The sequence below is a fragment of the Panulirus ornatus genome, chromosome 3, assembly GCF_036320965.1.
Source record: "Panulirus ornatus isolate Po-2019 chromosome 3, ASM3632096v1, whole genome shotgun sequence".
Classification (NCBI taxonomy): Eukaryota; Metazoa; Arthropoda; class Malacostraca; order Decapoda; family Palinuridae; genus Panulirus; species Panulirus ornatus.
The window spans coordinates 69,172,451-69,316,629 of record NC_092226.1 but is presented as its reverse complement, the minus strand read 5'-3'; the positions used below and the strand labels follow the sequence as shown (position 1 = coordinate 69,316,629).

Sequence of the window (144,179 nt, the reverse complement as noted above, 5' to 3'; positions counted from 1 at the left end):
TCACCAAAGCGTGGAGCCTGAAGCAGCTTGAGCCACAAGACCTGCAGTAACATGTAACATTAACGGTAACCGCCACGAGACCCGACATCTACGTGAACTCCTCCAGGGTAAAACGCCTGTCTCGCCTCCTGCAAGTACAATCTGCGAAATGGGGAACCTTCTCAACTACACATCACCTCACCTCACCTCTCCTAACCTTCCGTCACTCTTGTATCTGCTCGCCGTGATCGACATCACCTCTCTAATTACCCACTCTCAAGTTCTTAATCCCGCAACTTACACTCAGAAATAAGTTCTGGCTGGCATGACGTGCATGGTAGACTGCAAAATGCTTCTTCTGAAATAAACTGGTGTGGTATGCACTGAGTGAAAACGCCTTAAACATCCAGGGCCAAAGACTTTTCAACCCCTTGTAAGCAATCGTCTGAAACACCATGGGATGGATGCAAAGTGGAAAAGTTTCAGGAATCCTTGGACAAGTATCTAAGGAACGAAGTAGAAAAAAAAGAAAGCCATGATGTGAAGGCTACGTGGGCCTGGGGGCTCCTGCCTCCAACAGCGTGATCGACCAACGACCCAACCCAACAACATGAACCCAGCCCGAGTTGCGGGGGTATAAGCACCCCCCCCCCCCCCCACAAAAAAAAGACATCAGGTATTCATGTTTCCGTACCCCTCCATCAGTCCTCATCGTTACACAAGTCAGACACAGTTAAACACCAGTTAAGTACACAGCAGCATTCTCAGTTAAACACCAGTTAAGTACACAGCAGCATTCTAAGAGATTATTAGTGCCCAGTAAAACGTTATCACTGATTACCCACTCTCGTCTTGAAGGTCAGCTGAATCCAGTCTACCATCTTTTAAGACGACGCGTCTGTTGTTCTGCTGTATTCAATGAAAGGGTTTTCATATTTCAATATTATTACTCCCGAGGTTTTTCACAATGTTCAGTCGTGATTTGATGGTGTCTGTATGTGTCAGGTATTCTGCAGTCTTTTCTTTTATCATTTCTTCACTGAGGAGCTCAAGCATTTTCACTACTCAAAAACAGGTTATTCTCGGTGGCACAGAAGAAGGCTATGTACAGCTTCTCAATGTCTTCTACTGAGATTTTCAAACATATTTCTAAAACCACCTGCAAAGGATATAAAACACTGACTGATATTTGCCTTCAGCGTCAGATATAAATAACAAGTAACAGCTGGAGCGTAAAAACAGATCCTTGGGATCGGATAGGATGCCATAGGATAATACTGGAACAGGTGCAATAGAACTGGATAGCTTCCACTGTGCTTGTCCCGCCTTAGCGAGGTAGTATATAACACGGGGACTAATGAGAAAACTCACAGAACACGAAGACCTAATGGTCCAGGATGAGGTTATCTTCTCGAAAACAGCTCCATTAAATTTCCGACGATGAATTTTAACCTTCGTAATATGAGGAACACGGTCATAAACACCTTCCACTCCATCAGGCATTCATCAGCCGGCAGGAAAATGGCGAAGAAAACATCGTCTATAAAGAGTATACCGACACCGGAGTTTTGCAGGAAAGGACGAATGAAGTGGAAACAAAAACAAAAAAAAAAAATAGATTTTGATCTAGTTACAGCAGCCACCGGGTACTCGGTGGAAGGGAGGACATCAACCGCAGCTCTATATAGAATAAAGAGAGTGGCAAATAACTTTTCTTCCTAGAAGTTTAGAGAGAGAGAGAGAGAGAGAGAGAGAGAGAGAGAGAGAGAGAGAGAGAGAGAGAGAGAGAGAGAGAGAGAGACGCGTTCTTTGAAGCCAGAGAAAATCAATGCCATCAAAGAACGTCTAGCCGTAGCATATATATTTTTTTCTTTTCTTTCTTTCAAACTATTCGCCATTTCCCACGCCAGCGAGGTAGCGTTAAGAACAGAGGACTGGGCCTTTAAGGGAATATCCTCACCTGGCCCCCTTCTCTGTTCCTTCTGTTGGAAAATTAAAAAAAAAAAAATGAGAGGGGAGGATTTCCAGACCCCCGCTCCCTCCCCTTTTAGTCGTCTTCTACGACACGCAGGGAATACGTGGGAAGTATTCTTTCTCCCCTATCCCCAGGGATAATATATATATATATATATATATATATATATATATATATATATATATATATATATATATATATATATATATATATATACACAAGTCTTCGGTTTGACAATGCTTCAAAGTTAGGAAGCTCTTATACCCATATTTGCATCAATACAAAACGCCATGCATCGTCCACCACCACGCTCGGCAAACCATACCCCATCGAGAGGGAAGCTCTGGCCGCACCCTTAGGCCGTGGCAATATAGACGATAGATAGACCCCGAAACAAAACGAAGGGCACGAGCGTAATTCTCTAAGCCCGGATGTTTTGGTACTTAAATACGTTAAAAATGTCAGGCAAATGGGCAAGACAAACAGACGAAATAGGCAAAAAAAAAAAAAAGGCTACATGATTTTAAAAAAGGCGTTAATCATTTACTTCACAAATCATACAAATAATATGCATAATATTACAACATTATTAGCATAATTAATAAATGATAGTTAACCAATTAACTTGTAGCAAAAAAAAAAAAAAATAGCAATTTTCATCAGTTTTCTCGATGGAAAACATTAATGTTTTTTGTTTTTTTTCAGGAAAACGTGGGCTCAAAAAATATAATACATGTCGCACCATAGTATGAAGGATGGCACCTCGTCAAATAAAATACTGCCTCGTCTGCAGACAAACACACTGATAAAACACTCTTCAACTAAACTGCTAAGTCTTGATTGGAAGCCCCTTGATTTGGGCACCATAGGGGAAATATGTAGAGCAATGTTAGAAGAGGACAGACTTTGAGTCAACCAGTGCAGTACACGTCGCAGTGAACGGAACGCATCCCATGGACAGCCTCACACGTATCGTACCGGTCACACACACACACACACACACGTCCACTACCCGTTAAAACAAGCTGCATAGGAAATGCTCCATTTAACATAAAATGCTTTGTGGAGAGGGGCAGTGTACTTCTAATTTCTTTTAGGACAGCAAAAAAAAAAACAAAAAAACTGGAGTTTATCTTAAAGAAGAATGATGCAACGATGAAAATAGGCAAACTAGGCATATCAAGACAAAATAGGTAGTCGTATTGAAATTCCAACAATTAGACACTTACGGCATTTTCCCTGAACATCCACCGCATCTAACAATTATCTATTTGTGAAATACGGGGAGGAATTTTCAAACAAGGGGCCCCGGCCCCATACCTTGAACATTCTCTACACACATACTGCTTACATTTATGTATAATACCTGCATTACACATCTCCCGAATCACTACTTCGTTCACACTACAAAGTACTTCTTTAAATCCTTATTAAGTTTCTTAATTAATTTCATGTTATGTCATCTGAGTGCTATATCCCTACATCTCTCGAAGAATTGTTCACTATGAATACCTTAAGTGTGCGTAACTAGATACATACAGTAGCCCTCTCCTTATGTCTACATGGGCCTCCGTGGTGCAACGGTCAGTGTTACAGACCGTGAATCAGCACAGGATCGCCAGGAGTCGGGCATACACGATGGGTTCGAATCCAGGGCGCGGAAGTCGGCCTACAGCCAATCCCAAATGTCCACCTTCCCCTCCGGGATGGTCGATAAATGGGTGCCTGGCTTAAACTGTGGTGTGTGTGTTCTGATGCGTGTATGCACAAAGAGGAGTTAGGATACATACGAGATTAAGAGACAGGCCAACACGTGTAAAACACTCTCTCCGTAACATACAAATGGTATTCGCGACACCAGAATACAAAACTAATAGTGAGTGATCACACTGTATTCTTGTAGTCTCCCATCTTGATACACACCACGACTGTGAATACATCCATGTCAAAAATATTGAAAATGAATCTGTGAACATCAAATTCAACAATTCTATTAACAGTTGTCAATAAAATCTCCCTGTTGATTTACTGCAATGACAGCACAGACTCAAAAGGTTTTTACACATATCCATCCGAGCTACGAGTTAATATCACAAACACAAACATTAACAAGCGAATCAATCATAAGCAAAAAGTTAGGAAAATACTATATATATATATATATATATATATATATATATATATATATATATATATATATATATATATATATATATATATAATGAACGGTAGTACTGCAATGGTACTGTACAAATATAAGAATAGCCCTGTGATTGAATATTAACAAAGACGCTTAATCATGTCTGGTTCTGACACCAATAAAGTCATTTGATTTCCCGAATTTGGCATCATGTGATCTATTTCACGTTTGGGAACGACCAATCAGAAGAGTCAGTCATAAAACAGTATTCACTGGACAGAAAAACAGTGATTTACGGAAAACTATCAAATAACTCAATGACATGGAGTATGGCGATAACACACGCATCATTAGCCATCGTATTTCCAGGGTGGAAGAAGAAATGGCTGGGCTTACGAGCGGTGCAGTCAAGCTAGACACTGACCAACATACACGAAAAGCAAAGATAAATGTAACCCCCACCCAAAGAGAGAGAGAGAGAGAGAGAGAGAGAGAGAGAGAGAGAGAGAGAGAGAGAGAGAGAGAGAGAGAGAGAGATCCTTAATCCCCTCCGTGTACCGGCTCTCGAGGCAACATAAATCTACAAATATTGATAACAGGATCCAGTTCAACGTCCTATGAACGAAGAAATACCAGTAAACACGTAGAACAAAAATTCTTGTCAACATTGCTAGTACACTTCTGAATGTTGACACTCACGAAATATGATATCAAAACCAGTTGACGGAAGATTTACTAAACCGTGGCAAGGATACAGGACTGTACGGCAAAAAATGCGATTGCACGCACGGCCGGAACCTGATGTTTACCCGATGCAATCAACCCGTGTGAACAAACAATCGTAATCCTCACGAGCAAAAACGAAAAAGTAAACCGAGTTAACGAGAAAAAATCATGACACAAACAAAAAGTAAGAAACTGCTGACAATACTGTAAACAAGAGGAAACATATAAAACCTTTGTTGCAGTCTGAGAAGGCAGGAAATACCAAAATACGTATGGTAAAAAAAAGTTGATAGCACAATCATAATACAACCACAGCAAAGTAAAACGAACGCTTACATAGAAGTCAGGTTTACTAACCCTGCTCCGAGCGTTGCCGCACCGCCCCACACACCTCCCTCCCTCATCAGACACAATATTGAGCTGCAAGATGAATGGAAACTTGGCTGGCGGAGCCTGAAACTGAGCCCGATGCCAAGGCAAGTTACATTCCTGGGATATGTATATCTGATGGTCTGTAAGCGCATAGACACACAAAAAAAATAGACGCATAAGCCACTCTAATTACCTAACCTACATACACCTGGCATTCGACCCCTTACCCATTCACAAGACACAGTGGTGGTTCAAGCTCTACGGCTCATTCGACCGGCAGAAAATGAAGCTTAAAGAGTGACTTATACAATGATAGGAGATCTAAGGGAATCAATAGTACTATGGAAAGACCTGATGGGGTATTTACATGCATCTACAAAACTTTTTTTTCGAGCTGCAAGGACTTCTAAACAAATGAGGGGGGAAAAAGGGGGGGTTATTTCGATAAAATCACGCACATCCTCCTCTCATTGAACCAAAAAAATAATCACCGACCTACACAAGCAGCAGTACACAAGTCTGAAACATTAATTCCCATAAGGCTATTATTAGGCTAACTGGCTCCCAAGCGAGTGCAGAGGAATCCTTTGTAAGGTGAGCTACCTGGCTCAGCCACTAATTACGTCGGGCTTCATACTTCCTCTCGTCTGGATAAAAGTTTTAATACAGCATCAAGTATCCCATAACTCGAGCATAACAATCTGCCGAACGAGCTCTCTAACTTGGTGCGTCACTCACTGGATTATTACCAAATAAACACTGGGTTAAGGGCTCTACAGAGCAACATAAAAAAAAAAGTATTAGATCGCGGGTAGTGAGTTTAAAGAATACGAATTATCTCAAAACATATTGTTGCAAAAATATCAAGTTCCCTGCAAGTTACGTATTTCATGGACCTCCTCCATTCATACTGCGAATATGCGATTTTCGTAAACAGAATGGTTGAAGGTACGCCTACAGCTGAGAGGAAAGCCATGAGACAGGGGGAGGAACAGCAAACATAACTCAATAACAACCATGCACCAAAAGGTCATTGAACAGGAATCAATAAAGAAAGGTGGTGAAAGCTAACCCCTTCCAGTGTGATTCTAGTGTTAATAATAATAGTAATATAAAAGTTTTTATTAACTTACCATAAAAATAACGAGGACATTATATTGCACACAGTAATTGACGTCATACTGTGATGGAATTAAAGCGCCGGGACAGACTGACAGTTTATCCGTTGATTGCGGTATTATAAGCTTTAAAAACTGAAATATTTGCAATAAAAACGCTTTACTAATAAAAAGAAATGTGTAACTAATGGAACGATCAGTAAAGAGAACAGACCTACCAACACACCTGAGGGGGTACTCACCTAATTTGACGTATCTCTTCGGCATGATGCTGTCGTGCCAGGAAGCGTGGGCGACCACAGCCAGCCCAGCCACCACCGCTGCCGCCCACAACACTAGCATCTGGACGCCCATGTTGGAAACACGCTGGATGGGAAGGATATTCTTGCCCCGAGCGTAAGCAGCCGCGATATCCCTTAATTTCTCTTCACTTTCCTTTAACTATATCTTTCTTAGGTGTGACAACACTATATCCCTGTCACCGGTATCAATATGTAGCGTAGATTGCCAAGACAACAACACCAGTAAGGTGCGAAATAGTGCCAATGTTATTTAATGTCTGTGGGTAAACACTGCCTCAGACATATATACTATCTCGTTCGGTATATAATGACACTAGTGAACTACACAGCCACAGTTTTACAAAGGCATCCCTACAAATTGCTGACTAGATATCACGGATGTTAATTTGAATCGGCTCCGCTGAGATCGATATGGCACATGTGCTCTTTTGGTTTCATTTGCTGCAGTTTATCTTTTTATTTCTTTTCCACTCACTTCCAGTACCTGGTGCGAATACACTAAACTGTGAGGTACAAAGGTACACAAACAGGGCGTCTAAAAGGGAGCTCTTCAAGACACTGGCGGACAATCGACCAGACCTAGCTGTATCACTGAACGTTGATGACAACAAGAGCGTTGGTTGAATGCCTTCCACGCTAACTTTCAGCCTACTCGGTCTTTTCCTCTCCTGGTTTCGACAATAATCAGTGTGTAATCTTTTCGACTACGTCTTGGAAGACATATTCACCACGGACCTCGGTCAACAGATATGGTAAACTTCTGCAGGGTAGTCAAACATGAGCGGCACAACAGGGCAGGCCTGAGTCCCCACACCGCTGCCTTCCTCGCCGTTTTTCATGGCCTGTGGTTGCTTTTTAGTTTTACTTTCCTCTCAGGATAATCAGGGGGTTAAAATATGTACTGTTACAGTATCAATGCTGATAAAATTATCCTTTCATCACGTCATGGTCAAAGCACTACGCCACACCGTCAAGGGAAAGAGACAACATCCACACTTCACTACCTCCAAAACACGACTGGCCGAGATGTTTACAAAATCGATGGTGAGCCGCTCGAGTCGTGACGTCGTCGCGGTGCAGAGCCACCTATCGTCGAGCCAACAAACTACAGCGCCAAAATCAAAATATCCCATTTTACTCGTTTTTTATCAATGCATTTCACGAAAATATAATCTTACATTCATCTCTGTGGTAAAAAAAAAAAGTCTAGCGTACCGATGTATGTGAGACGTACACGCAAACTCCTTGTTCTTTAACTGAAAGACCTTGACACCGGTATGCGTTCAACCTCGTGCAACAAAAGTCTACGTAACCAAAGCATAACGCATCCACGAGGGTAGGCCGATGTAGCCATTCATTTCTCCAGAATCTAAGTCAGCGAGGCGATCGTTATAACTCTACAGTCGCACGCGAGCTCAAGATCAAGGAGCATACGTAGTTGTGTACTTGGAATGCTCTTTAAAATCAATATGAAAATAAGTTTCCAGTTAAAGCGAAACCAGAGTCCTACATAGAGGGATAACAAGCCCGCGTTTTCTGTAAGCGGGCGATTGGAGCGCCTCTGGTGGTATTTTATTACCGGGCTCACAGTCACTGAATGTCTGAATGAGGCGGAACGGGGATTTTTACGAATTTACAAATAAATGTGTCAGATTTCCGCACAGGGTATAAGAAACGTGAAATATATTCGCATTTGTAAGTCTATGTTAGGGAGGAGGATCTCGACAGCCAAGCCAAATATCCATGTTATACAGGAGAAATATTTTGCCATAAGGGAAATGTATTGACACAGTATAGCAGCATGAATGGGTTACACCATACACTTTATTTCTTTTGCTCGAAATAACATATTCTCGGTCTATTTCGGCATGTCATTCGCTAATTCTCTACTGATTCAGCCATTCCCAACATGAAATGTAATTATAACCCCAGAAATGACAATGAATAATTCTATTTTAGACGATGAGCAATCAAATTTAGACTTGATTAAAGCTTAAGAAACGGTGCTTCAGATCTATCGCTTTTTACATCTTATTTTTTAACTTCAGTACGAAGCAAAATGTTTTTTCGACCTGCTTCGGTAAGTCGATGGTCATTTCGATAATTTCATTTGACGGGGCACACAAGCAGCCAGTTCTCGGAAGCAAAAACCAAATACCTATAGAAGAGGGAAAGTGAACCAACATTGCGGTGTAGGGCAAGCGGATCAAGTTTTGAAGTTAGCATGGGAGAGTTGATAAGTCGGACCGCTTTCGACTCGATCTTTCTTTAAGTAAGGATGCAAAGAGTAGCTCCATACAAGGACGGATTAATCCTTTGTATAAAATGAGCAACTGTTAGGAATAAAAGAAATTTCGACAATCAAGGGTTCCAAGTTTCTTAGAAACAGACTTGGCAATTTCCAATGTGGGGTTCCAAGACAGAGTGGATGTTACAGTAATATCAAGTATGTTCACTGAGTTAAGAGGTAAAATTACAAAACCGTCGAAGGAATAAGTTTTGAGGAATTTTCGATAGAGAAATGGGCTGAAACTGGGTCTTGAAGACATTAAACTCAGCTAGACTTCGTCTACCCCACTGAGATATCCTGTCCAAGTACGAGTTCACTGAGGAAGTTAGAGATCGAATGAGGGTAGCAGAAGTGAAAGATGTCGAGTTGTCAGTATATGAGTGCATTTGATTATTTGCAAAAGAAAGGAAACGTTGATAAAAAAAAAAAAAAAGGGTGATGGGGGGAAGTGAAGGGGAAAGGACAGAACCTTGAGGGACACCACTGTTGACGGAGAAAGGGGGAGAGGCTAATTCAAGAACAACCATGGACATAGATCGGTCAGAGAGGGTGCTAAGTACGGGGGAGTTAAGTAAGGGATGGAAGCCAAAAGAGGGAAGCTTAGAAACGAGACCCCGGTGCTCTGTATGTATCAAGGGCAACCACACACGATTCTCAAAAATCTTTCAGGGATGATGACCCGCCTTTAGTAAGATAAGAAAGAATATCACCAGTGGATCTCGCCTTACGGAAGCCATACTGTTGATTAGAGAGAAGATTTTGAGATTCAAGATGTCTGACGATTTGGGAGTTGAGGAGGGATTCAAAGAACTTGGAAATGCTAGATGTCAAAGCAACAGGACGATAGTTAGTAGGGTTAGAATGGTCACCCTTCTTAGGGATGGAATGTATCAATGCATGCTTCCAAGAAGGGAAAGTTCTGGTTTTTTCAACAGAAATGGAACAGACGAGCAAGCACAGGCACAAGTTCAGAGGCACACTCGTTCAGTACACGGGGATGGATGCCATCAGGACCATAAGCCTCACTTGCGTCCAGAGGGGAGAAGCGCTTTCCGTACACCAGAAAGGAGATTACAGGGAGACGCATAGGATTAGCAAGAGGAGCATCAGGGGGGGTGGGGGAGAGAACTTTGAGTCATTCAACAGACACAGAGGAGAAACGAGAACCAAAAAGAGTTACTTTATGTACGGGAGTGACAGCTATAGTACAGTCTGAACGAAAAAGTACTGGAAAGATTGAATGACAAGTTGTTAGACATGCCCTTATCCACAGACCAGAAAGACCCTATCAGCGGATGACGAGCAGCAGTTACCGTACTTCCTTCGTATGAAGAAACGCTTTGCCTCTGACAACGTGCTTGCACTGATTACGGCCAGTGATAAATGATTAAATGGGAGTCGGAGGAGAGTTTTTCCAAGTCCTATATGCATGATCCCTTGTCCGAATGGCCTTAGAACAGGCACGGTTGAACCATGCATGGGAAGAAGAGGTAAAGCAGTATCTTATTACAACAATTCATAATACTGCAGTATTTCAGTATATAACGTTTCGTATTTTAATGTTTGACCTCTGTTCCTAACGTCACGTCCGTGGCTCCACTCGGTATTAAGGATGCACTTAGTCAAACTGAAAACGTGCGAGTGTGAATGTCAGCAGTTTCTCATACTGGAAAGTGGAAAGTTATTTCTATAATATACATTCATGAGGGGGAATTAAGCCTGGTTGTGATACTGCGTATCAACAGCGTGCCACGTCGTCGATGTCTGCTGCTGGAGAGGAGCATATAGGAAATAACACGAGCGGTGTCAGGCTGTTACTAAGCATTACAACCTCAGACGCTTGTGAATACATAACTGTAGCAAAGGCACATTGGTGATTCATGTACATAGCAGTTTACGCTACTGTAAGCCCGATCCTTATAATGTCAGTAGCACAGAATATTATGTGGTCATCTCCCTCACCGTCGCCTGCACACGACCGTATCAAAAATACACACAGCATTCAGGTGCTGTCTCACGATTTTACTCTCTGCCACTGCACAATATGAAGACGCTTGATCCTCGACACATCAGATTTAGAGCCATCGCTCGCTAATTTCTGGCCAACGCAGCACTAAAATGTCGGATGCTACTACATATCGCCAAGACACTAAATGCAGACACGTACGGCAGACCCAGCCTGAAAGTAACAGGCGAGGGAGAGGGGGGGTAAGGAGTGCGAGGGAAGAACAGAGAACAGCTGTGAGACACAGGAGAACACTGACCCTGTGGCCTATATCAATCATCATCCCCTCGCCTGACGTACAGACGAGAGGCGTCTATATATTCCGTGTCGAAAACATGTAAAAGAAAGATCGCGTGTGGGAAGAGAAGCCCGCCACACACACACACACACACACACACGACAGGTTCGGAGAATATAAAAATGAGAGGGAGGGAGGAGGGGAGAGGGTGGGGGAGGGGAACCTTGTATGTTGGTCTGGGATTTGAACAGTGTAATTATGACGTGAAAAGAAGCGAGTAAATCATCTGGGTTCAAACAAGCGAGGCATAAAGAGACTTGGTTCAACTCGGAAGAACTGACGTTGAAGTTGTTGAAAGGGAATTGAGACGATACCAGACGGGCGGCGGACGAGGGAGACTTTACAAATCCAAGGCCAGTTTGGTGGTGAGGCACATCATTTGCGGGGTTGTTAATGATAAATGATTGTTATGCGCGTCTTGCCGGACGGAGGAGGAGGAAGGGAAGGCTACTGTAAGGAGATTAAAGGCTTAGCAAAGTGAGGGCAGCAGGGAGCACGGGACTTGCTGACTATAATAGACTAAGATTTTGCCAATAGGAAGGGATATCGCGGAGCGCTCACCGCAAGATGATACAGAGTTAGTGTCGTGTGAGTTGCACGTGTTATGCGTGAGATGAAGAGCTGGGTGTGTTTGTGGACTGAAAGCCAGCAGCCCACGCGTGGGTGAGACAGCATGAACAGACAGCAGCTACCTGGGGCAAGGAAATTAAACTTGACATAGTAAGACGCACGCAAGAAAATAAAAAAAGTGACCGTTTTCTTCCTGTAAGAAACAGAAACGTTTATTCAGCTCATGATTTGTGAATAATCCACGAACGTTGATGTGAGGAGAGGAAAGGGTGGCGACTCTGCAGAAACGTTTATGAAAAAAAAAAAAAAACCACATACACAGTTTATGACAGATAAGGTGACCACCTCCGTTTTTTTTTTGTTTGTTTTTTATGTATCACATAGTACAAAAAATCAGCCGAGGGTGCGATGGCTAAATTCAGAAACGCGGGAAGACACTAAGATGGTGGTGGTTCGCTGGGCTGGAGGTGGAGATCCGGCCGCAAGTGATGCAAGACGCGGTTCTCCTTGGTTTGTTTGTTGTTCTATGAGGAAGAGAGTTTGGCCAAGAATAAACCACGGAACACTCCAATACTGGGGGGGGGGGGGGAACTGCGAGAATATAAATAGTCTACCCCAGAACGGACGCGGCAGTTCAACAGAGGAAATGGTAGAAATGAGGAAAATGGGAAGGCTACTGGGAGGAAGTCTGGCGAGAAGAGCACGATGCCAAATACTGTCAAAGTATATATATATATATATATATATATATATATATATATATAGATAGATATCTGGGAGTGGATCTGTCAGCGGATGGAAACATGGAAGCGGAAGTGGATCATAGGGTGGGGGAGGGGGCGAAAATTTTGGGAGCCTTGAAAAATGTGTGGAAGTCGAGAACATTATCCCGGAAAGCAAAAATGGGTATGTTTGAAGGAATAGTAGTTCCAACAATGTTGTATGGTTGCGAGGCGTGGGCTATGGATAGAGTTGTGCGCAGGAGGATGGATGTGCTGGAAATGAGATGTTTGAGGACAATGTGTGGTGTGAGGTGGTTTGATCGAGTAAGTAACGTAAGGGTAAGAGAGATGTGTGGAAATAAAAAGAGCGTGGTTGAGAGAGCAGAAGAGGGTGTTTTGAAATGGTTTGGGCACATGGAGAGAATGAGTGAGGAAAGATTGACCAAGAGGATATATGTGTCGGAGGTGGAGGGAACGAGGAGAAGAGGGAGACCAAATTGGAGGTGGAAAGATGGAGTGAAAAGGATTTTGTGTGATCGGGGCCTGAACATGCAGGAGGGTGAAAGGAGGGCAAGGAATAGAGTGAATTGGAGCGATGTGGTATACAGGGGTTGACGTGCTGTCAGTGGATTGAATCAAGGCATGTGAAGCGTCCGGGGTAAACCATGGAAAGCTGTGTAGGTATGTATGTTTGCGTGTGTGGACGTGTGTATGTACATGTGTATGGGGAGGGTTGGGCCATTTCTTTCGTCTGTTTCCTTGCGCTACCTCGCAAACGCGGGAGACAGCGACAAAGTATAAAAAAAAGAAAAAAAAAATATATATATATATATATATATATATATATATATATATATATATATATATATATATATATATTCCTATAAGTCCAAGAGGAAAATGAAACACTATAAGTTCCCATTTTCCCCGTGGACTCATAGGAATATCTTGATCACGCGCTAAATTGTGATCCTTTCCAATATATAAATATATATATATATATATATATATATATATATATATATATATATATATATATATATATATATATATATATAGAAAGAGAGTCGAGAGTAAAATGTTTAAGTTAAGGGCAAAAATCTTCACAAGCAGGTGGTAACCCACACTACGTTTGTTTGGGCCTTTTCAGTATGACGGATTTCTCCACAACAGTTACCACAGCTCTCAAAGGACCGAAGTCCCGGCTAAACGTCTATAGTTCTTGTGTCTTCAATCATCATTTGTCTACTTGTATGTAGGCAAGATGTTAGATAATGAGGCACAAGCCCCGTCGAGAGAAGGAAAAAATATAAAACTAAAAATCCGAAGAAAAAAAAAATCATAAATGTAAAACGTTAGGGAAGGACTTTGCGACAATTTTCCTCCCAAACTTGAGAAGTGCCATCTGGCTATCAGGGTGGGAACTTTGCTGGCATTCAGGTGTGGGAGAGCAGAGCAAATACTGTAAAAGGGAATCTTAGGGTATCAACACTAGGATACGACCGGTGTTTTACACTGATCCGATAGAACTGGTATGTTTATACCCATAAGAGAGAACTGGTATGTTTATACCGATAAGACAGAACTGGTATGTTATACCGATCAGACAGAACTGGTATGTTATACCGATCAGACAGAACTGGTATGTTATACTGATCCGATAGGACTGGTATGTTATACTGGTCCGATATAACTAATATGCTAAACTGATCCGATAAAACTGGTATGCTAAACAGATCCGATAGGACTCCTACGCTACACTGATCCCCTAGGACTGGTACGCTACACTGATCCCCTAGGACTGGTACGCTACACTGATCCCCTAGGACTGGTATGCTACACTGATCCCCTAGGACTGGTACGCTACACTGATCCCCTAGGACTGGTATGCTACACTGATCCCCTAGGACTGGTACGCTACACTGATCCCCTAGGACTGGTATGCTACACTGATCCCCTAGGACTGGTACGCTACACTGATCCCCTAGGACTGGTATGCTACACTGATCCCCTAGGACTGGTACGCTACACTGATCCCCTAGGACTGGTATGCTACACTGATCCCCTAGGACTACTACGCTACACTGATCCCCTGGGACTGGCATGCTACACTGATCCCCTAGGACTGCTACGCTACACTGATCCCCTAGGACTGGCATGCTACACTGATCCCCTAGGACTGCTACGCTACACTGATCCCCTAGGACTGGCATGCTACACTGATCCCCTAGGACTACTACGCTACACTGATCCCCTAGGACTGGCATGCTACACTGATCCCCTAGGACTACTACGCTACACTGATCCCCTAGGACTGGTATGCTACAATGATCCCCTAGGACTGCTACGATACACTGATCCCCTAGGACTGGTATGCTACACTGATCCCTTAGGACTGGTATGCTACACTGATCCCCTAGGACTGGTATGCTACACTGATCCCCCTTAGAACATAACCTGACTCTTGATCCTGGAGAACACAGAGAGACAATAACACGTGCCACATTATGATACACGGCGGGCGGCGTACCAACGTGAGTGGCGGGGACGATGCGCACTGCAGTGGCGAGAGAGAGAGAGAGAGAGAGAGAGAGAGAGAGAGAGAGAGAGAGAGAGAGAGAGAGAGAGAGAGGACAGAAATCCCTGAGGTAAACATCACGTAGCTTGTCTGAGGATCAAGAGAGAGAGAGAGAGAGAGAGAGAGAGAGAGAGAGAGAGAGAGAGAGAGACAGACAGACAGACAGACAGACAGACAGAGAGGCAGAATCTCTTGTCTGTGGGTATGAATAAACTCTCTCTCTCTCTCTCTCTCTCTCTCTCTCTCTCTCTCTCTCTCTCTCTCTCTCTCGGTATCGATGATTACGTTCTGCCTCGTCCCATGCAATGATCCACGAGCTGCGTGCGTGTGGGTCCAGATTACGCCTCTGGAAGGTGTTTCTTTTTTTATTCTTTTTTCCATTTTTTTTTCTCCCACATGTTAACTGCTGGTGTTCTGTGGGATTCCAGCATGAAGGGTTCGACCGAGAGAGAGAGAGAGAGAGAGAGAGAGAGAGAGAGAGAGAGAGAGAGAGAGAGAGAGAGAGTCAGTTATCTTTCTAAGAGAGTGGAATGAAGAATTTCAACTTAAGAAAAAAGAAAAAAAAAAGAGAAGTTTTCGGTAATGAGATTCCATGGGTGAGTGAAAAAAAAAATTAAAATAAATATGTACAAAATCCATCATTGTCACACTTACCACAGAGGCACAGGTGTGGGGGTGTGTGTAGGGTGGTGGTGGGTGGCAACGGGTCAGCCAGTCGCTGGAGTAGAGAGAGAGAGAGAGAGAGAGAGAGAGAGAGAGAGAGAGAGAGAGAGAGAGAGAGTGTGTGTTGAGCAGACAACAGATGTGGAGGACGGTCCCCTGGCCTTCTCTTCACGGCGATCTAGAAAAAAAAAAAAGGTGTTGATTCATGAGCGAGTTATGAGGTTACGAATAAGACTGGTAAACGAATTCAGGCTACCTCATAATGTCTGACAGTATTGTGTCAAAGGTCATCCCCTTAAACTACCACTGATGGCATTACGTTAAGGGCCTTCCCCTTAACTATCACTGGCAGTGGTGGTGGGTTAAGGGTCATTTCCATAGCTACCACAGGTAATATATTACGTTAAGGGTTTTCCCACAACAACCACGACTGGCAGTAATACACTAAGGGCCTTCCCCTTAACTACCACTGATAGCATTACATTCAGGGGTCTTCCCTTTTGACTACCATTGGTCGTATCATAACAGGGATCATCCCCCCTTACCTACCACTGATAGCATTACATTCAGGGGTCTTCCCTTTTGACTACCATTGGTCGTATCGTAACAAGGATCATCCCCCTTACCTACCAATGATAGCATTACATTCAGGGGTCTTCCCTTTTGACTACCATTGGTCGTATCATAACAAGGATCATCCCCCTTACCTACCACTGATAGCATTACATTCAGGGGTCTTCCCTTTTGACTACCATTGGTCGTATCATAACAAGGATCATCCCCCTTACCTACCACTGATAGCATTACATTCAGGGGTCTTCCCTTAGCTTATCAACGGGAGCAATACATTAAGGGACTTTTCCTCGCCTACCGAGGGTAATGTTACACTAAGGGACTTCTCCTTGACTACAACTTGTATAAGACATCAAATCAAAACATTCTGGGGTCATCACGTATATCGTGTAAGACGCACTACTTACTTCATCACAGCCAGAGGGTGACAAACAACTAAGAGGAGGAGGAGGAGGAGGAGGAGGGAAACGCGAGCAGAGATCCTCAGAGTTCAATTTCAATTTTTGCCCCGAGGGGCGGGTTATAACCGGATAGCCTCCCACACCCCCGTGAGGGAATTTACCACCTCAGCAGACACTACGATAACACCGGAGCAGCTGACGCTACCAGCACCCGACGACCATGACCTGGTCTTGCCAGTCCACTTTAACACGTTAAATAATTATCAACCCTGATGCGGGAAGTTTCTTGAATGAATGAAGTTTTTATTCTTTTTCCACGATATGGAGCGCCATTACGCCATTACGAGCGCCTTACAGGTGTGCAAGGGAAAATCAAGCTGTTCATGTACACCTGGAAAAAAAAAAAAAAGTATCTTAGCACTTTTTTGTGAAATAACATGACACCACTGACGAAGAATTTTGAAAAATGTCCCTTGGTCCGGTCTCACATTGGTAGCCCTGTTATCATATTGCAATATATCGATTGCTGGCGATATTATCTGTCATTTGCTATGATAAATAAGATTTTGAGCGATCGTGGTCTGAATATGCAGGAGGGTGAAAAGCGAGCACGGAATAGAGTGAATTGGAATGATGTGGTATACTGGGGTCGACGCAATGTCACTGGACTGAACCAGAGAATGTGACGAGTTCGGGGTAAACTATGGAAAGGTCTGTGGGGTCTGGTTGTGGATAGGGAGCTGTGGTTTCGGTGCATTATAACAGACAGAATGTGGCGAATAAGACCTTTCTTCCTCTGTTTCTGGCGCTACTTCTCCTGGGCGGAAGACAGCGATTAAGAATGAAAAATACGATTCATTTCACGTTTCGATGGCAACAGCTATAAAGTGGAGCTACCATGATTATCAGAAAAATTCTCGCATTCATGACTGCCAAAGCGAGCCACCATCATTCGAATTTTGCTCATTTTGAAATTCATTGAACCCTAACCAGGATGATATATATATATATATATATATATATATATATATATATATATATATATATATATATATATATATATATATTTTTTTTTTTTTTTTTGTAAGGTCAAGAGGAAGGTAACATAGATAATCATACCTTCTAGTGTGTGTGTGTGTGTTCGAGAGAGAGAGAGAGAGAGAGAGAGAGAGAGAGAGAGAAGGGGTCACAAATGACGGACTGACCTGTCACTACCCTGTCGTTCACGCTGACATAACCCCGTATCATGTACGCCACCATCCATTACTTGACATATTACCTTAAATGTATATGGTCAAAGGAATTCCTCATCCTTACCGTACAGTGCCATACAGATGGAGGAGGATGTTACAGGATACGATTGTCTGTTGTGGAGTTGGCTTAAGTCATAAGTCGTCGCTGGAAACCCAAGGTGTTAGGAGCAGCGTGTCGCTGGAATCCACGGCGTTAGGAGCAGCATGCTGCTGGAAAACTCGGTGTTAGGAGCAGCACGTCGCTGAAATCCACTGTGTCAGGAGCAGCGTGTTGGTGGAACCCACGGTGTCTAGAGCGACGTGCCACTGGAATCCACGGTGTAAATGTTGCCATGTACCTGGCATACACGGTGTCATGAGCACCGTGTCGCTGTAGTCCACGGTGTAAGGGACGCCGTTCCGCTGATAAGCCATGGTTTCAGAAGCGCGTCGCTGGCATCCACGGTGTCAGGGTCACACACCGTGTGCGACAGAACAGAGCACATCACCCGGTTGCGATTTTATCCCGTGTGAGAGTGTATGTGTGTTTGTAGTGACTGCTTGCCTGCCTGACCGTCGAGTACCGCCAGCTCACAACACATTCCGTGGTGGTCGACCACATCGACCCTGGATTAACTCTGACTCCAGCTCCTGCCTGCACCGCCGCTGGCACGCCATGGCCTGGCGAAATATACATCACAGTCGCTCACCTAAATCACAGCCACTGACGTTCAGACCTGAGCTTTCATCATCATCCCATTTTCTTCTTTTACTCTGTGTTGAACGCCACGGCCGATGGCGTACACTGGCCCACAGCCCGCGGCAAGACTAAGTTGGAGGACAAGCCATTCATCTGATAACGAGGAAATCTAATGTATTTCCCCCCCCCCCAACTCGTGAGTTTTATTACAGGGAATATTTAATGTTTCGTCCGTGGGCTGAATTCACATCAAATGACACCGAATACTTCCAGGAGATTTATGACGCGAGGAAAAAAGGGATCATTACGAGCAAAGACACGCACCCCCAAGGAACTTATGTTATTTTCCCCTCTTCTTAATGTAGCGCTGCAGGGAGTTGGGATGGGCACCGCTGGGGGAGGCCGTCAGGGGAGTGGGGGGTTGGCGCTCTGCTCCGTTTCCACACTGCTCCGCTGGCCAACTGGAGCTACTACACTCCTGACGATCCTTGTGAGGGGTTCCTTCCCCTGGAGGACGTGTCAACGATGAGTCTTGGTAGTTGTATGGTGTGGCTTATTGGGGAATCATGCAGGGCGAGTCTACATCAGGCATCACGGGGGAGTCTGTCTCATGTTAGCTGAAACGACATGGGCAACTGCATGCCCCTAATCAAGGCCACCGCATTAGCGTTATGCTACATGCCATAACTCTCCCATCCGCCTCTTGTCATGCTAAGACTCTTGTCTGCCTCCCGAGATGAACAACGGATGGTGTGCCGTCCAGCTGGGTATAGTATGAACAGCTGAGATGTTGACGTTCTTAAACTAGGGATGGTAAATGAGGCTCCCTTGAATGTGGCATTTCTAAGTTTCATCCCCTGTGCACAACGGTGCGATCCCTTGAGCACGACGGTACGAACTCTTGTGCACGACGGTGCGAACTCTTCTGCACGACGGTGCGACCCCTTGAGCACGACGGTACGAACTCCTGTGCACGACGGTACGCGCGCGTGTGTGTGTGTGTGTATGTCAGTCATGGCACCTACAGGAGAACCTCCAGGCCCGTGGCTCTTCCCCTCTGCATGGTGCCCCGCGTCCTCATCCGCTAAGAACCTTTGTGACCTCCGTAATCCTCTTTTGCGGCGCTACCGCTCACAGGATGAGCTTGGGGTGCACAATGAATTCTGCCGGGGGAGGTTACCGGCACAAGTCAAAACAAATCATCCATCTTCCTCTCCTTTCTCTTCTCGCACCACCGTATATATTTTTGGACCTGGTGTTATAGGGTTGTTTAATCTCTCCATTTATAGAATACTGTCGTGTATTGCGTCTCGTCCAATCCCTTCGCACGACCCCGAACAACCCAAGTAAACCTTGTTGTGCCAGTCCACTCCAAATTAGGTTCAACACTTACGTTTCTTCTTAATGCCATGTCTAACGAGGGCCTGACCACCACCGGGTGGGTGGGTGGGTGGGTAAGAGGCATGGAGCAGCCAGGGGGAGGGGGACTAGTTCAGTCACACCCTTAGCCGCCACAGTGGGTGCTTGACACCCCTGAATACCCGGTGTGTCAGACCCTGTGAGATTATGGGTGTGGCAGTACCAGCCTGCCGCAGGAGACAAGCGCGCAACTGTGTGGTTGTGTGTGTTACTGGGAAATGAGGAGTTGTGCACTCGTGTTGCCCCAGCCTCTTTACCTTGTATAGATATAAAATGTCTTCACTCCAAAGTATTTACGCGCACAGACACAGGTTTTTGCAGCGTATTTCACACACACCCACACACACACACACACGCACACACACACACACATACAAAGGTTTTTGCAGCGTATTTCCTGTTAAATGATATTTATATTTGAAACTTTCCCCCCCCCCCCCACACTGCGTTTCGTCCTCATTACATTTCCTCGGGGTCGGAGTTCATCAACCGTGCAATTCAGACCAACTTTAGAATATGTCTTAACTCGACGATTCTCAAGCTTCTTTTTTTTTTTTCTAATACATCACTTGGCTGGTCACACTTCAGCTGGGAACGACGTAAACCCGACGATTTAACCCGTGTGAATCTGTACAAGACTGAAGAATTAGACGAGACAGTGCATGAAAAACTTGGGGGGAAATGTATATTTCCGGAGCAACGTCAACATAAAATCCTTCAACTTTCTAAACGGTGAAAAACTTTTGTACAGGAAAAAAGATTTGGATGATAACACACACACACACACACACACACACACAATGCACCTCCATGGTGTAGTGGTTAGCTTTACTGACCATAAGTCAGCACGGGCCTGTCTGAGTTCAGGCCCACACCTTTCCCATGTGTTCATCCTTCCCTTGGGGCAGGTCGATAATTGGGTATCTGGCTTAGGCTAGCGTATATATATATATATATATATATATATATATATATATATATATATATATATATATATATATATATATATATATAGTATATAAAGTCAAGAGACTGGCTAACACGAGTATAAAACTCCCTCCCCATAACACACAAATAGTAATCTCTCTCTCTCTCTCTCTCTCTCTCTCTCTCTCTCTCTCTCTCTCTCTCTCTCTCTCTCTCTCTCTCTCTCACACACACACACACACACACAACAATCAGTTTCATTACTATCATTAACATCATTACTATCACCAAGACTATTCATCCATGACCATTTATTTTACCCACTCCAAAGCTATTTCTGCCAGCGGAGTGTCCATTCAAGCAGTATTTAAATCGGTGTTCACCAGTTCCCGAGGCGACCAATCTGACACACACACACACACACACACACACCACACTGCCCTCGTGGGTTTAGTTTCGACCGATTTTTTTAATTCCATTAATCTTGAGGTTCAGATAGACATGCTACCTACAAGCCACTGTGGTGATGCAAGACATTTCCTTACATGTGTTTCCACGCATATCATCATTACATAGGCACACACCACTTGACTACATTCGCACCATCGTTAGAGGTCACGCCACTGTTAGAGGTCACAGTGAGCTCGGTCACACCAGTGATACAGGGGACAACAAGGCTAAAGGGCACTCAGTTGTAAGTGTGTGTGTGTGTGTGTGTGTGTGTGTGTGTAACAATGTATGGATGACTGTACGTATATTTCCAGGTGACGACATTTTCATGTCCAAGAATTCTCTCTCTCTCTCTCTCTCTCTCTCTCTCTCTCTCTCTCTCTCTCTCTCTCTCTCTCTCTCTCTCTCTCTCTCTGCCGCCGCCGCCGCCGCCCCCCCACAGGATGGGGCGAGAGTACACAATAAATTCGCCGCGCTTTTGTGGGCAAAAAATTCCGAAATCACGACAAGGACGGAGTTGTGCGCGCGACCGTGTCTCGTATCTCCCACATAGACCTAGGTATGAACCTTCCTGGACTGGTGTGTGTGTGTGTGTGTAAAATATCCACACACACACACACACAGGCTCTACAGTTTCGCTTTAACCCTTAAAAATAACACACTAAAGGGGCCCTCGCTCCAGGGTTAACCGCTTTAAAATACCCCCCGGTCAATCTGGTCAACTCGACACCCAAAGACCACGAGAGGCACAGCGTGTATCTATCTTCACTACCCGCTGACGCACGCACGCCCCTCCACTTCTGCTGTTGAAGGTATTAACGCCAACTACACCTGAGGAGGAGGAGGAGGAGGAGGACAGACTACGGAGGTGATAATGAGAGAAACCCGAGCCTCGCACACCCGCTCACGCCACCCTCCCGACCAGACACACACCGAACCAACGCCCGCTCCTGCCTCCCCTCCTCCGCCACCCAGCCATTTCTTTTTTTTCTTTTTTTTTAAGCAACCTCAGGCCGTTACATCACCAATCTATGTACGCAATTTAAACACATAATTACACCTTTTTTTTTAAAGCCTAATTGTCTTGTTTAATTATGCCATGAAAGGGAGTTTCTCCTTTGTAGGTAATAATGAGGAGGTGGTTGTGTTCAAAATGTCGCCACAGTTTACACCTTTGCCAAGTAAAGAAAATTGCTTTGTGTAATTTGACACTGATTTGAACATGAAAGGTTTAATTTTATCAGTCTAACAGAACTGATTATTTTTTCTTTACTGAAATTAAGTAAACGTCCATAAATATTAGACAATTAGTTTTTTCTCAGATTACTAAGACGTGGCAACGAAAAACCAATGCAATCAATAATGCCTTAAAAGCCATACACGCTCACCTTAATCTTTTAAAAAAAAGAAATAATAATAACTTACACGAGATTTTGTATCATCTGAATTCCTGCAGGGTTTCACAACCACCTGTAATAGAAAGGGAAACATTACCATACACGATGGGAAAATCTTTTAAATGAAAACGACAGGAAAAAAAAAAGATGTTTTAAGGCTCGATTAGAAGAATTCCATCTTTTATTCCAAACTTAAGTTGAGGAGTACTCAGGAGGCGCTAGCATAAAATCCCCTTTAATTACTGTGTAGTCTCTCTCTCTCCATTTGCTCCATTAAAGTGGCGTCAAGAAATAAAGAAATTCTTTATATTCTTTAGAGATGATCCGGGTATTTCATATAATTAGCGGTAACGATTAAAAAAAAAATAGTTGATACGAAAGTACTTATGGCTATTACTGTGCCAGCAACGAGGGGAAAAATGCCACCGCTTTTGTATTTAGAAATTAATTAAGCATAACATCGAGACGGAATTATCAAAACGTTTTCACTTATCAGTTGATTATACTAATGTGAAGACAAATTAATTTGGGAATTACGTTCATCAATTTTTTTTTTTCATTATCGGCACAGATGAGGCTTTACCCAGTAGGCAAGGCTCTATCGGATAAACGGGCCTTTACCGAACAGAGGAAGCTTTACCGAACAGACGAAGCTTTACCGAACAGACGATGATTTATTTACCAGGCAAGAAAGGCTTTCCCGCGCAAGAGTGGCTTTACCGAACAGAGAGGCTTTCTTAAAGGATGAGGCCTTACCGAAAAGGCAAGACTTTACGTAAACAATAGGCATGGCTTTACCGAATAAGCGAACTTTACGGATCACGCTCGGCTTTTAACGAACAGGCAAGGCTGCTTCATTGAAGATACGAGGCTTTGACGAAACACCATGCTGGGGTATTATTATACGAACCAATCTGATATCTTTAAACGTCCCGAGAGATCCTAAACAGCCGATGTTTGTGTTCAACCAGATTCACTGTTTGGAAGTTCGTTTATAGAACTGTCGTCCTTCTGTCGCCCCGTGGCAACTCCAAACACTCAGCGATGATACACGGAGAAGCCGTTGGTCCTATGCGCATCACCCTTCGGGGACCTAGCAGCAGTGTGTGTTATGTTCTCCAGCTGCTATAAGCGGATTTACGTAGGTGGGGGAGGCTAGTCACGGCCATGGCCCTCTCCCTAAGTAAATGTTCAGGGACCCCAATAATGTTTGCCTCCCTCCCGGCCCCCCTCCCTCCCCACTACCGTTTGAATTCTACGGAATAAAGTCGTTATTTTGGGTTTGTCTCGTTGGCTTGAATTCATGCGGTGTTGCCTTCCTGCCTTCTTTTTTTTTCCACTTCAATTATGATTGGCTACTGGTCACTATGTTTTGATTGGTTTGCTGGTTGTATCCTTCTTTTATCTCCACCTCACCCCTCAGTATTGGCTACACCACTATGAGAGAAGGTAGTTGCTCAGTGATAGTCTACGAAAGGTAATTGTTCTTCGAGAAATATTCTACGTGTTACTTGAAATTGTTGGCGGATATGTGAGGGCAGGGTTTATGACCTTACAGTTGCAATCCTTTTTAATCAGGCTCCGGTCAATGAATGGGCCTCCCTCAAGTGACTGGGCCCCCTCCCCCCAAACTCACACACACACACAGAGCAAATCAAAATTCATCCGTGTCTTCTGCAAAATGTTTACACGCTAGATTACGATAGATGAGGGAAGAAAATAACATAGGAGTGAAAATATTAAGGCGACTATAAGATATGAGAAACTCAACAAAATCATATCTTGTGCTTTAATGAGAAACTCAGCAAAATCATATCTTGTGCTTTAATGAGAAAATCAGCAAAATCTAAACTAATTTAAACTAATACATCGTGTTCGCCCGGGCTCTCCCCTACGTACAAAAGAATTGGGTCTTCTAAGCTACGATGTCTCCTGAAACAAGATCACAAGTTATACACTTGGCCTTCAGGTTGCACGGGGACGACCCAGGCATGGACCACTGATACCAATGACATAATAATAGCATGTTCACCAGAGGTGTTCCTCACCACTTACATTGTGCTCGAGTGACAAACATTTAAAGGAAATAGCTGGAATAAACTGCTAGGAAAGCTTATAGTAGAAACCTTCACGTCATCGAATATGGATATGGACACTCATTAGAAACCTTCACGTAACCGAATATGGACAATATCAAAAACCTTCACGTAATCGAATATGGATATGGACACTATCATTAGAAGCCTTCACGTAATCGAATATGGATTTGTACAATATTAGAAACCTTCACATAATCAAATACGGATATGGACAATATTAGAAACCACGTAATCAAGCACGGATATGGACAAACTCAAGTAAAAACAAAAAAAATAAAAAAAAAAATGTCAAGATATGTTGGCGAGAAAGACGTGAAAAGAGGAGGAACCGGGGGGTATGTTAGTGACCCAGAAGTGCTGAAATACCAAGAGCGGGCACTAAAGATGAGTTTTATCAGTAAATTAAACTTTTCGAGGAGTTGCCTCCACAAACTTCCCGCCGGGGTTCAATACTCCATCTCCAAACAAGTTGTTTGATCCCCGCCTGCTGGCCATGCCTGACAACTAATTTACGCCAGTGACGAAGTTGTTGGAAAGCCTTGGGGTAGTGAGGGAAGAAGCTTTCCCCATGAGATAAAAGAGACCCACTCTAGCTAGCCATAGTATTTGCATTACTTTTTTTTTCTTCTTTTTAAGAATAATGTCAACGCCTTCAAGTCTCGAGTCGGTAGACGAGACTAAAAAAAAGAATTGTTTCTATATCTTCCTTCGTCAAATCAGCCACATTTTGTTTTCCTAAGTCACATTCCCTGATGAGATACAATACGCCGCCATCAACATCAATTAAGTAAACAGGAAAACAAAAAGGGGGGAGGGGGCTCGGCGCCTCTCTGGTCCATGTTTGAACTTTATACCCGTCACTGGTTGGCGGGCAAACCGAACACACACCCTAACCTTGTTATATTGAAGCCACTGGTGTAGCTTAACTCGGTCGCCGGAGCATGAGCGCCATTTCCGATTCAGCCAAGGTTGTCAGTTCATGAGATGCCATTACCAAATTATGTGTGTGTGGTGCATTCTGCTGGATTTCATTTCTCCACGCACAATTCTGCTCCTCTAAGACCTCCTGAAAATGGAAATGAAAAGTTTTCCATGCGGGATATTTTTTTCTTCTTTTACTTTCGTGTGGTTTTAGTGATTTCAGAGATGGCAACGCAAGAGTTTTAACAAATTCATGACTTGGCGCCACACACACACTTCACAGGGTTGGCTTTCATTTTGTGAAATGCATTGTACTTTGGTGTTATCCGTTATAGCTCCTGCAAACAATGCATGAGAGAGTTTCAAAATAACCAGTAGCTGAAAATGTTAACTATAAGTGTCCACAGTACGAAAACTTTAAATGTTTATCAAAGAACGCTGTGCCATATATATAATAATGATTTTAAATAAATCGCCACTTTAAATTGCCCTCATTTAATAATGATTTTAAATAAATCGCTACTTTAAATTGCCCTCATTAGAGTCGCATTCTTGATAAGAGTGTAAACGGAGAAGACGTCATTGACCCAGATGTCGCTGGCAGGGTCATCCATTCCTTCAATACGGAACACCTGATCAAAGCTTTGCTGGCATGATAAGCTTATCCACACACTTTGCCAGCGACCAGCCGGAGAACCACCGCAGGGGAAGGATGTGCCGGGTGATAATATCCGGGGGCCATCAGTCGATCTCCCGGTCCTTCTTTCATTCCAAACCCTTCCGGGGTTAGAGGAATGGAATGACCTAATAGAACGCGCTCTCAGCCACATAACTACTCGGTGGTAGGTAGTTAGGTTATCATGACGTAGTAGTTTTTGAATTGAGGAGGGGAGGTGAGGGAGAGGTGGAAGTGGTGGTTCAGTCAGCCTCGGTAAAGTCGTCTGGTGCTCCGGCATCTCTGGTGGAAGCAACGACTTGTACGGTGAAGATCCTGGCCGACCGATTGACAGCGCCTGCCAATAAGCCCTTTCGGGAGAGATTTGTTCGAAAGGTTCGCGACGAGTGAATTCGCTGAGCCGTTCGTTCTCCCACACAAATATTCCAAGTCAACGTAGTGTGGGTAGGGTCTAAAATTAATGCCTGCTGATTCGAGGTATATATATATATATATATATATATATATATATATATATATATATATATATATATATATATATATATATATATATATATACCTCGAATCAGCAGGCATAGGGGAGGGAGGGAGGCATAGGGGATAGGGGAGAAAGAATACTTCCCACGTATTCCCTGCGTGTCGTAGAAGGCGACTAAAAGGGGAGGGAGCGGGGGGGGGGGGCTAGAAATCCTCCCCTCTCTTTTTTTTTTTTTCAATTTTCCAAAAGAAGGAACAGAGAAAGGGGCCAGGTGAGGATATTCCCTCAGAGGCCCAGTCCTCTGTTCTTAACGCTACCTTGCTAACGCATGGCGAATAGTTTGAAAAAAAAAAATATATATATATATCCTAGTCGCGTCTGCAATGGTTTGTCAACATTATACTTTGGCCTAATATGTATTATTATCATAAATTATATACGAGCCAGATGCTTCTTAGCCAAATCCAACTAGGGTTAGGTTAGGACTCACTGGAAAGTGTACTAGTGTCAGAAAACGACACACCCAAGACAAAATCCGTTCTTTAATGGGTACAGAAAACGACACACACCTCGACAAAATCCGTTCCTTAATGGGGACAAAAGAAAAAAAAAAAAAAGACACACCCGAGACAAAATCCGTTCTTTAATGGGTACAGAGAAAACGACACACGTGGACAAAGTTCGTTCTTCAATGGGTGGATACTGCGGCCGAATAATAAGAGAGTTAAACTCAACGCTCACGCAGAGGAGAAAAATACCGGGAGGATGAGGACGCCACGCACCGCTTGCCTCAACAAATATTCCCAAATGCACTAGGTGCGTAGGTCAAAATTAATCACCCTATTCTCATCAATTTAATATTAATATAATAAATTTACTATTATTAAATTCTATTAAATATCCTATAAATTCCTATTCCAGGGTAAATGAAACACTTCCCAATTGCTATTTTCCCTCTCATAACCCCTGGGAGACACTCCCAGACATTTAAACAGTTTTCCCAAGCTGGACCCTTGGAAACTTCGTTTCGCTCCAAGGTAGCAGCATTATATTTTCCTAATTGATTTCAAAATTATATACTACCATCTTCTCAAATCCTTTTTAGGACACTTGGAAGTGTACTATGCAGAAAACAAGGACGACCTCGGAGCCTTCGTGGAAACATGTGATCGTCGCCGCGGTTGTCCTTTTTTTTTCCTATATGTTTCTAAAATTTTACGAAAGTTTTACCAAGGAGGTTAGGATTTGGAAGGACAGGAGAAAAGACCACCCGATAAACCGTCCCCCTTAGTACGCTTCTACACACCGACAAATCCGTTCTAAGGGGACAAAGAAAAAAAAAAACACCGAGAAAATTTCTTTCAAAAACCCACCCGCGAAATTCTTAATACAAAATAAAAAAAAAAACACACCCAGACAAACATCGTCAATACAGAGAAAACACACACACAATTCTTCTTCAATGTATACAAAAATGAGAAAATGTCAGAGAAAAATTTAGGAATAACAAACTGACTTAGCTTGGAAGGGAATGGAAATTTAAATGAATGTCAACAAATGGTTCAACCTTGGCTGAGGATAAGGAAATGTACATTTTAAAATTCCACAGATTTTAAATGAAATTATAATATTTATAATTATAGTTTATTATTAATTATATATATATATATATATATGTGTGTGTTTTGTGTGTGTGTGTTATTGTGTGTGTGTGTGTGCGTGTGTTTCAAACTATTCGCCATTTCCCGCATTTGCGAGGTAGCGTTAAGAACAAAGGACTGGGCCTTTGAGGGAATACCCTCACCTGGCCCCCTTCTCTGCTCCTTCTTTTGGAAAATATATATATATATATATATATATATATATATATATATATATATATATATATATATATATATATCAGTAATTTGGTATATCTGATCCTTTTAGCAGGTCATGAGCATTATCAGCGGTTCAAATACTTCATAAATTTCACGTGAAGGGATGACGGAAACTTTATCCTAAGCTACTCCAATGTACACAACCCGATGAAAGCCGTTTTCTTCTAAGCTTCGTTTCACCACAAGTGAGGATACGTCTCCAATTTCACCCATAAAAGTTACGTAATTCACTATGTTCATCTGCAGCTGTCAACTCTTCCTCCTCACTAAGTCATTGGCTATCGTAGTTCAACACACTGAATCCCTTCCTTCTTCAGCTACTTCCCTTCGTAACACACTTTCTTCCCTTTTTTTTTTCTTTTTCACATTCGCCTTGATCGTGGGCGATGAGATGTGTCAAACATTACGTCAAGGTACAAGGGAGGGATTCTAAGCAAGCTGCTGCCCTAGTCGGCAAACGCTGAGTACGACGATCTTTGTTTATATAACTGTGCTAACACTGTTTACATCGACCCCACTCCCTTTGGCCTCTAACCCACACCCTCCTCCCCCTTCCTCCTCCTCCTCCTCCCCCAGTCAATGTTGAAAGGAATCTGCAGCTGACTCAATATGTAGCTACACTGCTTCTTTTGAGATTTTGCCAAGTTCTGGCGGTGACCTATGGATCACACAGCTGTGTAGGTTCTTCTCTCCACGACGAATGAGACTCTAAACAGTCACTCGTTATTTCAGTTATGATCGTCCTCGGCTAACCTAGACACATATACATATACTTTCTGATTCCTATGAGTCCACGGGGAAAATGAAACACGAAAAGTTCCCAAGTGCACTTTCGTGTAATAATCACATCATCAGACGAGACACGAGAGAAATATAAGTCAGTTGATATACATCGAAGAGACTGTTATATTTCTCTCTTGTGTCTCCCCTGATGATGTGATTATTACACGAAAGTGCACTTGGGAACTTTTCGTGTTTCATTTTCCCCGTGGACTCATAGGAATATCTTGATCACGCGCAAAATTGTGATCCTTTCCAATGCTTTCTGATGTATCCAGAATGAACGAAAGTTCTGATAATTCTAATAACTACTTTATACATAGTCCATCGCCACTACCAAAAATAAAGTAACCTCTGAAAAGTGTAATGCACTTAATACATAGATAACCCATCGGTTTACATGAAGCCTATAGACATCTGTAAAGAAAGACCAGTGCAGTGTCGCTGACCAGATGCAAAACTTACATTACCAGCGTCAGAATTTGTGACGCTATTAAAACATTAAATCCGCTGCGACAAAAATTTTCTCTCTCGTATATACACGTTCGTCGTTCCTCTGACCAGGATGGAAATGATATTCTATATAGCATAGACAGCAGCGTAGTAGCCATAATGACGAGCAAAACTCTGCGCGAGTTTACAAAACTGACGAGATTAGGTTAAGACAATGTTTTGTTTATCTCCACAACTGCGCGGTCCTTGTCTAGGAGCCGTTAGGCCGACCAACCATGGCCAGGGTCATTTTAATCCCGACAGAGTTGACCTACATCCAACCAACCGGAGATTCTTGAACACATTCTTCAAATACTTAAGTTACTTCTTAGAGAGCAAACACTCTCGCTGTGGGCCCCTTGGCCTTTAAAAAAAACTGTACATGGCTCGTTTTTTGGGGGGTTTTTTTTCAAGCCTATCAAACCGAGTGTTCAATAAGGCCGTAAAATAAAATGAAAATGTGCTAACATCGACCAACTGAAAGTCTTTTAACGCCTTCTTCAGGTAATCTAAAAGGTAATCCCCATGATTACAGGCATATTAAATATGCATGTGGACCATGAAAAGCCTACTAGCCCAATTAAGATATCATTATGACAGCAAAGAAAAAAAATAATGATAATGTACAGTTCATGTATATATAATTGTCTGCACTGTTTGATACATCTATGATCACTTGAACAGCAGGTACAAAGTACTTTTAACTCCGCTACCACTAACGTGAAGTGGATCAACAGTACACACACACACACACACACACACACACACACTTGCCACACTCGCACAGCCTCCTAGCTGTACTATCTAAAAACAAGCAGGACCTGCGCCCAAATAAACACGAAAGCTGGTAATGACAGCATACACGGAAGATATACAAGGGGAAACAGTAATATGGTCGTCCCATGCAGAGCAAAGAACGTTAAAAGATAAATTCGATCTTACAGAATTCAAAATAAGTCTTCCTTATTACACTGTAAAACCAGCATACAACTGAAGTGCACGCTACCACAATGGCTCTTGATATATCTACAGGTGACAAGTGCTGTTTCTGATCCGTCAAAAGCGACTTTAAAGAATAATTTATCAGGATAGAAGCGCCTTTGTCCTGGAGAAATGGCTATTCAGTGTGAAATGCAGGCACAAGAAAAAAAAAAATCTAAGAAGTATAAAACTAAAATTTCAGGGCTAAATATTTTACCTCGGGAACTTTGGGAGGGAAATGTGGCCAAAGTTTTCGGGGATCCGGAGGCTCACCTTGTTCCACTTTTATAAGGTTAAAATGCAGAGAGAGAGAGAGAGAGAGAATTATCATACACACACACACACACACACACACACACACAGATATCAAAATAATAAGCATTTCTATTAGGGGCGATCATAGCCCAGCTATAGCGATCCTAGCAACACGCAAAAGGTTCGAATCCTTGCTGTTGGAGGGCATGAATTATTCAATGAAAAGTGCGCACGTTCATATATATATATATATATATATATATATATATATATATATATATATATATATATATATATATATATATTTACTGACCACTTTTAAAAAAATCCGGTTATGTGCGATATACTGGAACCTCTTTAAAAAAAAATTCTTCCTGTTTTTTTTTTTTCCACTAATGCATCACAAAACGTCTAGGGACAGACGTGATACAAGACTACCCCCAGGTGACGCTGTGATGGTCACTCCAGGAGAGAGCTAACGTGTGAAACTGCGCTCCAAATAATACCACAGTCTGACAGCATCTCTGTAGAGATTCAGTCGAAACTAGCGCACCAATATTATCCCAGTCTGCTGTATGGTTGTTAGCTTTATGCCTAGTACAAACAGTTCGTTTCTGCTGCTGTAACCTAGTTCTGGAGTGCTTTCCTGTTTGTCTAACCTTTAAATGTCTCTCTCATTGTTTACGCGAGATCTGATATGGCCATCCACATTACGACCAGAATTCTCAGTAAGGTCTCTTGTGTTGTGAATTTTGGAGAACAACATTGACGTAGTGAGTCAAGTAAATGGAGGATTTCTAAGAAATTTTCGCAACAAAACAGACCCCGGAGGTTCTTCAACGAACAGAATGAAAAGAGCTGTCTCATTATATATATATATATATATATATATATATATATATATATATATATATATATATATATATATACTATTCGCCATCTCCCACGTTAGCGAAGTAGCGTTAAGAACAGAGGACTGAGCTTCTGAGAGAATATCCTCACTTGGCCCCCTTCTCTGTTCCTTCTTTTGGAAAATTAAAAAAACGAAAGGGGAGGATTTCCAGCCCCCCCGCGCCTCCCCCTTTTAGTCGCCTTCTACGACACGCAGGGAATACGTGGGAAGTATTCTTCTCCCCTATCCCCAGGATATATATATATATATATATATATATATATATATATATATATATATATATATATATATATATACACTGAGAGTTAGGGGTTGAGGCAAAGCTTACAGATTCATCAATGAAAAATAATTTTAGGGCATTTTAAGCCTCTTTCAAAATATGTCTTACTTCCTCGAATCTAGAAATGACGACCAAGGCCTCAGTGCCGAGGACCTATGCGCTAGCAAGTTACACCAAATGCCCTTGACATCTATAGCCTTTAATCCGTGCTGTTGTCGGTATATAAAAAAAAAGAAAGCTTCGATAGACTCTTCAATCCCAAAGAGGTTTGATAACGCAGATATTCCAAGAGTCTCTCTTGGCCGCCCCTTTCCACGGTCTTTATGCCATTGCTGCATCGTCGATAAAGCCTAGGCTTCCGCCAGTGTGTGGCACAACGGAGCGTATGCGGCTTAAATGTAGCGAGAAATGGTAATAATGCATCGTGCTTTGATCCTTTTAGACGGGGAATGTAAACAACTGAATTATGCGAGAGCCTTTGTCAGCGAGATCGGAAAGATAATTGCGAAGCCGCGACAAGTGATTCAGATCAAATCTCTATGAACATAACCGCGCCACAAAATCGTAGCATTCGCTTGAACAGCTTTACCGAAAAACCTGATCTCTTTTTTTTCACATCTATTTCCAGGTTTTATGTTGACCTTTTTAAAAGTAATCTTTTTTGCAGTTTTAATAGAATAAATGACAAGAGATTTTATGGAAAACTAGACTTAGACCGACTTACGACGATACATTCTGTAAATGTGTAAATGTTTATCACCTGATATGTATATATATATATATATATATATATCCACTTCCGCTTCCATGGTTCCATCCGCTGACAGATCCACTCCCAGATATCTAAAACACTTCACTTCCTCCAGTTTTTCTCCATTCAAACTCACCTCCCAATTGACTTGACCCTCACCCCTACTGTACCTAATAACCTTGCTCTTATTCACATTTACTCTCAACTTTCTTCTTCCACACACTTTACCAAACTCAGTCACCAGCTTCTGCAGTTTCTCACATGAATCAGCCACCAGCGCTGTATCATCAGCGAACAACAACTGACTCACTTCCCAAGCTCTCTCATCCCCAACAGACTTCATACTTGCCCCTCTTTCCAGGACTCTTGCATTTACCTCCTTTACAACCCCATCCATAAACAAATTAAACAACCATGGAGACATCACACACCCCTGCCGCAAACCTACATTCACTGAGAACCAATCACTTTCCTCTCTTCCTACACGTACACATGCCTTACATCCTCGATAAAAACTTTTCACTGCTTCTAACAACTTGGGAGGTGAGTTTGAATGGTGAGAGGCTGGAGGAAGTGAAGTGTTTTAGATATCTGGGAGTGGATCTGTCAGCGGATGGAACCATGGAAGCGGAAGTGGATCATAGGGTGGGGGAGGGGGCGAAAATTTTGGGAGCCTTGAAAAATGTGTGGAAGTCGAGAACATTATCCCGGAAAGCAAAAATGGGTATGTTTGAAGGAATAGTAGTTCCAACAATGTTGTATGGTTGCGAGGCGTGGGCTATGGATAGAGTTGTGCGTAGGAGGATGGATGTGCTGGAAATGAGATGTTTGAGGACAATGTGTGGTGTGAGGTGGTTTGATCGAGTAAGTAACGTAAGGGTAAGAGAGATGTGTGGAAATAAAAAGAGCGTGGTTGAGAGAGCAGAAGAGGGTGTTTTGAAATGGTTTGGGCACATGGAGAGAATGAGTGAGGAAAGATTGACCAAGAGGATATATGTGTCGGAGGTGGAGGGAACGAGGAGAAGAGGGAGACCAAATTGGAGGTGGAAAGATGGAGTGAAAAAGGATTTTGTGTGATCGGGGCCTGAACATGCAGGAGGGTGAAAGGAGGGCAAGGAATAGAGTGAATTGGAGCGATGTGGTATACAGGGGTTGACGTGATGTCAGTGGATTGAATCAAGGCGTGTGAAGCGTCTGGGGTAAACCATGGAAGGCTGTGTAGGTATGTATATTTGCGTGTGTGGACGTGTGTATGTACATGTGTATGGGGGGGGTTGGGCCATTTCTTTCGTCTGTTTCCTTGCGCTACCTCGCAAACGCGGGAGACAGCGACAAAGTATAAAAAAAAAAAAAAAAAAAAAAAATATATATATATATATATATATATATATATATATATATTATATATATATATATAGGCACCATATCCTTCGACACAATATGTTTAAGTGTAGTAGAAAGTGCGGGAAAGCTCAGGATAAAACAAGAGTGGATGCTGATTTGTTAAAGAAATAAATAATTGAATAAATAAATAAATAATAATAGCAATAATAATTCGACCCCTCCACAACAGTGTGCAGTGGTTGGTACTAAATTTTCCTCCCGCTGTCCGGCCAGTATCGACCTGCCGTTCACAGGGAGGGAAGGTCGCTCACAGGGAGGGAGGGAGGTAGGGTCACACACACGGCTGCGGAGAAGTTTGCACCGCAGTATTTCGAACTCAGTGTTAAACACGCTGAACCAACGGCCATCACTGACCTTGGGTGGGGGGGGTGGTTAGACCTTGGTTAGTTAGTTAGGGGGGGGGGGAGGCGGCTGAATGACGTCAGCGGGTTTATATACACCCACACACACACACACACACACACACATGGCGGGTGTTGACCCACACAACAAAACATAGTTCCAAACATCTGAACCCGCCCATTATCTTAATTGCTTCTGGCACAACACGGGACCACGGTGGCTCGCTGATATTCATAAGCATTATGCGCGCATTGCGTCTTAACTTGTTTATAACCGACGTATCACTTGAGAGTAATGGATGATCCGTATGAAACTATTATGTAATGACCTTACTTTTTTTTCTTTTTCTTTTTTGCCCACCGAATTCATGAAGGGTTTTGGTGAACAGCTGCGCTGAACAAGACTAGGCTTTTTATACCTAAGGCAATACATGCAGTGAGTGGGTAATTATTCTGCACACCTGAAGATGGAGATCATGATTTTCGAATGGTGGTTATAACTCGACAGTGACGGTCATAATTGACTTTGCCAGTCGATAACCCTCAAGCCAAAATAACCATATATATATATATATATATATATATATATATATATATATATATATATATATATATATATATATATATTGGAAAGGATCACAGGTTTGCGCGCGATCAAGATATTCCTGTTTCATTTTCCCCGTGAACTCATAGGAATAATATATATATATATATATATATATATATATATATATATATATATATATATATATATATATATATATATATATTCATTTGCAGTTTCCCGCGTTAGCGCCAGGAACTGACAAAGAAAGGCCGCATTCGCTCACATCCATTCTCTAGCTGTCATGTGTAATGCACCGAAACCACAGCTCCCCCCGCCGCATACCTCTCTTGTGATGTTCCGCGGTTGCTTCATATGCCCTGGCTCAGTCCACTGAGATTATTGTCTCAAACAATATACTGGTTTGTATATGATTCTGAGTTTAATAAGCATATACTTTTTTTTTAACATTATTCAATGCGTGACAAGATATACACGGATATAATTCAACGATAGCGCGGACTTTTATGGAACGCATATTGCCATCCGACAACAGGATTCGAATTTCTAAACACTTTTGTACAAACTGGGTATGCTCGCTCCATAGCGTAGTGGTTACGTGCCCGTCTCACATAAAAGATAAAAGAAGTTCGAATCCTGTTATCGGAGGAAAGGCTCAGTCATGTTTTTAACGATAGATAGATAGATAGATAGATTGATAGATAGATATTGCCTGAAGAGCGTCTTGCGACTGATGTAAAAGGACGCTGCAGTTCTCCCTTTGATCTTCAGTCTTTGTGTTACAAACTCTACTTTTTCTAAGAATAGCCCACACAATAATCTGGACTGTAAACCTTGTAAAGGTTAAGATGAAAATTTTACCCTGTCAGCCGCCTTCCCTCACGCAGAGGTGTCAGGCGCTGCTGGGTCACATGCACTGTTGTGGGGGGGTAGGGAGAGCACGGAATTTCACCCCAGAGTTGTTACGTCTGCCAATTGAAAGTTAGGCCACGTTTGCCCCCGCTGTGGGCTCTCGCTGTCCGCACACAACAACCTACTGTATATCTATTGATTCAGCAAAGGTGGGAGTGGGTGTGGGGAGGGTGGGGGAGTTGAGGAAACGCACATGGTGAGTAAGGGAAGCAAGTGCCAGGTCATATTCAATCTTTTTTTTTGGGGGGGGATGAATGAAACTTGGCTACTATAAATACTCCAACGCTATATTGGATTTTCTTTTAAATTCGAGAGTACACCAATGAATGTGTTCTCCTGAGTAAGGCCAGTGAGATATATAGCGAGAGGTAACGACAGAGATAAAACGGAGAATTGAATTCAATTTAAAAAGCTTCCATGGGAAGTGGCGCTATCTTAATGGCGGAGGATCCTGACGAGCCCATGTAAAATACAATTCACAATACGCAAATTATTTGGCGTGCGTAAGTTATTCATACGCGAGGAGCACTTTTTGGCAACAACACTGCCTTGGTGGCCTTTACGGATCTCCACATCATGATATATTTAATCGCTTTCCCATTTAACAATTCCACGTTAGCAGCGGACGCAGCGGAAAAACGATAAACCTTTGATGTCAGCTGTCGGCTTCTCCCCCCCCGCTATACTTCATAATGTTACCGCTGACGCTGCTGCTCTCTCTCTCTCTCTCTCTCTCTCTCTCTCTCTCTCTCTCTCACACACACACACACACACATACCAAGTAGGTTATATTCACAAGAGAAAATTTAATCTTAGAAGTCCTCATTCGAGCATTTCCCTAACAATGATAATAATGAAAATGTGAAAAAAAAAACGTTCATTTGTAAGAATTTAGTGCACATGTTGACAGAAAGTGTATTTTCTTTTGACTTTTGAAAATAGGAATAGGCCTATTTCCTGAAAATCAAAAACAGTAGCATTCAAATAACGAAATATGACTTTCTGTGGTAATTACTTATGCTTCATTGTAATCACGAACCACGCTCTTGTTCACATCAGGCCCCACAAACAAAAATCTTTTTCACTCCATCTTTCCACCTCCAATTTGGTCTCCCTCTTCTCCTCGTTCCCTCCACCTCCGACACATATATCCTCTTGGTCAATCTCTCCTCACTCATTCTCTCCATGTGCCCAAACCATTTCAAAACACCCTCTTCTGCTCTCTCGACCACGCTCTTTTTATTTCCACACATCTCTCTTACCCTTACGTTACTTACTCGATCAAACCACCTCACACCACACATTGTCCTCAAACATCTCATTCCAGCACATCCATCCTCCTGCGCACATCTCTATCCATAGCCCACGCCTCGCAACCATACAGCATTGTTGGAACCACTATTCCTCAAACATACCCATTTTTGCTTTCCGAGATAATGTTCTCGACTTCCACACATTTTTCAAGGCTCCCAAAATTTTCGCCCCCTCCCCCACCCTATGATCCACTTCGCTTCCATGGAACCACAATATAACTAGAGATAAGGTAACTGGAAGACATATTAAATCGAGATGTGTTGAAATCACGGCAACAACAGATACAGGAGACCAAGTCATCGGGAATAAAGTTATCATCTACACATTACTAATGGTGATTCTATGTGTCTATCTGTGGAAAACGTTATTGGAAAACGTTATATCGCCAGGAAAATGCTGTAAACCTTAAGCTGGGCCAGTGGGTGTAACTACAACGGGTACCATACCCAGAACAGCCAGACTCGTACCTAATACAACCGGTTCTAGCTGTCATGTGTAATGCACCGAAACCACAGCTCTTCTTTCCACATCCAGGCCCCACAAAACTTTCCTTGGTTTACCCCCAGACACTTCACATGCTCTGGTTCAATCCACTGACAGCACGTCGACCCCCGGTATACCACATCGTTCCAATTCACTCTATTCCGTGCACGCCTTTCACCCTCCTGTATGTTCAGGCCCCGATCGCTCAAAATATTTTTCACTCCATCCTTTCACCTCCAGTTTGGTCTCCCACTTCTCGCTCCCTCCACCTTTGACTCGTGTATCCTTTTTGTCAATCTTTCCGCACTCATTCTCTCCATGTGACCAAACCATTTCAATATACCATCTTCTGCTCTCTCAACCACACTCTTTTCATTACCACACATCTCTCTTACCCTTTCATTACTTACTCGATCAAACCACCTCACACCACATATTGTCCTCAAGCACTTCATTTCCAAAACATCCACCCTCCTCCGCACAACCCTATCTATAGCCCATGCCTCGCAACCGTATAACACTGTTGGAACAACTATTCCTTCAAACATACTCATTTTTGCTCTCCGAGATAACGTTCTTGCCATCCACACATTCTTCAACGCTCTCAGAACCTTCGCCCCCTCCCCCACCCTGTTACTCACCTCCGCTTCCATGGTTCCATCCGCTGCTAAATCCACTCACAGATATCTAAAATCACTTACTCCAGTTTTTCTCCCTTCAAACTTACCTCCCAACTAATTGTCCCTCAACCCTACTGAACCTAATAATCTTGCTCTTATTCACATTCACTCTCAGCTTTCTTCTTTCACACACTACCAAACTCAGTCACCAACTTTTGCAGCTTCTCACACGAATCAGCCACCAGCGATGTATCATCAGCGAACAACAATTCACTCACTTCCCAAGCCCTCTCATCCACAACAGACCGCATAACAAATTAAACAACCATGAAGACACACGCACCCCTGCCGCAAACCGACATTCACTGGGAACCAATCACTTTCCTCTCTTCCTATTCGTATACATGTCTTACATCCTTGATGATAACCTTTCACTGCTTCTAGCAACTAACCTCTCACACCATATACTCTTAATACCTTCCACAAATAATCTCTATTAACTCTTTCATATGCCTTCTCCAGATCCATAAATGGTGCATACAAATCCATCTGTTTTTCTAAGTATTTCTCACATACATTCTTCAAAGCAAACACCTAGTCCACACATCCTTTACCACTTCTGAAACCGCAGTACTCTTCCCCGATCTGATGCTCTGTACATGCCTTTACCCTCTCAATCAATACCCTCTCATATAATTTCCCAGGAAAACTCAAACTTGTACCTGTATATTCAATTATACTCAATCAGCTGTTAACAGTTGGTGAAGTCGTCATCTGTGATCCATAGACGTACACTACATGACAATATTCTAAACTTAGAAATGCTTTTTACACTTAACTCATCAGCGAAAATCATACAAAATCCAACAGAACAGATACAAGAATCAACTGCCGCACATCGTTATAATAACAAATGAATATCTAAGAACATCACCTACCAAGTCATATCAACATTGACGAGGAGATTTATGTTTTATGAATTTCAGATGCAACATCTTTATACTTAACATTAGGGTCGACAGCCAACCCATGAAAAATTAGCGGGTCATTTTTCCATAACACTGATCGGTTGGAAATCTCTCCTCCATTTTTAAAAGTCCTCAGCACAAAACTAATTTATTTCTTAATGACTGACGGACATGTCAGTTTCAGATGACAGCGAATCCAATTTGTTTTTTCGTCCAGCGTTTCAGACGGAGGCCTCGAATACAATTTTGTTAAGTTTGTTCGTGTGAGTGAACCAATGACTCAGGCATGTCAAGTTCCGAAGATCACTACCAACTCTTCCAAGGATATACCACTTGTTTACTTATGAAAATTTTCCTCGCCGTACATTAACGTATTTCTTACAGACCCATTTGTCAAGTTCTAACGCTCTACCAATTCTGCAAGTCAACAATCCGGTCTTAAAGTACATACTTTTAAATTGGTATAGTCAGGTTGTTTACCTTCTGAATTGTTTATGTGCTGTAGTAAGAGAGACGTAATTCAAATGGACGGAAGCTAAAGTTTTAAGGCCTTTGTCTTTTAGCATGGAGAAATATCTGCTGATTGTGTTATGTTACCTTTGTGTATCGTATGTATTACCACCTACATGTGAAGATAAACCAGAGACCATTCGTAGCTGTTTATGATATATATATATATATATATATATATATATATATATATATATATATATATATATATATATATATATATATATATATAATTTCCTTGTTCGCTGTTTTCCGCGTTAACGAAGTAGCGTTAAGAACAAACGAAAAGGCCTTATTCACTTACATACATTCTCTGTCTTGTGTAATGCACCGACACCACAGTAACCTATCCACAACTAGGACCCTCATACCTTTCCGTGGTTTCCCCTCGTTCCTTTATATTTCCAGGATCAGTCCAATAACATCACGTCGCCCCCTGTATACCAAAACGCTCCAATGCACTCTATTGGTTGAACGCCTTACGCATCCCAAGTAATAACAGGTGCTGATGAAGTGAGAAGGACCCGAGCAATTAATATTTTTCTCTCGGTATTTCAGGGGTGCTACCAGACTATGGTTGCAGGTGGTTACACCACCAGTGAAATGTCACCTTCGGTAAGATAGTATCAACGGCGGACAAAAATAGATATAGTCTCAAGGAACCTTTTTTTTTTTCCCAGAGGATTCCATCGTTTCTGTGCTCCCGCTTGGAGTGCGGGCGGCTCTGACGCTGCTGAAGCGCCGAAGTCCTGGGATCGTTCGATTAAAATTTCTTATTCAAAACAATCTTGTGAAACTTTGAATTCATTTACCGTCATGCAAATTTTCCTCCATAAGTAATACTACTGACCTGATGCGACTTAATTCAACACAATAGTTTTATCTTTCATAAAAAATGATACGTAATAACAATTCACCTAAACGATTTACTTCACAGTTTTCTGTTGTCACCAGTCGCCCCATGTGTGTGGATCACAAAATCTTTTGAAACGTGACGTACAGCAATAGCCTCATATAAAACTATGTCCGTACAAGTTTTCATGACTGGTGAGAACGAAGTGACAAAATTTCATTCTCTTCGGTTGAAGATAAAACCTCTTAAATTAATACAAAAACATTTCTGGGAGTTCAGAGCAGATAATGTTGCCCACACAGGTTTAACGATAGTTTATTTGTTAAATCTGAAGCTATTAGTGTATCTACGTGGTTATGAGAGAAATTTACATACCGTATTTAATGGTGACAATGTTGGTGTATGACTCATGTCGTCCAGTTTAGGTACACTGATACTCCTCACTGGCTTGATCACCTGCAACGATCGACGGGCCGCGGTCTATTCACAGTAGTTCATCCTTCGCTTGACTGGTATACAACGAACTTCAGCTGTGACAAATCTAGCTAGCCGACAGCTTGTAAGAAAACTGGCATGGACTTTCTCCAATGGTGTCCAAGGTCGGAGTGACTCTCTTTTCCCCACCGTAAAGTTCGGGCGACCAATGAGCGCGTTCCTACTGACCAACGGATGGGCTACGTTTCGCCAACTTTAATTCCGGGTACACCGACTAGTTTTAAAAAAAAATCTATGTAAATTTACATTTATAAACATAATCTAAAAGTTTATAAATCCTCTCTATATAATTTTGGTTTTTGTTTGAAAGGTACTTTGTTCGCCCACGCATAAATTCGCTGTTATGGGATGATATTCTAAGTGCAGTACGCAATCCGGTGTTAGTTTTTCAACAAAGTCTTATGGTTGCTCATGAGGAGAGCATTTGATTAATAAGAGATTATGCCTTTAAAAGAAACGCTTCTCCTATTCTTATTAACAATACTAGGAAACTTAAAAGCCAGATTGCAGTTTTTCGTTTGTCGTATGGTTTATACCACTAAAATTACTTCCACGACAGTGGAGAGTGGATATATGGAAAAGATGCCATCGCTCGTTAGTTCCTAGTGGTTTCTGACACAGTGGGTTAATATATATATATATATATATATATATATATATATATATATATATATATATATATATATATATATATATATATTCCGATGTAGGTACGTCTTTAAAGACCTGGCAAATGAAACTACATTCATTCTACTAGTACAAGACAAGAACGAGGGGTTAAATACAATCAATCAGTACATATTACCATAAAACCATACGAATACTCTATGTTCCCGTGGAGTCTGAGGTGGCACAACACGAAAACCAAAAGCCTTATCACCCATCAAGTTAAAGGCCACTCAGTAACCGTCTCTTTCGCGACATGTTCTAATGTCTTTAAAACCACGCACGCATGGGTCACGGACGCTATATACTGCCTCCTCCGACCAATGCAATCCGCTGGGTAGAAAGACGTCTGTAGACCAGAGTAACAACATGCCAGTTAGAAGGACATCTCCGGTGTTAGTGTCACGATCCCAACCGCCTTCGACTACGGTGGGTTTCGATCCCCGTTAACACACTAACCCAGGATTAATTATGTCCCGACACAATTGTTTCGGTGGACACACTAGGCTGTGTAAACGCCATCACCTCTTCAGTAAAAGTCGTGAGTGACATCTTCAAATAACAAACCCAAATTTGTACTTATCACTTTTCAGTAATACATAGGTCAGGATCATTAATAATCATGAAACAATAAACAAAACAATAAAGTGCAAGAAATAACGAAATCAAAGTTATGAGCTGAACACAAGACGGACGCCTTGGCTGCCTAGCCAACGAAACACTTTTTCTAATTAAATGTGAAACACATCTGCTCACAAATACTCCTCACTTTCCGTCTATATATAACGCCTATAACCTTATCTTTCGATGTGACAATTAATCAAGGACAGATGACAACAATAAGGGCAAATACAACCTGATTATACAGAGAAAACAGTGAGCACGAAGAAGACTTTTCACCTAGCAACCAATAAGCTGAGAGAATTTACGTTTCAACAAATTAGCTCCAGCTCCCAAAATTATCATTCTAACATAACAAGCACTTCTTTATACACAAAAGTAATAACTATAATTTTTACAATGCTTAAATAATAATTCATATACAATAAAGTCAGTGACAACAAAAGAACAGAGGATTTATAAAATTCTTCAAATCTATAAGAGAAAACGTAATAGTATATTAAGGGACACTGTAAAAAAGAAAATAATTTCTATTAAAGTATAAAAAAAGGGAAATACATAACACTAAGTAACTCGCCAGATATAAAGGCCCCTGCACGCCAAAGCAACCTCTTTGTCGAAGTGACTCGCTGGTAGGAAGACCCCTCTCTGTGTCAAAGTAACCCGCTGAAAGGAACACCCCTTCAGGTCAAAGTAACCAGCAGATAGGAAGACCCCTCCAGGTCAAAGTAACACGTAGATTAGAAGAGCCTTCCAGGTCAAAGTAATCCGTTAATATGAAGGCCCAAAGGTCAAAATTATCCGCTGGTAGGAAGACTCCAGAGGAAAGTATATTCGCTGGTAGAAAGACCCCCTTCTATGCCAAGGTAACTCACTGGTAAGACCCTTCCCGGGCCAAAGTAACCCACCGGGTGATAAGACCCCCCTCCACATTAAAACAACCCGCCGAGTGGAAAGCCCTTACAATTTAATGGAACCCTCAGGGTGGAAAGCCCCCTCCGCGTGCGCAAAAAAAAAAAAGTTAGATAGAAATACCCAACGTGTTTCGTTCAAAATATCGTTCAATGTCTCGGTCTGTACCGTACACTGTAATACTCAGTAACGCTGTAACGTTCTTCCAAGACCGTACATACTGTGTTGTGGTGTTCAGAACCGTACACTCTTCGCTCAGTTCCTTGCAGCTTAAAGTCATGACTATCCAAGCTTGAGCTGATCTCATTATCCGAAATTCTTCAGTTCTAAAGCCGTTATATTCATCTCGAAGCTTTATTTGGTAGGACTCGGGGGAGAGGAGGGCCAGAGACATTTTTACGAGGGAAGTTGGCGGTATGTAGGGATGACTTCTGGTCGGCCCGGCGTGACCTGCAGGTCAGCGTAGCTCACGTGCACAATCCACGTACGGAGGGGAGAGAGAAAGAATGAAATAAACTGATGGAATTGTCAAGTTTAAAGCAATGGGAGAAAAAACGAGTAAATGAATAAAACTTAGGCTTGGAGGGAAAGTAACATGCATAGAATTAACCTTCGGTGCCTCAGATGTGTGAGGTTACGTCTTCGACTGTAACTTATCCCTCAAAAAAAAAAAAGTTAACACTGTGTTCGGTCAGGTGACAAGTCCAAATAAATGAGGCACAGACGTCGCGCCGGGTTTGCACTGACTGGACCTTCTCTCGCTAAACATGAAGAAGGAATTTATCACAGCTCGAGGTGCATGGGAGAACTTAACTTTAAACCTCGGCTGTTCAGAGAGAGAGAGAGAGAGAGAGAGAGAGAGAGAGAGAGAGAGGCCACTTCGAGTACAGCTTTCTGAGGTCGAAGCCGAGGCACACAAACGAACACGGGGACGGCACCACACGGAGACAGACGGCGCGACGCTCCTGCATTCACCAACCTCTTCGGTATTTCGCCTCAAAAATAAACGGCATCTAAAAATATTTACGAGAGGTTAATTACAATTAATCAAGCTGTAGGACCTTTTAAAATATTTCCATATGCATATATCTAGTTCAGTCATGAACATATTGACATTCATCATCCATGAATATATATATTTTTTTTATTTTTTTTTGTACATAGAGGTGACGTTAGGCTTCAAGACTTTGAATCCTAAAGGAATGGCTGCCAGCGTTCGCCTGGCAGTTGGTGAATAATTCCTCAGAGAGTCAGTCAGTCATGCCTTATCGTCTCTCTCCTTATCTGTTCTGCCTCACTCATCTCGTTCGGAATTTTTCTTATTCATTTTCTTTTTATATCCTGCAGAGTGCTTTCGAATTCATATTTTCTTTTCAAACAATGTATTATATATTAAAATAAAACTTTTGTTGTTGAATACTTTGTCAATGTGTAATAGTGTTTGTGATTGGAAACTGATAGTGGCTCTTATGTTTAACTAAAGAGTTGCAATTTTCCGATTTTCACTTAGGATTTATAATAACTTTGATGTGTTCAGCTCAACACAGCTGTTATGAACACCTGCCTCCTAAGCCTTCCCTCAAATAATATTCCTCGTCCTATAGGAAAAATAAGATAGCTTTACATGTTACAAAAAAAAAAATGTATTGTATTAACGACTTGTTTTCCCCTGTCTGTTGTGTCCTTGTATGGTTTAAACCCTTGAACACGAAGGCACGATCATTGAGCGCGGCGGTACGACCCTTGAACACGACGGTACGATCCTTGAGCGCGACGGCACGACCCTTGAACACGATAGTACGACCCCTAAACACAATGGCACGACCATTATTCACGACGGAACGACCCTCAGTCACGATCTTCCGACCTTTAATCACGACGGGATGACCCTTGATCACGAAGGTACGACCCCGTGGGTCGTATTATGACGACTTGGCTTTTAACTTGACCTCCCTTTAAAGATCACGGGTAAAAGGCTTTAATCCTTGGTACCCAAGGAGGTGTTCAGCCTTTCTTTATCAAGGTTAAGAGCCTTATGCTGGAGCCTTATATTCCTGACCGTGACGCTTTTACGGGCCATCCAGGGTTCGAGCACATGGGTTCGGATTCTGGTTGCAACAGCCGGTCCACAGTCAACCCAGCTGTTCATCCACCCCTAGGGGATGGTCGATGAAATGGTTACCTGGCTCACGCTGGGTATATATATATATATATATATATATATATATATATATCGTTTTGAATAGGGCCTCAGTTACGCGTGCCGTCTCAGCTGATGTCTTTAGCGTGTCAGGTCATCATATGTGGCTGGCGAAGTTCTTGTCTTTTAATCAAAATTAGAGAGTTTGTTGCGTTACAGAGAAAATGCGGGGCTCCAGTTGTCAATGACAGTCATGAACCACTCACAACACATAACACGAAAACTGGAAACAAAAACAAAACAAAAAAAAATAGGTTCTTGTTTCAGGTTATCTTTGTGATCCTGTAGTGTTCCGACGACGTAGTGAGGTAAATGGATGTTATGTTTTTGTACCACCGTGTTGTGGTGTGATCAGTTAGCTGATCAGGAGTTATATGTAGACATGAAGCGATGATGTATGTATGTGGCATGTAGGGATGATAAACTATGATGTATGTGGCATGTAGGTATGATATACCATGATGTATGTGGCATGTAGATATGATATACCATGATGTATGTGGCACGTAGGCATGATATACCACAATGCATGTGGTATGCAGGCATGACCCTATGTAATATGGGGCAAGCAAACATGACACTATGACTTATGTGGCATGTAGGCATGACTGACGTATACAGTATGCAGACAGAGTATGAGGCCACTGGCATTTAATGTTCTTCTGTAGTGTTTAGTGGCAGATCAACACAGCCAGACGTATGGTGTGGTAGAGGTGTGGTGTGGTGTGTAATGAAAGCTTAACACCACTGGAGTTAAGGTGTAGTGTTGGTCTGGTATAGTGTGTAGTGACAGGCCAACATACCTAGAGGTAAGGTGTAGTATACAGCGACCGGTGTACACAGCTGGAGGTAGGGTGTAGAGCTGTTCTTGTGTCGTGTACAGCGACAGGTCTACACACAGCTGGGAGCAAGGTGCAGTGCTGTTCCTGTACCTCCAGTGGACGTTGGACGGGCGTAATATAACCCCAAAATCCAAGGGTAAGTTAAGCTTGTACCATTATCTCCGTTTTCTTTAATTTGGACAAAGGAGGCTCATGTCTGGGAACAAAGGCACGTTGCAGTGTTCGGGAGGAACATTCTCAGAAGTCTGGCTAAGTTTTCATACAATGTAACGTCCCCAACCAGCCAGCTCCTGCACACGAAAATACCCTGGAAACATTTCTTAACTCTAATCGTCATATATTTCTCTTTAATAGCGTATCATTTTCAAGTCACGAAATAAGTCTCTGTTTTGTGTGTGTGTGTGTGTGTGTGTGTGTGTGTGTGTGTGTGTGTGTGTGTGTGTGTATGGAAAACGGAGCCAATGGGAAATCTAAACCCTCTAAATAGAGGTTTTAAATTTCCCATTGGCTACAAAAATTGGCTGCACGTAGATCATGCAATTGCATTACTGACATTAGAGATATTACGTCAAAATAATGACATAACAAAGAATCATTTTCAAATGTCTTTAAGATTCTGTTGGAATCTAAGCCCTTTTGAGGGTCATCTGGAGTACCAAAAATATTTCAAATGAAAAGTAAAATCATTCAAGAGAAAAGTATAATATTTGATTATGAATAATAGATGAAGACGTAACGTATTATGATAATGAAAACAGGATTATATGATAAATTGGGGACAGCTTATGAGTACAGTGTGGTAGCGGTCACAGTGAGAGGATCTGATTAGTCCGGAAGTAAACAAAGTCGGGTTCAGACATAACGTTACCTTATTTCACACACATCCTCCTCCACTGTCTTTGGGTGAGGAATTCAGGATTCCACATCGACTATTGACCTCCCTGAAACGATATAAAGGGACGGATACATTCCCGCATCATATGGTTCGGTAGGATAAATATCCAGGCTTGAGGCTCCATCCACTGTCATTATGGTCGTCAACTTCAAGTGTTCAAGACAATGAAAAGACCCTAAACGGCTTTACTGTAAATATGAGCCTCCTCTGGCAACAACCGGTTGATGGTTGGTTGGTTAGTTGGTTGGTCTTTGGGCCAATCAACTGCTGTGGGCATCACGGCCATCAAGACACATCCACCAACTGACAAAGACTTTCTTTCGAGCATCTTCTTCAGGTGCCGATGCGAGTTCTAAGACTACATACACTCTCACTATGAACGTGGCCCCGCAAACCTTTTAGCTTTTCAAGTCTTTGAATATTTCTCGAAGTCAAGCTTTGGGTACTGGCAGAAGCAAAGTCACTATAGATCTAGCAAATGTTAGAAAAGTGTTTAGTTTCTGTGGATAACAGAAAAATAACTTAAAGATATTTGAGCGTCTGATTCTTGTGGACTTCGCTTGTCCATTTCGTAGTTTCATAGCGTATTTTGAGCGTTTTGCTTAACGCTACATCCCTACAGCAACTTACACCCGACACGTCTTTAAGGACCCCAACGATCAAAACTAAGTTCCTCCTGCAGAATACCTCACACACACTCCTCACACACACACTTGGCTAATGGTGTCCATGTCGGGTTACACACAGCACTCAAGCTGGCTCTCTCTCTCTCTCTCTCTCTCTCTCTCTCTCTCTCTCTCTCTCTCTCTCTCTCTCTCTCTCTCTCTAGCAAGCACAATTAACAGCGTCCAAATGGTCTGGTTGGAGGCCGCGTTAATGCCCGTTCGTCTTCCCGTCTCATAACCCATGGCATTACTAAAGGCGGGGCCCGGTTTGGGGTCCGCGTTGGGATGTCATCTCCTCCTCCTCCTCCTCCTCCTCCTTCTCCTCCCACGTCATTCCTGGTTCTCTCGGGAAATTCCTTAATGCATTCGGCGACGAGGAACAGTACTTGGTCATTAGCAGACGAGGTCCGTCTTCCCCATGCCCATTACCGGCCGACCCATCATCATTCCCACACAGAGCCACGGGTCTCTTCCCCTGCTGACCTACCTCCTGCCAGGCCATGAAGTTAACCATGGTGGATGCTGTGTCAAGGCTCGCATGACACCGTGGTTCACGTGGTATGTGGCCGCAACACCAGGCTCGTGTGGTATGCTGGCGTGACACCGTGGTGCACGTGGTATGTGGCCACAGCACCAGGTGTATGTGGTACGCTGGCGTGACACCGTGGTGCACGTGGTATGTGGCCACAGCACCAGGTGTATGTGGTACGCTAGCGTGCCATCGTGATGTATGTGGTATGTTGCCACAACACCAGTTGTATGTGGTATGCTGGCGTGACACCATGATGTATGTGGTATGTTGCCACAACACCAGTTGTATGTGGTATGCTGGCGTGACACCTTGATGCATGTGGTGCGTGGCCACAATACCAGATGTATGTGGTATGCTGAGGGGCATCATGACGTATGTAGTATGTGTCCACAGCACCTGGCGTATGTGGCATGCTAACAGGACACCAGAAAGTATGAGGTATACCAGCAACTCACCAAGATGTATGTGGTGTATACTAGCAGCTCACGAAGATGTATGTGGTATACTGACAGCACACCAAGATGTATGCTGACATAGCATGATGCGAATGTCACTTTAGGCCTCCCGAGACATTGGTAAGCATGAGAATTAACCCTGCAGGTGTGGGGACCGATATATTGTATGTGTTCGTCATGCACAACTAACACACAAACATCTGATCCCAGTGATACATGAGTGGGTAATTACCTATTCTTTTTGTTTACTTTTCTTATTTTGTAAGTTGTACAGCACGGGGAAGGGTTTCTCTGCACTCGTGGAGTCCCCCATCTCTCGAACTTCCTATAACAATCATATACGTTCTTATGGTTACTATACTTTTATCATTTACAGTTCCATTCATCCACAGTTCATACTTTAAAACTACTTCCTTCGATATCTTCTAACATGTCTCTTTGTTTGTTTGGTTTTAATCATGGCCTCTGGTTCCTTATCTCCTTATCTTCCCAAGTGATATTCTGTGTTGATTATTAGCAAATTAGTATACGAATTAGAAAGTTTTGATCAAGTCTCCCCTTACTCTTCTCTTCTCGAAGCTCTTAAGGAACATCTCTGCTGCACTCCTCTTGACCTAGAATGTGTGTGTGTGTGTGTGTGTGTGTGTGTGTGTGTGTGTGTGTGTGTGTGTTCGTTTCTCCTGACTGGAGTTTATTTCATTAGCCTGTGACTTATTCTACCTACTCCCCCTCCCCTAAAACACACACACACACACACACACACACACACACACACATGTGAACGTCTAGAGCGACACATGTGAACGCCAAGTCCTTCGTACATACATGATCGTACACTGCCATGTAAATCTGCACGCAGGCGTGGAAACATTCCTGACCTGCCAGCCAAATTCATCAACGCTGAAAAAAAAAATCAGGATCGGATAACATTCTTTTTGTTCCCTCCAGTTATTCATGAAAGAGATAAGCAATCGCTGGCACTCCTCTCTCTCTCTCTCTCTCTCTCTCTCTCTCTCTCTCTCTCTCTCTCTCTCTCTCTCTCTCTCTCTCTCTCTCTCTCTGTTCAATTCTTTGTCAAAATGTGTGTGTGTGTGTGTGTGTGTGTGTGTGTGTGTGTGTGTGTGTGTGTATACAAACTATAGGAATAAAGACATGATATATATATATATATATATATATATATATATATATATATATATATATATATATATATATATATATATATATATATATATATATATATATATATATGATGAATAACTTATGTTGCGTGCGGGAAAAGATCGGTGACTGAGAATAACAAGTTTAAATAAAAACAAAAAGTTCGAACATAAGTATCTGTTGGTGAGTGGGGTCAAGGGTCAACGGTCATTACTGGATTATTTACTAACCGACAGATGTACAAAGACAAGACTGTTGGATGTGAACATGTTGAGAGGGGCAGTGGCGGGTGGACACTCTCATCATGTCTTGGTGGAGGCAAGTGGGGAAATTCCGAAGTGGCTCTAGGAAAACGGGAAATGGCATGGGGTGAGAAGAAGGTGATGAAAGTGAGTGAAATTGAAAAAAAAAAAAAATTGTGTGCAGACATTTCAAGAGAGAGAGTCGGTGGAGAGTGACGTAAGCTGAGAGTGAATGAAATATTGGCAGTGGGCAAGGAGCAGAGAGGTATTTTGGGAAGCAAAGCTTAACCACGCAGGTGAAGTGTTTGGTAAGTGGGATGTGGGATGAAAGCGTATGAAAAAAGGTATTGAGGAGTGTGATGAAGAAGCTAAGCTGCCGGTGAAAGAGAAGAAAGATGTATGGGCGGTATCTGCAGGGAAGGAGTGCAAGTGATTAGGAGGTGTATAAACACAAAGCAGCAGGGTTTTAGAGGTCGGTGTTGGGGCTCAAGAGGGGGAGAAATGAGAGACTGGGTAATATAGTATTGACAAACTTTAGGGAACGTAAGAAAATGTTTTGGATTGAGGTGAACTGCATGAGAAGGTCAAGACATCACCAAGACATTACGTCAGTGAGGGGAACAGCTGGAGAAATGGAAACAGGTGAAGAAGAGATGGAGGGAGGGAGTATTTTGAAGGACTATTGATTGTGTTAGACGATAAAGTGGTGGATTTAAGGTATTTGGGGCGAGGTGATAAGTGATGCAAGAGTCAAGACGACTGGTTTCGAGAAAAGAGATATGGTGAAAGCCTTGCGTAAGATGAAGTAAGGCAAACCGGCTGGAGTGGATGGGATTGCAAGCGAATATCTCGAGAAAGGAGATAAAAGTGTTGCTGATTGGTTAGTTAGGATTTTCACCGTACGTGTGGCCTAACGTGAGATGCCTGAGGTCTGGCAGAATGCCTGTGTATCACCATTACATAAAGGTAAGGAGATAAAAGTGAATGTTCGAATAACAGAGGTATAAATCTGTAGATCATAGCTCGTAAGTTGTATGGGTAGTGGCATTCACAGAGCAAAAGTCTATGGATGTGTAATGTGGCTTAAAGAGTGGATGTGTGGACCAGTTGTTGCTTTTGAAAATATTGTGCTCTAACTACTTGGGGAAAAGAGGAAACTGAATGTAGCATTTATGGATCTGGACAAAACGAGTAATAGTTTTGATAGAGAGGCCTTGTGGACGGTGGTACTGGATGCAGCGGGAGGTCTTAATGGGAATGTAACGCGTATGTGGGAGTACGAAAGGAGGATGAGTGGTTCCAAGTGATGGTGATGTCACCATGGTTGTTTAATCTGTTCGTGGGCGGGGTGGTAAGAGAAGTAAATGCAAGGGTTTTGGAGAGAGGAAAGGATCTACGGTATGCTGCGGAAAGGGGGGCCTGAAAAAATGAGTTTCTGATTGCAGATAACACGGCTGTGGTAGTTGACTTGTGAGAGACACCGCGGAAGCTGGTATCCAAGCTTGGGAGTGTATGTGAGTAAAGTTGATTGTGTAATAACAGTGTCAAGGAGTATGATTGAGAGAGCTCACTTGGTTGTGCTGAAATGGTTTGGACAGAGGGAGAGGATGAGTGAGGAGAGACTGATGATGAGGATATACCTGTTGGAAGAAGACGGAGCAAGGAGAAGGGGAAAACTAAGGAGATGAAAGGATGGAATGAAAGAGGCTTTGAGTTACCAGGGCCAGAACATCTACGATGGTGAGAGGCTTGCATTGGATAGAGCGAATTTGAGCAATGTGGTATACGGGGGGCGACATGCAGCCAGTGGTCTTTACCAGGGCATATGAGGTGGTCAGGGGAACCACAGAACGGTCTGTGTTGCCTGGTTATCGATACAGAGCTGTGGTTTCGGTGCATTGAACATGATAACTAGAAAGTGGACGTGAGCAGATGAAACCATTCTCCGTCTTTCCCTGGCGCTCCCTCGTTGATACGGGAAACGAATTTATATATACATTGCAGTACGTCGCAGTGATATGCATGAATCAGTATTTGCTGATAACCACGAAGAAAAAAAAAATGAAACACGATATCACAAGTGCACTTTCATGAGATTACATCGACAAAAGAGATACAAGAGTGAGATAGAAGATTCCGAACAGAAAGTATATATATACACAAGAGATGCGGAGTATATATAATACATGAAATAAAACAGCAGAGACGCTTATGAGGTTAATCAAAATCAGGGCTGGTGAGGACCTTTTCCCAAATAAAAAAGAAAATATTGGAACAATATTCAAATACTGGGAAGATTAATAAGGTGACAGCGTAAAAGATCAGAGATGGAGGTGGCAAGAGTCAGGTGAAGCACAGATGAGGAATATCTAGAAGAAAAGATTCAGTATGAAGAACGTCTAAAACAAGAAATTCAGTGTGAAGAATATCTAGAACGAGATATTCAGTGTGAAGAATATCTAGAACGAGATATTCAGTGTGAAGAATATCTAGAACGAGACATTCAGTGTGAAGAATATCTAGAACGAGATATTCAGTGTGAAGAATATCTAGAACGAGATATTCAGTGTGAAGAATATCTAGAACGAGACATTCAGTGTGAAGAATATCTAGAACGAGATATTCACTGTGAAGAATATCTAGAACGAGATATTCAGTGTGAAGAATATCTAGAACGAGATATTCAGTGTGAAGAATATCTAGAACGAGATATTCAGTGTGAAGATTAATCATCTACACCAAGTGATGCAGTATGAAGAATATATATATATATAACAAGACATAACGTATGAGAAATATATAAAACAAAGAGAAATATGAATATTTGTCGAGAAGAACTTTAAAGTTGAGAGTAAACGTTCAAGGGAAACTGGGTACGGGGAGGTAACGAGCGAAAAGACAAGTGAAATACTGTATGGCTGCCTGAGTGGGGGAGGCGAGTGAGCAGGCGTCGGAGGATTGGGGGGCTGGTGAGGTGGTACAAGCATTTTCGTGAAGTTTCTTTTTCTCGCAACTTCGGCAGGAGGGTTGTGGTGGAAGTCCTGATGCGGATGCGATGTACAATTTTCTGTACAAAGTTGAACGGCCTATAAGAATACACGAGAAAACTATAGAGGTTACTTTATTGATGAAGGGGAACTGAAGTGGGAATATGAGCGATGCTAATAATTCAAAGAACTGAAGTGGGACTATGAGCGAGGCTAGCAATTCTGAGACCTGAAGTGGGAATACGAGCGATGCTAACAATTCAAAGAACTGAAGTGGGAATATGAGCGAGGCTAGCAATTCTGTGACCTGAAGTGGAATATGAGCGAGGTAAAAATTCAGAGAACTGAAGTGGGAATATGAGAGATGAACGAAACAGTTATACAAAAGGACAGATGTGGGAATCAAACATGACAAAGAAGACTGTCGAAATTAGTTATAAAAGAAAATTGTGTAAAAAGCTTTCACGAACCTTAGATAAGTGTATGACATCTGATAAGAAGGAAAAGAAATTCTGAAAGTGGAATTACTTGAAGAAGAATCAGCCTCTTCCCCCTTCCCCATTGTTTTTCTTGAGATTGTTAGGTTAGGTTGGAGGTATGAAAAATAACCTAGTATAAATAAGGCTAGAAAACATTGTGGGCAAATCTTCAGGCGATCATAAAAGCTTTAAATGTATACGGAAGAGAAAAATTGTCAGAGGCGGGCGGTGGTTCTTCTGTATGTAACGTAAGACGAGAAACTGTTGGGTGCTGCGGGGCTAGGCTTTGTTACGCTCCCCAGTAGTTTTAATGTAATTGTGGAGGGAGTTTTAAGGGAGTTCTTCGTTGGTATTAAAGGTGAAGGAGTGCAACGAAAAGCAGGAAAGGAGCTGGAGGTTGGGTGTGCTGTATGCTGACGATACTATCAGCTAGGATGGAATGATAGAACAGGAGGATGCTGCTGCAGGAGAATTCTCAAGATTGTGTTAAAGAAGGAAGGTGAAAGTGAACGATTTTTAGATTAAGGGAGAGTGTAAGTGTTCGAGGAAAAAAAGGAACTAGAATTGAGAAATACTGGAGAATGGTGATAGCATGGCAAAATTTGTGAAATCTCCAACATGCTGAGAATCATGTTAGGTGATGATGTAGAAACGAATGTTAATATATCGAGCGTTGGAAGATGGGCACGTATCACTCGCCCTCAGCAGCGACATGAGAGGTTAAAGTAAGATTAAACTCGTGACCTTCAGTCCTTTGCAAGCATAGTTAACCTTGCGATGACGTAAAGAAGTGAAAGACATACAAACGGCGTAAAGATGACTAATCAAGCGCCTTTTCAATTGGACGCCATACGGGACACATCGCTACAGAGGAGACAACGACGCATTGTACAGACACACAGACGGGACACACTATACCTGAGCCTTCTTCATCACCAAGATTTAGCCATCCTTTCACAATTCCTCTTCACTGTTTGTTCCTTAAATAATCTTGGGAGGTGAAAATGTCCTCAGCACTTAATTAACTTTGAGCCAGATTATCGTGCGGAAAATTCTGGGAGCTTCCCCACGGCAGCGGCACGCTCAGGTCCCGCGCACATTATCACTTGTCAATAATGTCAGAAAATTCAAAATTTCCTTCGCGTCTGATTACCCGAGTGACGTCATGATGACGCAGATACGCAAACATGGGAGCAGATGCACAAATGAATCTGTTTACATAACATTTTTTTTTCTCCCCAGAATTGACGTAGTTCACACAAATGTGCAAAAGTGAAAGTGAAAAGGTGTGACGCTCACACATACAGCGCCAAACGTTTCAACCAATACTAACAGAAGCGCTCACTGACGCCACGTAAATAACATACCTGAATATATTTACGGACGATGCTTAAGTCATACGGGACGTAGAGAGTGATGTAGATATCAACATTTTACAAAGGGAAAACACTGACAAACCCCCAAATTGGTTTGACGCACGGCTGAAGAAATTCAAAACGCGTTAATGTTAAATAATGATGATGAGACACGGTGAAAGAAGGAAGGTCTGGATAAGAGTATTATATAAAAAGTAAGAGCTGACCTGATCAAAAATTTTAATTACTTAGCTGGACAGATAATGCCAAAATGAATAGCGCTTCGAAAGAGGAAGGAATAGAACAACCATTGACCATGTATGAAATCAGGCAAGTATAAGTGCATGAATGGAATACACTGAGGGTTTACATGGTGGATGATGGCAGCATACAAAATATTCAAAGGCTGTATGATACAAACGATGAGACACGTCCTCACAAAGACATGCGCACAACATACGTAAGTTTAAAATGTTGATGGGGGCTTCATAAAGCTAATGTCCCTCCCCCATCCCCTCCTCCCCTCCTTGCTTATCACAAATAGGTAATCAGTTACACAAACAAACTATTAAAGTTTAACGGGAAGAGAGTTTTAAACTCGCGTTGCCCCAGTTCTTAACTTAATATATGCGCTCTATGGCTGTATTCATATGTATGCACGCGTGCGAGCACACACACACACACACACACACACACACACACACACACACACACCTGGCTCATGCCGCGACAAGGATTCGAACCAAAGGAGGTTTGATCCAAGACGGCCCGTGCATGTGTGACGGTTAGTAACACTAACGTCTACTACACCTAAGGGTAAAGGCACGCTCCATGTATACGTGGGGCAACGTGAGAGTAAAATTCTCCTTGAAACACACAAATAGTAATCACAGAGCGAGCAGCAACAGCAGACAACATGAGCAGCGGCTTTCCTCAGAGGGACCATAGCTTCTGTAGACCTGTTGTACAAGTAAGGGGAGGGAGGAGACTTTTATATATATAAATATATATATATATATATATATATATATATATATATATATATATATATATATATATATATATATATATATATATATATATTACTTCGGCAAATTAAGGAGGAAAAGAGAAGGCGTGAGAAAATCAGATATTTCAAATCGACGTTCCAAGCAAGAGATGGCAAGTTATCTTAACCTGAAACACACACGCACGCACACACGAAGACAAAAAACGGGACACATCATATCAGGCAAGAGGTCGGAACATGCCCGCCAACGCCACAGAGAGAGATCAAGAATGTTAAATAATGGACTAATCAGACTGGAAGTAATGTGTACAAAGCTGATGGACTGTATTAGTAAGTGGTGAAAAGCTTTAATTCAAGAATCGTATTAGGATAGACTGTAACTTATATTGCTAGACATGGGGACACAAAACTTACTAGAGCGATAAGATTTCACCTGTTCAGTCCAGAGGTGTACACGATGATAAGGAGGGAAGGAGAAGGGATACGAGAGAGAGAGAGTGGCCCTCTTAATAAGAAAAAATACTGGAAAATGATCCCTTCAAATAATATATAATGGGAAAGAGTAATGGTAGAAAAAGAAGTGCATTGTGGTACTGATGATGTATAATCCTCCAAATGATTTTGTTGGACTGGAAAAAGAAAAGGATAATGATAACCACGTAGGAATCCTCAGGATGGCACATTCGGCAGTGAAACGCTCATATCCCAGAGGTGGTAAAGTAATGATGTCAAGAGGATTGCATCTGTGAAGACATGACTGAGGAGCTTGGATTCACATAGGGACAGAGTCATGTAGACACAAGTTCTTAGAAGCTGATAGAATCAGAGTGAGTGACACACCAGCATTACTCGATCTTATCTTCACACTTATGGATAATGGAAATATCATATATGTTATACCTACTGAGGAAAAAGTGATTATGCAATTCTTGAGTATGATCATGTGGTCACTGAAAGACGTAAAAACAACAGAGAGGAAACCATTCTAAAGGAGAAGAATGTATCGTAAAGATACGCAGAGCTTAATGATTTCTGTGACAGCATTATTTGGAAGATGAAGTTAACTAGCCAGGAACCAAGGAAATTTACAAGGAAGGAATAGGGAACATTGGTCCTTTTAACTTTAAACACAGATGGAAAACAACAGAAGATGCGACTAAAGAAGAAAAACATGTCAAAAAATGGGTGAGCTTAGGAATCCACTGTAGAAAAGATATAGGCGACACTTCAGCCAGCTAGCATTGGTAAGGTATAGGAGAGCAAGAAACGACCATAAAAGTACAAGAAGAACAAGGAAACACTGAAAGGAATATTGTGGACTCAACGTGAGAAAATCCCAAACTGGTTCAACATTCATCAGGAGAAAACTGTCAGTGAAAGAGCATCTTAAAAGACTAAAGGTCTTGACTCATATAAGGTCCTGATGAATTTTCTGAACATGTATGCATCATACACTTGATTAACCATCTGATATGCTCAAGATGTTACTGGGGAAAGGTCATGTGCCAAGGGAGTGGAAGAGGGTACACGTCATACCTATCTTTGTAGAAAGGAATCTAGGAGGATGAGCTGAACTACAGAACAATTTCCATGGCTAACGTAGTCTGTACAGTACTATGAAAAAAAAATCAGAAAGCTATTTGATGTCTAAATGTTTTGAAGAAAGTTCGTGAGAATCAACCCCCCTTTTTTCTATGAGAGAGAGAGAGAGAGAGAGAGAGAGAGAGAGAGAGAGAGAGAGAGAGAGAGAGAGAGAGAGAGAGAGAGAGATGAGAAGACTGGGTGACTTTTGTCTATCTGGACGACTAGAAGGCATTTGAGACTGTAATCATAGGAGGTCGGTCAAGAAACTGGATGGGGGGAAGGACTCATGTCAAAGAAGCCTTCTCGAATAGGGTTTCGGTCACCAGTGGCGTGCCACAGGGTTCTGTTCTTGGACCACTGCTCTTCCTGCTCCATATGAATCGCTTGATTGAAGGATCTAAAGTGCAAAGAGGATTTAGTTACCTTACAAGGGGATCAACTATAGACAAACTAAGTTGGTCTGATACATGCTTGATGAAATTCAGCCTAAGACTATGCAAAGTAATGAGGATGGGACAGAGTTATAGATGGCCTTGATATGAATAGCATCAAGCAGAAAATAAGCAGCAGGAATCTGTGTGAGAGGGAGGAGAGAGTCGATCGACACCGTCTCTAACCTGTCGCCAAAGTCCCGCCTTAAGAGGATAGGAAAGGAGTCGGACTGTCTTCGGGCAAATCACGGAATTACAATCAATGACATTGATACGCGTAATCAAAAAAAAAAAAAAAAAAAAAATCACGTATTTCAAGTGGCCAGAACTCGAACATTCATCCCAATTTTGGTCAATGGATCTAAAGAAACACAAAGAACTGATGGAGAAGATCCTGAGGAAAGCAACAAATTTGATACCAGAGTTCAGACAGTTGGCTTACAGGTAAAGGTTAGAGGCCTTAAAGTTGTCCACCATGGGAGAGAAAAGAGCAGTGTGTGTGTGTGTGTGTGTGGTGTGATCACAACCCCTACATTTTTCAAGCTAGAATTTTGACGTCTGCAGTATCCAGTACCACGAAAGAAGCAACAACAGATCAACCAGAGGCCATAGCATGGAAGTTAAGCAGAAAACTTGCGAGAAAAGATGTACAGAAGTACTATTGTAGTATATGAGTAATGGATGATTGGAATAAACTGTGATGAAATTGTGAACATGGACGGCATACAGAAGTTGAATGATGAAATTCAATACATGGAGACTCTACCAGTGTAGTACAACTCCCTCACTGTACATTTTGAATAAGTAATAATACATAGACCTACATCCCTAGACATTCTGACACACACACACACACGTACATGCAAGCATCAAAGTCGATGGTACGACACAGAAGAAGAAAGAACCAACTGTTCTCACTGTACACACATATACTCGAACAGAGACTGACATTTAGCGCATACGTACACACAAATACGAACAGATGAATAAACAGACTCCGGAACACACACACACACACACACACACACACACACACAGGAACAAATGGAGTCTCACACAAGCTTCGCTGCCAACCACATGATTCACCCGATTGAGGCTAGGCTAGCCCAGCAATAAGTTTATTTCTATTTTCCTCCATATTGCCTCGTGAATACAAATAATTTTCCTCGTCAACTGTCACAAACAAGTAATTAACTAACTCTTGTTCTAAACTTTCAGCGGCGGTGAAGATGAGGGAGAGTATGGATGCAACAGAAGGGATATGATCATAAAGTAGTGTGGTATGATAACCGCCTGCATGACGCAGCCCTCGAGTGGCGCCCTCCGTGCACACGCATTCACTCAGGCACTTATCACAACACAAACAACCGTCTTGCATTTTCTGATTCAACTTTATACTCCTCCCTGGACTTATATTACCAACTGTGTTACTCCACTTCCTTGCATGTTGCATTACAATTTGTTATTACTTTGCCTCCCACCGAGAACTCAGAATTACAGAGACCATAATTCACCACCGCTAAATGCCGCAGTCTGAGTCACGACAACAAATTCACAACAGCTGCCACGATGACCGTATAAATCCCTCCAAACATTTTACAGAAATCAAGGAACAAAACAAGAGAGCAACGATTCACCGAAGGTCATACATAGTCTTTAAAACGTCCAGGCAGGATGCGGACGATCAGCACACTCAAGATAACACATAATTTGTGAGATTAAAAAGTGTATTATTCATAGCGTGGAAAACTAGACGATATATATATATATATATATATATATATATATATATATATATATATATATATATATATATATATATATATATCCTAGTATCACGGCAGTCATGTTTTACTGACCGACCATCATCAGTTGCCATCGCCTCACACCCACTAATGCTGTCTACAACCTTACGAGTCGCAGGCTGCGGCTTGAGTGACAGCCTGAAATTGCTCTCCACTTTCGGTGAACTTCAGCAATTTATGTGACATTTTGTTATCTCTTTCAACGATTGCTCGGAGCTGGCTTGCTCCAGCTGACATGTAGCAAATTGCGCGGTAATCAGGATAAATCCCTACCTAATCTGTTTTAGTGAAGGAGAATCATTTTACCTCCGAACATAGACTCAACAGTTATTTCCGGATAGGAAACAGGATATCGTTTGAAAATAAACGATCTATGATGCTTACCACACTGCCCTTTCATTCTATTTGGCAATGAGATGTAAAGGAAGAGAATGAGATGGAATTTTAGATGACTCGAGAAACTGCAAATGACTTGAATTTTTGTAAAACTTAATGAATTCTTTTCATCTTCAAATGAGAGTCTTCTTTGGTCGTATGTCATTTGCCAGAGTTCACTGACGCACGTCTGGTGAAAAGGACATGTGATACACAGAGCCTGGTAACAAACCGAACACAGACGCAGACTCGGAACAAAAATGAAACATGAGAGTGACAGACTAACGTATATAGAGACACATCACAGTCGTCTAAATACTCAAATAGACGAGTTTACGTCATATTACAATTAGAAATCTCACGGTCGAGACTCGCTAGAATGAATAGAGATAATCTAAAAGCAAAAGTGATAAAGGGAAGGGGGAAGAGGATCTTGCTTACTAGGCTTTGTGACCCCAGTATCATCTCTTCTAACAAATCCTTTTCATTGTCCGTCCATCATGATTCCTACAGACTGTTGCAACAAAATCTAAGGTCAGCATTCATTTGGAATATGATCGGCATTAAAGAAAAATTAAATTCAGTAACCTCTACCATGTTCCCGAGAAACGGTTCACGCATTACAAGAGCGCAATGGGGTTACGGTATGGTTCGAATAAAGGACTGATATTGTCGTTCAAAAATATCGTAACAGCGAAGCAAAATGTAGGGTTAAAAGCGATGAGCAAGGCAAAATGTGGGGCGAGAGGGAAGGGATAAAGCAGAATGTGGGGTGAGAAGGAACGGGCGAGGGAGAATGTGGGAGGAAAGGGTGGGGGAACAGCTGAGACAGACTGGGTAGTCAAAAGGGACAAGAGAGGCAGAGAATGTGGAGCTAGAAGGGATGGGTGAGGCGGAGAATGTGGAGTGAGAAGGGACAGGTGATGCAGAGAATGTGGAGAGAAGTGACGGGTAAGGCAGAGAATGTGGAGTGAGAAGGGACGGGTGAGGCAAAATAATGGTGCGTCTTGTTTCAGTGATAAACCCCCATCTTACATTACCACAGCCAGCCTAAACCCTGCTGGAAGTTTACGGGATGTCGGCCGCGCCGGATGCTGCCTTCCTTCCTCGCCAGCAACGCAACGCTGCATGCCCCTCGTAACGATAACCTAAGAAGTCGTAAATCTCCCACGTTTCTCAGACTGCTAACCGTCTCAGCAAATAAGGAAATTACGATATAAACACCGAACAACGCGTCGCCGTTGGCGTTTTGCTCATCAGCAGAATGTTTCATTTTCTGATCACGTCTGCCGAAGCGCTCTCTGCAAATGACAATATATCATATAGAAACATTTTTGATAATACACTGATGATATAACGACATAATGTAACGACCAATATACCACCGCACTACAGCTATCATAGCATCGATGTCGTACTACTATTTTACCGTCACTACATCATCACAGCCTAAATTACGTTATCACAATTGCCACGTAGATACCACATCAACAACTGCGCTGTCACAATTGCCATAGTGATGCCACGTCAACGACTACACTATATCACAATTGTCACACTGGTACCACATCATTACTACGCTACTGCAATTGCCAGTGATACCACATCTTTATTTCTTATTTTCACTTTTATTTATCTATTTCTTTGCGTTCAAGGCCTCTGTCACGGACAAACGTCTAGATCAAGACAGCGCCTTAATTGTAATAATGAGAGGTTAATGGAAGGAAAAAAAAGAAGAGACAAGATAAAGAATTTACGATCCCTGTAGGAAGTGAGAAACTTTGTCTTTTAAAATATGCTAGGCCTCAGTTACTGGGAAAGACGTGAGAGGGTAGAGAGTTCCAATGCTTCGAGATGTAGGGAGAGTTATCAAAACTACGCCATCGCAATTGCCAGTGATACCACATCATCCACAATGGTACAGCAACTGTCAGTGATCCCACATCAACGACAACGCTATCACAATTGCCACAGTGATGCCACCTCAACATTATAAATGATATCGTATATCATACGTTAATGGTGACAACACTTTCTCTCCAGCTGCCTCTTGTATCATCATTACTGTAACTCCGTTCCCATGTACTGTACCTTTTCTGGGAGACAGTTCTGCAGAACTCGGGCTCTCACCGCCTGCCTCGCAGACTAGCGACGTGCAGGGATGCCCAGCGTCATGGGGCTGGTAACCGTGTTGCTACACTTGAGACATCAGTCTTCAACTTGAATAAATCTGACTTAAGTTAAATCAGTTCCCACACCGTCCACAAAACTCAAAGAAACGACAGTTATTCCGGTTAGAGGATGGCCACTTGGTGATCCGATAATTATTGAAAGCTACCGGTCACCAGATTATATATATATTTTTTTTTTTTTTTTTCATACGATTCGCCATTTCCCGCATTTGCGAGGTAGCATTAAGAACAGAGGACTGGGCCTTAGAGGGAAAATCCTCACCTGGCCCCCTTCTCTGTTCCTTCTTTTGGAAAATTAAAAAAAAACGAGAGGGGAGGATTTCCAGCCACCCGCTCCCTCCCCTTTTAGTCGCCTTCTACGACACGCAGGGAATACGTGGGAAGTATTCTTTCTCCCCTATCCCCAGGGATAAATATATATATATATATATATATATATATATATATATATATATATATATATATATCCCTGGGGATAGGGGAGAAAGAATACTTCCCACGTATTCCCTGCGTGTCGTAGAAGGCGACTAAAAGGGAAGGGAGCGGGGGGCTGGAAATCCTCCCCTCTCGTTTTTTTTTTTATTTTTTTTTTTCCAAAAGAAGGAACAGAGAAGGGGGCCAGGTGAGGATATTCCCTCAAAGGCCCAGTCCTCTGTTCTTAGCGCTACCTCGCTAATGCGGGAAATGGCGAATAGTATGAAAAAAAAAAAAAAAAAAAAAAAATATATATATATATATATATATATATATAAATATATATATATATATATATATATATATATATATATATATATATATATATATATATATATATATATATATATATATATATATATATTGCATTTCTGTTTCATAAATAGGCACAAAAATATGATTTTCTGAAATTTTGTTATGCCTTACTACATTATAGATATGAAAGAATTTTTATCATATTTCAAGAATGAGAATGCCTACATAGCCATCGAAGGCTATCTCCATCCTCTTTGATTGCGGGAGAAAAATTTCTTAGTAAATATCGTTACATATCAAACAGGAATCCCAAGCCGTTGGCATTGACATTTGGAAAGCTGAACCTCTGCTGCCGTCACTAGTTTCATCCAAATTCTCACCTCTGACCTCTTAGAATATGAACGGAGGTGATGCCTAACACGACTTGGGTGAAAGACAACCCGACCAATTTCATTTTCAGCTGAAGCAAATTTCATATTGCTTCTGATTGCACTTATCATATGTCCCAACATAATCAGCATCTTGCGTATGGGTACACATTTCTGTGATTATCACACATACATACACACACACACACACACACACATATATATATATATATATATATATATATATATATATATATATATATATATATATATATATATGGGGATAGGGATCCCTGGGGATAGGGGAGAAAGAATACTTCCCACGTATTCCCTGCGTGTCGTAGAAGGCGACTAAAAGGGAAGGGAGCGGGGGGCTGGAAATCCTCCCCTCTCATTTTTTTTCTTTTTAATTTTCCAAAAGAAGGAACAGAGAAGGGGGCCACGTAGGGATGTTCCCTCAGGGGCCCAGTCCTCTGTTCTTGACGCTACCTCGCTAATGCGGGAAATGGCGAATAGTATGAAAGAAAAAAAGAAATATATATATATATATATATATATATATATATATATATATATATATATATATATATATATATATATATATACACACACACACACACACACACACACGAATATATTGCGTATGAATGCACAGTGAACCACAGTTTCACAGTAGACGATACCTTCCAACAACCAGGATTCGAACCTAGGACCTTTTACTCGGTAGTCGGGAACGTGACGACTAGGCTATGATCAGCCCCTAATAAGTTAATAACTGTTCGATTACAGGTAATCGAATACCCTTCGTCTCACATCCATGAGCAACGGGGTCTACACCTGTCAAATCCCATCAGGCTCACATTACAAGCAGCTAGCATTTTACAGTACCTTGCTGTTCAAACGCGCGGAAGTATGTGAACACGAATATAGTGCATATGAACGCGCACTTTCACAGAACACATAATACCCTCTAACAGCCAGAATTCGAAGCCCAAAGTCTAACTATATATCAACTCTAAACACAGTGAGTATATCAATTCTACACATTGTGAGTATATCAACTCGACACATTGTGAGCTTATCAGCTCTACACACATTGTGAGGAATCCAGTGGCACCAATCTCGATAACTTCTGTCATTTAGAAAACGCGCTTCCGTCTTGTAAAAATCTACCATGGCAACTGTGTAGCTAGCCACTACTATATCTAGTTCTTAAAACTAGAAAAGACAGCAGCGTTTAATGAAAAAGAAAAGGCTAATTTTCTAGCTAGATAACTTAACAGCTGTCAGATTATCACCTTTCCTTTCTGTTATCTACCCAGCTGGGAAAAACTTGCGAACGCTGATTAGCTAGCTAGCTCAGCGAATAAGGATGATAATTTGCTATTCAGCTAGCTAGCATGACTACTTGTACATAATGTCCCCAACAGTTCTTCCTGTACAAAGCTCCCACAACAGAACACAGTACCGTTGGCGAACTAGCTTAAAAAGTGAAAAGGAACGGAAGATAGTGAAAGTAAATACATACCTTAATCCTGAGAGTGGATCTCCAGCTTCGTTTCTTCCTCTTTTTTTGCTTCTGAATGATTGCTACTTTCGAACGACATGATGAGTTACTCTGGATTCGTCTCGAGCCAGAGATTCGCTTATAATAACAGCTTATATAATTCACACTTCACTTATACACGTGCCCCTTGGCCGTCCATAGCGAGCTTAATGGATAATCCTCCAGTTCTGTAATAATGGGAAAATAGAGTTAACTGTCCGTGCGTAAGCTGACTCCATCAATAAGTTAGTGACACTATTATCTCTGAAAGTTACTAGAATTTTCACTTATACTGTGCCCTGCCTATCAGATAACACATTTCAAAGCTAATATATATATATATATATATATATATATATATATATATATATATATATATATATATATATATATATATAAATGGCACACCACTATCTATTGACCCTCATCCTTATGTTTATGTCTAATTACCGCATTCGGCACGTACTTGCCGCGGCCTTTTTAAAGCGGATAATCTATGGAAAGGATAAACTTAAAGTTATCCTTCCTTAAGAAACGTAACAAATTAGATTTTATTACTGCCATTATTTAGGATCGCGTGGGGGCGGCCTTGAGATCCTAGGGCCATGAGCGACCACTTAATCTACTTAAGAGGAATTCTTGTTGTAGCCCTTATTATCTCAAAAGCTATTGACAGGTTGTGGCATCATTGTGTGATATGCAGGCTCCCTTCTCTCGGGTTTCCTCCATCACTGTTCTCTCATATTCTTGCTTCCTCTTTGGCTGGTCTCCCTCCATAATTGTTGATGAATTACTCTTTCCCTTTATCAACCACAGTGTCCCTCAAGGTTCTAACCTGTCTCCTATACTTTTTTCTCTTCATCAGTCATTAACCTACTTTAATAGATAAACCAATGTGATACTGATGACTCAACCTCAGTTCCAAATCTCTAACTTCGTATATGCTTCCTCTTGTTATTACTGTCTTTACAAACTTAAGTTGGCACAGGATTTCCTAGTGAGGCACATGTAACCCTGTTAAGTTTGTCTCTAAAACCCCATCTCTTCCTATTTTTTTCTAATATTCCTTACTCAATTACCATGTCCTGTGTTGGCGGTATCATTCCACCCTTAGTGCAACAAAGAGTATCACCGTAACATCCAGTCTATTTTGAAACACCACATTACACAATTGGCCAAGTCTGTTTCTAAAAAATTATCTGTTTAGATGCCAGAGGCTTTTTCCAGATCCCATTGACCTTTCCATGGTTTACCCCCGACGTTCCACATGCCCTGGTGCAGTCAATTTACCTCCTTCCAAAACATCTTTTTATCCTCACTGAAGTTTAATGATACTTTCTCACCCTAAATCTCATTAGCCCTCTTTTTTAAACCCTGCATCTTCCTCTTGACCTCCTGCCACATTCTTTTATACATTTTCCAGTTTGCACTCCTTCCCTGTAAGTATTGCCCAAATGTCTCTCTTTTTGCTTTCACTAGCAACTTTACTTCTTCATCCCACCACTCACTAATCTTTCTAATCTGCCCACCTCTCACCTTTTGTATGCCACATGTATCTCTTACACATGCTATCACTGCTTCCCTAAATACCTCCCATTCCTTATCCATTTCTCTCAATCTCTCCCAGTATCTCTTGACACAAGTCTCATTTCAAAGCTCACTAACTCTCATCACTCTCTTCTCCCCAATATCATTTCCTCTTTTTCAAAAACCGCTACAAATCTTCACCCTCACTGCCACAAGATAGTGATCAGACATCTCACCAGCTGTCCCTCTCAGCAGGATTACATCCAAAAATCTCTCTTTTATACACCTATCAATGAATATGAGATCCAATAATCATCTGCACCTTCCTGCCCTATGGGAAACCTGCAGCACTCTGGAAGCCAGCCACTTTCACAGGTCAAGTGGCATGGTGAGGAACACTTATCATATCTATCACCTGGTAAGGCAAGTGAACAAGTTGTGGAATGTGACTTAGACAGTGACTTCTGCATGAACAAGGTGGAAAGTCATCCCTACAACCTTCACACACAGCCTTTGGTTATACATAACAGATTCTGTAAACTGTGCCTAATTCTAGTGGTTGTAATTAAGGTGTGATGGATGACTTTGGTAAAAGATAACATTAAAGAGGTACAATATTTCCAAGCAAATTTTGACAGAAAAATATCACTTATACATAAGTGCAATACTTTATCATTTAGTGTGCAGTGTAAGATATCTGCATATATTCATGTAAGTAACAATCAGTGTTGTGCACAAGTAAGGTATTGTTTTAATAACAAAAACGATCTACATTTCCATCCCTGTAATCTCGGTGAAGAAGAATCAAGCTAGGCATACTAGTCACACCTTTTTTCCCATTAGTTTTTTGTGAGAGTATTGTGATATTATTGTATGTATTCATTTACAATCATTATTTTGCCTGAATAAAAAATCAGTAGGCACGAACACTTATGCAGGAGCATTAGGTAGAAACTTTAGGTATAAGTAGTGCGTAGGGGCATCAGGTATAAGTAGTCAGTAGGAACATTAGGGAGGACTTTCTGCAAACTCTGTGCTAGAGTTGCCCTTTGCCAGTGGCCTTTTAAGGGTGAGGCTCTAAAGGCTTAGAAGCAGCAATGGAGTTCTCTAGTTATGGAAAATCTATTGCTGTGGCCACCCCTTGAGGGAGTTCCATTTGGAACAGGCTTCAGAGATACAGATAGATTTTTTTTTTTTTTTTTTTTTTTTTTTTTTTGTATACTTTGTCGCTGTCTCCCGCGTTTGCGAGGTAGCGCAAGGAAACAGATGAAAGAAATGGCCCAACCCCCCCCATACACATGTACATACACACGTCCACACACGCAAATATACATACCTACACAGCTTTCCATGGTTTACCCCGGACGCTTCACATGCCTTGATTCAATCCACTGACAGCACGTCAACCCCTGTATACCACATCGCTCCAATTCACTCTATTCCTTGCCCTCATTTCACCCTCCTGCATGTTCAGGCCCCGATCACACAAAATCCTTTTCACTCCATCTTTCCACCTCCAATTTGGTCTCCCTCTTCTCCTCGTTCCCTCCACCTCCGACACATATATCCTCTTGGTCAATCTTTCCTCACTCATTCTCTCCATGTGCCCAAACCATTTCAAAACACCCTCTTCTGCTCTCTCTACCACGCTCTTTTTATTTCCACACATCTCTCTTACCCTTACGTTACTTACTCGATCAAACCACCTCACACCACACATTGTCCTCAAACATCTCATTTCCAGCACATCCATCCTCCTGCGCACAACTCTATCCATAGCCCACGCCTCGCAACCATACAACATTGTTGGAACTACTATTCCTTCAAACATACCCGTTTTTGCTTTCCGGGATAATGTTCTCGACTTCCACACATTTTTCAAGGCTCCCAAAATTTTCGCCCCCTCCCCCACCCTATGATCCACTTCCGCTTCCATGGTTCCATCCGCTGACAGATCCACTCCCAGATATCTAAAACACTTCACTTCCTCCAGTTTTTCACCATTCAAACTCACCTCCCAATTGACTTGACCCTCAACCCTACTGTACCTAATAACCTTGCTCTTATTCACATTTACTCTTAACTTTCTTCTTCCACACACTTTACCAAACTCCGTCACCAGCTTCTGCAGTTTCTCACATGAATCCGCCACCAGCGCTGTATCATCAGCGAACAACAACTGACTCACTTCCCAAGCTCTCTCATCCCCAACAGACTTCATACTTGCCCCTCTTTCCAAAACTCTTGCATTTACCTCCCTAACAACCCCATCCATAAACAAATTAAACAACCATGGAGACATCACACACCCCTGCCGCAAACCTACATTCACTGAGAACCAATCACTTTCCTCTCTTCCTACACGTACTCATGCCTTACATCCTCGATAAGTTCAAGGAAATGAAAGAAACAAGACCTTTGTCTTTCCCCTTTATCTCAAGCAGTCATCACCACATAACTTCCAATGACTGATCCAGAACTCTACAAGCCTGTCAAAAGGTAGTTATAGTATTCTGTGTTTGGTTTATTTTCCTTTTGCATGCCACTCCCATTTTTTTTTCTGTGTGTGTGTGTGCGTTTGTGTGGGCATGGTGTGGTATTTTCACCTACCTAACCTCTGACTAGCAGGCATTGTTCAGAAATTCCATGTGTGGATATTTTTTATCTAATTTTGCTGAAATAAGTAACAAATTAGCATTCAAAAGTAAAAGAAAATACACAATAGTTATATCATTAAGTTTGTGCTTCCCTAGTCCACTACTGAGTGAGGAATGTAGGAGGGTGTGCACGGCACCTGTAACAGCACCTGATAAGTGCTAATTTTTTTCTTGATATTGTTTTTAACTTTTCTCCTCTGTCATCCACAGACACAGTAATGATGGTAAATAACATGATTATATTCAGAAATGGTACACCTTTCACACAAAAAATCAATGTAGATGAGAATGACTGGCAGGTGTGCAAATGAAATTAAAGGCTTTGTTTTCTTCTTTACTCTGAACTCAATTCCATGCTCTACTAATTTCATATGCAAGCACAGCATTAGTGGTGAATAGCACATACCAAAGTATTACACAACCCCTTTCCTAGAGTCCTTCTTCACCCCATGATTACATAAAGAGAAAGTTTAGGTAGTTTTTACACTTCTTCAAAAAGCATAGAGGCAGTAGGGATGCCTTCCATGCATTCCTCTCTCTTCACCAAATCTGACTAAAATCATTTGTCTATCTACATCCTCATGTCATTCTTCTTCACTTTTCTCTTACTTTGGTCATTCAACAATCTACATATATGTAATTTCTGTGTATAAGCATATCCTGCGAGTCGACTGCAGTGCACTTATAATGGTAGTTGTGAGGGTACTGAAGAGAGCAGAATTTTTTCCATGCCTTCCTGGTGTAAGCCAATGGTACAATAAGAGTGCTGCACGTATAAATAGATGTGGGAAAATCTAACTCATCGATTGACATGGGCCATCTTATCTAATAGCATATGAATTGATTTGGACAGCTGTTAAAGGGTATAGGACCAAAATGAGGGTTTTTCACCTTGAAACTCATTTTCTGTTTTCATCCCTCTTTCTTTAGCCCTTTCTTGTTTCATCTAAGACCTGGCCTCACTAAAAACTTCCGAATGTAAATGGGGCTTTTAGCATAAAATACAAACTGCTAAAAGAAATTTACTAATCTCTGCGCCTTTACAACATTATACTCTGTAGAGATTATTACTGTTTTAAGAGGCACTAATCATCTGAAACACAAGAGTTGTGCCCATTCTACAAACCACTCTGTTGGTGACTACTCTCATAAACACTTTACCCATAAACATAAGCAGCAAAGCTGCTATCATCATTACTACTATACCATAAAGGTCTTCATGTTAACACTAAAGAACAAACTGGAAGAAAGTGGAAAAATGACTAGGGATACTAGCTTCCTATTATGTTTTTCAATTTCTAAAGATTTGTACTGAAAACAAAGACAAACTAGGGCACTAAAAACTTCAAATTTAAATTTCTGTTTATTCATCTTTAACTCTGTTTTCATCACAATGCAGAAAATTGTAAGTCACCTTTAGGTATCACATATTACAACTTGCAACAATGTACTTTTCATTCTGGATGGCTGCAACAGAAAAGTTTTACATAATGGGAATTGCCCTGAGAATGAACAAGTCTAAAAATGACCAGTGATATAACAGAGCTCAAGAAAGAATGGTATCGTGGCTTAAGAGAAATGTTAACTGGTTATTAGGCTTGTTAGCTGATCTTTGATAACCCCAGTGATTACAGTGGTCACCTCTTTTATGTCTAAGATCCCATTTAATTAAGACTGTTCAAACAGTATGATAAGTAGTTCATGAGGTTGAAGCCAATTACTTGTCAACTATAGAAAACATGCCCTGATAACTTTTAAAACTTGATATAATCAAAGATTACCAGTACACAAATAAATAAGGCCTTAAAGTAAGCTCTAGGAACAACTAAAATGATCTCTCATTATGACTATACAACCTTCCACTGGATAGTATAGGAACAAGGCAAGAACTATGTATAAGTAAACTAATAACATCAAATACTTGAAGATCCTATACCTTGATAATCAGCTGATACATATGTGAAATAAGCAAACAGCTGACCTGGACATTATATTTGTCACCTTCAAAGACAACCAGGTACAATTGAAAATATAATATTAATGACTAGTAATGTATGCATATTAACACACAAATACAAAACACACTTCACTGTTGGCAGGTACACTGAAGATCATTTTTCTTAACTAGTACCATCAAGTAAATTATAACCCCTATACACATGCCACAAAGGTACATGTGTTACAGTTCAGCTAGCGAAACTTTTCATTTCTAATTACTGTAGGAACATTGACTTATCTCAAAATGTATCAAAGAAATTTCTTAACAAGCTGTGATAAAGTTAATATGATTACATCTCAATTATTTGAGATAAGAATATCCTTATATGCTGAAAAGCTTCAGTGATAAGTTTAACTTTCCCAGGACAATAGATTCTCACTGCAGATACACGCACACATTCACATACTCAGAAAGCTTTTGACATTGCTCCTCATTCAAAGTCCTTTAAAAAGTTAGATCTACAGGCAGGAGTAAGGAGTGGGTTCCTTCTTTGGATGAAAGATTACCTTAATGGAAATGAGCAAAGAACACAGGTGAGAAGTGCATCCTAGAATTGGCACTGGGGTTATAAGTGGCATGCCACAGGGATTGGTCTTGGACCCACTGCTTTCCTAGTAATACGCAAATGACTTGCTTGATGGATTGGAATCATATCTAAACGTGTTTACAAACAATGGCAAGGTCATAGGGGACATAAAGAATGATGATGACTGTATCACCCTATAGGTGGTTCTGGACAAACTACAAAATTGGTCAGGTAAACGAATAAGGAGTAATCCACGTGTAAGGTAATGAGGATGGGACAAAGCAAAAGAAGGACTTGATCTGTGTCTTCGTATAAAAGAGGACAAGGGGTTAACTTTGTGCCTAATTCATCAGAAGAACTACATATCGAGAAAGTTGTGAAAGAGGCAAACTGCAAATATAAGAACTGCATTTAAATAAGTGAACAAAGCAGTATTCATTAAATTATTCACAACAAATGGCAGAGAAAAACTAAATTATACCTCACAAGTCAGGTCAAAGCACCAAAAAGGAGCCTGAAGATCTGATTGAGAGAATAATGAGAGGAGCAACCAAGATAATACCTAAAATTAAGAGAATTGAGCTACAATGAGATGCTGAGGGTTACAAAGCTGTCCACTAAGGAAGAGGGGAGAGAAAGAGGGGGAAACGTGGTAACAGCATTTAAGTTTCTAAATCATCTGGATGATAATGATAGTAAACAGTCTTCAGGAGGTGGAGCACCAGACTAACCAGAGGCCATGACAAAAAGGCGGTAAAAAGCTAGTTGGAGAGGATGTTATGAAGTACTGGTTTAGTGTTTGGTGGTAGATGGCTGGAATAAACTAACCAATGAAAAACTGAATGTTGGCAGTTTACAAAGGTTTAAAAGGCTACTTGATGTCTAAAGAAGTTCAGAAGATGGGCCCCATGGGTATACAACTTTCTCCCCATTAGTAGGTAAATAAGAGATAAATGCATTCAAGTTCATGGATGAGGAAATATTCAGCATGCTGTTTACATCATACATTAGACCAAAATTTGAGTATCCTTCTCATGTTTGGTCACACCTAATGAAGCACAAACAGCTAATGGAGAAGTAAGCAACGAAGTAACAGAATTAGAATAAGGAAAGGCTAGAGACCTTAAATTTACTAATTAAGTAAGAGAGAAGAATAAGGGTTGATCTAATCACAATCTTTCTTTTTTAAAGACTTTAAACTTGGTCTGGAGATAGTAAACAGTTCTTCAAAAGATGCTGGGGTATAACAACCAAAGGCCACAACATGAAATCAAAGAAGAAACTTGTTCATGAGAATGTGAAAAAGTGATTTTATATCATAAAAGTAGTGAATGAGTGGAATCTGATAATGAATGCAGACAGGATACATAAGTATTAAAAAAAAACATATGATATTAAATTTCAAGAGACAGAGGCCCATACACTGCATGAACTGTCCTTTTACCACCTGCCCATAATCATAACACTCCACCTGGTCCACCCAACCCATACAACCATCAAAGAGACTTACACAAACTGCAGGAAAACACACTGGCTAGCCTTCACACAGTATATGGGAACAAAGCTCCCAAACTTCAGTAATGATTTCCAGTCCTGAAATAATGCTATCTCACACCACTAAAAATACCAACCAAGACAGCAAAAAGCACATACCACAAGGACATAGAAATATAAACTGAACTTCTCCCAACAAGTTAAACACTTCATAAAACAAAGAAACCAGCTTAGGCAGACCACTCACCAATAGCACAAATCAAACAAAAAATCCAAACTCTAAATAACACCATAACTCATCAATGAAAGACAAAATGAAAACTGGCACTTCTTACTCAACACAAGACCCATAGCAACCAACTCTGGTCCATGTTAAAGCACACCCACACTTAATATACTAATCCAGCCCCGACTCATGAGGCACTCTTGGCACGTTCTATAGGCATCCCTTCTCCCAAAGAACACACAAACATACTCATGAGACAATACTCTGAAATCAACCACAAATCAACCTCACCCATAAATGTGAAAGTCAAAACAAACCTACACAAAATCTGTCCTGAAACAACTGCCCACCCATCCTTCACTTCTGATGATACAATCAATGCAAATGAAACCTTTCAGAAACCTCTCCTGCTACAGGCCCTGACAAAATCAAATTTCTTTTCATAAAACCCAATAACCCATTTGCCATCCAAAAACTTACAGCTATCTTTAACTACTCTTGGCTACACAACAAATTCCCCAAAATCCCTAGCATCCAGAAATATGTCAATGTAATACCTGTCTTAAAACCCTTTATGAGGCTTCTGCAGCAATCAAGAGGCTGTCGACATCCACCAGTCAAGACCGTAGGTCATACAGTGTAGTGATGTTATGAGTTCATTTAGGCAGAGGGAGTGCATGGCAACTGAGTAGTAAGTGTTCAGTGTCTTCCTTATAGTAACTGCATCAAAGGCAAGAAGGGTCTTGGGATATATTGAAACAGTGTTGGTAGTGTTGTACTGATGAGTGATGTCCAGATCATAGACAGGAAAGTGTGACTAATGGTGTTGGGGAGAATGGCCATTGATGGAAAAGTGTTTTAGACTCAGCTGAGAGGGTGGTTGTTAAATGCCTGTTGGGTCATTTTAGTGTGTAAATTTTTGTCAGTGTAAGATTTGCGAGGGGTAGGAATATCTACCAGTAGAGGTTGCCAAAGTGAGAGGGAGGGGTAGGTTTTTTATTTCTATTTGAAGGTTGGTGATTATTTATGGAGTGGTTTGGGTGACAGAGGACTAATGCTGTTGTAAACAATTATGTGATTGTACCGAGAGGATCTCTAATCTATAGTGCAAGTGTTGAGTATTTGTGGTTGTTAGGCAGGCAGTGATTGTTCTGAGCATTGTGGCATGCAAAGGGCATCAGCATGGGGAGGAACTATGTAACCTCAGGGGTGGTAAAGGATATGCGAATTGGGCGTTTGAAGAATTTGTAAAAATCACTTTGAGAAACAGAAGGATTTGAAAGTGCCACTTATGGAACCAAAGAATGAGTGAGACTGAGTTGATATGATGCTTTATAGAAGGTTTTATAAATACAAGGTGTGGAGAGAAAGTTACTAGAGGTAGTAATGAGTTTTTGTTAAAAGAGTAAGGCATATAGGTGAACAGGGAGAGGTTGGTCTGCAGCAGCAGTGTGTGATGTCACCATGGCTTTTTAATCTCCTGATGGGAAGGAAGGGGAATGTGAGGGTGTTGGAGAGAGGGGTAGGCCTGTAGTCTGTTGGGTGTACATACCCATGAATACCTAAACCAAGATTTTGCCATAGCAGCGGGGCCAGCACATAGCTCCCCACTTGACTTGCTTCTTGCATATTGATGTTTCTGTCAACCACCTCTCCTTATCCTATTACTTGTCTAGCTTCTTTTATAATGCGATATTTTCAGCAGCTACTCCTCTGGCATAGTTATCTACTCTAAGCTTATCCGGTACTGTCTTCGAGTCTAATCTTCTTTGCCATGAAACTGTAGTCACTCCAAGCAAACTTAGATCACAAAGAATCACATTAGATAATTGTTTAGAACCTCCTTACAGGGCAGTCTTGCATCTTTGACTGAAGCCATCTTAATATGTCTCCAGGATTTTCTTGTTTTAGTGATTCAGCATAATTTTTGCCTAGTTGCTTTCAGCTTTAACATCATTCTTTATTTCCTCTGTTTATTGTAGAGTATACATCATCATATATCTCTCCCTACAATGTTTGTGACTAAAAAGCTATAGTTTTTAAATCTTTCACAGTAGTTCATATGCTCCGGTCAAGTGATTTTACTTGTGAAGTGTTTCTGTACTCCCCCTATCTTGTTTAATTCAGTCTGCTTTAATGGAGACAAAAAAACACAGCATTTTTCAAGTTTACTTCCTATATATATTATACTTGATTGCCATTTCCCACATTAGCAAGGTAGCACCAAGAAACACAAAGAAAGACCCATCCACTCATATACAGGTATATATATGTACATGTACATAAACACACACACATATGTTTGAGGACAATGTGTAGTGTGAAAAGGGTTGATAGAATAAGAAATGATAAGGTATGAGAGAGATGTGGTAGTAAGATTAGTATGTATGAGAGAGAAATGAAGAAGGCATGCTGAAATGGTTTGGCCATTTGGAGAAGATGAGTCAGGCCAAGCTAAATAAGAGGGTATACATAAAAGAAGAGAAGGGAACAAGGAAAAAGGGAGCATGAAAAAGGGAGGAACCAAGGAGGAGGTGGAAGGATGGAAAAGATGCTTTGATTGACTGGGGCCTGAACATGCAGAGGGTGTGAGGCATGCATGGGAAAGAGCTAACCAGAGCGATGTGATGGAAAGAGGACAATATGCAAATGAAGTGACCAGGGAAAACCATGGAAAAATCTGCAGGGCTTAGCTGAGGAAGTCAGGGGTGGACATCACATTATACATGGCAGTTAGAGAGAGGATGTGAGCAAATAGGCCAATCCTCAATTGTTCTTGGCATTACCTTTCTCTGCAGGAAGTAGCAAACAAGAGAGAAAATTACATTAATGATAACAATAAGTTTGGCAAAGTGTATGAAAGAAGAAAGCTGAGAGTAAATGTGAATAAGAGCAAGGTTATTAGGTACAGTAGGTTTGAGGGACAAGTCAATTGGGAGGTAAGTTTGAATGGAGAAAAACTGGAGGAAGTGAAGTATTTTAGATATCTGGGAGTGGATTTGGCAGCGGATGGAACCATGGAAGCAGACGTGAATCATAGGGTAGGGTAGGGGGCAAAAGTTCTGGGAGCATCGAAGAATGTGTGGAAGTCGAGAACATTATCGCGGAAAGCAAAAATGGGTATGTTTGAAGGAATAGTGGTTCCAACAATGTTATATGGTTGCGAGGCATGGGCTATAGATAGAGTTGTGCGCAGGAGGGTGGATGTGCTGGAAGTGAGATGTTTGAGGACAATATGTGGTGTGAGGTGGTTTGATCGAGTAAGTAATGTATGGGTAAGAGAGATGTGTGGAAATAAAAAGAGTGTGGTTGAGACAGCAGAAGAGGGTGTTTTGAAATGGTTTGGTCACATGGAGAGAATGAGTGAGGAAAAATTGACCAAGAGGATATATGTGTCGGAGGTGGAGGGAACGAGGAGAAGTGGGAGACCAAATTGGAGGTGGAAAGATGGAGTGAAAAAGATTTTGAGTAATTGGGGCCTGAACATGCAGGAGGGTGAAAGGCGTGCAAGGAATAGAGTGAATTGGAACGATGTGGTATACTGCTGTGGTATATTGCTGTCAATGGATTGAACCAAGGCATGTGAAGCGTCTGGGGTAAGCCATGGAAAGTTCTGTGGGGCCTGGATGTAGAAAGGGAGCTGTGGTTTTAGTGCATTATTACATGACAGCTAGAGACTGAGTGTGAACGAATGTGGCCTTTGTTGTCTTTTCCTAGCACTACCTTGTGCACATGAGGGGAGAGGGGGTTGTTATTTCATGCGTGGTGGGGTGGCAATGGGAATGAATAAAGGCAGACAGTATGAATTATGTACATGTGTATATATGTATATGTCTGTGTGTTTATATATATGTATACATTGAGATGTATAGGTATGTATATTTGCGTGTGTGGGCATGTATGTACATACATGTGTACGTGGGTGGGTTGGGCCATTCTTTCATCTGTTTCCTTGCACTACCTCACTAACGCGGGAGACAGTGACAAAGCAAAACAAATAAATAAATAATGAATAAATAACAATAATAATAATCACAGCAGCAATACATTATTATACTTATACTTAACCGCCATCTCCTGCGTTGGCGAGGTGGCGCAAGGAGACAAACAAGGAATGGCACAACCCACCCACATACACATGCATATACATAAACATCCACACGTGCACATATACATACATATACATTTCAATGTATACATACATATACATACACATATATATACATGTAGATATCCAGACTTGCCGCCTTCACCCATTCCCATCTCCACCCCGCCAAACATGAAATAGTTTCCCCTCCTCCTCCAGTGAGGCAGCACCAGGAACAGACAGAAAAGGCCATATTCGTTTACACACAGTCTCTAGCTGTCATGTGTAATACACTGAAACCACAGCTCCCTTTCCACATCCAGGCCCCACAAAACTTCATGGTTTACCCCAGACACTTCACATGCCCTGATTCAATCCATTGACAGCACATCGACCCCAGTATACCACATCGTTCCCATTCATTCTATTCCTTGCATGCCTTTCACCCTCTTGTATGTTCAGGCCCTGATCGCTCAAAATATTTTTCACTCCATCCTTCTACCTCCCACTTCTCTTGTTCCCTCCCCTCTGACACATATATCCTCTCTGTCAGTCTTTCCTCACTCATTCTCTTCATGTGACAAAACCATTTCAACACACCCTCTTCTGCTCTCTCAACCACACTCTTTTTATCACCACACATCTCTCTTACCCTTTCTTTACTTACTCGATCAAACCACCTCACACCACATATTGTCCTTAAGCATTTCATTTCCAACACATCCACCCTCCTCCCCACAACCCTATCTTTTGCCCATGCTTTGCAATCATATAACACTGTTGGCACCACTATTCCTTAAAACATACCCATTTTTGCTCTCCAAGATAACGTTCTCGCCTTCCACACATTCTTCAATGCTCCCAGAACCTTTGTCCCCTCCCCCACCCTGTGACTAACTTCTGCTTCCATGGTTCCATCTGCTGCTAAGTCCACTCCCAGATATCTAAAACACTTCATTTCCTCCAGTTTTTCTCCATTCAAAATTACCTCCCAATCTACTCGTCCCTTAACCCTACTGAACCTAATAACCTTGCTCTTATTCACATTTACTCTCAACTTTCTTCTTTCATACACTTTACTAAAGTCAGTCACCAACTTCAGCAGTTTCTCACACGAATCAGCCATCAGCGCTGTATCATCGGCAAACAACAACTGACTCACTTCCTAAGCCCTCACATCTACAACAGACTGCATACTTGCCCCTCTCTCCAAATCTCTTGCATTCACCTCCCTAACCACCCCATCCATAAACAAATTAAACAACCATGGAGACATCATGCACCCCTGCTGCAAACCGACATTGACTGGTAACCAATCACTTTCCTCTCTTCCTACTCGTACACAATGCTTTACATCCTTGATAAAAACTTTTCACTGCTTCTAGCAACTTACCTCCCACATCACATACCCTTAAACCTTCCACAAAGCATCTCTATCCACCTATAGGGTTGGAAAGGAAACCCAAAAGAGGAATTTAAAGCTTTAAGTTTTGTTCAGCTATTTTCTCTTGCAAAATCAAGTGGTTTAATTTGTTAAATGCTTTTGAAAAATCGACACTAACCATATCCACTTTCTCTTTGCATTAAACTTTCATGTATACTTTGTACAAATCCATTGGCCTTCAATTATGTAGCTTTCCTTCATCAGACATTCTAAAATGTGCTCTTTTATCACTCTTACAAAGCTTTTGAATACCTATGAAGTTAAGCACACTTACTTGTACTGCTTAGGTATTAGCATGGATCCTCCTTTGTGTACTGGTGATACATATGCCATGTGTTAACGTCAGCAATTTTGCTTTCGTCCTAGCCTTGCCTCGTCAGTAACACAATGTGGTTTAGCTATTGCTGTTTTTGTCTTCATGAGAAAGATAGTTGGGATTCCACCTGGTCCTGAAGCTGAATTCCCTCTGAGCTGATCAATCACTCTGATTTTATTATCCTTTGATAACGTCTATGAGTGTATTTTCATTTTGTTGGTTACCCACTTCATTTAATTTCTTGCTGTACTTTGAACTGAACACTGACTTATATTGTTCAGCTGAAAATCTGCATATTTTCTTGGGGTTATTTTTCACATTCTTTGCCATATCAATTGTCCAATTTCTGTAAAAAAAAATTTTTGTCTTAGATTTGTTCAAGTACGAATAGTAAATCTGGGTTCCTTTCCAGGTTCTTTATAACTCTCTCTTCATTCATTCTCTGTTTCCTTTTATGGAATTTAATTTTCATTTATTCACATATGCGTTCTATATTTTCTCACTAAGCTCTTTCATTCTTGCTTGTTGCTAAACTTTTTGCCTTTTTTCATGCTCTTCAGCTCATCTATTTACTGTCTCTTGGTGGCTCCTGTTTTGTACTACTCCTCTTTTTTTTTTATATTAGTCCAATGATTGTAATATTTTCTCTTGGCATATTTTTGTGTTTGTCATTAGATCATTACCTTTAAAGGACTCATTCAATTTTGTATTTAAATTTAATCTTTTCAGTGACCACTATCCAGTCAGATCTGTCAGGGTAAAAATTTACATCATTCAACCTGTTGCAGCATCTATATCCAAAATGTATGCTGTCATGATTTCAAGAAAGGGGTCCTAGGTCAATTATATATAAATCAATAATATTACTTCACTAAATCTTACTCATAAAAAGCATCCCATGCTATAAAATGTTTCGATCTTGCTGGAACCAAAAAGAATTTGCAGTACATAAAACATTAAAAAAATGTTTTTTTTTTACTTTATATCATAAGAACAGTAAAAGCACTTTATAATCTTTGCAAAAAATCACTGCGGAATTTAGGAAGATGGCAATCATTGGGATAGAGAAAGAAGAATGTAATTCATACATCTGCATCTTACACATAGCAATTAAGAAGAGTAAGACCAGAAGACTAGAAATATTTCCCACCTGCATTATCACTTTCTAAAAGTAGGATGAGAAGGAGTAAAATTCAGTTCCTCATGGTACCTCACTAAGGCAGGAAGGGTGAGAAAAGAAAAAGAGGAAAAAAATATGTATATACTGTATTGTAACTGTGGTAACATACATCTACTCATGTTCAATATGTCATCTATACATCCAAAAATAAAATCTACTCATGTTCAATATGTCATCCTAAATCCATAAATAAAATAAAACTGGCTCTGCAGTCAACAACAAACAACACTTTCTTTTTATTGAAAATCATAACACTTGACTGTTATGCTGGTGTTTGTAACATAAAATTTTTAAATGCAGCACAATATTCAAGGATTTATCATCATTATATACAACCCAAGGACCCCTTTTATGGGGCTCCTACAAATTCAAGGATGCAGGGTAAGGTGGGCTAATTTGGGGTGAGAAGGCCCTTGACAACATCATTCTCTTTTTGTTCACTGATGATGATACAGCCTTTCTTGAGGTGACCTCTCTTGCTGTGTTACCAATTGCAAGTGGATTCCATTAACACCATATTCAAGAATAATCATGACAATAATTAAGAGATGTAGGCATTCACAGACAATGCCCGCAAGTGGTAACCCCAAAAGTGAGAGGTCATCTCTGATGAAGATGCATCATCATTTGTGGAAAGACAAGAGCAAAGCCACTCGAAGGACCTCTCTGCCCCAGAGGAGTTCCCTTACCCTGTTTCCACATGAAGAGCAGCTTCAAGGTTAGAGCAGCCACACAAAAGGTGTCCTGGGGTCGCATAAGTACCTAACCAAAGAGAAGTAACTTTTCTTAAACTGCACTTTCACTATTATAAAAGAAGAGAGCACTAAATACCCCATTAGTTTCTAGCACTTTACAAATCCCCAAAATCATTAGAATATGGGTATAGTGTTTCATCTATTTGTTAAGTAATGCAGATGAAAAGGTGCATATTCAACAATTTCCAAACAATCTGATCTATCATCTGAATTTTATCAGCATAATTAATATTCACACATTAATCTTTCTTTTCATGTCTTTATCTCATATGAAAACATCTAGCGGTTAGCAGTCAACTCTGATGCTGACAGCCGAATAAATTCCATTAATTTTACAAAGTAATATCTAACCCCTATTATTTATAAATTCCTTGTAAATTTCATTACCTTTGACAACCAGGGAAATTACATTACTTAAAACATGCAAATAAAATCAAATACAAAGTAAATATCATTTTCTCTTAACACACTAATAACTTCCATTATTTCTAGCAGATGTACATTACATAATCTACCATTTCCAGCAAAATGTATGTAATCAACACAAGATACTAAAGAAAAGAGGTAGTTTGGCAAAGAACTAATGTACCATTAAAATAATTATTTGGTTTTCATAAATGTGTGAAGATGGCGTGTACTGCAAATTATACTGTTGGATTTGTAAGTAGTTACCCAGTGCATCTTTAAAAGATGAACATATTAGACTGTCAAGAACTAACAGCATTCCTTTGAGAATAAACAGTAAGAGATATGTATAAGGTTTACTCTCATCAAGATTAATACTTCCATTTTAAAAATAAAGGTACAAGGGTATAAGGACTAGATATCAAACAAACTCCAAGAAAAGCCATCTGAAATATTACTCAATGAACATTAATTTGTCCCTTTGAGCTCTGTGAGTGACTTCTAACTTAATCTAGCCAATGACTATTTCAAAATAGCAAAAATATGATTTCATGAGCTAACAGAAATAAGCTTGCTAAAACTAAAAAATCAGCCATCTCAACGTACTACAAATAACTTTGAAGCAACATAGCTACTGATCCTATGTTTCTACTCAAAATCATGATTACCTGTTGAAAGAAAAAAAAATTCTTTCAACATACTGTATATGATTCTGTCAGAAATGGACAGAAGTCTTTTTGAGTTAATTTAATTACAGAAAATCTAAATATTAGGCATATGTCACAGATATGCATGTCTCATACTGTGTTTATGTTTTCAATATAAAATGAAAAGTTCTCAAAGAAGTAAATGAACAAAAATGGCTACTGCATGGTACGACACCCATGTTCATCTCTTCATTGACCATGAGAAACAGTTTATGACACTGGGGCCTAACTAATCAGAGGCAGTGGTAACTTGAAAAGATTACCATGACTACTAATTTGATGTTTAAATAATTCTAATGAAACACTTTTATAAAAAAAATCAAAATACACTTTTAATAGTTGTTACTACTAAGTCATGAAAGTAATTAACAGTCTTCTACAATGATATGAAACTGTGATTCTTATGATGAAATGTTATAACCCTATGCTTTTAATATTTTGATTTTTTACTTCTTCATTCCATAGATAAGGAGTGAAATAATCCTGGAATTAGAAAGAGGAAGCCTTTATTTTCCATGTGTAAGTGCTGGTCTCCCTTATCCGAAATACTCATGGATTTAGAAAGAGGAGGCCTTTATTTTCCATGTGTAAGTGCTGGTCTCCCTTATCCATATGAGGGGTTGGTATATTTCAATTTAGTATGAATGAGTGTATGTTTCCACTGTAAAATGCCAACATCAAAGTTCCCCTTTTGATGAATATCCATTACTATATCAAGTTTAAATCAAACAGTAACAGCAATTTAAAAACAAAATACTGTGACTGTTACTGAATGAACTTTATGAGTATGCAAGTTGTGCTTACTTTAAGTAGTCCCAATGAAAGTAGTTTTGTCTTCAACCAGTTGAGAAATAAAGGCACTAATTCAGTATGGTAGTACCTGATCTGCTTTACAGTAATTGCACAACCTAGTTCATCCCTTGTTTTAGTGATGAATGTAGGGCACTGTATGTAATACATAGCCCCAAACAGCAAAAGTTAAAAGGATGACACATGTTACATATAAGGAATTAAAAGATGACCTTGGAAGAAAAATGAATGAGAATCTAAAATTCAAGAGAATAACAAGCTATTCTGGGAGCTGAATAAGAGTAGATGAGATGTAAGTGTAAGTAAAGTATACACTATTGGATAAGTCTAAAAGAATGCTAGTTTCCCCAAAACAACCCTTCAATTTTCATAAATATTGCAAAACTACAGCTACTGTATACAATAACAGTGCAAAAGTCACATATACAATAACAGTGCAAAAGTCACATAAGCAACTTAAATGGTGATATTCTAATGAAATGGGAGTTGAAAAATTTGACTAAAGAATATATTCTAATCCATGTATGAAAGTCTATAGAAAAATGAAGTAATTTTGGGAATGTATCCACTGCCTGAAGTGGGGACTACCTGTGTTTTACTCACCAGTTCATTCTCTTGTTTTATGCATTAAAAGAGGATAATGCCAGGCATGTGTAAAGAAGGGTGATGGTTGTGCTGGTCTTTATGTTGTACAATGGGCCAAGTGCTAAGGATTCCTCACCATTTTCTAGTCTGGGGTTAACATTTATTTTACTTTCATCACTTGCAGAAGCTCATGCAGGACATACTAAAGGTGCCATATTACTGACTAAGAGAATAACTCAAGTTTGCTACTATTGCACATCCTCACAAATAAACAACAACCACCAAGAAACTGGTATCAAGAAGCTGTACACATGATCCAGTGATATGCACACATACGTTTTTTTAACATACCACGGTATCTTATTGTTTACCATGTTCTATTTGTTACAGTATTCTTCTATTACTGTATTAGTAATCAAACATCCTTTTACTGTTTTGTACATTATTCATAGACAATCATAAAGTAAATATCACTTCCTTTGAAATGTATACTTGTGTTCTCTGTTTATCAAGTTTTCAATCTTATTCTCTTAAATCAATAGTTTTTTACTGTCTCCCATGTTTTAATTGTCATTACCATTGTTACTCTGACAGTCTTTTAATATCTTTTCAGTACATTCAGAAAACTGCAAAATAAATTTTTACTTCAAGTCAAACGTATGTCAACTGTGCTCAACTCTAAAAGTGTGAGTCGTACCTTGGTATAAATAAAATTTGGTTGCAAAAAGTAGTTTGCATACCTGCAAATTTCCCTCTTGTGAATATGGCATAAAGGAAGGTCACAGTACTTAATTATGTAATTGCAGGTGTCGCTTCAAATAGATACGAAAGAGTAGACAGTGACTACTTTCTTTTAAAATTTCCGTATTTTGTGCACTTTACATTAACATAACATTATTTAAGTAAGGCAAGTTGAACTATCATAACTGCTCCGGGGCTGACCATTTATGATCGTGTAAATGAATAATCTGATGCAACCAGTACTGTAATATAATTATGAATATGGTCTTGCATTAGTTCTTCCCTTAGATGAATCTAAAATCTTAAATTCTAGTACTGATAGCACGAAAGATTAACTACCAAAACACACTTTTTGTGTTTTCATCAAATAAGAAACCAAAAAAAATTTCCAAAGTAAACTAAAAAACATACAGCATTTCTTTTAAAATATTCAGATCACTATAATGCTGAGCATTTCCTGTGACCAATGTCAATGCTCGTTTCTCATATCTTAATTTAAAGGTCCACAAATCCAAATCATCAGTCTTATACCACAATTCAGTTTCATGAAAACTTGAGTTAAGTGTTTTACTCATCTTCATCTTCTGCCAACTGACTATCATCCCATTTGAAGCTATAGTTCTTTTCTAACTTTCTGTGGTTTTCTTTTTCTTCTAACTCCTCTGCATTTGCACTCTGAAAAAAATTGTGAAACAAGGATAATCATAAGTATGGAGCAGAGATGCTCTTCATTATAGTGAAATAATCTAATATTATTTATATTTATTTATTTTGCTTTGTCGCTGTCTCCTGCGTTTGCGAGGTAGCACAAGGAAACAGACGAGAGAAATGGCCCAACCCACCCCCATACACAATGTATATACATACACGTCCACACACAAATATACATACCTATACATCTCAATGTGCACATATATATACACACACAGATACATACATATATACCCATGCACACAATTCATACTGTTTGCCTTTATTCATTCCCATCGCCACCTCTCCACACATGGAATACCATCCCCCTCCCCCCTCATGTGTGCGAGGTAGCACTAGGAAAAGACAACAAAAGGCCCCATTCGTTCACACTCAGTCTCTAGCTGTCATGCAATAATGCCCGAAACCACAGCTCCCTTTCCACATCCAGGCCCCACACAACTTTCCATGGTTTACCCCAGACGCTTCACATGCCCTGATTCAATCCACTGACAGCACATCAACCCCAGTATACCACATCGATCCAATTCACTCTATTCCTTGCCCTCCTTTCACCCTCCTGCATGTTCAGGCCCCGATCACACAAAATCTTTTTCACTCCATCTTTCCACCTCCAATTTGGTCTCCCACTTCTCCTCGTTCCCTCCACCTCCAACACATATATCCTCTTGGTCAATCTTTCCTCACTCATTCTCTCCATGTGCCCAAACCATTTCAAAACACCCTCTTCTGCTCTCTCAACCACTCTTTTTATTTCCACACATCTCTCTTACCCTTACATTACTTACTCGATCAAACCACCTCACACCACACATTGTCCTCAAACATCTCATTTCCAGCACATCCACCCTCCTGCGCACAACTCTATCCATACCCCACGCCTCACAACCGTACAACATTGTCGGAACCACTATTCCTTCAAACATACCCATTTTTGCTTTCCGAGATAATGTTCTCGACTTCCACACATTCTTCAAGGCTCCCAGGATTTTCACCCCCTCCCCCACCCTATGATTCACTTCCGCTTCCATGGTTCCATCCACTGCCAGACCCACTCCCAGAATCTAAAACACTTCACTTCCTCCAGTTTTTCTCCATTCAAACTTACCTCCCAACTGACTTGACCCTCAACCCTACTGTACCTATTAACCTTGCTCTTATTCACATTTACTCTTAACTTTCTTCTTTCACACACTTTACCAAACTCAGTCACCAGCTTCTGCAGTTTCTCACATGACTCAGCCACCAACGCTGTATCATCAGCGAACAACAACTGACTCACTTCCCAAGCTCTCTCATCCACAACAGACTTCATACTTGCCCCTCTTTCCAAAACTCTTGCATTCACCTCCCTAACAACCCCATCCATAAACAAATTAAACAACCATGGAGACATCACACACCCCTGCCGCAAACCTACATTCACTGAGAACCAATCACTTTCCTCTCTTCCTACACGTACACATGCCTTACATCCTCGATAAAAACTTTTCACTGCTTCTAACAACTTGCCTCCCACACCATATATTCTTAATACCTTCCACAGAGCATCTCTATCAACTCTATCATATGCCTTCTCCAGATCCATAAATGCTACATACAAATCCATTTGCTTTTCTAAGTATTTCTCACATACATTCTTCAAAGCAAACACCTGATCCACACATCCTCTACCACTTCTGAAACCACACTGCTCTTCCCCAATCTGATGCTCTGTACATGCCTTCACCCTCTCAATCAATACCCTCCCATATAATTTACCAGGAATACTCAACAAACTTATACCTCTGTAATTTGAGCACTCACTCTTATCCCCTTTGCCTTTGTACAATGGCACTATGCACGCATTCCACCAATCCTCAGGCACCTCACCATGAGTCATACATACATTAAATAACCTTACCAACCAGTCAACAATACAGTCACCCCCTTTTTTAATAAATTCCACTGCAATACCGTCCAAACCTGCTGCCTTGCCAGCTTTCATCTTCCGCAAAGCTTTTACTACCTCTTCTCTGTTTACCAAATCATTTTCCCTAACCCTCTCACTTTGCACACCACCTCGACCAAAACACCCTATATCTGCCACTCTATCATCAAACACATTCAACAAACCTTCAAAATACTCACTCCATCTCCTTCTCACATCACCACTACTTGTTATCACCTCCCCATTTGCGCCCTTCACTGAAGTTCCCATTTGCTCCCTTGTCTTACGCACTTTATTTACCTCCTTCCAGAACATCTTTTTATTCTCCCTAAAATTTAATGATACTCTCTCACCCCAACTCTCATTTGCCCTCTTTTTTACCTCTTGCACCTTTCTCTTGACCTCCTGTCTCTTTCTTTTATACATCTCCCACTCAATTGCATTTTTTCCCCGCAAAAATCGTCCAAATGCCTCTCTCTTCTCTTTCACTAATAATCTTACTTCTTCATCCCACCACTTACTACCCTTTCTAATCAACCCACCTCCCACTCTTCTCATGCCACAAGCATCTTTTGCGCAATCCATCACTGATTCCCTAAATACATCCCATTCCTCCCCCACTCCCCTTACTTCCATTGTTCTCACCTTTTTCCATTCTGTACTCAGTCTCTACTGGTACTTCCTCACACAAGTCTCCTTCCCAAGCTCACTTACTCTCACCACCCTCTTCACCCCAACATTCACTCTTCTTTTCTGAAAACCCATACAAATCTTCTCCTTAGCCTCCACTAGATAATGATCAGACATCCCTCCAGTTGCACCTCTCAGCACATTAACATCCAAAAGTCTCTCTTTCGCACGCCTGTCAATTAACACATAATCCAATAACGCTCTCTGGCCATCTCTCCTACTTACATACGTATACTTATGTATATCTCGCTTTTTAAACCAGGTATTCCCAATCACCAGTCCTTTTTCAGCACATAAATCTACAAGCTCTTCACCATTTCCATTTACAACACTGAACACCCCATGTATACCAATTATTCCCTCAACTGCCACATTACTCACCTTTGCATTCTAATATTACACCCTCTTATATCTATAGGCATCAAATATGAATGAGAAAAAGCATACCTAGTGAAAAATAGACACTTTTTTATTAAGCCTCTGATGACCAATGAATATAACATCATACATGGCTTGCAAACTTGTTTCAGAGGAATACTCATATGTAATTTGGTCAAGAAGATGCATGTGCCACAGCGATGATCTCAACCTACATTTCTGAACAAGCTGATTGTTGTCACTGCATCCCATAACTGTACATTAAGTTATACTGTATGTGGTTCATGATACTCCACAGCAATCTGTGTCTGTCATACCTCACAATTCAGACATTTCAGATTTCTTGCAATGGCAGCATGAATCGCTTCAGAATAAATCATTTGAAATGTGGAAGTGTCTGAGGAGAAAATTCACAAAAATTTGAAGTTATTTTTCAAATATCTTACAGCGATACTGAAAAATATGGCACATAATGTGGATTCATTCTATGAGTTAGAGCAAAAGTTGGCTAGAATAATATCTAGACTATTCTAAGACCTACTGATGTATTATGGGGAAAAATACTTGAGATCTAAATGTCAAGATTCTACATTTTCATACGAAGATAACATTGCAAAATAAAAAAAGATTTTACCTGTTCTTATTGGGTCTACAACTCTGAGAAAAGAACTCAACTTTTAGTGATATTGTGAACTATGACTACTGCTAACAACAATAAATCAACAATAAATCAACTATAGGTTAAAAAGAAAGGACTGGTAGTTAAAATACAAGTTAATTATGATAGGCTCATAAATTATACACAAAACAGCAGTTTCCAAAATACGTTAATCAGCTGTGTAGGAGCACACACACACACACAAAAAAAAAAAAAAAAAAAAAAAACTAATTACCCAAGGACAAGAATGAGAAAAAGAAGAGCTGGGAGTTGTGAGGAGTTTTCGATAGAGAGATGGATAGAAATTGGATCTTGGAAGCATCAAACTTAATAAGATTTTGTGTACCCCACTGAGATATCCTGTCCAAATCAGAGTTTATTGAGGAAGCTGTGTTAAGATGAGATGCAGATCAAGGAGAGAAGAGGGAATAGAACTGAAGGATGTAAATGAATGCAGTGTTGAGTCATCAGCATATGAGTGCATTGGATTACTTGTGAAGGGGAGGAAATCATTGAAAAAAAGGAGAAAAGTGTAGGGGACAGGAGAGAATCTTGTGGGACACTGCTGTTGATGGAGAAAAGGGGGAAGGATGATCCATCAACAACCACAGTGATATATTGGCCAGAGAGGAAGCTAGATATGAGGAAACAAAGCGAGAGAGGGAAGCCAAAACAGGGGAGCTTAGAGATGAGACCTTGATGCCACACACTGTCAAATTGGATCTGTTGAGGGCAACTACAAATAACTCCCCAAAATCTTTCAGGGATGATGACCAGACATTAGTAAGATAGAAAGAATATCATAAGTGGATCTCACCTTACAGAAGCCATACTGGTGATCAGACAGACAACTGTGATTTTCGAGGTGTTTAATGATGTGGGAGTTGAAGAGGGATTCAAAGACTTTGGAAATGGTAGATGTCAAATCAATAGAATAATAGGTAGAGGGGTCAGAATGATCACCCTTCTTAGAAATAGGATGTATTAAAGCATGTTCTCAAGGAGAAGGAAGAGTTTTGGTTTTTAAACAGAAACGGAACAGATGAGAAAGCACAGGCACAAGTTCAGAGACACACTCTCTCAGTACAAGAGGATGGATGTCATCAGGGCCATAAGCTTTGCTTGTGTCCAAATCAAGAAGTGCTTTTCAGACAGTTGTCTGCTCAAGTATGGATGCAATAGAACACTGTCTGTGTGATATACTTGAAAATTATTTACAGAAAAAATGCAAGAAATAAATTCTCCAAAAAATATACAGGAAGTCTATAGTTACATAAATATCATAAAAAAATACAGAAATTTCAAGCTTACTTACCAAAAGATCAACAATCATGTTTTGGAAAGCTTCAGTTTCTTCTTGGGACAATAAAGGGTTGTTTGTATCCTCATCTTCCAGGAAATTTGGGGTTAAAATCTTCAACTCAAATTTTCTACCTGTGAAAAATGAACGTGCAGCTGTTACCATTCCAATCAATAATAAAAATAATACATGTCTGTATGGGTGTGTACTAAAAATGTTCTTTATAGCTAATTAATATTCCTACCTCCATGAGGTTGCATCACAAACAAACACACAAAAGCCTCATTTGCATTAGTCTAGACTCTAGCTGTTGTTTATGATGCACTGAAACCAAAAGTCTAGCATCAACAGTTAAGCCTCACAGTCTGCTCCATAATTTACATAAATCACTTTATATATCTTTTTGAGATCACTGGACTACACCTGCTCAATGTTACAACTCGAGTGAAAAGTAACATTTGATGAGGCTATTTCACTGGAAGTACAGTCTCATCAAAGAATTTCTCACTCCAAAGGAGTCTATATTTCCATACAACTGGCAGTAGCACAGTTTTGGGTCCTTAGCAACACCAGGAGCCTTTTACAGAAACTGGTCCTAGGTAATCATATAAAAAATACATCCTTATTCAATCCATTAAGAACACATCCCTGATATCCCACACCACAACAATTCTTTCTATATAATGCAAATCTCTCACCCTCTTGAAATCTCCAGAGTCTGTTACATAAAGTCAACCATCCCCTCTTCAGACTACCTCTCCTTCCATCCCTTGACTTCTGATTCATGCAATCTCTTTGTCAAGTGTCTTCTCCCTCATCCTCTCCACATGCAAATAAATCTATGTATGATATGAATGACCCTCTCACACCACATTCACAACCAAAAACTCTGAAAACAACATTTCTTATATGATCAACCCAGATATCATCCTCGGGCACTTTATTTCCAGCACATACACTCTCTTCCTTTCTTTTGCATTTATGGATGCAATCTTTTGCATCTACAGAACACTGTGTTAAAACTAGCTTACCTTCAAATATATCCACTTCTGCCTTTACAGACAGAGGCCTTCCCTTCCACATGCTTTTTAATTCACCCAAGACCTTAATCCCCTCTTCCACCTCTGCCCCCATGGATCCACCTGCTGTCATGTCCACCTTAATCAAACTCAAAGTCATACTTAAATCATCCAGTTTCATCCTCTTACTGCACCTTATTTCTTTAGTTTTGTTCACAGTAACCTTTAACTTTTTTGCAGTGCAATCTCCTAACATGGTACAGTTTCCATGATGACTGAACACAACTGGTCTACCACTTGCTGTAACAGAAAAAATGCCTATGCATGAAGGAACTTCACTATTCATCTATAATCAACTCATATCAGCACTGCAAAGTTCCGTTGCACAAAATCAAAACCATTAATGCTTATACACAGTCTGTTTACATGATATATACCATTTTCAATACTAAATGAAAGGTGGTACATACAAAAATTAAGTCAAATTCTCATGTCACCAGGCATTTTACATTCTAAAGTAAAAGGCTTCTCAGCGCATGAATGCTGTTCAACAGCCCAACAGCAGAATGTACCAATATGATTTACAACCAATGCACTCCTTCATTATGAAATATTCTATTTCCTTATCTCTATGCAAAAGCAGTCAACCTGTTATCTAAAAAAAAAAAAAAAAAAAAAAAAAAAAAAAAAAAAAAATTAAACAGCCCCTTAGCTTTAAGCAAAAGCAGTCAGCCAGTTATCTAAAAAAAAAAAAGTAGAGCCACCTGAATAAAAAGCTTTTTATTTTTATCATAAACTTGGAAGACTTACATGCCTGAGGTATGTATACTCATATGTATTTCTAAAGCTGAAATTCTACAAATCATAAAGATGATACAGAAACTTGCTGCAAAGTTTCACAATTAACGTTAAGTAGAGAGCAAAACACATGAAAGCCTCACCAATATTTTCAAGTCCTAACTTCTGAAGGCGATCCTTGATTGTCTGCTCTATTTTGGTCTTCTGAAATTCATCTTCCATCCTGTTCTTCATTATTTGCAATTTTCGAGTGCTCCTAGCTCCCTAAAATTTGAAATGCAATGAAATTAAGATAACACACCTAAATCATGTTTTCATATCACTAATGAATACAAGGTATCTAATGTCCATACACAAACAGGTTCCACAACACTCAATATCACAGAACAAATTGTCCCATTTAGTCCTTCCATCTAGTACACTGCCACCCTGCTTCAAAACCAATTCATATTCTCTGACTTTAGAAATAAAATTCTCCACATGTGCCCTTCATCACTCTATCCTTTCATAATTCATTTAGGATAATAAACTCAAAAATGGTCATGAATATCCTCAATCCTAATTTTGACATTTTCTCTCAAAACATCATATTTTATGGTACAGGTATTACATGAGATAAAAATGCAGATCTTGAAGCATAAAAATCATTTCTCTATCATAAACAAGTAAAGCCCCAAGAGAATCTGAGGATGCATCCATGACAGATGGTATAGTACATATCCACAAGTAACTACAATAAGATTTTTGTTTCGGGCAGGGATAACACACAGTGCTTATTACATATCTTGCTTCTGTTATTACACTGCATTCTTTTACTATCACACTTCTTTGTAATTATCATCTGGGACTTTACTCAACCATTTATTGGAAGTATTGAAAGTATCGATGCTTACTCCAGAAGTTTCCTAGTTTCACAGAGTAAAACACTTAATATCCCCTCCATCTTTCTTGTTGAGCATTCATATTACCAGAAATAGTTACAGATCTAATCTGTTTCTTTGCAAACATGAGGCTATATTCTAATGAATTTAATTACCATCTTCCAATTAGCTGCCATAAGTCAATCTTTCTCCATTTCTTTCAGGGCTGTACAACTGCAACTCTTTCAGCCTTTCATTGTAGTTCAAGTATTCCATACCCTTAATTTTACTGGTAAAATATTTCTGTATTCTTTATAGCTTACTACATTTCCTCATGATCAATGGGTTTAGTATCTACACTTTTGACTATCTGCTGAAAATTTTCTGCATGCCTATTCATCTCAATATATTGTTCTCCTCTTCTTTCAAGACTGTACAACTGCAACTCTTTTAGCCTTTCACTGTAGCACAAGTATTCCATACTCTCAATTTCACTTGTAAAGCATTTCTGAATTCTTTCTAGCTTACAGCATTTCATCACTATTAATGGGTTTAGTATTAAAACCTTTGATTATTTGTTGAAAATTTTCAGTATACCTAATTATCATTCACAACAATTTTCTCAATTATTAGCAAATCTGTAGTATACTTTCCAATACTCCATTCTACTGGTTTGCTTCGGTCAGCATACATATTGCATCTTTGTGACCTACCAGTTTTATTTTTGTTCCAAGTATGTACTTCTCTCATTCATGCCTTCCAAGAGAAAAGAGCGCACTAGAAGTGTTGCTGACTTAAATACAATAATCATGCTGGACATAGCCAAGAAAAGAATGAACTTTGCCATCACTACAGTCAGAAATGTATAAGAATGTGGCAAGAGCTTCTAGGTCCCCCAACGTAAAGATACCCACAAGTTTGTTTAACATAACACCACTCTCCTTGCCAGTAGAGTCTAGACCCTTGAGGTATGAAGTATATTTCTAAAGTGCTTGTGTGGTATAATCAGAAAACCACTGTAACGTCTTATGGTATTAAGAAAAAAAAGTTTTTTGAAGTAAATAAAAAAAACTTCAAAGTCCATACTTTTCTGTTGACCAAAGTGGAATCAAAATCCTTGTCTCATTAACTCTCCTGACATCCCCTTTCTTCAACCATCCCTTTCTGTATGCCACTGTGGTGCTTCTCTCTCTTCTTCATGTGTTAGCCTGGCCACTGTTTTCATAAGATGTCTGCAAGAGTCCCTGCCCCCAAGACTTGGAACCAAGGCATGTGCCTTGATACTGCTTCCCTTACTTTCTTTGTGGAGATCAGCCACTCAAAGAGCAACCATTATAATACCCCCTTTACCCTCAAACAGCTAAATTCTGATATTTTGTGTCTCATATAATTTTTTGCTTTCCCTATAATTTTTCTACCTTTAAACTATAGGTCTACAAACACCTGAAAAGATCTCATTAATCTCTAAAAAGGCCTTTCATTTAGGCATGGTAAGCCCATGCCATGTTGGGAAAAAACAGTTTGTTACTAACTCATATGAATACAAACCAGGCAATATGGAGAGCATACACTGTGTTATTCTGGTATAGTTTGGCTAATTCTGGCATACACTATCTTAGGGTTTTGTCACACCATATCTTTGGCTATTTTCTCTTACATTTTTCTAAATATGAGGATGATTATCAATTTATGCATTTGATAAGAACCTTCTGAAGAGAATTTTGTAGAGAAAATGTATCAAAAATACATTTTACTGTATCATTTTACTGACGAGTGGTCCTGTCTGTACTTGTGGGTAAGTATTCCAGCTCCTTTAGCTACTTTATCTTGAATTATTCTAAATATGCAGATGAATATCAACTTGGGCATTGTGTAAGAACATTCTGAAGAGCTCTGTGTGCAATAAATACATGAAATACAACTTACCCGATCATCTAATTTATCATATTTCAAAAATGTTGAATACATGGAACGTCAAGAGACTAAATTTGTCTACCTTGGAAGGTAGAGTGACCTAACCTCAACATTTAAATTTCTAAAACAAATCAATCATATGGACAGAGATATAAGGAAAAAGCAACCAGAGAACATGACATGAAATTGAAGCAAGAAGGTAGTTAAGAAAGATGTAAATAAGTGCTTTTATAGTAAAAGAGTGGTGAATGAAGAAATAAAATGACTGGGGACATGTTTTTAACAAAGACAGCAAACATAAATCTAAGAAATTCTATGTTAAAATATTTTCAAGAGATGGGGCCCCATGAGGGTAAAACTCTCTCCCTCTACAGCAGAAACAGTAATTACAAAGAGTTGATTGATAGGGTACAGAGAAGAGAAACCAATTTGGAGAGATACTTACAAGTGACCAATTTTTCAAGAGATGTAACACCAACGTAACCAGATACATGACAAAAACTGGACAAAAAGTAGTTAGAAAGAATGTTAGTTAAGAAGTACTGGTTTTGTTTTTGGGTGGTGGATGGCTGGAGTAAATTAACGAAGGAGACAGTGAATGATGGTAACTTACAAAGGTTCAAAAGGTTACTTGATGGCACACAAAGTTCTGGAGACAATGCCCATGAGTGCAAAACTCTCTCCCCATTTCATGCAAAAAAGGTAATAACACGTAAAAAATTAACACATACATCAACAACCACAACAACACACACATACATAAATTCCCTGAAACTGAATTGCAAAACTTACTTTGTCAGCATTCTTCTTGTTTTTTGAGCTGGTATCTGTTGATAAAAGAAATTACCCATTATGAGCTGAAATTCATCAATCACATATATATGCCTGTAGGTAAAAATCAAAATATAGAAACAAATCTTATCTTTACAAAGAATATAACTGTTCAGGAGCAATCACGATTTTAGGGTTCATCCTCTGTGTAATTACATACAGAGAAAAAATTATTAATCACAGACAATTTACAGTATATCTTCTGTTAAGATACAGATTGTATATGAAGAAAAAGACTTAGGTGCAATCTATCATGAACTATGGCTAAGTAAGCACTGTGCAGAAGCAGTAAACCAAGAGAACAAAATTCTATACTCCACAGACTAACCACAAGTATAAGAAATTACAGTAATCCAAACTCTTTACAATTAACTGATATGTCTCTATCTCGAATACTGTGTTCATTTTTGGTTGAAAAGAAATATACATTGAAAGAACGAAGGGTTGTACAGCAGCAAGCTACGCAGATCTAAACTTTTAGCATACAAAAGAGAAGGCTGTGGCTCTTTGATACAGATATTCAAAATGATCAGTCATTGTTTACCTCAATTCAAGCAGCCAATGAGGGCTCTATCAACATGAATTCATTCACAGTAGTGGATACAAACTTGTGGGCAAATTTCAAATGAGGCAAAATACTTTTCTTCAAAAGGATTATCATTACTAACAAGGACTGTTGGACAAAACATCATTGAAATGTTTAACCCTTAAATGTTGGGAAGTGCAAACATCTGACTCTCTGCAAAGCATTGGGAGTTATACAGGGAGAGGTAATCTCTGCTGTATTTTTCAACTGCATACCCATGTTACGACATTTACATAGCAACTATGGGTAGCCTTCATTTCTGCACTATGCAGGGAATATGAGTGATAACTCAATAATGCCTCAGACTGTAATGCAGGCCTTTCTACACCACTCTCCTGTGGTATCACATGGTAACACTTGTGTGCAGGGAGGGTGAGGCCACAGTGAAGTGCCCTCTGGATTGGGCTTTCCATGCTGAAGGCTTGAGTGGCACAGTCAGACAGTGGTTCTCATTTCCCTCCTAATATTCCCACTTTTTAGATAAATGTGAATGCTTTTGGGTGCATGAGTTGGGCAAGACCATTCCAAAGAGAACAGTGAATATCAGAGTTAGACAATAAATACACGTTCTGACAGTCAAACATTTGCAAGTAGTTTAATTATGAGCTATAATTATGTATTTATACTTGGATTATTCATCATATAATTAGTTTAAGAATTAGTAAGGTGCTTCTGATGGGAACTGCGTTAAAATCAAAGTAAATGCAAAAAGGCACTATATACTTTGATACACAGAAAATAATACAAGGTGAGCATAAGTCAAAACAACTGCTACAGATGGCGTAATTAGCAGTGATATTTACAAATTTCTATTCATTATTTCCTACATTATTACTTTATAAATCAGAGGGCATTAAAACACTATACTTTTATCCAGCAATCTGTCTCCCTGTATCAAATTTTTTTTTTTAATGTTTATTTTCTTGTTTTATCTATTATGCATGGAGTATGAAATCTTGTCTGTTATGAAGCTAAAGCAAATGAATCCCAATTTAGCTGCCCTGCCCACCCCATTCCTCATTTCTATGAAAGGTTTAATTTGCTTACTTGCACTGTAATTTCAATTGAATGTTCCTTTTTGTGCACAAGGCATTGTTACTGCCATCAATGATTAAGAAATAAATCTGTTCTAATTCAAAGTTAAAAGTATATCTCATATTTACAACTAGAATATCACGTTTTACTTTCTAAGCTCTTTGTTTATGAATCGACTGAACTCAGGACCATAAGAAAGATAACCAGTGATCAAGACCATTAAACTATAATTGGCTTAAAAGTACCCAACTCACTGCTGATAACAGAAAACATGGTCTGAGCCAAGTAACTTTCCCGCTAATTGTGGTATAATGATCTTAGTCACTGGTTACCATTCATATGGTCCTGTGTTCAATCCTATGGCATGCAGTAGTGAAAGTTCAAATCTGTAAATATATGTAAGTTCATATCTGTAAATATATGTAAACAGTAACCATACATAGAGAAAAGCATCATTTATCAAGTGAATGTGGGTCATGAAGCAAACTTCCCACTGTTCCTTCTTCTACACCCCATCTTCCACTACTTCCACTGGGAATCATCCCTTATCTTCAGAACTATCTCATGGCCACATTAGTTACCGATTTCACTTGTTTTTCATATCCACTACTTATAAATGTATTTCTTTCACAAACTGTGACAACATTCATTAACTAATCTGCATTAGAGCCTCATTCCCCTACTCTTCCTGAACCCCCATCCTCCTTGTGTCCACTATCCCTCACAGAGGCCTATACATATTAATTTCAGCACTATACAGTACAGTGGCCATGTAAGTTATGTCAGCTCACTCTTTTCCACTTATCCTTTACTCTTACATACAATCATTTCACTTCATAACAGGAAACAGAAAATTAGAGGACCTTCTCTCTCGCTGATATCATGATTCACAAACAGGAGTTAGCCTACCTTATACGGTGAATTAAGGATGACTCAAATGAAACTGATACAGAATGTGATTATGGAAAATATTACAAGATAGAGGGTTCCTGGGGTACAGATGAGGTAAAGAATAATCAATAGGAGGAGGAAGCATATGAAGAACAGGGGACAAAGAGGGATAATGCATAGGAAAGGGAAAAGTTAGAAAACAAGGAAGCAGAGGGAGTGGAGAAATCTGGAAGGCAACAGTGAGAGGAGGCTAATGGTTCTTTCTTATTCTCATGGGAAGGAGTAATATCAGTGGTCTGGAAAGGTGTACCTTCTTCTGGGTCTTCCAAAACCTGGGCCATCCCTTCTATGAGGTCCTGAGAGTCTGTGGTTACCCTGTCTTGTTGTGAGGACTTTTCCGGCGCAGAACTTCCACCCTCCTGACTTGCAGAGTCTTCCATTTCTTTCAGTTGACTGTCAAGAAATTCCTCTAATGTTTCCATCTCTTTCTTAGCCTGAAACAAGTTTAAAACTAAGATTTTGTCAATAAACACTCTTATCAATTAAAATTCCGAAGTATAGAAAGGGCTTTCTTTCTGGGGTGATGTCCCATGAGCCATGAGAGACATCCAAACTTCTGGAGGTTTAAACCTCTTAAACGCCTACTTACTAGAGAGCTATATGCCTCTTACCCACCATTAACCAGCAGTTAGGTAGTGATGGTATTGGCTTGGCCCAGTTCCACCATCTGACCAGCCAAAAATTTCTACTCAGCCACTATGTCATTGTCCCAACTTACCTCATAATGTCAGCTTGACAGAGGTCACTGCCAGTTTAAAGAAGGGATTCTTTGAAAGATACGGAAAGGAAGGACAGGAAACAACCAAGATAAACACTTGTGGGAAACTGGTGTCCAAGAGAGAAAGCATTTTTCATACTTCATAAATTACATTTCTCTTCAAAGTAAGTTTGTCCTATGATCCATGAAAGCATACCAGAATGAAGGAGGAGGGTTGGAAAAAATTTTCATCAAGATGCCAAGTAAAGGAAAAATAATACCTTAAGAATTATCAAAGGCACAGATTTGACAAATATTGGGGTTATCAGGAATTGATTGGTAAAAGAGAACTTCAAAAAAAAAAAAAATTATAGAAAGGCACAAAAAGTGATTTAGAGTATGGAGAAGAATAATCTTAATGAAATGAGCTCATACCAGAAAAACTTTACAAGCATTTTGCTTGATATATAAATCAAAGTCCAGTAGGATAATGCTTTTAGAGTTCCCTTAGGGATTTTTAAATGTTTATGGGTTTATTCTGATTACTGAAGTGGTTAGGTATTTTGGTTTTGGCTTTGATATTCAGAAGAAGGAAAATAAGCACAAAATAAGGTTTTTAAAGGAGTTAAGGTTGTAAAAGAAACACCACATGCCAAAAGGGCATGTCATGTTTCTTGTACAACTATATGCTCCCTTTTTGTTGCAAAAATGCATCAGATAATCCATAATTCATTTCAACTGCTGTCTATTACTGCCTTACAGGATCACTGATAGGCATTCAAAGCACAAAACTATATGAATTTCACCTTTGTTTTCTGCGTGAGACAAACTCATGTTGATTCAATGTTATTAATGGCTGACATCAAAGACCAACAAGCATTATATCCCTGATGTTGGTGCAGTTCAAATGCTTTAAAAAGAAGTTTTCAAGTATCAACATTAAAAATAATGGCTTTACGACTTCAAGCAAACTGGCCCGGCCATCTACCCACCTAAATGGGGTAAGAAACATTCATTGAATTCAGCCTACGTTATACCAAAGCAGACACAACAAAACTAAGCTTAGTTTAGCCATGCCATGCTAGCCTACAATGTAATGGACTATATGGGTTTTCTTTGGTTGTCACATTTTTGCAAAATTCTGTAGAGTACATTCATACCCATATTCTCCCTGATCTCCATAGCCCTTTCCACTCTTAGAGGTTATATCTATTCATTTATTATAACCCTAGGGCCAATTATCATGGGAGAGTCCCAGTGTTACCATTTCTAAAAGCTCTTGCAGTCAAAAGCTGCACCATCACCAACAGTATGAAAATGTACACTGCTTTCGGGTGAGAAGTTCTTTGACAAGACAGGTGACATTTTACATGCAGTATAAACTCTTGCAAGCACAGCTCAGTAACACCACCCTCAAAGATTGACATAATTGCAAAATAGGTGGCAGGTGTGCACTTAATAGATTTGGATGTCATTCTCACCTCACAATTTTCTCATTTCTAGCCTCACATCAACTAACCTGTTGAGTCACCTTTAAAGGAAAGATCAAATGGTGTACGGAAAATAATTATCTCCTTTTACACTTCTACACCATTAAAATACTTTAAACAACATTTGGACAATTAACATTCATCTTTCAATTTTAATTAAGGAAAAACTTGGAAAAGTAGAGCTGTGTTACAGTCAACAAAATGTTTATACGCTAGCCATCTGAGACAGCAATTTTCTATGGCTAACTGCCTCTCCTGCTTTAGCAAGGCAGCATCATAACCAATGAACAGCAGCCTCATTTGCACACACTCACTCTCTATCAAACATTATATACAAAAACAGTGCCTATCATCAACAACCAAGTCCCAAAGATCACTCCAAGGTTTTTCTTGACTATTTCATATGCCTTTATTTAACCCAAAGACAGCAGACCACCCCCTTTCTCCCAATACACTAAGTCAATCCAATTCAATCTATCCCATGGACGCTACTTGCACTCCTGAATATTTGGGCTCAATTACCCTCAAAGCTTTCGCTATTCTATCCTTCAATCTCTTTCGTGTGCCCTTCCCCATTGTTCTCTCCACTTGGACTCTCAGCGACTGCGTATTTCATTATCTAATATTTTCTACAAAATATTTCCTACAAAATATTCTGTGCTACTTTTTCTATCATTACCCACTGCAATGATTTTTGGAGCATACTAAGATAAAAATGGATAGGGAAGTGGTTAAATTCAAATCATCTTATTGGTAAGAAAATCTAACTTTGGTTTGATGTTTTTCACTGGCATTTTGAATTTTTCATATATCTTTGGAAATATAAAAATATCATCAATTCATGACTGACATATGGTAACTAAAATTCTATATATATATGTGAAAATAGCTTTTTTTTCTTTTCATACTTGACTGCCGTTTCCTGTGTTTGCCACGCAGCACCAGGAACAGGCAAAGAAAGGTCTCAGCCACTCATTTTTATTCTCTAGCTGTCATGAGTGACACACAGAAAATATATTTCTGTACTAAAAGAGGTACTCCTGTCTCTCCATCCCTAGTATGCTGAAAATGTAAGAAAGTTGCCAAACACATGACTGCTAACCACCATGCAGTTTCCAATAATTCATCCATTTTCTTGGCAGGAAAAAAAATATTGGCTGCTATGATAAAATATTTTTTGGGAAACACTTTTTTGTTGTGCATGAAGACCGTGCTGACAATTTGAAGTACAAAGAGAAAAATAACAGTGCTGAGTTGTTGAAACACAAAGCAATGTCACTATCATTCAGGGTATGGTGTCCAGGGAGGGAGGTAGTGATGAAAATGGGGGTGCAGTGGCCAGTGAGGGAGGGAGAACAGTGGTGAGGTAGGATCTGGTAGACAGAGAGGAAGGAAATGGTGGCATTGAGGGAGGGTATGGTGTCCAGGGAAGGAATGAGTAGTGGTGACCAGGGTGGGAGGGCATGGTGGTTGTGAAGGATGATATGGTAGCACTCCACACGGGCAAAAGATCCCTGATTTCTTTGCAAAGGTCATCATTCCTAAACATTTCTTGTAAACTGGATGAACAGCTACTGAGTTTTGTGCTGCAGAGGAAAAAGAAAAAAGAAAACAAACAGCAAACAGACTTAAAGTCCAAACCCCTGAACACCTAATAATAAAAATATAACAATAAAATAATGGAAATGAAACTGTGTTAACAATGACAACATAATAACAATAAGCTGAAAATGGCATCCAGATGATGGATCTTTTATGCATCAAACAGGCCAAAACAATTCAGCCATGCTCTGATGAACATGATATTATCTGAGTGCCCTCTACCATTTCATTTCCACCACATACACCATCCTCTGTACAACCTTACCTATAGCTCATGCCTCATAACCAAATAACATTGTTGGAACTACTATTCCTTCAAACATACCCATTTTTGCTCACCGAGACAACATTCTCTCCTAACACACATTCTTCATCACTCCCAGAATTTTCACACCCTCCCCCATCCTGTAACTCACCTCCGCTTCCATGGTTCCATCCGCTGCTGAATCAACTACTAGATATCTAAACCACTTCACTTCCTCCAGTTTTTCTTCGTTCAAACTTACATCCCAATCAACTTGTACCTCAACCCTAGTGAACGTAATATCCTTGCTCTTATTCACCTTTCCTCTCAACTTTCTCCTTTCACACACTTTTCCAAACTCAGTAACCAACCTCTATAGTTTCTCACCCGAATCAGCCACTAGAGCTGTATCATTAGCAAACAACTGACTCACTTCCTAGTCCATCTCATCCACAACAGGCTGCATACTCACCCAATCTCCAAAACTCTTGCATTTACCTCCCTAACCACCCCATCCATAAACAAATAAACTACCATGGGAACATCCCACACCCAATCGCTCCCCTCTCTTCCTCCTCGTACGCATGCCTTACATCCTTGGAAAAAACTTTTCACTGTATGGCTACATGGAGATAAAAAGGCAAAGATAGAATATCTACGTGGGGCAACAACGATCACAATTATACAGTCAGGAAATGCAGGTAAAAGATCCAAGAATATCCATGTTTTCAAGTAGCAAAAGCTTTTTACTTCATATATGACTAGTGTCTTGCAGGAAATAGGAAAATATAAATACTTGTTTCTTAAAGCAAGATTCATGCAATTAAGACGTGTAAACACTACCTGATCAAATATGAATATTGCGCTTTGATGCTCATAGCATGTGCAAAGAGGTCAACTATATCTAAAAGTAAAAGTAAGAAATGGCCCATGTTCAGTTCTTAATGAATTCTAATATCATCCACATATCCCAAAACTATGTTTCCCTGCAGTGTACTTACTGTAGACAATGTATTTTCAGCCGCACTAAGTGCATCCATCAGAGATGAAAGTGCTGATCCTAACCTCTGTTCCTCCTCCTCCAGGTCTTCTTCATCCATTTCAAGAAGCATGTCCTATAGTATTCAAAAAGAATTGGAAAACAATTAGAAGTAATGGTGCACTAAATGACTGGTTTCTGGTCAGTATATATATATACATAATGGGGAGGTGATAACAAGTAGTGGTGATGTGAGGAGATGGAGTGAGTATTTTGAAGGTTTGTTGAATGTGTTTGAAGATAGAGTGGCAGATATAGGGTGTTTTGGTCGAGGTGGTGCGCAAAGTGAGAGGGTTAGGGAAAATTATTTGGTAAAGAGAGAAGAGGTAGTAAAAGCTTTGCGGATGATGAAAGACGGCAAGGCAGCGGGTTTGGATGGTATTGCAGTGGAATTTATTAAAAAAGGGGGTGACTGTATTGTTGACTGGTTGGGAAGGTTATTTAATGTATGTATGTATGTCTCATGGCGAGGTGCCTGAGGATTGGTGGAATGCTTGCATAGTGCCATTGTACAAAGGCAAAGGGGATAAAAGTGAGTGCTCAAATTACAGAGGTATAAATTTGTTGAGTATTCCTGGGAAATTATATGGGAGGGTATTGATTGACAGGGTGAAGGCATGTACAGAGCATCAGACTGGGGATGAGCAGTGTGGTTTCAGAAGTGATAGAGGATGTGTGGATCAGGTGTTTGCATTGAAGAATGTACGTGAGAAATACTTAGAAAAGCAAATGAATTTGTATGTAGCAGTTATGGATCTGGAGAAGCCTTATGATAGAGTTGATAGAGATGCTCTGTGGAAGGTATTACGAAGTTGTTAGAAGCAGTGAAAAGTTTTTATCGAGGATGTAAGGCATCTGTACGTGTAGGAAGAGAGGAAAGTGATTGGTTCTCTGTGAATGTAGGTTTGCGGCAGGGGTGTGTGATGTCTCCATGGTTGTTTAATTTGTTTATGGATGGGGTTGTTAGGGAGGTGAATGCAAGAGTTTTGGAAAGAAGGGCAAGTATGCAGTCTGTTGTGGATGAGAGAGCTTGGCAAGTGAGTCAGTTGTTGTTCGCTGATGATACTGTGCTGGTGGCTGATTCGTGTGAGAAACTGCAGAAGCTGATGACTGAGTTTGGTAAAGTGTGTTAAAGAAGAAAGCTGAGAGTAAATGTGAATAAGAGCAAGGGTATTAGGCACAGTAGGGTTGATTGGACAAGTCAATTGGGAGGTAAGTTTGAATGGAGAAAAACTGGAGGAAGTGAATTGTTTTAGATATCTGGGAGTGGATATGGCAGCAGATGGAACCATGGAAGTGGAAGTGAATCATAGGGTGGGGGAGGGGGAGAAAGTTCTGGGAGCCTTGAAGAATGTGTGGAAGTCAAGAACATTATCTCGGAAAGCAAAAATGGGTATGTTCGAAGGAATAGTGGTTCCAACAATGTTATATGGTTGTGAGGCATGGGCTATGGATAGAGTTGTGAGGAGGAGGGTGGATGTGCTGGAAATGAGATGTTTGAGGAAAATATGTGGAGATGGTTTGATCGAGTAAGTAATAACAGGGTAATGATAGGGTTTGATCGAGTAAGTAATAATAGGGTAAGAGAGATGTGTGGCAATAAAAAGAGTGTGGTTGAGAGAGCAGAAGGGGGTGTTTTGAAATGGTTTGGTCACATGGAGAGAATGAGTGAGGAAAGATTGACCAAGAGGATATATGTGTCAGAGGTGGAGGGAACGAGGAGAAGTGGAAGACCAAATTGGAGGTGGAAAGATGGAGTGAAAAGATTTTGAGTGATTGGGACCTGAACATGCAGGGGGGTGAAAGGCGTGCAAGGAATAGAGTGAATCGGAACGATGTGGTATACTGGGGTCGACGTGCTGTTAATGGATTGAACCGGGGCATGTGAAGTGTCTGGGGTAAACCGTGGAAAGTTCTGTGGGGCTTGAATGTGGAAAGGGAGCTGTGGTTTCGGTGCATCATTACATGACAGCTAGAGACTGAATGTGAAAGAATGTGGCCTTTGTTGTCCTTTCCTAGAGCTACCTCGCGCACATGAAGGGGGAGGGGGTTGTTATTTCATGTGTGGCGGGGTGGCGATGGGAATAAATGAAGGCAGCCAGTGTGAATTATGTATATATTTATCATATATTATATTTGGTCACTGTCTCCTGCGTTAATGAGGTAGTGCAAGGAAACAGACGAAAGAATGGCCCAACCCACCCACATAAACACCCACACATGCACAAATACATACCCATACATTTCATCGTACATATACATATACATACACACACATACATATACATATATACACATGTACATATTCATACTTGCTGCCTTCATCCATTCCTATCGCCACCCCGCCACACATGAAACAGCACCCCCTTCCCCCCTGCGTGCACGTGAGGTAACGCTAGGAAAAGACAACAAAGGCCACATTCGTTCACACTCATTCTCTAGCTCTCACATGTAATGCACCAAAATCACAGCTCCCTTTCCACATCCAGGCCCCACAAATTCTCCATGGTTTACCCCAGATGCTTCACATGCCCTGGTTCAATCCATTCACAGCACGTCGACCCCAGTATACCACATCGTTCCAATTTAGTCTATACCTTGCATGCCTTTCACCCTCCTGTATGTTCAGGCCCCGATCGCTCAAAATCTTTTTCACTCCATCCTTCCACCTCCAATTTGGTCTCCCACTTCTCCTCATTCCCTCTACCTCTGACACATGTATCCTCTTTGTCAATCTTACGTCACTCATTCTCTCCATTTGACCAAACCATTTCAATACACCCACTTCTGCTCTCTCAACCACATTCTTTTTATTACCACACATCTCTCTCACCCTTTCATTACTTACTGAATCCCACTGACCACCACCTCATCATAAACACTCCTTAACTCCCTGATGACCACACACTACCTCAGCACCACCACTCCCTCCCTCCCTAGTCACAACACCCTCCCTCATCACTGCTACTCTCTCTCTCTCTCTCTCTCTCTCTCTCTGGCCAACACACTCTTCCTATAGGCTACAACACCTTCCCTCATCACCAAAACTACCTCCCTCCCTGGCCATCACAGCTGGCATGGCTGGATGGACCTGTTCATCGGTTCCAACCACTCATCCCTGCCAACTTCCCATTTTGTCAGCAAAACCTTCATGCTAAACAAGAAAATATTTTTGTAAAAGTACATCATCCCAGAATCAAGAAATTTCTATCAAACCATGGAAATATATGAATTACAGTCATCTGTGTATGGGGGGTTAAATAGTCGTATATCTGGCAACTTCCTTTGCATCCCTACAGCTGTGTACTGGGTTTGTGTGTGTGTGTGTGTGTGTGTGTGTGTTACCTGTCATACATGTGGCAACTGCAACTTCCTCAGCATGTGACCAGAATGACACACAGACAAGGCTGCTTTTTTTCTTCTTTTTTATTTTTACAAACAAAAATTCAAAATGCATGAATATACTTCTAGGAGGTCCAAGGGCATGCTTAACAAAATGGATGGTGAAACCTGTATCCTCACATGACAAGGGTGAGCTTGCCAAATTTACTTTTCAAACAAATGCAATAGCCATAACATTAATCAATACTCCAGCAGATCATCATCTAGAAAACCTTCTTATCAACCGCTGCTGTGACATCAACACTCTTGTACTGCAATGAGTTCCACACAAAATACTAAAAGTGCAAGCAGGACCACAAGACAAGAGGTAACAAGTTACTTGGTTTTTCAGCTGATGTACACAACATCAGCATTTGTTTTGCACTCGAATTCCATCTTTTTCCACTTATCTGCAGTCTTTTGCCACTTCTGAGAGTAAGCTGGAAAATTATGACTAACAAGACCTGGTTACTGGTTGAAATCAGCTAGCCCTTGTTGCTTGTCCACCACCTTTATGGAAGGGGAAATTTCTAAGTGCTAAAGGCAAGCCCACCACGATGAGGATCATGTAATATGATAGAAAATGGTTAGGCCTTTTTGATTCCACATATAATTAATTTTTGGCATCAGGATCATGGTGGGCTGCCCTTATCATACAGAGAACCTCATATTGCTGAAATATACCAGCATTCTACTGAGATAATGAGTACCAACCTATCTACAATAAAACTGTGTATGAGATAGTTAGCACTCAGTACTCCCAACATATCCTGTTTGTTCCACAATAAAGCACTGTTATTCTCTACTGTCATGCACACCCCAAAGTTGTCTTTGGGTTTGTGTGGAACACTCTTTAGTAATTTTTCAGTCTTCTTACTGAGATAAAGGGTACCAACCAATCTAAAATAAGACTGTGTATGAGATAGTTGGCACACAGTACTCCCAAAATATCCTGTTTATTCCACAATAAAGCACTGTTATTCTCTACTGTTATGCACACTGCAAAGTTGTCTTTGGGTTCATGTGGAACACTCTTTAGCCATTTTTCAGTCTTCTCATAAAGGTTTTAGTATTCATTTCTTGAAAACTCTTTATTCTGTGAGGCAAAACACTGAGGACTCTATCTTTCTTGTTAGGTTCATGATAACACTTACTTGATGCCAGAATATGTTCAATAATTCAATGTCACTATGAAAATTCAAATTCCCCCCGTCAAGTAATGCAGTGATAGAGGCAGTATTGTAAAGTGGTGGTAGAGCTGTCGTGGTAGTTGTTATGTTGCATGATAGTGGTAGTGATGCACTGTGGTGATGGTAATGTAATAAAGTGGTGGTAAAGTTGTAGTGTGGTGCTGATAGCATTGTAGTGTGATGGTTTTGGTAATGATGTAGTGTGGTGCTGGTACTACTGTTGTTTGGTGGTGGCAATGGTGGTGGTGGTGCATCAAACATTTCAACCATTTAATCCACCAATCTTATACTATAATAGCACTTCTTTACATCTTTTTTAACATTTCTTGCTTAAATTTATGCTATGTCCTCTAGTTGTTATATCCTCATATCCTTCAAAAACTGTCCATTGTCTACATCATCATTCTGATTCACAAACTCCTCAATCTTTTCTCTCCCAAGGTGGACAAATCTAAGGCTTCTAGCCTTTCCCTGTCATTCAGCTATCTTAATTCTTTTTCCATCTTTGTTGCCCTCCTCTGGACCTTCTCTATTAACTCACTAATATCTCACTTATGCAGAAAACAGTAGAGAAGTACAAAAAAAAAAAAAAGGACAACAGACAGAAATATGATTAACCAATCATTCACCAAAGCCTGGGTTTATACATCATGGTATTTTTTTCTGTTCAATGTGGGTCTGGCATATGCATTGAAAATTCATGAAATTTCCCCCCTAGCATCACAACAATATATAACTGGCTATTAGTGCTTGCAATGGCAGCCCAAGCACTGATGCCATATGCTACAGCCCATAATTTTCTATGCACTAGTTAGTCTATGCTGAGATGTTGAGAAGTGAGGTATGAGATCTTCAACCTCTCTCAAAAGTGACCAGGAACCAAAACTTTTATCCAGATCCAGATACAATGAATAACACTGATTCTGGCAGAGCCTCAGATGAAGAAACTGATACAAATGTGTTTAAGCTGCATGAAGTTTGATGAAGTGACATAAACAGTGAGAGTGGGGAGGAGGATATCACTGGCCCCAGCACTAAGCCTTAATAGGATAATGAAACATGGATGTGATGCCACAGAAAAATGGGGATGGGGTGCTACACCACTCATGCTAATTATCTTAACTTCTGATACTAAAAATATCATTCTGATTGATGCCTGTACAGTGACAATGATTTCAAAGATCAGAATTATCTACTCAAGTTTTTTGGTGGTTATTTGACAGACCTTATAGCAAATGAAATCAATAAATATTAAGCTTATCCAAAAACAACAATTCTGAAATTTTCTCTACAAAGCAGGATGGCAAAATGGCTGGCCGTTAAGAAACTGCAAATCACGGCTTGTGACGTATATGCCACCTAAATTAAGATTCAGCGAAAACATAAATAAGAAATAGCTTTATATGCACATGAACTGTGACTCAATAAAAAAATCATCAGAAATGCATGATGAGTCTGCAGTAAGACGAAATAATAAAGAAGTGTGCATGAAAAGTTTTATGTAACATACAACATTGTACAATGATACCATAACCACACAAAAAACTAAACCATGGTATACAGTGCTATACTCTCTCTAACTTTGGTGAATCTGTATAAATACAAAATAATTACAAGTACACAAAAAGGTATGAATGGAAATACTGAAAATAAATGAAAAAGCATGTGTATGATATTCAAGTTACATACACTTTGATTCATCAATAGTATGAATTAGAAATTCATAATGAACCTTTATTATGAGCATTACAATAAAGGACTGTAAATAAGGTCTGTGAAACATTTGACAATACACAGGTACACCACCGATTTTCCGGCACTCTTGGTTCCAAAGCCTTGTCGGATTAACCATTCCACCGGACCAACCATGGTCACGTAATAATTCACCAACACACCTCTAACCCACTAATACATCGCCCATGTGTCTAAAGTATACAATGGACTGCTAGAATTTTTTTTTTTTTTTTTTTTTTTTTACTTTGTCGCTGTCTCCTGCGTTTGCGAGGTAGCGCAAGGAAACAGACGAAAGAAATGGCCCAACCCCCCCCCCATACACATGTATATACATACGTCCACACACGCAAATATACATACCTACACAGCTTTCCATGGTTTACCCCAGACGCTTCACATGCCTTGCTTCAATCCACTGACAGCACGTCAACCCCGGTATACCACATCGCTCCAATTCACTCTATTCCTTGCCCTCCTTTCACCCTCCTGCATGTTCAGGCCCCGATCACACAAAATCTTTTTCACTCCATCTTTCCACCTCCAATTTGGTCTCCCTCTTCTCCTTGTTCCCTCCACCTCCGACACATATATCCTCTTGGTCAATCTTTCCTCACTCATCCTCTCCATGTGCCCAAACCACTTCAAAACACCCTCTTCTGCTCTCTCAACCACGCTCTTTTTATTTCCACACATCTCTCTTACCCTTACGTTACTCACTCGATCAAACCACCTCACACCACACATTGTCCTCAAACATCTCATTTCCAGCACATCCATCCTCCTGCGCACAACTCTATCCATAGCCCACGCCTCGCAACCATACAACATTGTTGGAACCACTATTCCTTCAAACATACCCATTTTTGCTTTCCGAGATAATGTTCTCGACTTCCACACATTCTTCAAGGCCCCCAGGATTTTCGCCCCCTCCCCCACCCTATGATCCACTTCCGCTTCCATGGTTCCATCCGCTGCCAGATCCACTCCCAGATATCTAAAACACTTCACTTCCTCCAGTTTTTCTCCATTCAAACTCACCTCCCAATTGACTTGACCCTCAACCCTACTGTACCTAATAACCTTGCTCTTATTCACATTTACTCTTAACTTTCTTCTTCCACACACTTTTCCAAACTCAGTCACCAGCTTCTGCAGTTTCTCACATGAATCAGCCACCAGCGCTGTATCATCAGCTAGAAATTTAAATTAAACAAATATTAAATGTTTGAGCACCCTACGATGGTAAGTCTGTCCTTCGATTGTTTGAATCCAGTGGGGGTCTTCTTTGTCATTTGTTGTTAGTGTTTTCCTCGGTGTGCATTGCCAGAATAATGCAGTTTCATCTGCATTTTACACCTGCTCAGGATGGAGGTGCTCGTCAGCTACGAGTTGTGCAAATTTGTCCACATACTCGGCAGCTCCTTTGTGGTTTGCAGATCACTTTTCTCCACACACTTTATTCAGGCAAATTCCATGATGCTTTTTGAATCTTTGAAGCCATCCTTCACTTTAGTCACGCTGATGTAATTCAAATTCTTTATGGAACAACTTAGCCTGGTCCATTATCATTGTACCTGACAAGTCCACTGCATCACTCTGATGCTGTCGAAACCATTCCATCATCACTTAATTGTGCTCAGCACTCTTACCATCTTTCATAGTTTTTCTAATTGTCATTTGCTTCTTGGAATCGCTGTCTACAGAGAATTTCAATATTTTCTCTCTTTGCTTCTTTATATCATAAACAGTTGGTGAACCAATACTGTAGATGTCACACAGCTTACGCACCAAAAAACCATGGTCCATTTTTTCAACAGTTTTACATTATCTTGGATCGATATGGACTGGTGTTTATGTTTGACACCATGACTGACATGCTCATATGTTTTAGAAGCCATAGCTAGGGTCAGATTTAAGCAAAATAAGTGAAGAATCTCACAGAATTGCAGGATCGCCACCAAGTGCAGTGTAAAGAATGTAAATAAGCACGCCCTACACACAATGCCATCTGTAGCCGTCCAGTAAACAAGCCTGGTAGCCGCGGTAATTTCAAGTTCCCTCACGTAATTTTGTCTGGACTAAAGGAGGTGCCGAACCATCAGTTGCTGAAAATTCGGTGGTATACCTGTATAAAGGTACTCATACTGGCAATTCACACAAACAATTACTAAAAAAAATTACTGTTGTGTAGTACTCTATAAATTTAGTAAATCTGTATGAATGTGAATAGTGACGATTGAAAAAAATGTACAATGAAGATAAATCAGTGACAGAGTTTATGTAAATTGCTCATGTTATATTACAAAAGTATGAAACAACAGCCTCATCCAAAACTACATAAAATGAGCAGGATATATCCCAATTTTTATAGTAATTTGATATATGCTATAACAAACTTGTTAAAAGATGAGGTATGCATTGAAAACCCTTGGTAAATGCACTGGTTTGTGACAAAAACACATATACTCTGCAGATCTCGCATACCTCATGGCCTTGGCAGCAAACATTAAGAAGGTTTTGACTTTGTTGAGTTGTATATCATTTCATTTAGAAAATTATGGTCTAATCAGTCCTAAAAACAATGCCATGGAGAAAATTTCCCTGAGCACAAAGAGGGTTAAGAACACTGTGACAGGTTCCTATGGTATGGCAACTACAGAGAGATTTGTGGAAATAAATATGACTACTGAGCTTGCATATTTACCTTACTCAAAAGTTTGTTTGTCCATTCTTTGACTTCTTGCTCTAGCTGCTTAATATGTCCATCTTTGATTGTGTCAACCATTTTCTGAAGCTCAGCAATTTTATCCTCTTCTCCTTCCCTTACACCATCTGTTTCCTGCAGAGTGAAAAATTATACTAATAAGCCCAAAAATGTAGGTCTTGAAAACAAAAAACACTCTCCTTCTAGGGAAGTTTGCCATAAGCATGATAGATTCACCGGCATCCTCTATCAGAAAATCAGAGTTAACTGGCCTTTCAACCCTAAATATTTCTGGTGAACTTGTTCTGGAATTTCTCACCCTTTGGTAACCACACATTCGCAATTACAGCAGTTTGCTCATTTTGGGTTCACCCTCAGGCAATTAGCAATCATCATTGGTATGTTTTCACTGACCCATTCATTGCCAGATGCTCAGAGTGCACAATTCAGAAATAATGCACTTCAAAGTCAGTCACAACAGATACAGTGAAAAGGTTTTCTTACAACAGAAAGGAGAAGGTATAGCAGGGAATAAAAAACAATAAAAAAATACTTGTGGGATACTGCCTTGCAGATACAAGGTTCCTCTATTTTCAAACTTACATTTCTCTTCTGTACAGTCTGTCCTACAAGCATATAAGCATAACCACATGAAGGAAAAAGGTTTGGAGAAAAACTTTCACATAAAAAGATTACACCCCAATACAAAAACGAAAACTTTCATTAGTGAATTGGAGACACAAGAATCTGTCATTCCTGAAAGAGGATTCCCCAGAACTACCACATCTAAACTAAGGTATTGTCCAATGGAAGTTAAGAGCCAAAAGGCCCCTTCTCTTGATTTCCTTTAACGAAAAGTTTCTGAGGAAGAGTCACCCCTTAACCCCTCACTAAGTTTTCTTTTCTAAACCAGTGAATAATCGTTTTTCAAACTGTTTAAAAGCTGTATTCAACATTACAAAGTTAAAGATAATATCTATCTATTCTATCTATATCACTGACATCTGTTCCCTCTTGGAACATCCTCAAGGGGCTGGCCACGGCAACAGTCTCCATAAGTAGTGAACTCCAGAGCCACTTCTTAGCCATTAGTGCTTCACTCTTGTTAACAGGCCACTGGAAGAGGGTAACTAGAACAATGTTTGCACAAGTTCCAACCTAATGTTATTACTGACTACTTCTACCTACTGCTCCTGCCTACGTTCCTACCTACTACTTCCAACTAATTCTCATACCTAAATGTTCTTACCTACTACTCCTATCTATTGCTCCCTCCATTTTGCCAAAAGGCAGGGCAAATGCATATTACTCACCACAAGAAAATCTAGTTACAATGAATGAGCTGTGTGGGTTAAGTGTTGTCAAGAGCTACATGTGACAAGGAGAAATTGTATGTTTGTGGACAGAATGCCAGTAGTCCACATGTGGGTGAGGCAGAAAGCAAGCCAGCTACCTGGGTCAGATGAGTACAACTTGACAACTATGACGAACAGGGAATATGTGGGAAGTATTCTTTCTCCCCTATCCCCAGAGATAACCAAAACAGTAGTATGAAGTCAAAAGGTATTACATAAAATATCTTGCAACCAGCATTGTGTGTTACCCAACACTGCTTTGGTTTAAAAGACCAAATACTCCTTTTTTACTTTTATTTACCTCATTTGATCCCTCGAATTTTCATACATTTTTCTTCCACAAATCTCATTTTGTTTTTCTTCATTTAACATATACCATCATTTTTACTTTCTTACCAAGTATTTTATAGTCTATGTACACAGTACACGACACAATTTTCTTACAATTCTTGTTCTTATAATTCCAAGGAAACATTTCCCAATTTACCATCAATTAATGCATGAGATATTCAAGGTGGTAAAATATTAAATTCTTTTCAGTTCCAATGTGAAGTTTACAACAATTATCAAAGTTCATAGCAATTACTTAACCTTCCAATCATTCTGATTAAGTTTATTACAAATCAATCCTCTCAGTGCCTCTATCTGCTTATTCTCTGAACCTGCAGTTCTAAACACAGAATAAAAAACTGTTTGTATATTTTCAGGTTTTCACACTATCAACAATTATACCAGCCCTTATTTTGTAAAGAAGCATTTTGTAGAAAAAGAGACTGACAAAGCACTTCACTAATATGAAAGTAATATGAATAGTTACCTGATTCATGAACATTTTTCCAAGTTGCCGCAGTCGTCGCTGAAGCTTTGAAAAATGATCTCTCTTTGTGGATTTTGAGGTTTGTCTCATTGCCTCCTTTTCCTCAACTTCATCCTCATCATCATCCAATTCATCTTCTTCTGTCAGGTATGACCCCTCAGACTGTGAAAATGTACAACTGGAAGGGTAATTTGGGTGATCTTAAACGGGAAATAAGAATGAAAAAGTGAAATGGAAAAAAGGAAATTAATCAAGCATAAAACTTACCTTCCATGAAAGGTTATGAGAAAAAAATAGATGTCAATAACACTGTGTAAAGCAATGCTGAGGAGATACACAAAAGGTATACTAGTAGAATGAGTAGGTCCAATTTTCCCTATGAAGATAGTGGCCAAGAAGTACACTGATGTCCTGTTTCCCTCCAGCAAGGGGCAATGAACCCTATCAGGTTGAGTGAGTTTTCCAGCTAATCAAGCACTTATATTTCTGTCATATAACATACATGGTAAACTTATCTTCATTAGTGCAAATTATTAAATGCAACCAAAACATGGACATGGGATGAGTCAAAGAGGTCAAGAATCCAGGCTGTGGAAATGAGTTGCTTGAAAGGATTATATGCTATGAGTAGATGGAATGAAAAAAGTAATAAGGAGATGTATGAGAGATTTGACAAGGCAGAGAATGCAAAGTAAATGAATTGTGGAGTGGTAGAGTGGGTGAAACATAATACTTTGAGGTGATTTGGGCTCATGGAAAAAATGCAAGATGGGGAGTTTACAAAGAGTGTATGATACTATGACAAAATGGGTAAAGGTAGGAGAAAGACCACCTATGACATGGGGAAACATGAGAGTGGAAGAGTACCGGAGGGAGATAAATGAGGGAAAGAATGAGAGAAATTGTGTATGCGAAGGAGGAATATAAAGACGGATAAGAGAAGAAGAAATATTCAGTGCAAGAAATATAAAGTATTTTAGAAGAGTAAGGAGATGGGAAGTGTCAGAAGTGTGCAAAGTGGAATCACCAAGTGGAATCACCAGCATAAAAATGAATAGGTTTAGAAGTGGAAGGGAGATAATCTTTGATGAGAGAAGGAATAGAGTAGGTCATAGGACAAAACCCCGAGGAAAACCACCGCTGATAGGCAGAGGAAGTCACTCCATCAACAACTATTGAAATGGAACAGCCAAAGATGAAACCATGTATTTGGAAACAGAGATACAGAAAAACAAAGGGAATTTAGAAAGCAGATTCATGCAATACCCTGTCAAATGCTTTGTAGCTATCAGGGGATAAGACAAACGTTTCACCAAAATCCTTAAGAAAGGAGCACCAGAGGTGAGTAACAAAGCAGATAAGATCACTATTAGACCTAGTATTGTAAAATCCAAACTGGTGATCAGAAAATAAGGCAATGGCACTCCACATGTTGAAGAAAGTGCGAATTAATAAGTTTTAATGACTTTAGAAATAGCAGAAGTTAGAGCAATGGGGCAATAATTAAAGGGTTTGAGTGCTCTCTTTTCTTAAAGAAGGGATACACTAAGGCATGCTTCCAAGAAGAAGGAAGCATCTGTGTTTCTAGAATGAAAAGAAAATAGTGAACAAGGAATTGAGAAACACTCCTTTAGGACTAAGGTGGCATGCCTTCAGGGTCAAATGCCTTATCCATACAGAGATGGGAAAATACTTGGAAGACCTTGAATAAAGAGAATACAGGAGATGGCTAAAGTTCAAAGAAAGGAGATGGGGCAGACTAAGAGCAGAATCATCCAAAGCTGAGTTAGAGGAAAATAAAAGAGCACCTTTACCAGTTGGATAGTCAGCTATAGACTGACAGAGCCATAGGAAAGGAGGAAAGGTTGAATTACAAAAGTTATTGGATATGTTTATGGTTAACTTTCAAAGAGATTTGTCAGTAGAAGTCAAATAAATACCTTCTTTTTACTGTATATATGTATGTCAGCAAGGCAATGCCAGAAAAACAAACAAGCAAAATAAAAAAAAAAAAGGCCACATTTGTTCACACTCAGTCTCTAGCTGTCATGTGTAATGCACTGAAACCACAGCTCCCTATCCACATCCAGGCCCCACAGACCTTTCCATGATTTACCCCAGACGTTTCACAAGCCCTGGTTCAGTCCACTGACAGCATTCAACCCCGATATACCACATCGTTTCAATTCACTCTATTCCTTGCTTGCCTCTCATCCTCTTGCATGTTCAGGCCCTGACTGCTCAAAATTTTTTTCACTCCATCCTTCCACCTCCAATTTGGTCTCCCACTTCTTGTTCTCTCCACCTCTAACACATTTATCCTCTTTGTCAATCTTTCCTCACTCATTCTCTCCATGTATCCAAACCATTTCAACACACCATCGTCTGCTCTCTCAACCACATTCTTTCTATCACCACACATCTTTCTTACCCTTTAATTACATACTTGATCAAAGCACCAGAAAAGCCAGATGCAGTGATATAAACATTGCTATGGCTGCAGCAAACTGTATTTTGAGAAGTCTTGGGACTTAAATATGCGAGAGCTTGGCAAACAAGAGGAACAACAAATGTAGAGTTCATCAAGACAAGCATGACCATCTCATGGACTGAAAAATAATAGACTAGTGATAAAATAACCAAAATGGGGAAAAGTGTACAGAAACACTACTAAGCTAGTTATAAAGAACCAGATAGAATCAGGAATGTACACAAGCAGCAACTGTCAAATAAACTAAGCTAGTTTCCAAACTAGACAGATTAGTGAAAAGTGCATAGGAGAAGATCAGCAGAAAGTGCTAGAAGCAGCAACTATCAACTAAATACTAAGCTTGTTGTCAAAGAACAGACAGAGTAGTAGAAAGAGAAGAAGCAGCAACTATCACATTAGTCAAAAGTGCACAGAAGCAGCAATTATTATATGAACTAAGTTGTAAGAGAACCAGAGTTAAGAGAAAGTGCATGGATGCAGCAATTATTAGATAAAGTTAAGAGAAAGAGTTTAAAAGCAGCAATTGCACAAAGTGTTGGTAGTATAGATCACTATATGAGCAGTGTAGTACCTCATGTTGTAAATCTGTTCCTGAGTGTAATATACACTTTTAAATGTTTTCATCATCAAACAAAATCATTTCCAACTGCCAATCACCCATCTCCCTTTCCCACAACATGAACTACACCTGCACCAATCATCAACTTCTCATCCATCCCCCCTTCTGCAGTGTCAGGGTAAAGGAGTACAAATTTTGGTGTGGTGTGTCCGTGACTTGAGAAAGCCTGTGAGTGACATGTTAGTATTAATAAAGGATTCCTCATCAACAAAGGTATTTCTTGGTTAATATATATTTGGGACTCTGTTGTGTAACCAGGCGCAGTTGAAGATATTTGGCTGGATATATGGCTAGTCTGATGGTTACGGTAAGATGTGGTAGTTAAATGAAGAAATGAATAAGCATGAATGGCGAGACAAGTAACTAAAATCTGGAGGCAGCCATGCAGATACCTGAAAACCTTACCTCTTGCCCAACATTCATACTTTCTTCATCTGTGGATGTTACATCAGTAGAGTCTGTATAATCCTCACTCACATCTAAAAACTGCAGAAGTTCCTTGGCTTGCATGTCAGTGATGAGGCTCTCGTCATCCTCACTACCAACATCTAATATGTTTTTATCTTTTCTTCTATTTTCTCCCTGCTCAGTCGTACCACCAGTGACATCGTCATCTACATCCTCTGTGTCTTCCCTACTTCTCGCTGCTTCATCAGTTCCTGTTGACAATTTCTAATCCTTCAGTTTTATGTAAATGTCTGAGGAACATATAAATAAAGCAGTTAATCATCCTTGCATCACATGTTTTATCATTATCATATAACCCAGGACCTCTTTAATGGGGCTTCTACAGCTATGAGGCTACACTCGAAGCAGAATCAAGAAAACGAAGAACCCCTCCACAGCAAAAAGTTTTTCAACGGAACTATACTCCTTTGTGACCAATGACAATGATACAGCACTGCCAAAGGTGATTACTCATTCATGGCATTACCACTTGCAAGCAAGAGTCCAGCAAACCCTAACACCAAATATAACCAAATCAATATTCTGCATTCATAATTCATACAGATGAAACATAGTGTCCTCTTGTCTCAAAGAAAATGAGACTATTTACATATCTATATCTTTGATGCCTATTCCCTCTGCGAACTCTTTCAAGGGGAAGGCCACATCAAAAGAGTCTCAATAACTAATGAACTCCAGTGCTGCTTCTTAGCCTTTAAAGCTGTAGAGCTTAAATATTCTTCTAGTCTTAAAACACTTGCAAAATGTGGAGTCACATACTGTAAGACAATTTTACATGTCTTACAAAAGATAACACAGCCCCATTGAAATTGGAAGATAAAACTATCTCACTGTTTTTGGGGATGGAAGGGGACATTATTTCCATGTCTCATGTGTCATAAAAAAAAATATGAGGTGTGAAAGTGGGGTACTGTATTGGATATCCTCCCCATCTATATCTATACCTCTGATGCCTATTCCCACCTGGAACTGCCTCAAGGGAGTGGCCACAGCAATAAAGTCTCCATAACTACTGAACTCCACTGCCACAGGGCAACTCTAGTGTAATGTCTGCAGAGGCTCCTACCCAATATCCCTACAGACTATGTCTACTTAACACTTCTGCCTAATATTCCTACCTACTACTTCTACCTAATGCTCCTGCCTAAATATCCCTATTTACTACTTCTATCTACTGCTCTTACCATTCTGCCAAAAGGCAGAGCTAGCACATGGTGCTTATAGCATGAAAATCTAGAGTTATGAAGAATGAGCTGAGTCAAGTGTTCTCAAGTGTTATGTATGACAAGGAGAGATTATATAATTGTGGACAGAAGGTTAATAGTCCATGTGCTGGTTCATTATGCAGCCATCATTAATGTTACCTTCCCAATATCCAGGCGGGTAGTACTGGTAATACAACTTCCTAGTCGTTGGCTGCCTGCCAACTACTACCTCATCTCCAGCATTATCAACTTCTAAACAGAGACATAGACAAAAGAGTACAGCAATGTATTTTCCTTGGAGTCTCACTTCCAACTGCTACCTTGCTAAGGCAGGAAATGTAAGAGCCAGTGAAAAATAATATATCAACCAATGGTCATGTTGAACCCTTCAAATCATGAGTTAAATACCCTTAAGTACACTATAATAACACCATCCTCTTAAACTACAAACTACAAGGTAACATCATCTCTCAGACAATAAATTGCCTAACTCAATGAAACATACCAAACAGCTTTTCAAGAACATACATTTGTGAAAGACAAAACATGGTATGAGGGCTGGTTGGGTTGACAAATGTCTCCACAATTTACCAAAAAATTTGAAAATTGAAAGAAGTCTCTCACAAAAATGAATTTTGTCTTTAACAACACCTAACATAAACTTAAGCAGTGATTATATTGTTAAGTGGTATTCATGAAGGAAAATGGCCACTCATATGTACATAGTTCTTAAAGTCAAGCAGAAAGCTCTTTAATGACAGGAATTGACATGTGGATCCACTTTCAATTTATTGAATAGAATTTTGTGCACTTTAAGACACAAGAATGGGGAAAGCATAATTTTTATAATTAAGGAAGAATTGCTATATCACCTTTATCTTCACTACCTCTGATATAAATTCACTCATATGTATCTTCAATGTATATCCAGTCTGCTAGAATGAGTATGGGGTTCTGTACTAGTTTCAGCAATTTCTGTATGTTAACATAATTCAATTCATCTGTACCCCATATTCTGCATCAAGTGGGATGATCACGGACATGCATTTACTGCAATGAAGTAGTCATAAAATAATGAATAGAAATATCAACCAGCTTATTTGGTACCACAGCCTGAGATTCTAAAATCTGAAATCCTCAAGACCAAACATTATTTGATATTATGGACTTTAGAAATATGAGCCTTCAGAGTATTTTGCACCTAATGCAGGTTCTAAATATTATTTGTTTGTAGTGTATGTTAGTACATATGGTTCTACAAGAAAATTATTTTTTCTTTACTTATTAACATTATTGTCTATGACTAATCTCATTTCGAATGGTTTATATACAAGACTGAAAAAACTTTGATGTCTTGAAGCATCCTTCTTTGAAATTTTTTTTTTTCTGAAACTTGAAAAACTCTCTCTAAGGCAGTCTCTTGCAAGCATTAAAGATCCTCAATGATATGTTCTTGGAATATTGGGGTTAGAACCTAACCCTCTACCACATATCAACCTCAACATTTCATTTCCAAAATATCCATCCTCTTCTGTTCTTTTTTTATGTGTCCTACAATAACTCACATCTATATAGCATTACTGTAACTACTCTACCATCAACCATATCCATTCTTTCCTTTGCTGACACTGACCTCTACTTCCACACACTCCTCAATGCAACCAGAATGTTTGCCCCCTAACCCACTCTATGGTTCACTTCAACTCCTCCAGTTCCATCTGCTGTCATGTTCAGTGGACTCCCAGGACTACAAAAAAAAAAAAAAAAAAAAAAAAAAAAAAAAAAAAAAAAACTCCATTCAAACCAGCACATCTCACCCCCTACTAAACCTCACAACCTTAATCTTTCACACTCTTCTTGGGTCATACATGCTAAAAAGGCAGTAATGTCAACTCCTTCCTTAGGAAACTTGAACTAAAATCCATTTCCCTTCTGCTGCCTTGCCGCAATTCATCTTATGCAAGGCTTTCAATACCTCCCCTCTTTCTTGCTTTGTACACCACCTCATTCTAAACACACTAGACCCCCATCCTATCATCTGACAAGTTCAGCAGTCCTTTAAACGATTCATTCCATCTCCTTTCCACCTCTTCTTTGCCTGTTTCCATTTCTCCCTCTGTTTTCCTTACTGTCACTCCCATCTGTTTTCCTGTTTTTCTTAAATCATTGACCTCCTAAAAAATTTCTTTATTCTCCCTGAAGACCATGGATACTTCTTCACTCCATCTCTCATTTACCCTCTCTCTCAATCCCTGAACCTTTCTACTAAACTCTTTTAGGCCTCGCAATCATCCTTACTCCCCTGCAGATATCATCCAGACCCTTCCCATCTTTCTCTCACAATCAGTTCAAATTCCTTATCCCATCTAAATGTGCCTTGTCCCATCAAGAAGATAAATCCCATTGGTGAGTCCAACTGAATAAAGGCTAGAAGCATCCTAAACCTTTTCTTAAAAAGTAAAAGGTGAGAGGCATACCATCTACATCATGCAACAAACTCACCACTTTCCTCAAGTGTAATTTGTGTTTCTACCTCCATTACATCTTCCTTATCCTCTGCCGATTGTTGACTTTTTTGTTTTTTGACAGGTGACAGTCGAACGATTTTGATGTTCATTTTCAGTTCCTCTTCATCCTCATCATCACTAAGATCATCATGAAAATCTGAATCAGTAGTGATAGGATGAAGAATAGAATGATTCTCCTCCAAGTCTGTTCCCCTCAAAACTTCAACATTTTGCTTGAGCCACTTTTCTTTCAAGTTCTGCTCCTCTTTAATTTTTTCTGTTAAGATAAATTCTCTGTTAATCAATCTACATAAAAAAGAAGAAAAAAATTTACATTACATTTCTTTGTCTTCCTCTCGTCATTCTTAAATGCCTATCTGTAAATGCTGATCAACAGCGTAATATAAACTCTTCATTAATGTACATTTATGCATCACTGCCCTCTTGCATGTCAAAGTACCAACATAAATTCACAATTGAGATAAAGAAATGATCTTAAAAATCTAATACACAAAATCTCAAGGATACATGCTTAAAACCACCTAGAAATTTTTTTTTAAAGAAAATAAGAAAACTATTCTATCAAAAATATATCCAAACCAGAGGAAGAATCATAGAATATCTTGAAAAGCAGTAGCAAATGGACTGTATGAAAAATGCACAGTGAACTCATCCACTGCCTAGAGACAGCAGTCAGACTCATCAGTTCCTCACAGAAATGGATTCAGTACATTATACTGAGTATGGATGTGAGTGAGGCCATATTTCCTCAGTGCTTGGTGTTCCCTTGCTGTAGCACAATATGGCAACAAGTTAAAAAAAAATTAATATGCAATTCTAGTATTTTTCAACCAAAGAAAGATACTGCTGAGAGCCACTTCCAATCACATCAAAGGAATATTCAAATCACCTATCCAAAAGACCTATAGTAAATAAGGAAATTACATGGGTGGGAAAAGGGTGGTGAAAGTGAGTGAGTCAGGAAAACAGGCTTATGTGAGGAGATATCAAAAGTGACAGGTAAAGAATAGCAAAAGTAGAGAGCAAACATAACTAGAGGAGTGGGTGAAGAATATGAGGTATATTGAGAAGCAGTGCTTACATATCCAACAGCAGCACACCTGCTGCATGCCTCAAGGACCTCGAGTCCCCAGACTTTGTGACTAAAGGTCTTTCTCCCAACTACACACTTTTCCTCTGTTTGGCCTAATGCTCTCCTAATTCTACATATTTCATATCTTTCTTCAACTATCTAAACTCCTGTCATAAGACTATGGCATCCTTTCACCTGCAAGCCGAGATCCTCTACTTCAAGGATTTTAACGTTCACCGTAAGGAATGCTTGAATTCTTCCCATACTGATGGTGAGTGGGTTGAAGCCCTTACATTCTCCATTCTCAATGATCTATAGCATCCGACTCAAATTTCTGAATGCTGTGAACGCTCTCTTAATGGATCTGTTTTTCCACCTCTAATCCACCCCACTGTAACTACACAATCTCACCCCTACTGGTTCATCTGATTACACTCTCATAAATGTGTCTATCTTAATGACACTTTCCCATCCAGCAGCCCTTTCTAAAATAAATATTGCATCTGAACGCAGCTGACTAGAATAACACATGAAAATTCTTTTCTGACCATCCTTGGGTATACTATTTCAGAATAAATGTAGAAGAGCTTGAGCTGGAAACTGTGAATATCTAAAGTGACTTGATCATAAAATTCTAAGTGACTAACCAAAAGTTTTTATTCTAATAAACATGAATAAATATGAACTAAATATGAAGTAAGGAGAGGTTGATAAAGGGATATATTTGTCAGATGTGGAGGGACAAGGAGAAGGGGAAGACCAAATTGAAGATGGAAAGATGGAGTGAAAATTTTTGAAAGCTCAGGGCCTCAACATGCAGGAAGATGTAAAAGGTGCATGGGATAAAATGAACTGGAGTGATGTAGTACGCAGGGGAACATATGCAGTATATGGACTGAACCAGGGCAAAAAAGGTCAGAGGGATCTGGTTGTGGACAGGGACCTACGATTTTGGCATATTAATTACTGGTGATAAAGCCTTGCTAAAGTGACCTTTAACTTGTAGTGTAAATACATCCTAATGGGGTTCAGTAATGCCTGTTATGGTGATGTGTAAGTGAACTGTGAGGTTGTATATATTTGATTTACATCAGGTAAACAGCAAAGAAACTGAAGATAATACACAGATAAATACATAATAAACAAAATATTATCAGTGCCTCGAGCATGTGATAACAGAACACGCTATGACAAACAATGATTTGCTAAAAAAGTCAACAACATACTGTCTTGATAGGTGAGATATCTGTGGTACTGCTCCTGTGTGAGAGCTGGAGCACAGGTGATGGCATGCGGAGTTCGCACACTCTGAAGTCGTAAGTAGGGGTGGTGACAAACACGAGTAGTTGCGACAGTAACAACATATCGACATGATTCCGGTTCATCTACTCTCTGAATATAATCACCTACACCATCTTCACAATGAAACTGAAAAAAATAAAGTAATATTTCACACAAGAATAATAGTTTGTAAGTAAATCATAATTTCTACAAAGTCTCTCTGTCAACCCTAACATACACTTTCTCAAGACCCATAAAAGCTGCATACCACTCATTCTTTCTCCAATATTTTTCATATGAATTCTTCAAAGAAAACACAGATTATACACCATTTACCTCTCTTGAGGTTATATGACTCCTTCTAAATCAGATGTGCTGTGCATATCACCATTCTCCCATACACCTTACTAGCTATACTCAACACTCAAACTTCTAGTACTGACCATTTAAGTTAGTTCCCTCTGCCATATACAAGTGCACTTCACATCCACTCTGCCAACCTAAAGGCATCTGAAAGTGGGCCATACAAAAGTAAAACGGTAAGATTAGCCAAGTAACAAAACTGTCATACTTTTTTTTAAGCTCATCCGTAATCCAACCACTCCTGCTGTTTTGTCTCACTTCATCTTCTGCAAGGTTTTAACTTTCTCTTCTCTTTTCACCATACCATTCACCACAAGTAATCATGTGTCTATACTATAGGGGGGGGCGGAGTTTCATACTTGTAGGGTCCTATCTCTCAAACAACCTCTATAATCATACAATCTCTGCATTGACCATGTCCTCAGTAATATTATTCCATTCATCCAACAGTCTCTAACTCCACATGCTACCTCATTCCAAACACTCCAAATCCTCCTGTCTATCATCCTACATACTCAGCAACCTTCAAAATCCTCAATCAGTCGCTTCCTTACCTTCTCTGCTCTCTATCACCTCCATTTTTGTTCTGCTCACACTTTTCACCTTCCAAAACATTCTTTATTCTTTTGGAACCTTACCAATACTCTCTCACCTGCCCTCTTTCCCATCTATAGTACCTCTCATCAGCCACTCTATCATCAAACACATTCAACAAACCTTCAAAATACTCACTCCATCTCCTTCTTACATCACCACTGCTTGTTATATATTTTCCAAAAGAAGGAACAGAGAAGGGGGCCAGGTGAGGATATTCCCTCAAAGGTCCAGTCCTCTGTTCTTAACGCTACCTCGCTAACGCGGGAAATGGCAAATAGTATGAAAGAAAGATGTATGTATATGTACACGTATGTGCCTATATGATCCCTGGGGATAGGGGAGAAAGAATACTTCCCAAGCATTCCCTGCGTGTCGTAGAAGGCGACTAAAAGGGGAGGGAGCAGGGGGCTGGAAATCTCCCCTCTCATTATTTTTCTTTAATTTTCTAAAAGAGGGAACAGAGAAGGGGGCCAGGTGAGGATATTCCCTCAAAGGCCCAGTTCTCTGTTCTTAACGCTACCTCGCTAACATGGGAAATGGCGAATAGTCTGAAAGAAAGAAAAGAATGTGCCTATATGTATATATGTACGTATATGAGTGGATGGGTCTTTCTTTATCTGTTTCCTGGCCCTACCTAGCTGATGCAAGAAACGGCAATCAAGTATAATGAATAAATGTATGTAGGTATCATATGATAAAAATAAGAAGGTAGTGCTTGATGAAATAAAAAACATTGTGCTCTGATGGCATTACAAACATGAAAATCGACAACATAATCATAAACTAAATATATGAGAATGAAATAATTATCAAGATTAAAAGAAATACATCAACACTAAGTAGGGAGGTATGGTGGAGGCAATTATTGGCAACAGTAAAGAAAAACACAGATGATAATCAATATATGCAACATATGAAAACCTACAAAAGATATCTTTATGAGAAACTAGTGTCACTGCCAAAAACATATAAATAACTATGGTATATAGATAATCATTTGGCAATAGCACCATACTTTAATATAAAAACTTACTCTAACTTCAGTACGTCTAGGTTCCCCTGTAAGGTCACATTTCGTTCCATTAACGTAAAACTGACTATGAAACCTCTGAAGACGGTTCTTGGTCTCTGAGCTGTTCTTCCAGTTATATTCTGATTCATACTTGCCCAAAATAATTATGGGTCCAGAAGCTTTACTGTCTGAAAAAGCAAACCATCAAAGAAAACATTTTCACTATTCTATCCACATATATTCATTAGTAACAAATGAACACTTAAAACTAAGGTTATGTTTCAAATCCTTTGGTTTATGACACAGCCATGAGGAAAAATTAACTACAGTATGTATAAGACAACAACATAAGCCTACCTGTTAAGGTAAGAAAGCTTAGAAGGAGGCCCTAAGTTTGATTTATTTATCATTATCTTAACTTTTGAGGCTTTAGTACTTCTGGCACCAACCTCAAACTTAGGCATAATTTCTTTTCTTCAGTCTAAGGTCATATTGATTATGTCCCATTAACCTTTTAATAAATAAATTAATGATTTTGGTTTTTTTAAGTTCTTAAACCAAATCACACAAAAGATAGGTTGAATACAAGCATCATATGCAAACTACTGACGTGGTCTTGGTATTAGAAGAAAAATAAATGAATAAAAGATGTGCTCTATGAGAATGGCAGCCAACAGCAACTGATATGTGAGCATTTTCCATGTGTTTAATCCTTAAGTAGTGGGAGTCATCATATGAAGATTTCCATAGCAGGCAGCAAGAATCATCATGTGTTCAAAGTTCTGAAGGCTCTCTTTCAATGCTATTCCAATGTATATATGTTATTCATTTATTTATTTTGCTTTGTCGCTGTCTCCCGTGTTTGCAAGGTAGCGCAAGGAAACAGACGAAAGAAATGGCCCAACCCACCCCCATACACATGTATATACATACACGTCCACACACGCAAATATACATACCTATACATCTCAATGTACACCTATATATACACACACAGACACATACATATATACACATGCACAAATTTCACACTGTCTGCCTTTATTCATTCCCATCGCCACCTCACCACACAAGGAATAACATCCCCCTCCCCCCTCATGTGTGCGAGGCAGCGCTAGGAAAAGACAACAAAGGCCCCATTCGTTCACACTCAGTCTCTAGCTGTCATGCAATAATGCCCAAAACCACAGATCCCTTTCCACATTCAGGCCCCACAGAACTTTCCATGGTTTACCCCAGACACTTCACATGCCCTGATTCAATCCACTGACAGCACGCCGACCCCGGTATACCACATCGATCCAATTCACTCTATTCCTTGCCCGCCTTTCACCCTCCTAAATGTTCAGGCCCCGATCACTCAAAATCTTTTTCACTCCATCTTTCCACCTCCAATTTGGTCTCCCATTTCTCCTCGTTCCCTCCACCTCTGACACATATATCCTCTTTGTCAATTTTTCCTCACTCATTCTCTCCATGTGACCAAACCATTTCAAAACACCATCTTCTGCTCTCTCAACCATGCTCTTTTTATTTCCACACATCTCTCTTACCCTTACATTACTTACTCGATCAAACCACCTCACACCACATATTGTCCTTAAACATCTCATTTCCAGCACATCCACCCTCCTGCGCACAACTCTATCCATAGCCCACGCCTCGTAACCATACAACACTGTTGGAACCACCATTCCTTCAAACATAGCCATTTTTGCTTTCGGAGTTAATGTTCTCGACTTCCACACATTCTTCAAGGCTCCCAGGATTTTCGCCCCCCCTCCCCCACCCAATGATTCACTTCCGCTTCCATGGTTCCATCCGCTGCCAGATCCACTCCCAGATATCTAAAACACTTTACTTCCTCCAGTTTTTCTCCATTCAAACTTACCTCCCAATTGACTTGACCCTCAACCCTACTGTACCTAATAACCTTGCTCTTATTCACATTTACTCTTAACTTTCTTCTTTCACACACTTTATGTATGACTGTTAAATACTGTTAAATATGACCCTGATCACTAACAGTGCTTTCTTCACTCTACTGAAGTAATTCTTAAGTGTAAATGTATATGTAAACAACGTGAATATATGTAAATGTGTACGTTTATGCAAATATACATATAAAAATATGTAAACAATCATCCCAAATAGTGATAAACATCATTTACCAAATATGAGTGATGAAGCTCACCCCACACTCTCCTCATTTCCCACTCCTGCCTTCCTCCACCACCAGGCAGTCTACTCATTACCTTGAGTGAAATACCACAGCCTTTGCTTTTTTGTACATAGATTTTATCATAATATGCATTTCTGTCATAAACGATGCTGTGTCTTTACTGAATATACACCCCAAGGCTCACCCCTTAAAGCTTTTTTTGCCCTTCCCTTCCCTCATACTCTCTACCAAGTGATCAATACATCACATTTAGCACTACACCATCGCCACATTAGTCTTGTTAACTAACTTGTATATATGTATCCTTTACTTACACATATACTCTTTTCATTTAATGATGGGTAGCAAAATATAAGGACCTTATATTTTGGTCCATATCATGATTCACAAAGACATTAATCTGCTTTTATCCACTACTTCTACCTATTGCTCCTTCCATTTTGCCAAAAGACAGAGCCACCACATAGTACTCACCAAAGGAAAATCTATAGTTACAAAGAATGAGCTGTATGATTTAAGCTAGATTTATGAAGAATAAGCTGTATGAGTTAAGAGCTTTCAAGTGTTATGTGTGACAAGGATACGAGAGATTGTATGCTTGTGGACAGAATGCCAGTAGTCCACGTGTGGGTGAGGCAGAAAGAAAAGACAGCTATCTGGGTAAGAGAAAAGCAATCTGACAACCACTGAAGTGCTGATTCACTACACAGCTGTCACTTACCCACCTGATACCTAGGTGGGTAGTACTGGTAATATACATCCCTGGTCATTAACTGCCTTTAACTACTACTACTACTACCTATTTCTGCACCTGCTTTACAACAAAACAAGAGAGAGAAGATTAATATACCATATTTTAATGTCATCAAATTACAAAAATAGAAAATCCATCATCCAACAAGGATAGTGTACAGTTCCATAAATAACTAATTCCTCACATATCTCAACCACACTCTTTTGGCCCTGCGTGTTCAACCCAATGCAAATACAGTATGCAAGGTAATTACCAATCAGCAACAAGTTAATTACATGACAAAGTATTACTACTGCTTATACTTTACCATACTGGAATCTAATTTCACTCATATTTTGTCCATATACATGATTAATACTTACCTTCCAAGTGGTACTGCTTAATTACTGAACCATAACAAAACTCGTATGTCCACCAATCAACTGTCTTGATAAGGCAGGGAGCTGTCTCCATCGGTCGTAAAAGAACTGAAATTGAAAAGTTTTTGAATACAAAATGCAAATGGTAAAATCAAAGGAATAGTATCTATATTGGGTTACTGAATATAAAAAAAATGAAAATACAATATAATGTACTTTATTACATTATTCATGAACATCATTTATGGTTCATGGTGAAGTGCCTGACGATTGGTGGAATGCATGCATAGTGCCACTGTATAAAGGCAAAGGGGATAAAGGTGAGTGTTCAAATTACAGAGGTGAGTATTCCTGGGAAGTCATATGGGAGGGTATTGACCGAGAGTGAAGGCATGTACAGAACATCAGATTGGGGAAGAGCAGATTGGTTTCAGAAGTGGTAGAGGATGTATGGATCAGGTGTATGCTTTGAAGAATGTATGTAGCATTTATGGATCTGGAGAAAGCATATGATAGAGATGACAGATATGCTTTGTGGAAGGTATTAAGAGTATATGGTGTGGGAGGTAAGTTGGTAGAAGCAGTGAAAAGATTTTATCGAGGATCTGAGGCATGTGTACAAGTAGGAAGAGAGGAAAGTGACTGGTTCTCAGTGAATGTTGGTTTGCGGCGGGGGTGTGTGATGTCCCCATGGTTGTTTAATTTGTTTATGGATGGGGTGGTTAGGGAGGTATATGCAAGAGTTTTGTAGAAAGGAGCAAGTATGCAGTCTGTTGGGGATGAGAGGGCCTGGAAAGTGAGTCATTTGTTGTTCGCCGATGATACAGCTCTAGTAGCTGATTCGAGTGAGAAACTGCAGAAGTTGGTGACTGAGTTTAGAAGTGTGAAAGGAGAAAGTTGAGAGTAAATGTGAATAATTGCAGGGTTATCAGGTTCAGTAGGGTTGAAGGACAAGTTAACTGGGATGTAAGTCTAAATGGAGAAAAATTGGGGGAAGTGATCAGATAACTGGGAGTGGACTTAACAGCAAGTGGAACCATGGAAGCAGAAGTGAGTCACAGGATGGAGGAGGGGGGTAAGGTTCTTGGAGTGATGAAGAATGTGTGGAAGGAGAGAACATTATTTCGGAGGGCAAAAATGGGTATGTTTGAAGGAATAGTAGTTCCAACAATGTTATATGGTTGTGAGACATGGGCTATAGATATGGTTGTATGGAAGAGGGTGGATGTGTTGGAAATGAACTGTTTGAGGACAATATGTGGTATTAGGTGCTTTGATCGTGTAAGTAATGAAAGGGTAAGAGAGATGCGTGGAAATAAGAGGAGTGTGGTTGACAGAGCAGAAGAGGGTGTGTTGAAATGGTCCAGACACATGGATAAAATGAGTGAGGAAAAATTAACAAAGAGGATATATATGTGTCAGAGGTGAGGGAACAAGGAGAGGTGGGAGACCAAATTGGAGGTGGAAAGAAGGAGTAAAAAGATTCTGAGTGATTAGGGCCTGAACATACAAGAAGGGGAGAGGTGTGCAAGGAGTAGAGAAAATTGGAACAATGTGGTATAACAGGGTCGACGTGCTGTCAATGGACTGAACCAGGGCATGTGAAACGTCTGGGGTCAGTGGGGCCTTGATGTGGATACTGTGGGGCCTGGGTGTGGGTAGGGAGCTATCGTTTCGGTGCATTACACATGACAGCTAGAAACTGTGAACGAATGTGGCCTTTTTTGTCTTGTTTTCCTGGAGCTATGCTGAAGCAGGGGTGGTAGTGCTGTTTCCTGTGGGATGGGTTAGCACCGGAAATGGATGAAGGCAAGCAAGTATGAATATATACATGTGTATATATGTACATGTCTTTGTATGTGTATGTATATGTGCGTATATGTACGTGTATAGGCGTATAGGCGTTTATGTATATATATGTGTGTAGATGAGTGGATGGACCATTCTTCATCTGTTTCCTGGTGTTACCTTGTTGATGCGGGAAACGACGATTAAGTATAATAAATAAAATATATATATATATATATATATATATATATATATATATATATATATATATATATATATATATATAGTGCCATTCTCAGTATAAAATACAGCGTATTACATTTTGGCCTCTATTTGCTGCCTCTCATGAGAAACACATATGCACTTCAAGCATCTCAACAGTTGAATGTTTACACTTTTTGAATGTCTGTACACCCAATGTGGATGTTTTAGGGTTATCAGCCACTGTTCTAATATCAGCTGTGAAGTAAAAGGTTTTCACAATATGACTTTGAAGGAAAAGTACTAAAAATAAACTGAAACAATTATAGATACACAAGCAACAACTATACCCATAAGCCACCACACTTCTGGGTCAGAAAAGACAAAGTTTGAAAGATGCACCAGGAATACAGTGAATGTCTAATCACCAGTAATGTGATTGGCACATACGAAAGCCAATGATAGAAAATACAGCATCATTAAAATTACATACATTACTTCATTCACAGGTTCACATATCAAATCCCAAACACACTTTCACGTATGAAAATCCTGAATGTTAATAAATTAAATATCAAACATAAAAGAGAAAGGAAATGGAAACTGATTCATGTGGTAGGAAAATCCAATCAGGCAGCTGCTTGGAGAATTTTATGCTGCTGAGCAGCTGGGAGTGAACAGGTTGATAATGTCATTTCTGTGGTGGTCTCTTGACTGGCTAAATGCAGGTCCAATATAAACAAGCTACCATACCATGGCTGAGTGGTTAGTTAAAGGTAAGGAATGCAAATGCTTCCTTACCAGAAATACTAAGGGCTTATATGTCCCAATCCAATTTGACTAGACATATCCTAAAGAATCTCTCATGCTCATGAGACAGACCCAAAAGGGGAGATATAAAAAAGGACTGACAATTGATCACAGAACTTACCAGAAATATCCACCAGCTGATCAAGTATATCTTCATCATGTTTTAAGTCAGAATCTAATGGAGTAACACTAGGCAGGGAACATATATATTCTTGTCCGTGTTTGTTCACAACAGTCATCACCTCCCCATCCCAGACCTAGATAGAAATATAAATTCTATTAATGTACATGAAAACTATGATCCTGGAATATATCTAGACAAAGAAGAAACACATATACGTATATGTAATTTGCAGGAAGCTTGAATGTGATTGGTGATAGGGTGGGAGGTGTAGGGTGTTTGGGTCTGAGAGGCATGAGAAGTGAGAGTGTCATGGCAAGTGGTGTGGTGAAGGGAGAAGAGGTGGCAAAAATCCTGCATAAAATGAAATGCAGCAAGGCAGCCAGAGTTAATAAGGGTCATAAAATGTATTGCCAAAAATGTTACATAAAATTCATTTATCAATGTTTACAAAATGAAAATACATCACAGCCTGCTGAGCCAAAGCTCCCTTGCAGACTTAAAACGCACCATCAATAATTTATTCAGTAAATACAATACTCATTTTCAATATATATTCTATCTATCATACTTTGTCGCTGTCTCCCGTGTTAGCGAGGCAGCGCAAGGAAACAGACGAAAGAATGGCCTCACCCACTCACATACACATGTATATACATACACGTCCACACACGCACATATACATACCTATACATTTCAATGTATACATATATATACATACACACATATGCATATATATACAGGTACATAATTCATACTTGCTGCCTTTATTCATTCCTGTCGCCACCCTGCCACACATGAAATGACAACCCCTCCCCCCGCACATGTGCGAGGTAGCACTGGGAAAAAGACAACAGATATGTGGCAGATATAGGGTGTTTTGGTCGAGGTGGGGTGCGAAGTGAGAGGGTCAGGGAGAATGATTTGGTAAACAGAGAAGAGGTAGTGAAAGCTTTGCGGGAGATGAAGCCGGTAAGGCTGTGGAATTTATCAAAAAAAGGGGGTGACTGTGTTGTGGACATTAAACGTAAGTATGGTTCATGGTGAGGTGCCTGAGGATTGGCGGAACGCATGCATAGCGCCATGGTACAAAGGCAAAGGGGATAAAGGTGAGTGTTCAAGTTACAGAGGTATAAGTTTGTTGAGTATTCCTGGGAAACTATATGGGAGGGCATTGACTGAGAGGGTGAAGGCATGCACAGAGCATCAGATTGGGGAAGAGCAGTGTGGTTTCAGCAGATAGAGGATGTGTGGATCAGGTGTTTGCTTTGAAGAACGTATGTGAGAAATTCTTAGAAAAAAAGATGGATTTGTATATAGCATTTATGGATCTGGAGAAGGCATATGATAGAGTAGATAGAGATGCTCTGCGGAGGGTAAGTTGCTAGAAGCAGTGAAAAGTTTTTATTGAGGATGTAAGGCATGTGTACGAGCAGGAAGAGAGGAAAGTGACTGGTTTCCAGTGAAAGTTGGTTTGTGGCAGGGGTGCGTTATGTCTCCATGGTTGTTTAATTTGTTTATGTATGGGGTTGTTTGGGAGGTAAATGCAAGAGTTTTGGAGAGGGGCAAGTATGCAGTCCACTGTGGATGAGAGAGCTAGGGAAGTGAGTCAGTTGTTGTTTGCTGATAATACAGTGCTGGTGGCTGATTCAGGTGAGAAACTACAGAAGTTGGTGACTGAGTTTGGTAAAGAGTGAGAAAGAAAAAAGCTGAGAGTAAATGTGAATAAGAGCAAGGTTATTACGTTCATTAGGGTTGAGGGACAAGTAATTTGGGAGATAAGTTTGAATGGAGAAAACCTGGAGGAAGTGAAGTGTTGTAGATATCTGGGAGTGGATTTAGCAGTGGGTGGACCCATGAAAGTGGAAGTGAGTCACAGGGTGGGGGAAGGGGTGAAGGTTCAGGAAGCGTTGAAGAATGTGCGGAAGGCAAGAATGTTATCTCGAAGAGCAAAAATGGGTATGTTTGAGGGAATAGTGGTTCCAACAATGTTATATGGTTGTGAGGCATGGGCTATAGATAGGGTTGAGCAGAGGAGGGTGGATGTGTTGGATATGAGATGTTTGAGGACAATATGTGGTGTGAGGAGGTTTGATCAAGTAAGTAATGAAAGGGTAAGAGAGAGGAGCAGAATTAAAAAGAGTGTGGTTGATAGAGCAGAAGAGGGTGCATTGAAATGGTTTGGTCACATGGAGAGAATGAGTGAGGAAAGATTGACAAAGAGGACACGTGTCACAGATGGAGGGAACAAGGAGAGGTGGGAGACTAAATTGGAGGTGGAAGGGTGAAGTGAAAAAGATTTTGAGTGATTGGGGCCTGAAAGGTGTGCAAGGAATAGAGTGAACTGGAACAATGTGGCATACCAGGGTCAATGTGCTGTCAATGGATTGAACCAGGGCATGTGAAGCGTCTGGGGTAAACCATGGAAAGTTTTGTGGGGCCTGGCTGTGGAAAGGGAGCTGTGTTTCGGTGCATTATACATGACAGCTAAAGACTGAGTTTGAACGAATGTGGCCTTTGTCATCTTTTCCAAGCACTACCTTGCACGCATGCAGGGGGAGGGGGTTGTCATTTCATGTGTGGCGGGGTGGCGACGGGAATGAATAAGGGCAGCAAGTATGAATCATGTACATGTGTATATATGTGTATGTCTCTGTATGTATATATATATGTATATGTTGAAATGTATTGGTATGTATATTTGCGTGTGGACATGAATGTATATACATGTGTATGGAGGTGGGTTGGGACATTTCTTTCGTCTGTTTCCTTGCGCTACCTCGCAAACGCGGGAGACAGCGACAAAGCAAAATAAAATAATAAATAAAATATATATTATTCATATTTACCTATTTTGCTTTGTCACTGTCCCCTGCGTTAGCAAGGTAGCGCAAGGAAACAGACGAAAGAATGGCCCAACCCACCCACATACACATGTATATACATACACGTCCACACACGCAAATATACATACCCATATATCTCAACATATACATATATATACACACACAGACATATACATAAATACACATGTACATAATTCATACTGTCTGCCTTTATTCATTCCTATCCCCATATATATATATATATATATATATATATATATATATATATATATATATATATATATATATACTTGATAAGTTCCCAAGTACACTTTTGTGAAATGATCACATCATCAAGGAGACATAAGAATGATATAAAAGACGTAGAACAGTCAGTTGATATACATTAGCAAAAGCATAATCACCTAGTAAAACTGAAAACATAAGGAAAAATCATTAATATTCATTTACATAATAACATAATGCATATACAATGCAGTCAAATCAAGCATGATTAACTGGCTGAGAACTAACTACAGTCAATAAGCCCACGTTTATTAGGCCAAGAGTCCCAGTCAAATAACCATTTTGAATAAAAAAGGAAGCTAGAGCACCAAAACATTATACTGCATAGGTGAGGTTACAACACTGCCTGGGATGACATCTTACTACCAGGCAAGCAGTGTCACACTTACAGCTATATTAGAAAAATGCTCCCATCGTAAGTTTGTTATTTCTCCCACGATAAGCTGAGGCCTACATCACTTTTTCTGTTTTTCATCATTCTTATACAATGTCCTTTCCTTTTACAAAAAAATATAATTATTCACTCTCCTCTATCATTTAGGTATTCAAATTGAACTTCTGCATTCAGGGAGACTGATCAGAAGACAGCACTATGGCAAAGTAATTATATTTTTCTTTGGCTAAGAATCCTTTCTTTTTCTCATCACACTTAGCTCCAATAGCTCATTTGAACACAAATTTGGCAATATGGATAGCATGCTCTTTTACACTGGTATATTTTAGCACATTTCGATTGTGTGATACCAAACAGATGTGAAAAGAAATCTCAACAAGAGGCTATGTGACCTCCAGAAGACAAATATAATGATATACATATATAATTTTGGCAAGTGTAGGAGGTTACGTAAAGTTTTAATAAGTTCTACTGAATCGTACAAGTCTAATTTGCACTTCTCCATTAACACCATACATCTACCGTTATACCTAAACTTTTATAACTTATCTAACATCATTCAATAAAAACTAATGCTCCAAATCATGCTATGTAACTGCATCTGTTTTCTCGGAACAATACACAAGCTCTGCACACTACAATCAGTCTAAGATATTCAAAGTCAATACAACTGTGGAGCTCTTTTAAACAATTACCTCATTCTCGCCTACAATGGGCCCACACAAATAACGATTTTGGGATACATTGATGAATTACCGATGTTAATGACATCGTTGCATCTCTAATTTACTGATTAACACTGAAGGTAAGTCAACAGCTTAGGTCAATTCCTTTTAACTGTGAGGTTAGTTACTTATTTCACATGTACTGCTTCTGTTAGTAAGGTCACACCAATGAATTTACGCATCATGCTTTGGCAATAAGTCTCATCCTGATCTGAGAATCTTCATGCGTATAATACCTAAAAATAAAAGTCCTGGTGTAACTGGGTACAGGTATTCCTTGTCAGCCCGTCGACACCATGGGCCCTAACCTTACCTGGTCCTTTAGCACTGGTTTACTTAATATATCGACGGCATAGTGGATTGAATTTATCTCTTCTACGTTGAGGACAGTGTTGAGAGCAGCAGCTACGACAGAGAGGCAACTCAATAAGATCCATGCAGTAATCCCGGCCATGCTAGAGTCCACGGTACGTCACCACCTCAAACACCACCACCACCACCACAACAACACTGGGGCGGGCGGCGTCCGCTCTCCTCCTCCAGCTGATCATCTGTGTTTCCCCACATCGCAAATTATTGAGATATTTTTACATCTCAGCCATGTGATGATGACTCTTTAAGTATTTCTATTGATGGTTTATCTTTTTGATTTCTTAGTTTGAACGTTATGCGGAAAATGACCAAGCATAAGTTCTATTTTCACACATTAGGGATGTGTGCTTGACTTGCTTATCTTGCGCATTTACATGTAAATTTTTGTTGTAATGATATGATAACCGGAAATTCAGCCTACATGGTAATGTACAAATAAATATAATGAAAATTTAAGGGATTAAGTACAGATAAAGGTATATGCAATTATATGTCACAATTTCCTAACAAGAGCGCTCTCCGACTCGTAATCAAGATTCAGAATTAAGATTGTGTCGAAAAAAGGAATCATGCAGCCTGGCCCTAATATACGAAAATATGGTTGGCAAAATGACCATAGTAGAGTTGAAATTAAATCTGTGATTATGAAAAAATATCATAACTATCACTTATATATATATATATATATATATATATATATATATATATATATATATATATATATATATATATATATAATGAGGAAAGTTAGCTAGTCGAGGTTGGTAGGCCTGCGGCTTGATGGCGGGAAAACTTTTTCGTGGGTTGGTAGCTTGGGACGCGCGCATGGCGACTTTACCAGCAACACTTCCATCACGCGTAGTGGAAATTTTGCTATTGTCATAGCAGGTATGTACCTGAGTTGTGAAGCAGGGTTGTATATTATTGTATATAGTCATAGATTATGATGATATGGGGAATTCTCGGCAGTAAGGATACTGTGGATTTTTTTTGACAGGAATCAGAGTGTTGGCGTCGGGGTCGTGTGAGGAACGCTGCCCACGAGAGAAATTACAATACCCAGAGCTGTACAGCAGGGTCTGATCTGCTACGTTGTGTCACAGATATCCGCACTGAGGCCAAGGGATCCCCTAGGGTGAAAAAAAAAATGTGCCAGGTGAGACCTACCTGCTTCTTTGGAGTGACACAGAATGATATGAGCATGTAGGTGGGACCGAATATTGGCGCCAAGATGGAGGATCAGGCGGTTACAAGGAAGGGTACGTGTGAATAAGTAGTACTCAGGCTGGGTTCCAGAACTAAGTTGCAGAATAATATGTTGGTAAGTGTTGGAGCAGGACTTGGAGTGTGATTTAGTAATGTTGGTATTAAGGGTTAAAGTGTAAAGAGTTTATGGACGAAGGTGATTAGGGTATGTATGTGTGAGCTATTGAAATGACTGGTATAGTAAGGATTGGCCACAATGACTTGTGTGTTGTGATTTAAAATTCAGAAGTTATCAGGCATTGTTACGAATGAATACTTTGTATGTCAACATTTGGTAAACCTTTGGAAACCTTGTATTTAGTGTTGTGGCTAAGATTTCATTTATTTTGGAAAAGATTGATTTTTGTAGATTATTCTCGTAATATTCTTGTAGATAACTAAGTAGATTTTTATTTTGTTTTAATGACGTATGCAGGAATTAATTTGTACTAACGATTTCATGAAAATAGGTGTGTGTGTGTGTGTGTGTGTGTGTGTGTGTGTGTGTGTGCACGGGCGTTTGATGGTGTGTTTATATCATCCTAATGATTTGAGGATGATTTGAGTGGTTGATTGATTGCCACAAACTTTACTTAAAGAATATGCTTCCCGTTGCTTCCTTGTGTGAGGGACTTTGATAAATAGGATGATCAATGACAAATCGCCATAAATATACAGACAGGTAGGACTGATTGTGCCACTGTGTTGGGAGTAGAGCCAACTAAACACCGATGTTGCCTCACTGAAGCGTCTCAAGGTTTCTTCAGTTGGCATCACAATGGAGTTTGTTGAGAAATATTCTGATTTTCCCGTTTATTGTGTTTAAATTTGTGCATGAAAGAATCTGAGGTAATTAAAACCACGGTGATTTCACATGATACAACTCTTCCTAGCAAGTATTGGATTAACTTTCTGATGTGTTAGGTGCAGAGGTTGAAATTTAACGAGACGTTCCCCCACATGCAACGTTTTCTCAGATATTTGAATAGGCTTCCCCACTTGGTCCATGTCTTTCCACTTCTTTCCAAAATTCCTCTCGATTTCCCATTTACCTTTATTACCAATACTTTGATTCCATCACTGAACACATACACACTTGCTATCTTACCAACTCGCCCAACTCGGTTTTGCTCTCATCCACCACTTCACTACCGCCCATATCCAATATTACTTTTAGATGCATGTAAACCCTCTTAACCTATGGTTCTTCAAGTGGGATTGGTATTGAAGTCTATTTTTATTATCATTAAGAACTTATTAAATGCTTTTTTTTTTTTCAACCTCCCTCACACATCAGGACTCCGACGAACGTTCTAGAACCGTATCTTTTGCTTTAAGAGAATTCACGCGATGCATCCTTTTCCACTGATGTAGTTAGACCCCGATTTCATTCTAATCTCACTTACCACATTCATGGATAGGAACAGGGGACAGCCATGTTGATATACATCCTTAATATATGTTTTACATCTTTCACTCGTTCATACGAGGGAGTATCAAAAATTTCTGGCCCTTTAAGATCTTGCCAGTGCAAAGACATTTGGTTTACATACCATCTATTGTCAGTCCTTCTTTCTCATTCACAGAAGTTTTACAATTGTGTCGAAATCTCATTATATTCCAAGACCATTAGTTACATTTCGTATGAAGGATGGTTGTATCTATCGTAAGTAGTGTTCGTTTTAGAACACTGTATTACAATAGTTGTCATGTGTAAGTTAATTGATGGCCAGCTTATCATGTAAGCTACTTTTGGTTTAAAACAGGATTTCATTGATTGTCATGTGTGGTTTATGTGATTATTACCATAATACGTAAACTAGTTTTCGTTCTAGAACGTAAGATCTTTAACTGTCATGTCTTATTTAAGTGTTAGCTAAATTTATTTACTCATAATCGATTTGTTTAAGTTCATCTTCATTTCGTTTGCAGTCGACTGACTGGTGGTGTTATTAACGTAACGATTGTAGTGAACTGGCGATATGCGATTGAAGTGAACTGGCGATATGCGATTGAAGTGAACTGGCGATAATGCGATTGAAGTGAACTGTGGCGATATGCTTTGTCGGTGGAAGCCCTTTGCCATATTGGATTGCATTGAGAGAATCTAAAGATTATAGTAAAATATGCGCTCATTTTGAAAGTTATACCAATGTATACCTTAGTAGTTAATTGAATCACTGTAATCGTAAATTGTTAGACTATGCATGTGTCATGATAAACGCTATTATGTGGGTTATATGTCCGTCGGAGTGTCTTTAGTCTGATGCGTCGAAAGGTTGAAGAGTATATTTTTTCATCTATGATTATCTGACTCGTCTTCACTGCGTCTGATTCTTTGATGGTGAATTTAGAAACATAGCGTTTCCCAGGTTAGCAGTAAATACGGAGGAACGTGCGGTTTACAGTAAATGGCCGCAATTTACAAGGATGTGATAACCTTTTCTCTCGTATTTAAGTAAAGTCGCGCCATTGACATGCTTTCGCGCTAAATTGATGCGCAATAATGTAGTAATGTAATATTTCCGCATCCTTTTGAAATATTGATAATTAGAATAGAATTTTATGTTCGTGATAAAAACATCTGTAATTTGAGTTATACTTTATGGTACAATTGTCGTAACATATTTTAACTTCACCTTATCGACGTACGTTGAAAGGGAAATGGCGTCAGTTCGTGAAGGAGTAACTTTCAGTTGTGAGTGAGGACGCTCGAATTCACCACGGTTTATGAATGAGATGCGAGTCGTCCGAGGCTCCCGGTCGTATCTGTGGTATTAATCCCGTTCTTCTAAAGGCCATTAATGACTCGATTAGGGAGTAGACGAACCTTTGAGAAATGTCGTGTGAAGATCGTGTGAGTATGCGGGGAAAAAATCAACGATACATCGAGCTGATCCAACGCTGGTGTCGTCTTGTCGGGCCCCCTCAATTTTACCACCAGAATTCAAAATTTAGATTGTCATAGAGGTGAGTTGAGGTTAAGGACGAGGTATTACATGTCTTTATTCTCTTCCCTTGAGAAATCGTGTAAGACTTAGTGGTCACCATAACAGAAGTTCCTAACGAAGTACGGGAGAATGTTCTAGAAAACCATCCTAAATTTTTGTTTGTTTCTTATACATGTAACAGTAGTTTACCCTTGTAATGGTCTGCAAAGTCGTTAGTTCAGGTAGTTTATATAACGTTGCCCATGAGGCCATCGTCTATTTCATAGACATTAAAGGAAAGATGTGTGAACACCAGTGGGTGTAACGCGTCGAAGGCGCGTTTATACAGGGTAACGTAGGAAGTTACACCCAGGTAAGTTATTCACCACAGTTTTCGTTGGTTACACTGTGGTACCTAAATCCAGGTAAGTTATTCACCGCTGTATTACTTATGTGATTAGTAAATGCCAGACAAATCAAGAAACAGTTTTTCCTTTGTAATTCTTGTAATACATATTACTTTGTTTTTACCTCTATGCAAGGAATTTTAATCTTTTTGTCCAGTCATCGAGTGCACAATTTTTCTCCTTCACATTGCCATGTATATTCTACATCCCATTTACTGTTACATCTTTACTTTCACCTTTTCATTTAACACGTCATCCACACAATTACTTCATTTTTTAATGAGTATTTTTCTACTTGCTTTATATATATATATATATATATATATATATATATATATATATATATATATATATATATATATATATATATATATGAATAATGTATATATATTTTTCTCATACTATTCACCATTTCCCGCGTCAGCGAGGTAGCGTTAAGAACAGACGACTGAGCTTTTGAGGGAAATCCTCACTTGGCCCCCTTCTCTGTTCCTTCTTTTGGAAAATTAAAAATGAGAGGGGACGATTTTCAGCTCCTAGCTCCCTCCCCTTTTAGTCGCCTTCTACGACACGCAGGGAATACCTTCCCTTTGTCCCTTCCAAGACATTTATTTTCTCCCTAGCTTTCAATTCATTAGCATTTATGAGATATTCAAGTTCTTCCAAACTGTCGTTTTCTCATCACATTCTCCGCACATCGTTGCACCGAGCTGTTCCTCTTGCTTCACCTTTTCCCGACAGTTGCACACGCGTCCTTCATAACCTCAGCTATTGCATTCTTAAGATGCCTCCACCTAACTTCCACCTCATTTCGTCCTGTTTCATCTACAGTCGTCTGCTTTTCATCAAGTTTCTCTCGGAGACCAGCTTTTATACTTTCATTTGTGAACTAATTCTTTCTTATTGTTTTTCACTCATTATTCTAAACCATAAGTTAATTTACGAGTAAATTGTAAGCCTACAAATTATATAATTTCATGAGCCCCATAAATCATGCACCCTGGCCATCATGTTCTTTCTTGGCTAAACAGATCCATCATACTTTTCTCGCACTTTGTACTCGTACCATATAGACATGCGTATCGCCTTGTGATGAAGATAAACGCCAAGGCGCATTAGACCGACTGAGGCACAGGCTAGGCTTTTTCTTGGTATTCATGAATGGGAGACGTACTTTGATCCATCCACAAAGTGCACGACGCTTATACTGTATTTTTGTTGAATCCCCTTTGTGGAAATTCAGATCCCTTATATGAATTTGGATATATATATTGTATCATTGCTTCTTTGATTTAAAAACAGTGAACGTTGAATTAGATAACAAAGGAGTCAAAGCCTTTAAAATGATCAATGGCCTCTAATTGGCAGCTCGTTTTGCCGAAATACGTGGAACAAAGTGTGCGATACGAATGCTTGTGATCCCGGGATAGACGGCGTGACTTGTCGGTGATGCCATCAAAAAAAGTCTCGTCGAATTCAAACGTGGACATTCTTTCACCGTCGTATCGTTGTACTTATCAGTTTACTTATCGCTGCTATCCTGTTCAGTTATTAAGCATTAGTGAAATATATTTGATTAGTAAAAACAAGGAAAAACTTGCTATATAATCCGCTGTTGTGACTGAAGTGCGAGTTCAGTCACCATTTGCTAAAGTACATACACATTTAATAACTTCGTTGAAGACGCAGGGGCTATCTAGAACAGGTAGAATGCGACCCAGACTTGTATTACATACACCAGTTTAGAATGTCGTGAATTATTCTTGTGCTTACAGTTCACTGATGTATTTCTAGTGTGAACTCTAGCCTCATCAAGCACACAATTTCCCAGTATTGACGCTGTCATCTTGTGCCGCGCTGGTGAAGGCGTGAGCTCCATTGTGTATGCACCA

The 144,179-nt window shown here is 40.0% G+C and overlaps 1 protein-coding gene across 4 annotated transcripts; it reads right to left on the bottom strand.

Annotated features, from left to right (window-relative positions):
• Positions 1-81,386: 81,386 nt before the first annotated feature.
• Positions 81,387-137,874, bottom strand: LOC139763177 (uncharacterized). Of its 4 annotated transcripts, none has more exons than XM_071688898.1 (15): positions 137,647-137,874; positions 133,084-133,219; positions 130,167-130,271; positions 126,890-127,056; positions 124,842-125,043; positions 122,518-122,799; positions 118,748-119,001; positions 115,233-115,394; positions 113,061-113,195; positions 104,014-104,127; positions 99,230-99,413; positions 96,369-96,403; positions 92,946-93,066; positions 91,001-91,119; positions 81,387-85,993 (listed from the first exon to the last, which is right to left on the bottom strand). In XM_071688898.1, the coding sequence occupies exons 1-15, from the start codon at positions 137,785-137,787 to the stop codon at positions 85,886-85,888; spliced, it is 2,265 nt and encodes a 754-aa protein (XP_071544999.1). In that variant the 5' UTR covers positions 137,788-137,874; the 3' UTR covers positions 81,387-85,885. The 4 variants fall into 4 exon arrangements, with proteins under 4 accessions (XP_071544999.1, XP_071545008.1, XP_071545018.1 ...); XM_071688907.1 differs by having other exon boundaries at positions 118,820-119,001; positions 137,647-137,873; XM_071688917.1 differs by lacking the exon at positions 104,014-104,127.
• Between the last annotated feature and the right edge of the window lie 6,305 nt (positions 137,875-144,179).

What these genes read in the sequence shown, in the direction of transcription:
- LOC139763177 (XM_071688898.1), bottom strand. Translation starts at nt 137,787, where the DNA reads ATGGCCGGGATTACTGCATGGATCTTATTGAGTTGCCTCTCTGTCGTA. An exon ending in GTATGAATGTTGGGCAAGAG is followed by an intron (nt 115,395 to 118,747) that starts GTAAGGTTTTCA and finishes ACATTTTCACAG; the next exon opens with TCTGAGGGGTCATACCTGAC. An exon ending in CTGAAAATACATTGTCTACA is followed by an intron (nt 99,414 to 104,013) that starts GTAAGTACACTG and finishes AACTTGTTTCAG; the next exon opens with GCTAAGAAAGAGATGGAAAC.